This window comes from Esox lucius, chromosome 2, assembly GCF_011004845.1.
Source record: "Esox lucius isolate fEsoLuc1 chromosome 2, fEsoLuc1.pri, whole genome shotgun sequence".
Taxonomy (NCBI): Eukaryota; Metazoa; Chordata; class Actinopteri; order Esociformes; family Esocidae; genus Esox; species Esox lucius.
In genome coordinates this window covers 13,369,330-13,513,508 of record NC_047570.1, presented here as the reverse complement: position 1 = coordinate 13,513,508, position 144,179 = coordinate 13,369,330, and the positions used below count along the sequence as shown (strand labels likewise).

General features: G+C 41.1%; 1 protein-coding gene and 1 long non-coding RNA gene across 6 annotated transcripts; one reads left to right on the top strand and one right to left on the bottom strand.

Annotated features, from left to right (window-relative positions):
- The first annotated feature begins 49,582 nt into the window (after positions 1–49,582).
- On the top strand, positions 49,583–131,675 carry LOC105015476. 4 transcript variants are annotated; one of them, XR_828373.4, is made up of 5 exons: positions 49,583–49,698; positions 57,742–57,812; positions 74,342–74,399; positions 119,996–120,137; positions 131,489–131,575. It is a non-coding gene; the product is annotated as an uncharacterized LOC105015476 (long non-coding RNA). The 4 variants fall into 4 exon arrangements; XR_004576459.1 differs by lacking the exon at positions 119,996–120,137 and having other exon boundaries at positions 131,489–131,590; XR_004576461.1 differs by lacking the exons at positions 119,996–120,137; positions 131,489–131,575 and adding an exon at positions 109,508–109,805.
- Positions 69,074–131,586, bottom strand: insyn1 (inhibitory synaptic factor 1). 2 transcript variants are annotated; one of them, XM_010878653.4, is made up of 3 exons: positions 131,478–131,586; positions 129,216–131,010; positions 69,074–70,383 (listed from the first exon to the last, which is right to left on the bottom strand). In XM_010878653.4, exons 2-3 carry the CDS (start codon positions 129,363–129,365, stop codon positions 69,550–69,552), a joined length of 984 nt encoding a protein of 327 aa, XP_010876955.1. In that variant the 5' UTR covers positions 129,366–131,010; positions 131,478–131,586; the 3' UTR covers positions 69,074–69,549. The 2 variants fall into 2 exon arrangements, with proteins under 2 accessions (XP_010876955.1, XP_010876962.1); XM_010878660.5 differs by lacking the exon at positions 131,478–131,586 and adding an exon at positions 131,259–131,414.
- Positions 131,676–144,179: the final 12,504 nt, after the last annotated feature.

Genomic DNA, 144,179 nt, shown 5'->3' with positions numbered 1-144,179 from the left:
ACACCTTCATTGTCTCCATCTTCTAAGGATTATGCAGTATTTATAAAGTAACTGGTGAAATAATGCTGAGAGTAAGTCAACACGTTAGGGCAGTAATAATAATTAATCAGTATAACATAGTAGTATGTTAGTAGTAGTAACTATTTTTAACTTATGTAGCTATTTATATACAGTGCTCAAAAGTTTGCGTACCCTTGGAGAATTGATAATATATGTACCACTTGTAAAGAAAACATGAGTGAGCAGTTAAAACACGTCTTTTATTTCTAATGGGATTCACTTGCAACTGTAGGTCATAACAGAATGGCACAATCATAAAACAAAACATGGCAACAAAGAAAAAAATCAACTGACCCCTTTTCAAAAGTCTGCATACCCTTAGTGCTTAATTCTGTGAACTGCCCCCTTTAGCATCAATGACAGCGTGCAGTCTTTTATAATAGCAGTCTGTGAGGCCACAAATTCTTGCAGGTGGTATGCAGAACTTTCACCTTTTTCTGCTGTAACCACTGGAGTGTCAACTTGGCCTTGTGCTTAGGGTCATTGTCGTGCTGGAAAGTCCAAGAGTGTCCCATGCGCAGCTGTCGTGCGGAAGAAAGCAAATTGTCTACCAGTATTTTCTGATAAAATGCTGCATTCATCTTGCCATCAATTTTCACAAGATTCCCTGTGCCTTTAGAGCTCACACACCCCCAAAACATCAGTGAGCCACCACCATGCTTCACAGTATTCTGTTCACTATATGCCTTGTTGACCCCTCTCCAAACAGCGCTTATGGTTGTGACCATAAAGCTCTATTTTGGTCTCGTCACTCCAAATTACAGTGTGCCAGAAGCTGTGAGGTGTGTCAAGGTGTTGTCTGATATATTGTAACCAGTTTTTTTGTGGCATTGGCACAGTAAAGTCTTCTTTCTGGCAACTCAGCCATGCAGCTCATTTTAGTTCAATTATCGTCATATTGTGCTCCTTGAAAGAACCACAACGTCTTTTTCCAGAGCAGCCTGTATTTCTCCTGAGGTTACCTGTGAGTTTTTCTTTGTATCTTGAACTATTCTTCTGGCAGTTTTGGCTGATCTCTTTCTTGGTCTACCTGACCTTGGCTCGGTATCAAGAGATCCCCAAATGTTCTTCTTCTTACTAAGCAATTAAACAGTACTGACTGGCATTTGCAAGGCCTTGAATATGTTTTTATATCCTTTTCTGTCTTTATAAAGTTCCATTACCTTGTTATGCAGGTCTTTTGACAGTTCTTTTCTCCTCCCCATGGCTCAGTATCTAGCCTGCTCAGTTCATCCACGTGAGAGCTAACAAACTCATTGACTATTTATATACAGACAGTAATTGTAATTTAAAAACCACAGGTGGGGGAAATTCACCTTTCATTGCCATTTTCATCTGTGTGTGTCACCTTGTGTGTCTGTAACAAGGCCAAACATTCAAGGTTGTATAGACTTTTCAACAGAGCCATTTGGGTGATTTCTGTTATCATTATGATTTAAAAAGGAGCCCAACAACTATGTGATAACAAATGGCTTCATGTGATCACTATCCTTAAATAAAATAAAAACAATTTGAAGGATCCTCAGTGCCAATATTTCACCATTTCTGCCAGGGTATGCATACTTATGAGCACAAATGTAGCTAACTAAATCAGAGCCTAGCTGTGCATGTGTATTTTGGTGCTTGCTGATAAACATGCAGTAGCCTCTATTACATTTGGAGATCTCCTGGAGTGTAGTGTAGATAACCAAATGCCATTTGGTTAGTTGGCTATCTATCTTAACAGTTCAGCTACTTTACAATTTAGTTACTTTATGCTGAATTAAACGTTACCCAAAGTTTAGCATAATGTATATATTCTATTAATCAAATGAATTGCCATAGACGTCAGACTGGCAAGTTGCCATTTTTGTATGCCAGAGTTGTTTGAGGACTGTAGTTGTTTGATCAGGACTGATATAAGTTCTCAAATGTAAGACTCCAGCAGTGCTTAGAAAATTGACAGTTAAACGTTCACAGGAATTTTATGGATTTAACATACGCTTTTTATCCAATTATAAAAATGTGCACAGGAGACACAGTTCAGTGACTGAGATGGCTTGTGTGGCAGATTGTATTTTGCATATAGCCCTACTGTATCTCTGATTGGTTAAGTTGCACGTCAGACTGAAACATTTACTGATGTGCTCTTGCTTTGCCCACAACAAACACACAGATCTTGCAAAGTAATAATCTGTCTTTTTATATGGTTAATGGGGAGACATTTTCTTCTGCATGCAGTCTTGAAGGAGCTGCGCAGCTGTGAATATACAAAGGTTTTAGGGAACATTGCCTACTAGTGCTGCTTGAAAGTATGTGAATCCTGTAGGGATGGTAATGATTTTTGTGTAAAATATAAAAATAAAGAAAATTTGTAATAAAGACGTTCCAAATAATAATTCCAAACAAAACTCCGAGTGCATGTGTGCAAACATGCTGTATGTGAACCCCTTCTTTCACTAGCTTGTGGCATCTTCATTAGCAGTGATAACTTGGAGTAAATGTCTATTGCCACTAACCGGTCGCTGACATCTTTTTTGATAGAACTTCACCAATCGAGTGAGGTTTTGGGGTATCTAGCTTGTATTGCCCGTTTTAGGTGCTGCCACAGCATATTGATTGGATTAAGTTCAGAACTTTGACTTGACCAGTCCAAAACTAAAATAGTTTTCCTGTGCTATTCTTTGGTACATTTGCTTGAATGCTTTTGATGGTTGTCTTTTTGGAAGGCGCATTTTTGGCCTAGCTGATGGCCCAACACTCTGTTCAAGAGTCTCCATGGTATACCTGAGAATTCATTATTCCCTTGATGTGCAGATGATCAGGTCTAGAAGAGGAAATGCAATCACAAATCTTGGCATTCCCACTACCATGCTTCAATGTTAGGAAGGTTCATTCTGCTAAGCAGTGTTAGGTTTTCACCAAACAAAATGGTTTAAATTGTGATGAAAAAAGTAATGCCCTTTTTATTCAGTGTCCTGATTTTTGAAGCATGCACAGTAACCTAAAATGCCACAAGGGAGGTCTGCACATTCCCAGATGTTATGTTTGAGTTGGCATTTACCTGATTGATTATTTTACTTGTGGTTTACTTTGGGTTGTTTTGGAAGGCCATCCACTTCTAGGCTGAGTTGCTGTCATGTTAAATGTTCTCCATTTGAAAAATAATTTGTAAATAAAAAAATTGCCTCACAGTGGACTGTTGGAGCTTAAATCTTTTTCAGATGATTGTATAGCCTTCCCTAGACTGAGGTGCTCTCACTCACCTCTTCCTGGTGTCCTCTGACCTTCTTTCCTTTCAGCATGGTGTGTTCTGCATTCACCTGTATGGGTAACACCAAACTGACCAGTTTTTTCGTCTTTATTTATTAGCTGACTCCGCTATCAGGAATATTCTTTACGAACATGCAATCACTTGGCAATAAACTGGACGAACTTCACTTGCTTTTGGGGAAAAACAGAGATCTCCCCTCATCTTCCGTCTTGTGTTTCACGGAAACGAGGTTGAGTGAATCTATACTCGGCACTGCAATTGCCTGGTTTTTCAATCTTTCGGGCGGATCGTGACACAGAACTCTCAGGCAAAACAAAGAGAGGAGGAATATGTTTCTGAATTAACAACGGCTGGGGCAATGATGTGACAGTCATACTACAGTACTGTTACCCTGACCTGGAATCATTTATATCAGTGATGTGACAGTCATACTACAGTACTGTCCTCCAGACCTGGAAATCTGTTTTTATCAACTGCAGACATTTCTACAGCCTTAGGGAATTCTCATAAGTTATTGTGTTCACAATCCACCTAGCCAGCGTACACAAAACACAATGGCAGCTAGCTAAAAAGATACTGGGGGTGGAGTGGTTATACCCGCACTTCTTAGTTATTGTCCTTGGTGACATCAACAAAGGTCAACAAAGGCTGTGTTTACTGACATCTTTGACACCTCACTGGAGACATGCTGCATTCCGGCCAGTTTCAAATCCTCAATCTTCATCCCAGTTCCCAAGAAGTCAAGGATCACAGGACATAATGACTACAGACCCGTTGCCCTGACCTGTGTGGTTATGATGTAATTTGAGCACCTTGTGCTGTCCCACCTCAAGACCATCATCGACCCATTACTAGACCCACTGCAGTTGGCCTACAGAGCCAACAGGTCTATGGATGACGCGGTCAACATGGCTCTTCACTTCATCCTCCAGCATCTGGACTCCCCTGAAACCTATGCCAGAATCCTGATTGTGGACTTCAGTTCTGCATTCAACACCATAATTCCCGCTTTGCTTCAAGACTAGATCACAGCCTTTCTGTCCAACAGGAGGCAGCATGTGAGGCTGGGGAAGTACTTTTCTGACCCCCTGATTATCAGCACTGGCTCCCCTCAAGGCTGCATCCTATCCACCCTACTCTTCACCCTGTACACCAACAGTTGCTCCTCCAGCCACCACACTGTCAAGCTCCTGAAGTTTGCAGATTACACCACCCTCATCAGACTTATTTATGATGGAGACCGCCTAAAGGTGGGAGAGTGACCACCTGATGTCCTGGAGCAGTTAGAACAACTTGGAGCTCAATGCCCTGAAGACAGTGGAGATGATAGTGGACTTCAGGAGAAGCCCAGCTGCCCTTCCTTCCATCACCCTGGGTGGTCTCCTTTTGCTTTCTGGGCTCCACTATTGCTCAGGCCCTCAACATCACCTCTCTTGCAAAGAAAGCACAGCAGAAGATGTACTTCCTGAGGCAGCTGAAAAAGTTAAACTTGCCAAAGACTATGATTGTGCATTTCTACACTGCCTTCATTGAGTCCATCCTGACCTCCTCCATTACCGTCTGGTACACTGCAGCCACTGCCAAAGACAAGGGCAGGCTGCAGCACATGCTCTGCAGAGAAGGTGATTGTCTGCAATTTGCCATCTCTACATGACCGACATACCTCCAGGACACAGAGGCGAACGGCAGTGATTGGGGCAGATCCCTCTCACCCTAGAAATGGACTATTCAGAGCACCCTAGAAATGAACTATTGTGAAACTTACTTGGCAATGAAAATCTTTTTGATTCTGTTTCTGGTAGCTCGCAGACTGTTTCTGAGTTACTTGCAAAAACTATTTTGAAAGTATATGCAGCCTATTCGGGAGATTTGTCAGCAATAAAAATGCAAATGTTAACTATCAACGTAACGTGTGACCTTTCTGGAAAATACCCCCCCCCCCCAGTCACTGAAGTATGAATATATTGGTGTAGACTAAGTGTATTGTAGGCATGTGGCCAGTGATGTATAAGGTCTTTGATCAGAAGTCAAAGGAAGCTTCTGGCCCCATTGATTCTAATGGACAGTCAGACAATCAAATGTATTTTATAGAGCTTTTCCTACAGTAGCAGTTGTCCCAAAGTCCATACACAGATACCAATTACCCATCCTGAAAACCCAAGGAGCAATAAACCACAAGTTTATGTATTGTGGCTAGGAAGAATTACCTAATCGAGTCAAAACGTATAAAGAAACCTAGAGAGGAGCCGGACTCTGAGGGGCGGACAATTCTCTTATGGATTTGCCCACATCAACATAAGTTTAGATGAACAATAAACACAAATGGTGTGTGTCCATATTCTTTAGACAGAAACCGGATCAGCTGCATAACCTGGAGGACAGAGGAGCTGAAGGTTCTGGCATAAGTTGATTTGCTAAACAAGTTAGCTACCGTAGCTAACTCCAAAGCTTCATAAGAATTCCTTGGGTTGCAAATAATCGGGACACATGGTTCTGAGAAGAAGATATTTGGAGGATTAGAATGATGGTGCAAAGTTTTGGTTATTTAAACATAATCAGATATGAAATATCATTAAAATATTTGGTTTTGTTTGTACTAATCTTTTTGAATTAGTACTACCGTATATACAATTATATGCATGTTACAGTACTGTTAAAAGACTCAAGCTTCAGTTTTGTACATAGAATATCTAAACACAAGCTGAAGACATCGCTTTCTCCCAAAGAGTTCCATTATTGTGGAATGATTCATGAGAAGGAAACATTTATTGACTCACGTGTCATTTATAAATGAACAACTTTTGATATGGTCATGTACTCTTCAATCTTCACCCAGGACAACCAGAAGAGGACTTGCCACCCCCAGAGTCTTGTTCGTCAATTGGTTTCTTTATAGGTTCCAACCCTCCAACAAGTGTTTTGTAGTCACTGAGCATATTTTTCTTGTTTTACACTGATCTTTGGGGCTTTAGGCTGTAAATCTGTATAACAACTATGTGACAATTGCTGATCTAAAATAGGCCTTACAATACATTTGAATTATTGATTTACAAGTTGATTTGTTATATGAAACATACTAATAAAAACTGTGTACCCAGGTGTTTGCAGATATTTTCTGCACCTGTGATGAAGAAATATTCATTGGCTGTGTTTACATTCCATACAGTGTCTTGCTTCCAGTCAGTGTATGTTGCAAACATCTCCCTGGTGTTCAGTATCTGCGCATTTGCTCCTATGTCCTTGGCCACAGAGTGGGAGCCTATGATCAGGTATATATCCTTCTTCAGAGATGCCAAGAAAAAGCTTGAGTCTGGAATTGTGTCTGCAAAACACAAGCATGGAACAAGGTTGGAAAAGTAATTCACCAACTGCTGTGACTCTTCTGTTTGTAAAGGTATTAGAGAGATCAACAACTGCTGTCTGCCTTTCGGTCCTGTCTGCCTGTCTGTCATGTTTATATAACTGCTTGCCTGTCCCAGAGAGAGGAGAGAGGAAGAAATGTTGAAGAGGGTAGAGGAAGAAGGCATTGACAAGAGAGAAATTGTTATGGAGAGAGAAAGATTAAAATATAACATAACGTAAGACTGTTTGTACACTGGCTCTGAACACTATACACCCCTTGGACTTTTACACATTTTATTGTGTTACAACATGAAATCAAAATGGATTTAATCAGGGGTTTTTGCCGCTGATCAACACATTTAAACGCAAAGTGAGAAATGAAATCTGCTAGAAAGTTACAAAGATAAAACTGAAAACAATTGATTGTATAGGTGTTCACCCCCTAAGCTATTACACCTGAATCAACGGTAGTGCAACCAGTTGTTGAATGGTGTTCTGTGTGCAATCACATGATTTCATGTTAAATAAACCTGTCTCTGGTAGGTCACAGTTGGTTAGTACATTTCCCATCAAAAAATACATTATGAAGATGAAGGAACTTTCAGTGCAAATCTTCAAAATATTTAATTTCAATGCAAATTCTTCAAATGCACAAATCAGTGCTAGTTTGCCATGGGGCATGTGGGATACTATGTAAACAATTGGTGGAAGATTCTATATTCTGATGAGACCAAAATTGACCTTTTTGGCCTCAAACGCTAAGTGCTAGGTTTGGCGAAAGCCTTATAGTGCATATCATCCTGAGAACACCATCCTTACCATAATGCATATTGATGGGAGCATCATGCAATGGGGATGCTTCACTGCATCAGGGCCTGCATAGCTTGTAAAGTTAGGGGGCAAAATGCATCAGAATACAAAGAAATCCTGGAAGAAAGTCTACAAGAGACCTGGGACTTGGGAGTAGATTAATCTTCTGGCAGGACAGTGACTCCAAATATACAGCCAAAGCCACACTGGAGTGTCTTTAAAACCAAAAGGTCAATGTCCTGGACTGGCCCAATCAAAGCACAGACTTTATTTCAATTGTAGATTTATGGAAAGAGTTGAAAATTGCTGTTCACCAAAGCTATCCAGTTTGACAGAACTAGAGGATTTTTGCAAATAGTAGAAAAGTGTGCAAAGCTGGTACAGTCTTATCTAAATAGAGTTATGGCTGTAATTACTGTCAAAGGTTCCCCTACCAAATATTGACTGGAGGGATGAATATTGAATCAATTATTTTCTGCTTTGTATTTGTAATTAATTTTGAACAATTTGCAGATTAGATTTTCCTCTCTGACTTTTATATTAGTCAGTGGCAAAAATTCTTGATTAAATCCATTTTGATTTAATTTTGTAACACAAAGTGGGGTGAATACTTTCAAGAGCCACTGTACATCAGGGAGACAGAGAGAGATATGAGAGGAGGCGATGGAACGAAGTGAAGTAGGAGCGGAAACAGAATGTGGGTGAGAAGAGCAAGAGAAGGGGTGTGTTTTGGAGAGAGAAGGGAGAAGGGTAAAGGGTAGTGAGCAGGGAGAGAGGTTCAAGGGTGTGGAAGGAAAGAGATGGTAGCACAGAGAGAGGTGCATAAAATAGAGACTGAGGACGAACTGGGATACAGGCAGGGTGAAAAGACAGAGTTAAGTGGGATGCAGATAGAGAACAGAGAAGGAGAGGGTGGGATTAAAGAATAGAGAGATTGCAGATGTGAGAATAATCTTCCATCCAGTGAATGCCATGTATTCACTTAAGCGTTGTGTCCTTAAGACGTTTCTTTAGGTGTCAATATGTTCACGTCAGTATGTTCACACTATGTTAACACTAATCTCCACTCTGTTGAAGGAAATGCATTCATATTGCGCCATTACTTTTGAAATTGTACCAGATTGACACTTTTTAATCACATTAGGTTGTGAAGACATCTTTTATTTTATAACTGTGTTAATGCAATGTTTGAGTCCGTAAGTACAGTGATAGTGCATAAAATGTGTACTGACAAAAATGTGAACATTCTAACAATATAAGATTCTACTAAGCCCAGAATAAAATATACAGTATACAATGGACATTTTTTTGCATTGTAATATCAGAAAATGACTAGTTTTATAGTTAGTACAAAGTACAGTTAGTACAAAGTACACATTTTCAGTTAATGCCTATTATGAAACCTTTCTGAATTAGGGTGAATTGGTTTAAATGTGAACTATTGTTACTGTAGTTCACCCAGCTTCGACATGGAGAGTACATTCTATATACCACCCATTAACCCTGTTAAAATGAGAGTGACATTTGGCTTAACTTGATGTATTGCAGCATTGTTGTTTGATCTACATGTATCATGGATAACAGCCTATAACAAACTTACAAACATTAGTAACAGTAAACATGTCATACACCACTGATGATGCTCTGCCTCTGTTGGCCAATCAGTGTCATTTAGTAAATGCTGAATCTAGTAAGTAATTTAGCAGATGCTTTTATCCAGAGCAACTTACAGCAACGTGTGCATAAATGTTCATACTGACCCCCTGTGGGAATCCTGAAACCCTTACAATACAAGCGCCATGCTCTAACCAGGTGATAACATAATACACCCAATCTGACTAAAATTCACCCAACAAGTATATGCTTAATAACAATCATGCCAGCGTTGGCTCACATACCACATGGGTTATTAAGATTTTTAGAAACCCGAAAATATTCATTTGGAGCAAACTGGTCTACTGGTCCGGCATATCACGTTTTCTTTTACAGATAAATCATTCGGTGGCAGATTATTAGTTTTAAAAAATGACCGAAAGTGCATTTTGACCTTATGGCTTTTTGGGACAAATGTATTCCTTATAAGGATAGAGACCTATGAAGTTAATTTTACGACTAGGCCAATTGGGTTGAGGGGTGCTACCTTGCAATGTTTGTTTTATCAAATGCTTGATATGGTGCCACCATCTGGCCAATTAGTGTACGTATGGAGACAAATACACATCACACTTCCGGATTTCATCTTAGAGGATGACCGAAAGCAATCCCTTTACCAACTGGCTGTTTTACAGTGCATTTTCTGTCTTTATAGAAAAATGGCAATGGCACTACTATAACTAGTGATTTTTTTAAAAAATGATACAGAGTTAATCTTTCATCTGATTGAATGGAGATTAGTGTGAGTGAGATAAATCCAGAGGGAGGTGTAGATGCAATTAATCTCTCTCCGAAATGAAAAGTAGTGTTTTATGAATTCTAATTCTCAAGCACCTCAGGACTGTTGTAGGAACTTTGGAAGCCAGTCATCCTCCTTTACCTCTATCCACAGCAGTAACGAGATTATGACAGACCATGTAAAGAAAACGTCACAGGGCCCAGCACAGTCCCCCTTATCCCTCCCCTGTACTAGACTGCAGTGACCTGAGAAGCCCTCGGTAATAGATATGTGCTACACTATGGAGCACAGTTGGTTTCGGCCAATGCTTTTCCTGTGAAATCAGTGATGATCAGCACCACACAGAGCACACAGTTATGAAAGAAATAGAAAAGGCAATATCACACCACTTAAACCGATCAATTTGATCAGAATTACTGAAGCTAATCTCACAGTGATTAGGCTTTTGACAGAGATGGAAACGGCAGCAACATTCTAATTAAGAAAGATTAGACTTAATAGGCGTAAGCCTGTGTTTCTCACAGTATTTGACTATTATTGAAGGCCCATTGCAGTCAACAATTCAATTATTATGTAATATTTCTGCACTTTATTAAGGCTTTCAGAATACTGGGAAATCTGAGAGATATGATGCTGCCTTTTTAGAGCTGTCAGAAATAATCGGCCTGAAACAACTGCTTGGTTTGGTGGGGTGGAGGTTTGTCTTGCCTGGTGCCTAGTCAAGAAACCAATGAGAGTTCTATACAGGTTTGTCAATAACAGATTTTACCCTCCCCACTCAAACCACTCTCAGACAGTCCCAGACAAGACATTTCTTGCTGGAGAAATTATAAAAAAGCAATTTTTCAAATCATTCATTGTTTTATCACAAAACAATGGGCCCTGCAGTCTCATTTAATCGTACATCTAGAACATGACCTAGGTTTGGGAAAACGATTCTCTGATGAAACTTATTGATAACAACCCAATCAAAGATTTGTTTTAGTGGTTCTCAGTAATAGCTGGTCGTGTGGTGTAACCGAAGTTAAGTATGTTTGCCCAATCAAGTTTTTTTTTTTTTTTTTTTTTTGTGACATTAGTGTAACATTGGCTTAGATGTGATTATTGAGAGGTTTGGATTTAACATTAAGTGTGAACCAATTCTAGGTAATTTGATTGGGAGCAATTAGGGTTAATTGCCTTGCAAATGTACAAAACTACAGCTACCTTTATATAAGCAACCCTTTGGTTAATGGTCAGATGAACTAACTTCTTGTCTGCATGGCTCTCCCCTCCCACCCCAACAAGAGGGAATGAGAGGGTGTTGTAGGAGAGAGTGGGGCGAAGGAAGTCATGGTAGAAAGAAATACATATCAGTTGTTGAATTATTCAAGGAAAATGTCTGCAGGAATAATGTAAGTACATAATGACCTGGTTAACAATAACAGCAAGGACAGTGCTGAACATGAGTGGAAGAGTTGTCCTATGTTATTGGATTAGGACAGCAAGGATCTCCCAGGGGTCATAGCAACATATGCTGACCAGATTTATTTTTGGAATTTGTAGTAATTATTGCATTAGTTGACCTTGAGCTAGCTTGTTACTGCAGTGGGTGAATATAAGACACGTGCAGTTGGTTGGCCTCCTCTTGGTCATGGTGGAAATGACTGTATGGTGACATTGTATTTCGAGCCAACGTTGCATAAGAAAACATGTCCCCATCAAATCCACTCCCACATCCGTTCATATGTCTTTCAGCTCCCTATATCTAGGCAATAAGTAACACATTCAGTCTCATTGTTTGAGCACCTGCTGTACATGCTGTTAACTTGTATTGCGTTGTCCAATGGGTTGTAATTTCCACGCTTGCGCGTGAGGTGTGTACGCGTACATTTGTCTTGCGTGTACTATCCAGTGTCATGGCTGCCACTCCCATCGAAGCTGCTGTTGGTGTGAGGGTGGCAGGAAGGCAGAGTGGTGGGTAGGCAGGCAGTCAAGAGCTTGGTGGGCTGTGAGATTAATAGAGGGGCCATGTAGCAGGGCTGGAGACCGATTAATTGGGCTCAGGACCTCATCTGCAATGTTTTGATGAAAATGAAGAGAGGAAGAAGGGTTGAGTTGAAAGAGCGGAGGGGGGTTGGTGGAAAGGCACTTTAATGAAGCTTGCAGACCAGCAACAATGCCAACTTGATTTTGTCCTTGTTTGTGTATTTGTGAATATGTTGTTGTGCTCTGGGTGAAATATTATGTTTCAGCTGTGTTGGTATCCCCTGTCCTCTCTATAATATATATGTTTTTACAGTAGACTCCAGCCAATTCATTATGGCATTCACATTCTCTTCCCCCCTAGCCTTAGACACAGTTGCAGAGATCTTTCATCTACCCTTGGGCCTAGACAGAACTTACCTACAAACTACACGCTGCTGTTTTTCAGGTCTGTCATATTTACATTAACCCTATGAGCTTTCTAAAAAGTTTTTATTTACCCTGCCTGGAAGCCAACAGTGTTGTAGTATATTATTTCAGCATTTTGTGTAACACCTTTCAGTCATGTTGAAAGGCTTGTCTATTCACAGGTAGGTTTTTGGTGAGCACCGAGTATAGACCCATCTGGAAGATGAAAAAGAAAAGAAAATTGCCTTTTCAGAAGCGTCGCAATTATCATTCAGTATGAAAAAGAGGTGAATTGTTCTTTAGCAGAAATTCTCTGATCCATGTTTGGCTGATTGCTAATCTGCCCTCATAAACACTGCGATCACCTTTTTTGTCATTTCCCTCAGTGGTTTATTGGATCTTTAAGGGCAGTGAGACGTTAGTGACAAATGCCCTGGGGATTGTGTGGCGACATCGAACAAGCCATTAAGCATTGTAAGAGAAGTGTCATTCTTTAATTGGTCTATTTTTAGTGACATATTTCGGTATTTTTCCATAAACTGACATTTCTACTGTTCATCACAAAGCTGTTGGCAATTAGTGAGTTACAGTAGGTAGGCAAATGACATTAAATGAATGATTGTTTTCCTTCCGACTGAAAGTGTCTGCAGACACATCCATATGGATTTGGTGGATACTATTACCATAAATATGCGTCACACTAAATATTTATTGTATGAGGCCTTTCCCTTTTTCTACCTCCGTAATTAAATCCACTAGTTTTATTTTATTTAGTGTTTTAAGTTGTTGCCCCACCCTCCCACCTATTCCATGTCCACCCACCCACCTATTCCATGTCTACCCTCCCACCTATTCCATGTCCACCCTCCCACTTATTCCATGTCCACCCTCCCACCTATTCCATGTCTACCCTCCCACCTATTCCATGTCCACCCTCCCACTTATTCCATGTCCACCCTCCCACCTATTCCATGTCCACCCACCCACCTATTCCATGTCCACCCTCCCACCTATTCCATGTCCACCCTCCCACCTTTTCCATCTCCACCCTCCCACCTATTCCATGTCCACCCTCCCACCTATTCCATGTCCATCCTCCCACCCATTCCATGTCAACCCTCCCACCCATTCCATGTCCATCCTCCCACCCATTCCATGTCCACCCTCCCACCTATTCCATTTGTATACCCTCCTACCTATTCCATGTCCACCCTCCCACCTATTCCATGTCCACCCTCCCACCTATTCCATGTCCACCCTCCCACCTATTCCATGTCCACTCTCCCACCTATTCCATGTCCACCCTCCCACCAATTCCATGTCCACCCTCGCATTCCCTAACTGGAGAAAACCCAGAGGACCACAACACTATCCACAGCCTCCTGTAGGTCAGTAATAGGGTCTCCGTAGTTGACCTCAAATCCAGTCCTCAGTTGTCCATAGATCAACCTGTCTTTCCCAGTATTAGATCATTTTTTCCTCTAGTTTCTACTGTAGAGTCTCTCAAGGGTTTTGAACCTGGCCAGTTGTGTCCAATCTCACAAAATGTCCTCCCAAATAAACTCTACACTGCAAAAAAGATATGGCTTATCAAGTAGATTTATCTTATATTCTGGTTAAAAACACTTCCATCCTTAAAATCTAGTATATTTTTCTTAAAAAGCTAGATTATACTGCTTGTTTTAGAAAATATGCCATGAAAATCATGTAATTGTTCTTGTTCCTTTGGCAGATTATTTCACATATTTCAAGCAAACCTCTCCTCAAATATAGTTAAACTGTCCTGTTCCATTGGCAACATGTTTTGCAGTGTAAGGGCCGGTTTTGCGGGCACTGATTCAGCGTAACACAGAACTAAAAAAATATGCTCATTGTTGTTCTCTATTCAGCTGAACTTATTTGTCCAGGATTGCTTAATTTGTGCCTGCACAATCAGCCCTAACAGCACACGTCTTTGACTTGGCAAACAAATCAGAACTCATCCCTCAGCATGTCCACCCCTGCTATTATCTCAGCCAATCAGAGCTAGTGGGAGGAGTTCTTTAAGTGACTGATCTTCGCATTTTATTTTCAAATGCCTCTTCTGGAAAGTATTGCTTTACGTTAAGCACGTCTTATGAACTAACACCAACGATACAGACAAAATCTCTGCCCTTATCTTATCTTCTTCCAATGACTAGTTAAGCATCGCTATTCTAACTTTACATGTTCATGGCCAACAGAATGCATTGGTTGTTAGCACAGTGGAACAATTTCCACATGCAGTTACATGTTTTCGTTTGTTATTGTATCTAGAAAGCCATTTTAGGTGTTAATATAAATTTATGTTACCGCACATTGTACTGTAAAAACAACAACATTAATATACATAGTTTGTGTGGTTGTTATTTTTGTTGCAACTTTGTGTTAAAGTTATTTTCTTTGGCAGTTTATCTTGTGACTGCTTAGTATTCATTTTACACTAAACAATTTCAAAGATATTACAGAGCATTGATTTGATCAGGCAGGTTGTGGCCTGTGGAATGTTATCCCACTCCTCTTCAATGGCTCTCCTGGTATGCATTTGTATATGAATGTTTTTCTTTTTCTTTTTTTTTACCATTTGTAGATTTTTTTTTTTAACTGCAGCAAATTAGCTTTCAAACATTTACCCTTAGCTTGATGTAAAATGTGTGGAAATTGAAGAACATTTGCTTTACAGCTCTTTGCCATCTTTTATATTTACAATGTCATTGTTAAACATGATACCTTTGTTCTACTTTATAAGTGCAAGAAGCTTGGCCTTTTCACACAACAATACATTGTAGTTCAGCCATATTATTTGCAATCGCATGTCATGTCTAAATGTTCCCAGAGGGAGGGAATGAGATACAACACTCTGTAGGTATGCATTTAAATGCCTTAATTCACAGAAAACAATCAGGCTTTGAACAACGGCAAGTGAAATGACGAGCCCATCAGAAACCCTGCCTTTCAGGTGCTATAAAGTGTGAACCGTCTTACCCTTACAGTCTGATCCAGAACTATCTATCGTGCACGAATGGCAGATGGTAGGATGGTGTCCTACCTTGTTACTTCCCTCATCAACAGGAATAGGATAGCAGAGCCACTGCCCATTTTCAGAAAACATCTGAAATCTTTTGAAAGAGTACCTCCAATAACTCCTCAGCCACTTCCCGAGGATTGTGAAGTGGATGTTCTGGTCGCAGCAAACAATCCCGAACAAACGAAGAGGCAAAGCCACCTTCCACTTCCTCAGGCAGGTAGGACCAGTAGGACCCACTCCATGTTTGTTGGTAGTGCCCTGGATTTAAACCTTCCCTTCACACTGCAGAGGAATCCTGAGCTACACTCTTGCTTGGAAAATATGTGACAATGCAAGTTAAGCTGGCCACTCTTTAAAAAAAGTTATTTTTGGTACTCAGAAATGCTGTGGTATACAATGTGCTGTACTTTCTGAATGGTTCCTGCGATATTGATGTAAATACTATACCCTCAAATGAATGTTGACTGTCAGATTACTTTAATCCCAGAGACATTATATCATCTGAATTCCAAAATGAAATAAATTTGATGTGCTGAAATTTTAAACCTCAAAAAATACTTTTGGAGTTCCTTTTAGATTGCACTATGAAAATAATATTGGACGTGATTACCTGATCAGGGCAAAATCCATTGACTTGGAAGCAATATAATCAAAAGTTATGTGTCAAACTCTGCAATGTTTCACAGTCCAAAATGCTTTTGGTACTGACTGTATAAGGTGGTTAGCTCAGGTTTGTCAGTTCCTGCTGCCCCGTGACGTGCATTTCCTGCCTAAAGTACGGCTGGAATGGATTCAAAGGATCATTCATTCAGTCTGCTTATGTCCTTTTTCCTCGTTCTACAGCACGTTTTAGCACAAAGCCATGGACGTTTTAGTTAAATATGCTCTGGCACAGGTATAACCCTATCTGTGCATGTGCCTGGACTTAAACCATATTTGGAGAGCTTAAGTGATGTCCGCTCTTTCCACAGCCTCATTGGCTCTAAAATTAGGGGTCAAATAAGGGCCACTGTGTAATTTCTTCAAGCTCATTGAATTGGAATTAGTCAGGTAGAGTTTTAAATATCCTTCTTAACCTTACAAATTTCATCAGGGTTAAAAGACTTCTCATCAAAATTGCTTTGCACCAACGATGACCGACTCTCTCAAATATGATTCATTTAAGAGGCGGAGGAGGTGGACGAGGTCAGGAGTAATCCCAAAACACAGGCCGTACGGACATTTTGAAATATAGTAATATGTCATCTTAATCTATTTTGAAATGCCTACAAACTTCCTGGGAGAATTATATAATTGCATGTCCAATCTTCTTAAGTTACGGAGATGGTTGAATCAGTACAAGGTGATGCATCAACAATTTATCTTCAAATTTGTGTAAACAAAAGAGATTCAGGTTACAGCATCTCTCATATCAAGAGTACCATAACTTCTTAAATATGGGCCCTTGGAGTTGGATGGTAGAGCAGAGTGATTCAGTAGCTGTAAGTTAAAATGCAGTTATGCAGTGATAGTTATGACAGTTTTGGGAAACATCTCACAGAGTAATGAGGAGCTGCAAGTTGTATGTGACAGGCTGTCAAATCCCACTGCTGTTTTGTTGTTCTTTGTAGCTGTACAACTGCAACAGAGTGAGAGAGGAAGGCATGGAGTTAGTGGAGAAGAGGAGAAATGTCTTCTCTGCCTCTATCTCAGTCAAGCGGCCCTTAAACCCCTTAAAATGGATCCAATTATGGGGAGGGCTTTTGGTGGCGCTTGGGAAAGTCAATGTAATTGTGTAACCCTAATTTTCCTGACTTGCGCTGTGACTACTCTGACAGAGGCCTGTCATCTCCTCTAAGCCTCTTCTCTCAGGCATGATGGTGAAATTAGATCTAGTCTTAGCTGCAGAAATGCTGAAAGTAAAATTACAAACGGACACCAAGAGAACACAATCATCTTTTTACAGAGAAATCCTTTAGAAAGAGGCTTTTGGCTTCTATATATATATATATATATACTGGCCCTTTCTGTTGATGCAGTAAGAAGCCTGTGAGGTTTTCATTCACAGTCAATGTTTTGGATGAAAAGACATGTTAAATGGTTTATCAGTCTGTGTATCGTGTGTTTTGTTACAGGTCAAAGTGTGGCTTAGCAAATATTTCAGACCTGATTACAATGTTGGAGCAACAAGTGAGTTGTGTGCAAATGTTAATTAGAGATAAATAGAAAAGAATGAACTCCAGCTGGCTTTTAGTTTGTTTGATTGGCTGGATTCACCTATTGTGTACATGTCCATCCACGAATGGCTCCTAGACCTCATGCTATTGTCCCCTGGCATGGAAGCATAATGGCTTGTAAATGTTTTAATGTTGTTCATGATAATACAAAGGCATTTGGCTATTTCCATGTCTGGCCATTTCAGTTTTTGGCTTTGTTCTATTGCCATTCCCAGAAGTGGACTCTCTGTCATGTAGGAAAGCTACCAGTTTGATTTAAAAAAAACAAATAAACAAGCCAAGCTTCGTTGGAACAGCAATGTACTGTCCATATATACTGTCTGTGTGATTGAAACTGGAACAACAAAGAATGGTAGACGGCGCTTGTGTCATTTAAAGATTCTAGACTCAAAATGAATACAGATAGTAGCAAATATCCTGCCTGTGATTGTCAGCCATCTAAGATTACATCCAAGAATGAGATGACCTGCGGCCGTTGCAGCATGTCATATCATCTCTACTCAGTAGTTGAAGTTATGAATGGTTGTGCAAAAATACTGGCATTTAGTACATAATAATATGGGTTGAAATAAAGGGTAGTCTAAACTGCCAGTGACTCATTATGCAAAGCAAGGACATTGCAGTTATGTGGTCTTGCAAGAAACCACATAACGTGTCTAACATTTTTTCAACACCTGAGACCGCGCCATAGGGACTTGCATGAAAAAGTATCTTGAAAAAATCTAAAATGCATCCCATACCAATTCAGACCAGCCAAACAATCATCAATAACCAGGGGCGGAGGAACTGTTTTATGACGGGGGGGGTGGGTTTTCATATTGTAATGGGCATATTTGTATAGAAGTCATTTAACTCAAAATATGCACAGTCATAACCATACATGATGAATTGATCAACAACAGGTCGTTTCTTTAATTTTTAGACTATAGTAAAAGTAGAAAAATAGCCCATAGAACACAGAAGAACATTGCCTACAGGTTAGAAACATTCACAAAAAGACATTGATGTGAAAAGTAATAAAAAATTATTACAATATTTAATATTTAAATTTAATCTGAAAAATATAATTAGAATAGCCCTAACACTATCCTATAAAATATATAGGCCTAAGGCATGCTGCATACAAAGTGAAAAAAATAGCCTATAGAACAGTAAAGAGAATGTCCAAACAAAATTATCCTAACTGAACCGAATTTGTAAACATTCCCAAAAGTGTATCGTCTATAATAACTCAGTTTACATGTTCAGGCAAAATACTTCCAACAATACATTACTTTGAATATTTTACTCAACATTTTATGTTGGAGATGCTGAGGCAGGGGTGCTGTCTCACCATACACATCCCTTCTTTTGTAAGCGTAACTCCACATGAGAAGAGCTCACAAAGACATAAAGAAATAGAGACAATCACATTGTTTAGCCAAAGATGTGCTCTAAACCACATCAAATGGACATGTTATTTGTTGTCAATCATATCACAAGTCAAATCGCAATCGCAATGTCTAGCCATGTTGTGCAGCCCTACAGCACATTGCTGGGTTGTGGTAATACTGTAGGCTTTGTCTAACATTATTTCGGACTGAAGTCCTGGATGGGTGGGAACAGTGTTGTGTTGTAGGGGTCCTGTGGTCACCGATGGAGCAGTGTCCATACCAGCCTATGTTGCAGCCTGTCAGATGCTCTCCATGTTGCTGCAACTGTATCTTAAGAGGACCCAGGGTTGAATGGCACATTTCTTTGTCTCCATAGGGAGTAGAGTGGCTGTTGCGCCCTCTTGACAACATTTGTGTCGTTGATGGTCCATGACAAGTCCTCAGCTTTGAATTTAAAGCAGATTAATCTCTTTTGCAGCCCTGGTGATTAGGATGCCATCAGGAAGACTGTTGAAGCCTCAGGTGAACCAGACCAGTTACAGAACTCTCTCATTCCTGTAGAATGCCAAAGATTTAGAAAAGACCAAGATAACAGTTTGAAAAAAATTATATGCATTTATTAAATGTACTGGAGAAAAGTATGAAATAATTTCCATACATATTACCAGGCAAATTTTCTATACTAAGTAATTTTATTGGTGGCAAAATATTTTTGACATAATTCATCCCAAGTCTTCCCCTTGATTCTTACTTTTCCATGCACAGCTCATCTAATTTTTTATGCAAATTCAGTATAGAGTTTGATAAAGCTAGTCTAGTTAAACTGTCTGCTGAAACAATGCACACTTCTTTTACAAACCTTCAGAACTGATGGAATGAATCTTTCACCAAGTGTAGCCAGCCACTTATGCCAATCTTAATTTAGGTGACTTACAGACATCTTTAGCAATCAATGTAATGTTAATGAGAAAAAGGGTAACTCATCATCGTAGTGTGACAGTCTAAATTGTCGTTTGCCACCGTGAAGTTCAACATCAACAATATATTCTCTCTCCCTGCAACCATTCTGCACATCGACCCAACTTATATGGTGAGATTTATTTAAATAACATCTCTCCATCATTTCAGAAAATCTGTCATGGCCTGTTCGTGATCATATGTGTAGACACAATGACTTGTTTATTGCATAATGGCGGATGACTCACTTCTGTAAGTGAAAAGACACTTTATATTAATCTGAATGCTGAGAAAAAGAATTGTGATATGAGATGGGATGGGTGGACTGATGATGACAGCTGAAATGTATTGCTCTGTTTTGAATATCAATCCATCCTATTTCCTGTTGCCTCCTCCTGGGCTTCATTATGTTTTGGCTGTTAATTGTATTTATTTATTGTATTTAGCCATATCAGACTGGAATTGCACTCTTGCCTAATGTTCATTCCCCAGAGTTCAGACAGAAAATACCACACATTAGTTCAACCATTTATTGAACTATGCACAGCGATGTAAATACAATGCACTGGCATTAGGTTCTGCTCCTCTGGGGTAACTCTGCCATCACACGATTTTGTCTGCAATATTACCAACAAAAACATCACAGTAATATTATTAATAGCAATCCCCAAAGGGAATGAGTAAGGTACTGGTCCCCCGCAAAAGGAAACATGGAACCAAACACATTGAGTTACCTGATGATTAAATACACAGGTATAAAATCAGACATTGTTATAACAGATGAATTACCACTTGGGTTTCCTGGATGACCTGACTATGCAAATATCACAGGGATTTGGTTAGGTGTAAATGCTGACTGCATGTAGTTGCAGTCATGCATCTCCTGACTTCCAACAGACGGGGCAGTTAGTTGTCTTGAGAACACTTACAAGGCAGAACCACGCCTGAGCTTTACAACTCTACCAACAGTCTGTCCTATGCAAGCATTTGTCTCCCAATTAATAATGTATTTTTGTTCAGACTTAGATGAGAAGAAAGGTGGCTTATTTCCTCCTTCAACCTATTTTTTTCTTCAGTAAAACTATTTATTTTATTTTCATTGTTTCTTCCTTTTCAGGCTTTATGTTGCTATTATTTCAGGGAGTTGTTGCCTGTCTGATTAGGGTTATAGTTGTCTTATATATATTTTTATGGTTTTGTGTTGTCATAAAATATACAATGAGATTCTTATCATTAATGTATGACTGGCTTTTTGGTCATAACATTGTCCTTTTAAGCCTGAAAGCTTTGTGAAATAATAGGCATAACGTTTGGTATTGGACTTGTTTAATGGAGATATTTTCTCCTTAAACCATCAGTATTGTTTGGGCAGCAGAGGCCCATATCATATCAGTCCATTTAAACCAGACCAATTTTGCAGGGTTTGTTTGCTTGTTTGTGTTTTACTGCTCTCCACTATACACTGTAAAAATAGAAAGAAAGAAACCAAGACACAAACAAACACTGTGATTGTGTAATTGAACTAGAAGTACTGCGCCTAAGCTGAGATCTTATGTTTGGAGGGTGTTTGAATATAAAACAAGTCTAAAGTTCATCATAAACAGTGATTAAAGAAACAAATAGAAGCACTTTGAACAATCTTAAGTGGGTCTTCAAATTAAAGGATAGGTTCGCAATTTTTTAACCTGGGGCCGGTTTTCGGATTCTCTAGCATAATCCTGGACAGTAGAGACATTATTCTTAGCAATTATTATTATTTTTTTTTTTTTTTTCAAGGAAGCCCCTCTCCGGGTTACAATGGAAGTGAACGGGACAACTGATATAGTGTACAAAAATATATTATATATTTGATTTTCCAAAACGGGAACGCCTGTGTATATTGATATTGGTCTCTCTCTGAAAACAATTTGTGCCAAAACGATTATTGTGTCAATGGTTATCGCTGTGAGGAGGCTGTATCTGTAATCGGCTTTGTTTACAAAACTATATCTCACATATTGACTACGAGCGCAAACAAAAATGCCATCAAGTTGTATTAGCTGCTAGCAAACCGATGCAAATCTGTTTGCAAGGAGCATTTATACGGCAACTCCATTCCATTCATTTTATTAACACAATAGGGCACTGCACAATTTATTTTCAGTAGAACATATGGAGACCTATATCAATACATGGCCTTCCCGTTTTGGAAAACCGGATTCATCATATATTTTTGACTGCTACATTGATTTCCCTGTTCAGTTCCATTTTAGCCTAGAGAAAGACAGAAAAAATTGAAAAAAACTCAAAACTGAAATATTTTACGAAAATACATTTCTCTATGAACTAGGATCATGCTAGACAGGCTGAACCCCAGGTTCTAAAATAACTAACTTTTCCTTTAAATATTTGTGTTTGTGGCAGTGTTGTGAAATCACTTATTTGGGATTTCAGTGCATGTACAATAAAAGGCCACATCAAAATAAAAAAAGACAAAACCTATTAAGTATCATTCACTCCCTTCTAAGCCTTAGACCCACCTGCTAATTTAGCTGCGGCCATGTGGAATATAGATAGTAAGCTAATGTAAATGTATTGTTGGTTAATGGTTTCAAAACTAAAAGAAGTCAAAATAGTAATATTTACAGACCAAACTGTATATTGTGGTTCATTCAAGCTATTATTGTTCAAATAAAACACATAGATAGAAATATTTTACTCTGTTAACACATAGAATAAATAGTACTGGCAGTGGCAAACATTGGTTTAGTTCACGACAAAACGACATGGACATAAAAACCACCTGGGTGGAAAAATCTCTTATAAAACATTAGTACTTACTAATAGTTGAGTTACTGTCTCTCATAAGTATGTGGTAACATTTTACTACTAATAGTAAAAAATATATATATCTACAAAGACATTATTTTCATTGAAATACATTATGTTCTTACAAAGCACATGCATAACTTTTGCTAGGATTGTCTTGACCATTTTTAAAATACCTTTCTACAGTGAATATATCCATTTAGTGAATATACTGTATGTATTTTACAGTGTTTTTGCTATGTTCCAAATTGAACATTTCTGAATTACCATGTAACGATGCAACGTTTGAGTGGAGGGACCAGGTGCAGGCAGGATTGCATTCGATGGTAATTTTATCACAGAATACAAAAACAAACTGAAACAAAGTAAAGTGCTGAAACTTGGCAGCAGGACAAAAACCACTCACCAGCTACATGCAACATACAAGCGACAATAACCGACAACACACGACTAGCAGAGGAAACATATATACGAACACATAATGAGACAAGGAGAATCAGGTGCGAGTAATGAATTACAAGACACAATTAACAAGTCCGGGATGTGTTCGTGTGTGGATGGGAACTGGGAGTGCACGGCACGATGAAGCTTGTCATCACCGTACTGTGACACACCACCCTAAGGCTATAGATTTGTATCTGTCCTCTGTGGGATTCAAACCCACAACCTTGGTGTTGGTAATGAGAGCCACTACAGACAACTGCATTGCCTATGTACAATTCCGTGCTGTGAAATGCAGGACATGATTGCCATCCATTGTTCTAACCACAACTGGTAACCATGTAACCCATGTGAACACTAGCAATGTCTTACAAAATGAAGAAGGATAGACTACAAGGCAGAGGAGGGAATCAGAAAGACCAGGGACAAGGACGAAACTCCAAACTAAGCAGCACAGCAGTGAACCACGACAAGTACATCTTTGTTGATAAAGCAGGCTTCTACTGGGCCAAAACCAGATACTGTGTCTGTGCATTATCATTGGCCAATGAACAACTGTCCATGCCCCTGCACAAATTGGGGGAAACATCTATGTTTGCAGCCATATCCAAAGATGGAGTTGTACTATAAGCCCCTTCTTGGGTCTTGACATAAGCCCCTTGGGTCAATGCTGGGGCTGCATACCTCATTCTGTTCCTCAAATAAATTGTTTGGGATAATGCTATGTTCCACCATTCAGAGGTGATCAGGAATGGTTTTGAGCCACTCCTCTATTTCTGAACCAAGACTTGGCCCCATAATCTCCTTTTCATCATGGAGGTGGAAGATCTATAACCGCCATCCCAATGAGCATGTGTTATGGACATTTTGAACTAAGGTACATTTGAGAAATGTCTGTTTTTCCATTGCCTGGTATGTAACAATTTTCTTTGATTGTGACAAACATGTCTGTATAATATGAGAGGATTACTAGGTACTCTGACCATCTGTTCTTCTGCCTAGACCAAGAAGAACAAGAAGGGTATCAGTCCTTTGTTTCTTAGGAATGTGGTCCTTGGGGGGAAGTAAGGTCAGTTGGCCTGTTTAGGTAAACACAACAGTAAACATTATGGCAGGAAGGATAAGGTGGGGGGACAGCCCTCCCTTTGGGTAAAACTTATGTGACACATGACAGATGGGCAGCATCGTACCACACCCCTTTTTCCACTATAAGTACTAATGATTGTCATGTATTAAGTTAGAGACTCCTCGGATGATTATTTTGTAAGCGTTTGACGCGTCTCTCTATTTGCAAATAAACTGTAAATTATGCCAAGAGAATTTTGTCTCTGTACTTCTTCCTTTAAGAGTTCTTAAACACGTCATCCTCCTTCAGCCCATGGATGAGCCATGTCATGACCAATGTTCAGTTTGGATTCACCATGCCCAAAGTGATGATAGATATTGGGCATGAAAAGTAGCTGAATTACACAATGTATGAGAGTATTAATGATCTCTGTACGAAGGACACTAGGTAGGAAATGTGATGTCCCATTTCTGATGGTTTCCACACATCCTGTCCATACCTCCTGATAGGAGTTTTCCATCTGACTGTCATAGACTCTATGAATAGACCCATGGACCGTAGGTTGGCACATACCATTGTGAGTAAACCTGTCTTTACCTGATGATATGCATGTATTTTAGTTCTATTCTCTTGTTAGAGGATTGGTTCGTTATCTTGTGCTATATGAGGTACCGTATCACAAGCAGTTGGTATCTACTACTGAGGGGCCCCACACAACCTGATAAGCTGTGGAGCCAAGAAACTTAAGAGGGGACACTATTAGGCCATGTAAGGTTAGGATATAGAATACACGTATGTGATTGGAAGACAGCCAGATATTGGAGGGGATGTACTGGGGCACAAATACTGTGTCCACTTTGTAATCATTGGAGAGAGGTAGAAATGAGAAATGGAAGGTCAACGTCATAGACTCATGCTGAACAAAGATGGCTCTCCCCTGACTTCTGGTTGCATTTATTTTGTTCATGGATCAAACTTGGACAGAATCTAACAGTGATGTGGACAAGATATCATTGCCGAATGCTGAAGACATTGATGCAAATGTAGTGTAGTTTGCTAAATGTTGAAATATCTTTTTCTGATAGTATTTCTTACAATTGATTAGACAGAAATGTTGCAATAAACATTATTTTTTTTTAAATCAATGATTGATTAAGGGATAGAAATTATGGAAATTCTTTTCAATCAGTTGTGATGGGTAGTGTACAGTAAGAGTTGCCTAATATGAAAACAGTAAAATAAACTTTAACTAATTATCTTTAGAACATAAGACTCATTTTGAAACAGATCACTTTCATTATTTGGTCTTGATCTAACTGATTGTTAACATGACTAAACTATGTTTTGAAGACCTAACCAATCTACTCATTATATTTCACTAAAAACGTAGTGGTTGGATCCATGATCTTGTTGTGAAAGATGTTTATAAACCAAATGAAAGCAGAATCAGCTGTTTAGAATGTAAGATTTAAGGGATTACGAGTGTGATGAGTTTGGAGTTTGTTACTAAGAGTTAACCCACAACATACTCTTGATTATAGTAGGCGAGTAAAAAAACAACAACCTTGTATCATGTGTGTTTCTTCGGTGTCTGTTTGGGTGGGGTAACGAACTCCCAGAGCTGAGGTGGCAGTCTAACTTAGTGCTGAGACTCATGCTGCGGCAGAGTCCATTGTGTTTAATTAGCTCCTAATTAAGAAAGGGCCAGGCTTTAATAGTGTTAGGCCTGAGAGAGACAGAGAGTTAGTGTCAGCCTGCGCTGCAGTAGAGTAGTGCTGACCAGGTGAAGAAGTGTTGACTCACTGACTCAGTGTTGACTTCCACTGTCTTCCTCTGTTTTCCAGTCTGTGTATATATGGTAAGGTGAGGTGTATACTTTTACCCACCCAGGTCTCTGGGCGTCTTGTCTCTCGCAAAGCAAAAGTGACAGGTGTCGGCCAATAATGACTAAATCACTCGATAAAAGAAAATAAATAAATGAAAATGAAATGTCCCCCAATGCTCAAAGCAGCATTCATGCGACATCAGGAGAGTGCATGTGGGAATTTGCCTTTCAGGAGACATTGATTAATTATGCCACACACAATTAGCCCATCAAATCAAGTGTGTCTTCCTATCCTGTGGAAAGGTGATGTCAGAATTTTATGGGGCATTAGGCATTTGTTGTCCTTGTATTTTCTCTCTGAGATCAGAAGAGAACTTGAGAGCAGGTTTTGAATGAGGCACTATATCTGGCAGGATGTTTTCAGATGAATACAGTCTCGTATCCTCCAGCCTTGAGTACGGTAAAGAGGGAGCTAACTGAACCTCTTAGGCCTTGTGTCAATACGGATTCCCATCACTATTTGCACACTCAGCAGGGTATTTGGCCTGCCAGCTTGTTCCGTTCGCCACCTCTGTGACCGAGACAAGAAATGACAGTGAACCGAACATGGAGGGTGTGGTGAGAGGCATTGGGTACACTATGGCTCCTTGTATGTTGAGGAGCCATAGTTCCAGGAGATGTTTCTGTAGTCAGGCAGCTTATGTACCAATAAAGGCTAAAGGCCCCAGTCTTCTACATTCTTACTTTGGAATGATTCAGCCAGGGAGCATACTCTCAAATCAGGGCTTGCATTGCAACCCCAAGGCTGGTCAGTTGGTCTTATATGAGTAGTACTAACAAAACATTTTGAAAAGATACTGTCATTGTGTTTGTTAAACTTTTGTTTTGATTATCTTGAGGATTTGTTTATCTCCTAGTAAAACAATGTATTTAAGTATTTTCTTTAGAGAAACAGTCAGAATAATGGCTGTTGATGGTGATTAGAGTAATGATTCACTTCTGAAATCCATTCTAAAGTCCCTGCTGTCTTTTTGTTAATCTCTCTCATCCCCATTTACATAGTACTCTCCTTTCAGCCTTCACATCAAACAGAACCGCCCTCACCATGTTCTCGCCTAATAAGAAAGCTATGAAACATTGTAAACTGTTATATAAATCTCTCAGGGTGCTAATATAAAAGTTCCTTCAGACAGTTACAGCAATTGTCTTAGATTGTATAACACCAGGTGTCAATGTTCTGTTTGTCTTTCACCTGAAAGGCAAATAAAAATGTTTGGCCCTGTGATATTTGTTGTTTCCCATAGAATTCAATGTCTTGACAAAAATCTCTTTGAAAACAAAACGTCCAAGAGTGACGTTTTTTAAGATATTGTGTTGCTATGGTAGCCATTTTCTTTTTAAGGTATTGTTTTTTCTCTAGAGGTCAGGCTGGGCTGAGATACCTTGGCTATTTCCATGATTTTCCAGAATACCCCACAATAACTCTCTTTTCATTTACACTTGCTTTTCTTTGATGTGTTTGTTATGGCAATTGTGAGGGACACGGTCACTGCCTGCAGGTCATGGTCTAAGGAAACATTTCCATGACAACCATTTTGCTGAGGGTCTAATTCAGAAAGCAAAAGATAACTCAGAAATCAGCACAGCTTGTTTTGACTAGAGAGAAAAGAGAAAGGGAAGGCGAGGAGGGTTATGGTCTTCATGCACTCTTCAACAGTGGCTAAGAACATGTGCTCCAAATTTAGAGTGACACCCAATGTGAAATCACCTGGCTATTTTTAGCACTGCATTAGTGAGTGGGATGATTCTGTTTAAACTGAATAACCAGACTTTTGCATTGTGGGATACTGTAGTGCAGGATCATGGAGTTTTTCATTTTGTATTTTTCCCCCCTCAAAGAATTCAGTTTCTTTTTCAATTGAATTGTTCATGTTATAGGTCACATTAAAGGTGGAAAAATATCTGACATGATTTATCTTTGTCTCATTCTTTTACATCACAAGAACCTGGCATTTTAACAGGGGTGTGTAGACTTTTTACATCCACTGTATGTCTATAATAACCTGTTGAATTCATAATGAAACTGGATGGAATGTCATTTTCCAGGAAATAGAGCATGATGATCTGGAGATGTGTCAATATTTGCCAATGGAGAGGAGGATCTTTCTGAGAGACGTTAATAATCCATTGGCTAATGCGCCTGGCCTCCGTATGACCAGGCCAACGTGGGTAATCTGCAAACGTAACAAGGATAATAAACCAAACACCCAAATTAACACAGAATTTCCTCGACAAGCTGGTGTGTGAGTCTGTGTGGTGAGGGAGCAGACATTGCAAGGCGCTCCAGAACAACGCAATGTTGGGGTTTGTGTCTCACTCAGTTTCAATCTGATTGCTCCCTCCACACATATGTCCTGCGTATTAAGCTCGCATCACAAACTACAAATGACTGCCTGTAAAGTATATCGCTGATACACAAACAACATTGTAGACAAGCTATATTCATTGCAAAAATGTAACAGGTTTGTCACAAACACCTTAATGTACTGGTTGATTAAAAATATATTTCACAAACTACATATTGGTTTCTTTACCAGATTATGAGCAAGGTTGGACAGCAATCCATACATTGGATTAGATTCCATGACACTGATTTCAGCTGCTTTTGTGCATTTGTCCTGGTACTGTACCCATTAGCCTTTTTTCACATCATATTACAAACAAAGGCACATCAATTATAATATTGGTAACAGGATGTTGTGGCATTAGTGGAACAAATCACCTTTATGTAATAGTACCAATATGAAACTTCGAGTCTAAGTGTCCTTTTTTCCTTCATGCAAAGACTGTGCTTATTATTATTATCAATGCAACGAAACAGGAAGCTTCCTGTGAATGTACACTACGGGTAGTTAACGGGAGATTTTTTCTACCCAATTTCAGGTTACTGAATTTATGATTTAAGGCCCTGCTTCATCACAGCCACTCCCGCTGGACTCAGGACAGTCAATGCCGAGATATGTCTATCGAAGCACAGAGACAATGCCTTCCTGGTTCCAATCATGCTCTGCTATGTGTATTCTGGCGCAGGAAGTCTGCGCCAGAATACTTGCATACAGAAAATAATGCACTCTCCCACCATCTGCCTCAATTGATCTCACAGGTGTCTAAGACACAACAGCCAAATCTGAGTATTAACCCCCCCAAACCAAGATGTTGCTGTCTAATTGCATCACCCTCTGCTGGATACCAAGGCTAACCCACAAACAGGATTTGAACCCTGGTCTCACACAGATGCAGCTTAACTGCAAGTTAGTGTCTTTAACACTGGGCCATTCAGGGGTTTGGTGAACAGAGAATCCTGATCATATTTATGAATGAACTCCCAGAGCTGAGAGGGAATCAATTAGTTTGCTCTCTGTGTTTTATTCATAGAACACATTGGCCCGTTTCCTCAGAGATGGCCTAAGAGGGACAAGGGATCATTTATGAGCCTGTTATCTGCTAATTTATTTATCTGGCCCCAGAGGAAGAGCAGGAGGAGGGCGATGTCCAGGCATGTACTATAATGTAGGTCTATAACGGAAAGACTAAAGAAGTCTTAACTTGTAGAACCTGTTCATATTGCCACTTACTCCTGACTCTTAGCCCCAGAGATCCCCTTTCTTTAATCCCAGCAGCTCCTGCCTTGAGTGTATTTTTATTTTATGCTAGCATTACTGCACTTGTATCCTTCCTTAATTGGGGCAACTCATTGGGGCAACTCCCAGCAGCCTCAGCAGTGTCAAGATCAGGACATGGGGTCCTCAGAAGCATCATCCCAGCAAACTGTTTTGCTTCTTATCACTTTGCTTGCTCAATCAGAAAGTAAGGCAGAAACAACACTCCTAGCTTTGCACCGCCCTGCGTGGAACTCCTGGTTTGTATAGCATAACCTGGATTCCATTGTGGGTACTAATGACGCAGCTGCACTGTGATGCTGAGCCTTAAACTGCTGTGACACTCCGAAGCCCCAAAAGCTGCACTGTGATGCAGTCTTCAACGGCTGCGCCACTCCGAAGCCCCAAAAGCTGCACTGTGATGCAGTCTTAAACTGCTGCGCCACTCTGAAGCCCCGAAAGCTGCACTGTGATGCTGAGCCTTAAAGTGCTGCGCCACTCCGAAGCCCCAAAAGCTGCACTGTGATGCAGAGCCTTAAACTGCTGTGCCACTTCGAAGCCCCAGAAGCTGCACTCGTAAATTAATTTGAAACCTGGTGAGGATTTGGTTTGCTAAGGGATATGAACTGTGGGTCTTGTTATTAAATAAAACGTCCAAGGTTTTAAGAAAACAAAAGGTGGCTGTAGAAGAAACTTCACATTTGCAAAAAGAGATCAGACAAAGGAGGTATAAATTGCAGTCACCTTTTAAACATTTTGACAGCAGGAAGATGAATGGATATCCTAGATGACAGATACATATAGAGTAGTATTTGCAATAACAAAAGCCATAACAAAGGGCTGAGAATGCAGGATACAGAACCCTTTCCCCATTACATATATTTTTTTGGTTCGGTGAAAGGTAATACATAGTTATTACACAAAAAGTGGGTTGTGATCAGCATTTATGTGATTTGTTGCATACTATAAAAATGGTGGTGCATAATAGGCAGTCGAGTTCTGTTGCCCATGGTCTTCTTGCTCATGTTAACAGGCAATAAATGGGTCAATGTGAGATCATAGTGTTGCTTCAGAGGGGTCTGCTCTCTCTTCAAATGTTCCCTCTGAAACACTTCTCTAACATCCCTGCTGAGCTGTCCCTGAATCCTGGGTGTCATTGGTTGTACGTGCGTGTGAGGTATAGATGCGGGATAGATCCAGGAGTTTCCCTTAAAGAATGTCCTGTAAAGGACTTTGATAATCTGGCACTATATATACTGTGTAGTATCTCCAGTCAATTATTGTAATGACTAGTACCGATCTCTCTCCAACATAACCTTCACAGACCCAGGAGCCTATAATATGGATTCAGAAGTCAAGCCGAGGTTTACTTTACTATCTGGCCAAAAGACTTTCAGTCTTAAAACAAAATGAATTTAACAAATGTGCTCAGATTAAAAATATCTGAGCCTGCCTTGTGTAAATCTACTGTATTATGTAGAGTAGATGTGTAGACCTTGGATTGCATTTTAGAAAGGTTGAATAATTAAATATGTGGTGTCCTAGTGTTTTTTCCCTGTTATATATTTCGACTGCAAATATATATAATACAGTAGTTTTACACAAGGCAGGCTCGTGTGGAGATGCAGCGATATAGCAATACAGAGAAAGAGACACAAGGAACAGAAACAGTACAAGTGTTTAGAGCCCCGGAGGGTTTTTTATTAATGGTAGAGGAGGAGAGGGGAAAGAAATCAAGTAACAAACCTCTCATGGGGGGGCTGCATCGTCGCCTCTGTCGTTGTTTGTGAGTAATGAGCACATGCAGCTCTGCAGGGGCCTTCATATACAGCTCCTGATGAGTTACCGATCTGGGACGGGGGTAGAACTGGCCCTGCTGGCTGCCTCCAACACTTTCCGGAGCCTGCCAGCTTTCTTCCTTGGAAGTGTTGATGTGCCACAATATACCCATATTGATATACATGCACATATATCTACACTGCCATTGAAAAGTTTGGGGTTACCTAGACATTTTACCAGGGTTGACATATATTTCCCATTAAAATTACATCAGATTGATTAGCAATACAGTGTAGACATTGCTAATGCTGTAAATGACTATTGTAGCTGTAAATGGCTGATTTGTAATGGCATATCTACATAGGCGTACAGAGGCCCATTATCAGCAACCATCAGTCTTGTGTTCCAATGGCACGTTGTGTTTGCAATTCCAGGTTTATAATTTTAAAAGGCTAATTGATCATTAGAAACATGTTTGCAATTATGTTAGCACAGCTGAAAACTGTTGAGCTGATTAAAGAAGCAATAAAACTGGCCTTCAGTATTTTCAGTTTCACATTTGTGGGTTCGATTACAGGTTTAAAATGGCCAGAAACAAATAACTTTCTTCTGAAACATTTCAGTCTATTCTTGTTCTGAGAAATGAAGGCTATTTATGTGAGAAATTGCCAAGAAACTTAAGATTTCATTCAACAATGTGGGCTGGTATTTTGTAGGTACAATTTAATGAAATTGCCAGTTGAGAACCTGTGAGGCATCTCTCTCAAACTAGACACTAATGTATTTGTCCTCTTGCTCAGTTGTGCACCGAAGCCTCCCACTCCTCATTCTATCCTGGTTAGAGCCAGATTGAACCATACACTAACATCTCTTCCACTTTCCGTGTCTCTTTCCTCAGGCCGGTGGTTCCTGGTCCGCTGGGGGGACCCGGTTTTGCAGTGGCAACTCCGGGTGGAGGTAGCTGGGGGTCCAGCATACAGAGTCGAGGCGATTCTGGAGTCCCGGCTATGGCGGGGCCTGGTCCAGTACCTGGTGGACTGGGTGGGATACGGTCCCGAGGAACGGAGCTGGGTCCGGGCAGTGGACAACTGTGATCCCTCCCTGACACCCACACTCCTGTTTTCAGTTAGCAATGATGATGTGTATTTTCTCATTTTCACCTGCACCTCACAGGTTATTGTGTCTTTGTGGCAAGTGACCGTGTGGTGCCGTGCCTTTATTGTGATAAAGTCAAAGAACGTGATCCTTTGTGTCGGTTTTGTTTTGTCACTTTAGTTTTTGCCTCTACATTACGCACTCGTTATCCTCGCACCTCACAGTACATATTTGTAAATTTAAATGCATTTCATTGTTCTGTACTTGTACTGTTCAGTGACAGTAAAGTTGAATCTAATCTCATTGCCCCCAAACTTTCGAACTGGGGAGTACTGTAGCAGGTAACTGTACATGTTACATTTGATTAAGAAACAACTGGATAACATATATTTTTGGGTCGTCCTCAGTAAAGTGTAATTATATTATTTAATTGTGCTTTTGCAATGAAATAACAAACCTTTTTCATTAAGTTTTTAATGAACTGTCTATGTCTGAATTGTGGATCATTAATAGTTACACTGTACCGTCTACAAGTAACTGGAGGCAATCCTGATGCCTAGTATTTATATTTTAATAATTCAGATAGTACTCTGTGGCATGTGGTGTGTTATTTTCACACTTGGATGGTGTGCTTACAAGCCTTAAATTTAGTGCCAGGTTGGGCAATGTTGTCAGGTTGGGCAGTGTACGTGTCAAGATACACTTCCTGTTAACTAGGTTAATACTGTGCAAAACCTAGTAATTCCACTTCTGTGGACAGTACATGCACTCTGTGGTGTACTAATGGTTTATCATCCCACTTGGACTAGGAGGTTCAGGTTTGCATAATGGACATACTGTAAATGTTTCAATTATAGGTTGATCCCCTACAGTATATCTGATTGGTATGTGTAAACTGAAGTTAACCCAGAGGACACAGTTTTGAGGGTAGGCTACCGATTATGAATAGGTCATTAGAGACAGTTAGAATTATGGGATGTTTTACAATTTACATTCAATACTTGTAATTACATAGGTAATTAAACTGGTATGAAGACCCCTTTAAATGAAACGTTACCACAAATGACAGTTTCAGTGATGTCTCCTTAAGCTCCTGGCATGCAACTGTCATCTGGAACATTTACAAATTTGCCATAAAGAGGATGCGTGTGCGTATTGCCCATAGTGAAGGAGTTGAAGACAAATCCAAGGATTACAGTTCAGTACAGCAGTGTCTAATGGAATCCTGGCATTATCAAGTCTCAAACACAACCGCTGGAGATCATCTCAATGTCAACAAGCTCTTTGGAAGGGTTGTACAACCATAAACTGTTGTGGTTGAAACTGCAAATGGAATTGTGTATTGTGGACAGAACTTTTTGGCCTGCGCACCATTCAGAATGTTCGGCAACAAAAAGGGACTGCAAACAAGGAAAAGCACCTGATACCCAGAGTAAAATATTGATGTGGATCATTGATGCTTTGGACTCCGGCAGGGCTGCCCTTTGTCACCGGTTCTGTTCGTAAATTTTTATGGACAGAATTTCTAGGCGCAGCCAGGGGCCGGAGGGTGTCAGGTTTGGGGAACACACAATTTCGTCTCTGCTCTTTGGAGATGATGTTGTTGTGTTGGCCCCTTCTAACCAGGACCTTCAGCATGCACTGGGACGGTTTGCAGCCGAGTGTGAAGCGGTGGGGATGAAAATCAGTACCTCCAAATCCGAGGCCATGGTCCTCAGTCGGAAAAGGGTGGCTTGCGCACTTCAGGTTGGTGGAGAGTGCCTGCCTCAAGTGGAGGAGTTTAAGTATCTAGGGGTCTTGTTCACGAGTGAGGGAAGGATGGAACGGGAGATTGACAGACGGATCGGTGCAGCTTCTGCAGTAATGCAGTCGATGTATCAGTCTGTCGTGGTGAAGAAAGAGCTGAGCCGCAAGGCGAAGCTCTCGATTTACCAGTCAATCTACGTTCCTACTCTCACCTATGGTCATGAGCTTTGGGTCATGACCGAAAGGACAAGATCCCGGATACAGGGGGCCGAATGAGCTTTCTCCGCAGGGTGGCTGGGCGATCCCTTAGAGATAGGGTGAGAAGCTCGGTCACCCGGGAGGAGCTCAGAGTAGAGCCGCTGCTCCTCCACATCGAGAGGGGTCAGCTGAGGTGGCTTGGGCATCTGTTTCGGATGCCTCCGGAACGCCTTCCTGGGAAGGTGTTCCGGTCCCGTCCCACTGGGAGGAGACCCCGGGGAAGACCTAGGACATGCTGGAGGGACTATGTCTCCCGGCTGGCCTGGGAACGCCTCGGTGTCCCCCCGGAAGAGCTAGAGGAAGATCCTGGGGAGAGGGTCTGGGCATCCCTGCATCACTGCTGCCCCCGCGACCCGGCCCCGGATAAGCGGAAGATGATGGATGGATGGATGCATTGATGCTTTGGGGATGTTTCGCTACTGATCCAGGGCTATTGTTGATGGCTTCATGAAACATCTGTTTTGTGTCATAATGAAAGCATATGCCTCTACCTTATGCTTGAGCCCAAAGTATGACTCCTTTTATGTGTTATTTATTTTTTCAATTCACTTTGAACAGTTTTACAAAGGGTGCCAATATTTATTGAGAAACAAGTGGTCAAACGTGAAACACGGAGTAATGTACATGCATTTGAACTACTGTACAGAACAACAAAAGCAAATAACTCATCAAAACTAAGATAGAGTATAGTTCTCATAGCACTAAAAATTATGAAGTTAGTAATTTCCTTTATTACCATTATGGCAAGAATACAATCCAGCTGGGGATTTTCAGTTCACTGTCCAAATTCCAAAGCCTTCTAAAACAGACCTGTGTTCTATAATTCTCGATTTCATGTCCTTTAACTGCAAACCCAAATGTTGAACTTGATGGTCAATTCACTTCAACAATCCTCTTCCGGCCGAGTCTGTTCCCTATGTTAGGTTTGACAATGCAGCAAAACAGCCATGCTTTCTCTTTCATTCCAGTAACAAGCATTCATTTTAAGTTACATGATTTATGCTGCTGCTTGTTAGATGCAGATGTAATGTTTATCTGGTCCAATCTGTTTTTCTCTCCCTCTGGTAACACCATGACAGCAATCTGCAAATCCCAATCCAGCCCCAAACCCCATGAAAGGCTCTGAGAGCCCTTCATAATGAATGTTGCTAATGAAAATCATTGGCTGATTTTAACAGAGTGGATCCCATCCCTGGAAAATCCCACAACAGGTGTATCGGTGGGGGATGTTCTGTGTGCCCACGGAAAGGAGCGGCTAGTTTAGGTCAGTGCGCACTTGTGTTTTCTTTATTGTTCTCATGTTGCAGATGTATCAGGGGTTTTTCGAGATCAAAAGGAGGCTTAGGCAGTGGACGTGGTCAAGGGGGTGGCATGGGGCAATAGCCCACAGAATTTACACATTTTAGAGGCTCCTACATTAATTTTACATTCATATTATTGTAATTTTTCCTGCAATTGTAAACATTTTCCCATGGTGCTGAGAGCATTGCAGCATGTAAGATATTGTTGTGTGAATAGGCCCTTGTGGACAATGACGTTGAATCAACTTAATGGGCTGGTATTATCATTATTTTCTAGTTTATTTTCTAGAGTCCAAACATTCCTTAATTTCTTCCACTGTACTGCCAGCCAGGTGTCTTTTAGGAGTTGAATTTTGTAATTAGAAATGAGCTTTGGGTCTGTCATGATGCCAGAGAGATGGTTGTGGCTGTTGGGTCCCCAGTCGGACATGAACTGCCAAGGCTCTGGGATGATTCCAGGCTGTTAACAGGATATTGGGCAACATGCGTCATGACACAAAAACCCTTCTGGAACACCCTGAAATAGTAACACATGCCGTTGTGCATCTACCTCCCATGGATCTCCTGAACATACTGTATTGTCTGGCCCAGTCCCAGTTGTAGGCCCCTGTCCCATTTTCAAAACATTTCCTTCATTTTCTGTTTGGATTATTTTTCCGATCTGCTGCAACTCAGAGAAGTGTCGCTAGGCGGCATCATGATTGGATGTCCATGGGATCGTGGGGTGTGAGTGGGCTCCCAGTGTTGTTTAGCTGTGTTTATCTGCCAAGCAAATAACAAGTAAAGGAGAGAAAGAGTCTGAAAGACCATATCTGACAACTCATAGATAGGACATGCTGGAGTGGGCAGCATGAGCCTTTAATTCCATGTTTTTATAGCTGTATTATACCTATCAAATTGACACCTTTATTTTAAGCTGTTACATTTCTATATTCAACTTTTTAATCTCATGACTTGCATGTAACCTGTTCGAGGACATAGAATTGATCAAATTGCTCTTTTACAGTGACAAACACACTTGCTATGCAAACAAAACAATTACAAGTGTCTCACTGAAAACCCATCAAAGTGAAAGGCAATCCCTTGATGAGTTGGAGGAGGTCGGTAACTCAAGAAGTAACAGTGCTTCAGCTCTGTTGCACTGTTTTGTGGGCTGTTCTGCTCTCTTCCTCTCTTTCACTGCTTGCATCAATTATGTCAGATGGATTAGAGAGGATTCAAAGCTTTATTGGACCTTGGTGTTAGGTCTTTAGCCAATCAGCTTGTCATAATGACTAGCCTGTTGTCAGCAGCTGATGGTGCTGTTCTCTCAAGCTTGTTAGAAACAAATCATGTATGTCATCTCAGCACAGAAACTAAATTGTACAGGACATTTTTATGTCAGTCTCAGTACTATGGTGCTATAAGCATGCATCAGTGTCACTACTGAAACCTCTCAATGGTTACCAGGCAGCATCGTGCTATATTACTGGTGCAAACTTGTCTTTTATGCACTTTGTGTGTTTGTATACTGGTTGTACTGCAAAAACTTCCACATGATCTTACCTCAAATGAACTGTAAAACCTGTAGTTATCAAATGCGCTCTCCAGACTAGGCTAGCCTTTGAGCTACCGCAGGCTTACTCAGAGTTAGGAATAATTGCTTTTGGCTATTACACCCCCCTCATGGAATGCTTTACAAAGTATGCTTGATGTTCTGGTGGCCATAAAAAATTATGTTTGAATAATGTTCACTGTGATCGCTTATCTAATGTATGTGAAATAAAGATATGTTTTTTATATTATATAAAAAAATTATATTTCTATATTTTGTTTATTTTTTATCTTTGTTTGGTATTATAGACAGAGAAAGTTTGTTTGAGTTGTCAGTATAAAATAAAGAAACATAAAAAAAAATAACAACAAAGCTTTAACATCTGGGCTTCATTATTTCTTACATGCGACTGTCACAACAAATATTGTTGTCACTTGTTGTTGGCACAGCAGGAATCAAACTGCTTGACTCACAATCATGGGTATGGGGGTTGTGGAGAAATGTGGGGGAATATGAATGATGTGAAATCAGTCCCTCCCACCTCAGGGCACCTGTCTGCCTTGTATCTATTCCACCTATATATATCAAGGTAAAATGAGTTATTCTTTAAAATGGATGGAATTGAGTAAACTTCAGCCTGTCTTACAGCAGCAAGTATTAGGTGGGAGTGCATTTCTGTGAGGATCGAACAATTAAATTTTTCTCTTTTATTGGAGCATGCCCAGAAATAGTCCTCATGCCCGTTATTTAATTTGTCTGCCTAAGCATTCTTCTTAGTGACATTCCAGTTCTCAACATTCACCCCTTGCTGTGCTGTTTGTGATACACATCTGTACTTTTCTAATAAGATGTGTACTTTGCATTTGTTCTAATTAGCATCATGCAGTAGTCTAACTAATGCATATTTGAGTTGACATCCATTTTATAATATACCGTCACATCTTAAAAAAATATGTTACATCATATAAACATGATCAATCCTTCTCGTTATACTTCATTCTAACTGGGTAAAATGTGTGCTGCTTGTTTCTTCACTGATCACCAGCTGCAGGGTCAATTGAATAATTATCATTTTAATTAAACACCGGGGCTGGATCTTACGATGCAGTCATGATGTTCCAAACATATGTCGTGGATATTTCTAGTTAAAGAAATAAAGGCGAGTTTCTCAGAGTCAATTATTCTTTTATTCTAAGCTCAGGGGGAAAATCAGAGTTACACGGCGTAATGCAATCCCACTGAAACACCAACCTTCTGGGGCATATAGCAGATGTGTGTGTGTGCGTGTGTATATATATATATATATATATATATATATATACTCATCTAAGTTAGCATAGATCAGCAGAACACATAAGATCTTTCCCTAAAAAGGTAATACGTTTCAACCAAGAGAAATGGAATGCACTCTATATAAGATGTATAAATAACCTGTCACCACTTGTTTTACTGTACAAGCCAATGAATAACAGGAGACATCTTTTTCTCATTTTTCTATACATAAAAAAAACATTACTTACTTTCTTTTGTCCAATTGCTGACTTACCATTAAATGTCAGTTTAACAAAGAAAATCATACAACCATATCACATTCTAGATATCATACATAACATGAGAGGAAAAGTATACAAGGGAAAGAAATTATCATTAAAATGTAAGAACTGAAAGAGTGCTCTCTTGCACTCAAATGGAGGTTCTAAAAGGTGTAATCTATCTGATCTGTGCTCCCTCCTCCAGGTCCACTCGATCGCAGTTATTTTATCAATCCCTCCTTTCCCATAATACTGCACAGTGCACACTTTGGCCAAGGCCTTGGAGGTATTCACCTTTTTAGCCCATGGGATCCCCAATGGACTGCTCACATCATGGTTCTTGGCATGTAATACAATACATTGCATTGACTTCTTGGCCACTGGCTCTTACAGAGAATTGATCACGCTGCTTTGGCTAAAAGCAAGCTACTTCCACTCAATCGTGTATGAGTAAAAGTTAATGAAGCCAGCGAACCTTACAATAAGGGAATAATGTAGTCCTCAGTAGTAAAACTCAATATTTTAGTATACTTGTTTAAATATGTCAGTGCTGTGTAGAGTGCATAGACCATTGTACAATAGGATGATTCAGGGATCCAATTGGATATACCATTATGGATAATTGCTTGGTACTGACCTGTATTTGGTAATAAATAAACCATAAAACCAAGTCATATATCATCTTGTAAGACGCAATCAATGCTGTCTTTTGCAAGGTTATGGCTTTTAAATATTTTACACACATCAAAGTAGCCTAAAGGAAAATGTGATGACGGAGCTAAAATCAAAGGAACTGGTAACATTGTAATTTATTTTAGAAAAGAAAATACATGACTATTGGAGCAGTAGGTCAGGATTTAAAGTTTAATAGTCTGCCATTGTCTGTGCTAGTGTACCACTGGGAAGTTGCTGTATTTTGAAAAAGACTGGAAGTAGATTAGAAGTCTTCCAAACATCCCAGCATTCCACAGGGAACAGCAACACTGATGCTGAATCTCAATAATCTTCACCAATGCAATGACATGAGATGTCTGGAAACAATTAAAGCTAACTGTCATGTTTCAAACACTCAGCACAATGTTTACTGTAAAACGTTGAAACTTAGTTATGACCCAAGTTATAAAGAGTGACATGTGAGAGCATTGGAATGTTAGAGATGTACCCAGTAGTCAGGCGTGGAACAGACTCTAAGGACACAGGGGGCGGGAACTCCAGGTACTCCACAGTAGAGAAATATATATATATATATATATATATATAACAGGTTGCCAGTTTAACATAGTTAAGAACATACTGTAAGCTCACTCGACAAAGGACAACATAACACACACATCAATATAAGTGCAGCGTCTTAAAGCTCTCATGGTAGTCAAAACCATGGATAGCAACAACTGTCAACACCTATCGGAAGCGCTTAAAGCACTGTTAAGCACACAAATAGGCCTAGATTCATAGATAAAATAGACAAATCAGTCTACCACTACAAAACAGGCACAGCAAAAGCAATAATTTAAGCATAAAACAAAACAAAGTCAACATGATCTGTCTTACATGGTCTGCCTTACATGGTCTGCCTTACATGCTGATAGGTGATGATCAAGAGGTTCAGTAATAACATTAACTTTCTTTTGATTAAGACCTATTAATAGAGACAAAAAAAAAAGTATCACTCACCAGGTTGTCTCTACTTTGCCGATTTAGCCATGTTGTAATGTAATGTTATCCATTTATTTATTCCGTGCACACCACTGACCGAAGGAAAAATCCCCAAAAGGTGACGAACAAACTATTTACAAATCAGGTCCCATTTTAAAACGGCATCTTCCTCTGCTTCATGTTGGCAAACCTGCCACCCAATTTGGCTTTGTTAATGTCACGCTCCATACAAAGCAAAGTGAGGTTGGAAAGTTAAGCCTCATCCATACATGCACGTAAATAGCACTTGATGAGTTTCAAGTGGCTGAAACATTGCTCGGCCATGACAATGCTGGTGGGGATGGTTTTGTATATTCTACGTAGAATTGTAAGTAAAAACCAGAAAAGGAACCAGGCAAGCCTAGTTCAGCCAGCCTGCGATTAAAAGTGAGAAATGTTGTTACCCTCACTGAACTAAAACCCAGGTCTCCCAAATCAGAGGCAGTGTCTTTAACCACAACGCCACGGTGCAATACTTTTGCCCAATCGCTAGACACCATTAAGCATTGTGTTAAACTGACAAAGTTTATGTCAACCACGAATAGCATCTATGAACTGTGTGGCTTTTACCACTGGCAGTTTTAACAGCTTATTAGCCGATACTGTAAAAGCCTTACTAGTATCTACTAACTTACTACTTGGAATAGTCATAAGAATTTACCAACTTCTAGCGAGACTGAAGATGAGCACAAAAACATTTGTTTTGCTATCATTCGTGAATGATACAATAACTATTAATATACAGCACTAGAAAAATTAGACCACTCTTAAATTCAAACACAGGCAGACCTCAATTTTCTTAATGAGGTACTGATTAGGTGATTACCTGAACCAAATCTAATTTAACGAGGAAGTATAAAAACCACTGCTGTGGTCATCACTATCCTCTTGAAATAGAACCAGCTGGATGGCAAAAACAGTGCAAGTAGTACCTCAAAGGTAATTTGAATAATACAATAACTATTCAGCATGACAAAAGAGTTGAAAAGAAAAGCTTTGCGTGAGGGAAAGAAGGGTTCAATTCTGGCTTTACTGGCAGAGGGATACAGTGAGCATCAGGTTGTTTCCATCCTGAAAATGTCAATGACAGCGGTACATAAGAACAAGGTCAAGCAACAGACATTGGGGACAACAAAGCTACAGACTGGCAGAGGGCGAAACTGACTGTCCACTGACCGAGATGACCGTCAACTCATTCAAATGTCACTCAACAACCGTAGGATGACATCAAGTGACCTACAAAAAGAATGTCAAAGTACAGCTGGGCTGAAAGAATGTCAAAGTGCATCTGGGCTGAAGTGCACGACGAGGACGGTTCGAAACAGGCTCCTAGGGGCAGAGCTGAAGAAGTGCAAAGCTAGAAAAAAGCCCTTCATCAATGAGAAGCAAAGAAGAGCCAGGCTGAAGTTTGCAAAAGACCATAAAGATTAGATCGAATAGGAATTGAGTAAGGTCATCTTCTCTGACGAGTCAAATTTTCAGCTTTGCCCAACACCTGGTCGTCTAATGGTTAGACGGAGACCTGGAGAGACCTACAAGCCACAGTGTCTCACACCCACTGTGACATTTGTTGGATGATTTGTTGATGTTCTGGGGATGTTTTGTCTTTGTGACTCAGGAAGTTTTGTCTTTGTGGAGGACACATGAATCAAGCCAAGTACAAGGTTATCCTGGAAGAACACCTGCTTCCTTCTGCTCTGTCAATGTTCCCCAACTCTGAGAATTGTTTTTTCCATCAGGACAAAGCTCCATGCCACACAGCCAGGTCAATCAAGGTGTGGATGGAGGATTACCAGATCAGGACCCTGTCATGGCCAGCCTAATCTCCAGATCTGAACCCCCTTGAAAAGATGGAGTGGCATAAAAGTTACTCAATAGCAATGTGACAGACTGGTGGAGAGCATGCCAAGACGCATGAAAGCTGTGATTAAAAATCTGGGTTATTCCACCAAATATTGATTTCTGAACTCTTCCTAAGTTAAAAACTTAGTATTCTGTTGTTGAAAAATGAATATTAATTTGTTTTCTTTGCATTATTTGAGGTCTGAAAACAATGCATTCTTTTTTGTTTATTCTGACCAGTTGTTATTTTCTACAAATAAATACTCTAAATGACAATATTTTTATTTGGAATTTGGGAGTAATGTTGTCAGTAGTTTATAGAATTAAACAAAGCTGTTCATTTTACTCACATACCTATGAATAGTAAAACCAGAGAAACTGATAATTTTGCAGTGGTCTCTTGAGTTTTCCAGAGCTATAGGTGACAACTGACTTTTTTGTCAAGTGAAAAGATGAGAGAATCGTGGAAACCCTTTCTCTTTTATAGCCCAAGGGGTTTTTAATAAAGCATATATTACCCCAAAAAGCATGCACAGATGCGTACTTCGAACATCCACCAGAAATAGTCGCAATACGGTATAACTGTAAACAGATTTAGTTCAGGCTTACTATAATGTAGCTACTGAAGGTTGTAGCCAGCAAAGTTTTTGTCTGTCCTGATCCAAAAAGCATGCACGGATGCGTACTTCGGAAATCCACCAGAAATAGTCACAATACAACCATGAACAGTTTTATTTTAGGCTTACTATAACGTAGCTAATGAAGGTTGTAGCCAGCAATTTTTTTGTCTATCCGGAACAAATACGCATAATTTGTTTTGACTGTGACGAGATTCAAATACGGGACCTGTTGTTCTTCTCTAACCAGTGTGCTATTTAAAAAGGGGTAGTCAGTCAGTCACTCACTAACTGTAAGAGACATTCGCTCTTCTTGGTCGGCTCCGCTTACGTGGTCTTATGCTTGCTAACTGATAGGCTAGGTTACATGTTCCCTCCAATTTTTCATGTGTCTGGGCATACTCACAAGCTCCCTGAGCACACTGAGGATCACTGTGAGCAACATCAGTTGTGCACGCTGTGGCCACACACCAGTATCACACCTGTTCAACACCTCGGATCATTGCAAGTTCCATGGCTTATTAAAATAATCAAATTACAGCAGCAGTTTCCATTAGTTTACTTTTAATATTTTCGAGGGTTTAACACTCAACCGCTGAGCTACCCGCTCTGGCCCACTTAAAATGAAAAAGACAAAAATCTTGTTGTTCATGAGACTACGTTATATGTGAGAGTCCTGCTTTGGCCATGGGAAGAGTCCTGCTTTGGCCATTCACATTTTGCACAATGACATGTGCGCTGTAGCTTGTGATACAGTGTATATTCCTGTAACTCTTTGTCTGTAAAATATCTAATTACACTGTTTTTATTAGCATTTCTACTACCCATCAATTATCTAGTAGTGACAGCATTTAATGATTAATATCCATAAATAAAACATCTTAATAAATGTCACAAGAATATGCACAAATCTGACTTAAGTTTTACCTTATTTTTCACCATGATGAGGGGTTTGAATTTGCGTCGCCATCTCTTATCTCTGCCGCACTGTTGTTAGCTAGCTAACCTGCACGGTGCCACGGCGCGTATGGGCAGGGCACATACACAAGCACTGGCAATGCAATGATTGGCTGCGTAGCGTAAGTGAACCGTATCGAATCATTGGCTGGACACCTGTCACTCACTGAGTCTAATCGCTGCATAGATTTTCTTGTGCGAGAATGTAAGTGCGGTGCGCGATTGCGCAAGCGCGCAGTTTAGAGGGAATATTGGTTACACGTCAATCAAATATTAAAACAGATCTGGTCATTATTGAAAAAAATTAAGCTTGGCTAAATTATTTTAAATTATCATTTTCAAGAATCGTTTTTTCTGCTGTTTTGGCACATTATGATGTAAGATACCAAAAGTATTTTTATCAAATTACAAAAAATATGCATAATTTTTAAGACGTTGGTCCCGCCCCAACAGCAGCACAGATGCACGTCCCAGGCTAAGTGGCCCGGCAAGGGGGTATAAATACATACTCTGTAGATTTCTTTATACAATACTTCATAAAAGAAGTTACCACAGCTCAGATCAAATGAAATCAAACTTTTCTAAAACCTTACTCAAAATGTACTGTAGTCAAACAGTATAACTTATGATATTAAGTGTAAATTTTGACCTAGTATAATGCTAAATAATATTTGGTATTTGGTATATAATTGAAAACATATATATATATATATATATATATATATATATCCATCCATCCATCCACCAATCTTCTTCCGCTTATCCGGGGCCGGGTCGCGGGGGCAGCAGTCTAAGCAGGGATGCCCAGACCTCCCTCTCCCCAGACACTTCCTCTAGCTCTTCCGGGGGGACACCGAGGCGTTCCCAGGCCAGCCGGGAGACATAGTCCCTCCAGTGTGTCCTAGGTCTTCCCCGGGGTCTCTTCCCGGTGGGACGGGACCGGAACACCTTCCCAGGAAGGCGTTCCGGAGGCATCCGAAACAGATGCCCAAGCCACCTCAGCTGACCCCTCTCGATGTGGAGGAGCAGCGGCTCTACTCTGAGCTCCTCCCGGGTGACCGAGCTTCTCACCCTATCTCTAAGGGATCGCCCAGCCACCCTGCGGAGAAAGCTCATTTCGGCCGCCTGTATCCGGGATCTTGTCCTTTCGGTCATGACCCAAAGCTCATGACCATAGGTGAGAGTAGGAACGTAGATTGACTGGTAAATCGAGAGCCTCGCCTTGCGGCTCAGCTCTTTCTTCACCACGACAGACCGATACATCGACTGCATTACTGCAGAAGCTGCACCGATCCGTCTGTCAATCTCCCGTTCCATCCTTCCCTCACTCGTGAACAAGACCCCTAGATACTTAAACTCCTCCACTTGAGGCAGGCACTCTCCACCAACCTGAAGTGGGCAAGCCACCCTTTTCCGACTGAGGACCATGGCCTCGGATTTGGAGGTGCTGATTCTCATCCCCACCGCTTCACACTCGGCTGCAAACCGTCCCAGTGCATGCTGAAGGTCCTGGTTAGAAGGGGCCAACACGACAACATCATCCGCAAAAGAGCAGAGATGAAATTGTGTGGTCCCCAAACCTGACACCCTCCGGCCCCTGGCTGCGCCTAGAAATTCTGTCCATAAAAATTACGAACAGAACCGGCGACAAAGGGCAGCCCTGCCGGAGTCCAACATGCACTGGGAACAAGTCTGACTTACTGCCGGCAATGCGGACCAAGCTCCTGCTTCGGTCGTACAGGGACCTGACAGCCCTTAGCAAAGGACCCAGGACCCCATATTCCCGAAGCACCCTCCACAAGATGCCGCGAGGGACACAGTCGAATGCCTTCTCCAAATCCACAAAACACATGTGGATTGGTTGGGCAAACTCCCATGAACCCTCCAACACCCCGTAGAGGGTATAGAGCTGGTCCAGTGTTCCACGGCCCGGACGAAAACCACACTGTTCCTCCTGAATCCGAGGTTCTACTATCGGCCGTATTCTCCTCTCCAGAACCCTGGCATAGACTTTCCCGGGGAGGCTGAGAAGTGTGATCCCCCTATAGTTGGAACACACCCTCCGGTCCCCCTTCTTAAAAAGAGGGACCACCACCCCGGTCTGCCATCCCAGAGGCACTGTCCCCGACCGCCACGCGATGTTGCACAGGCGTGTCAACCAAGACAACATCCAGAGACTTGAGGTACTCAGGGCGGATCTCATCCACCCCCGGTGCCTTGCCACCGAGGAGTTTCTTGACCACCTCTGTGACTTCAGCCCGGGTGATGGACGAGTCCACCTCTGAGCCCTCATCCTCTGCTTCCTCAATGGAAGACGTGACAGCGGGATTGAGGAGATCCTCAAAGTACTCCTTCCACCGCCCGACGACATCCTCAGTTGAGGTCAACAGCTGCCCACCTCTACTGTAAACAGCGTTGGTAGGGCACTGTTTCCCTCTCCTGAGGCGCCGGATGGTTTGCCAGAATCTCTTCGAGGCCAGCCGATAGTCCTTCTCCATGGACTCACCGAACTCCTCCCAGGCCCGAGTTTTTGCCGCCGCAACCACCCGGGCTGCAGCCCGCTTGGCCTGCCGGTACCCGTCAGCTGCTTCAGGAGTCCCACAAGCCAACCAGGCCTGATAGGACTCCTTCTTCAGCTTGACGGCATCCCTTACTTCCGGTGTCCACCACCGGGTTCGGGGATTGCCGCCTCGACAGGCACCGGAGACCTTACGGCCACAGCTCCGAGCGGCCGCTTCGACAATGGCGGTGGAGAACATGGTCCACTCTGACTCAATATCTCCAGCCTCCCTCGGGATCCAGTCGAAGCTCTGCCGGAGGTGGGAGTTAAAGATCTCTCTGACAGGAGACCCGGCCAGACGTTCCCAGCAGACCCTTACAGTACGCTTGGGCCTGCCGAGTCTGTCCAGCTTCCTCCCCCGCCATCGGATCCAACTCACCACCAGGTGGTGATCAGTTGACAGCTCCGCCCCTCTCTTCACCCGAGTGTCCAAGACATACGGCCGCAGGTCAGATGAGACGACAACAAAGTCGATCATCGACCTGCGGCCTAGGGTGTCCTGGTGCCACGTGCACTGATGGACACCCTTATGCATGAACATGGTGTTCGTTATGGACAAACTGTGACTAGCACAGAAGTCCAATAACTGAACACCACTCGGGTTCAGATCAGGGGGGCCGTTCCTCCCAATCACGCCCCTCCAGGTGTCACTGTCGTTGCCCACGTGGGCGTTGAAGTCCCCCAGTAGAACGATAGAGTCCCCAGTCGGAGCACTTTCCAGCACCCCTCCCAGAGACTCCAAGAAGTTCGGGTACTCTGCACTGCCGTTCGGCCCATAGGCACAAACAACAGTGAGAGACCTATCCCCGACCCGTAGGCGCAGGGAAACGACCCTCTCGTTCACCGGGGTAAACTCCAACACATGGCGGCAGAGCTGGGGAGCTATAAGCAAACCCACACCAGCCCGCCGCCTCTCACCATGGGCAACTCCAGAGTGGTGAAGAGTCCATCCTCTCTCAAGGTGTGTGGTTCCAGAGCCCAAGCCGTGCGTAGAGGTGATCCCGACTACCTCTAATCGGAACCTCTCAACCTCACGCACGATCTCAGGCTCCTTCCCCGCCAGCGAGGTGACATTCCACGTCCCTAGAGCTAGTTTCCGTGTCCAGAGATCGGGTTGTCTAGGCCCCTGCCTTCGACTGCCGCCCGATCCACTTCGCACCGGCCCCTTATGGTCCCTCCCGTGGGTGGTGAGCCCACGGGAAGGCGGCCCCACGTCGCCCGTTCGGGCTGAGCCCGGCCGGGCCCCATGGGGAAAGGCCCGGCCACCAGGCGCTCGCTTACGAGCCCCAACCCCGGGCCTGGCTCCAGGGTGGGGCCCCGGCTGCGCCATACCGGGCGACGTCACGGAACTCAAAGTCTTTATCATCATTAAGGGGGTTTTGAACCGCTCTTAGTCTGACCCGTCGCCTAAGACCTGTTTGCCTTGGGAGACCCTACCAGGGGCATATAGCCCCAGACAACATAGCTCCTAGGGTCACTCGGGTACTCAAACCCCTCCACCGCGTTAAGGTGGCAGTTCATGGAGGGGATATATATGTATATATGTAGTGGAACGTGGATCCCCTTGTGAGACCTCTGTTGCCTATCCCCAATTGCCCCTGTGCTATTTCTGCTTCTGCCAGTGGTATAAAATCAGGTAAAATGTAATTGGCTTATAATGATAACAATTTGACGTTACATAAATATTACATCTCACCCCAGATGTACGTCAAAGTACATGTACGTAATTTTGCTGTTGTGGATTTGAAACCAAACCAAAATAGACCCTTTTTTAATTATTCATGAAGATGAAGATATTTGTGTTTATTCCGGACAATAGTTATTCTGAAATGTACATATACTGTACATATACGGGGATGTGTGGATGGATGGGGCGTTGGGATCCAATTATACAGTATGTACATGTATGTGTTCCGTATAGAGAGATGGGACAATTCAATGCAACACATGCTAACAGCCAATTGTGCCATGCATTCTAATCATTTTACACTATGGTGGGTTGTAATGAGAGGGGGAAACGCTTGTGCCAAATCCTGTCATAAGGAGCACAGTCAGCTGCAGCAGTGGCCCATCCTCTTCAGTCGCTGCTTCCATCGTCTCCGAGGCTGTTTTAGCGCATTCCAACTATTTTATGAAGTGCACTCTTTGTAAATGAATTCCATTACTGTGCGCTAAAGAAGAGAACGACAAGGCAGCGTTTAATCAATTATAATCGCTTCGTCGCTCTCAACTTAATGTCTGCCGTGGCTCCTGACAGCGGCAGCATGGTGTGAACATACCCCCTTCAGTACACGAACACACACACTCACATACATTCTGTAATTTTTCTGTCTTTCTCTATCCTTGTCTCTTTATCTGCTCTCACTGCTGTCTCTGCTCCTTCTTTCTCTCTCAGCCTGTCTGGTTTACTGCAATGTACACTTTGCTGATATTGAAAATCACTCCATGCATCACAAGGTCTAATGTGAAGATAGTTGGGATGTTACAAAGCTATGCTATTTCCAACAACCCCATACACTCTCATATTCTTAGAGAAACCACAGAATAATGTTCCATACTGCCAGGTCACGGCTTGAAAGATGATTGTGCATCTTCAGAATCAAAGCAGCGCTGTGTTAGATATGAAATACTGGCCCTACTGGAAGCTGACAGGTTATTTTATTTCAGTTTACATTCTATAATGGATTGATATAATCAAGCACACAGTACATAGTGAACGTTGTCATTTTCACTGACTTAACCAAGGCCTTTTTTTACTGGCGTTGTAGGCTTTCTACATCAGTGGAATTCCAACCCCTCTGAGCCTGGTCCCTCTCTAGGTTTCTTCCTAAATATTCGGCCTTCTTAGGGAGTTTTTCCTAGCCACTGAAATTCATCAATACTGTTGTTTGCTCCTTGGGGTTTAAAGCCGGGTGTTTTGTAGAAGCACTTTGTGACAACTGCTGATGTAAAAAGGGCTTTATAAATACATTTGATTGATTGATTGATTGGAATCATGTTTATTCATGATGTTTGACATCAGGTCGACATCAGAGAAGACCTAAGCATGACGTGAAAAACTCACCATGTGGCCTTAACCGTTGCTTCATGACCAGTGTTTCCCTACTTAGGCAAGTTGTTGAAACATGCGTTCACGTCCAACTACAACAGTTGGATATCAGGTAGGTTTTTTTCATTATATCATTTCATTGTTATTTTTTTTACCCGTTAAAAACTCCTGCTATGTGTCTAATTCTCTCTGGATATTATTAATGATTTGCTTATTTATCCGCTGCGACATGAACAATCACAAGCCATTTCCGGGAAATTATGCAAGCTTCTCGGCTACTAAAGGGATTTGAGACACGATAATAAAGATAAGAAGGAACCATTAAGAATTTTTGTTCTGTTAATTAAAGGCAAGAGGATTAGTAACAACACAAAAACAACACGCACGGCAAATGGGTAGACAGGCTGAGGCTTCGATAATGTTCCATGCCGGTAATAAAATGGGCCTTCCGTCGCTGCTGTGATCAAACAAGATCTTCTGGAAGCAAAAATAAAAATTGTCATTCCAGATGTGTAAATAACTTAGGGGATCAATTCAATCAAAGCTACATTGCAGTACTTACGGCGTAGCTCTCTTTCCAAAACTTACCAACTGGTCTTCGGTAGTATATAAAACAAAAAAGGAGAATTACTGCCAGGGCGACTACCAGGCATGCTTTGACTTTTTAGAAGTGTGTAGAAAATATATGAATACACTATTTGAGCAAATAAGGCAGAGGCAGTTGAAAGATAGAGCAGGATAATTGTGCACCTACATTGAATTCACTTGTAATGCAATTTTAGCATTCTGAGAATCCATGTGTTCCCTGTTTCTGGGAGGGGAAGGGACGCAAAGTGGCGATTAAAATATGCATCATCCCACTGAAACAGAATCCTAATCCTGCCCAGCTGACGCTGCTATAAGAGTACAGCTTCTGGCTGCTTAAGGAAGCCTCACAGAGTCTAGCTATTTAAAGTGGGCCTGCTCTCTGTGTCGTCTGCGTGTCACATGGATGGATGGAATTGCCACTAGAACATCACTGTAACATTAACAGGCTGGCCATTGAATACCCCCAATGTTCAGCAATAATGTTTACACGATGACCACCCCCAGTGTGGGATTGGTGTACAGTAGCCGCTCTGTGATATTGCGCGTGAAAAGGCTGAATGCAGTAAAACTCATGCTTGTGTACTCTGCTTGGAATGCTTTCTCCCTGCCAGAGAGGGGTTGGAGGTGATGGTTGGTGTTAGAGTATTATACTTTTAAAATGGCCTCTGTTAGAATGGGGTTACCCTATCAGGACGTATTAAGTGGTTGGTGTTTGATATGTCAAATTTCAAGAGCAACATGGAATAGAGCACCATGGCTGACGTGTAATGGGTTCATGAATGTGTAGGTTCCCATACTGCATGGCCTCTAGATGTTTTTTCCATAATGGAGTCTGTACCAAGGGATGCAGTGTGACCTATCTGACAGACAGACAGGCTATTGAATCATATGGATAGGCCCTAGCTTTAGGCTCTTAAACACGACCAAATATACTGTCTCTATATGAACAGATGGACTGTCTCCACAGGAACAAATAGACTTAATCCTTTTGAACCAGCTAGTCTGTCTACTTGTGACCCAATAGACTGTACCATGCTAAACAGTAGACTTTCCATGAGAACCAGTATACTGCCCTTCTAGGACCACTGTGGGGTGTCTATCTTACTATAGTCCAGAACAATCAGAGGACAGCCTCGGGCCCAGAGGTCAGCATAGCTATGACCACTCCTAATCATTATCATTCACTAATCACTTTCCTCTTCTCTCTCAAGAGCCATTCACATGATAAGTGCACGAATGGAATTTCGCTGGAGAAATACGCACTAGTGCTTTCCTAATCATCAGCGCCCAGCAAACTGGCGAGCACCACCCGAAAATACCGTCCAGTCGCTGCATTCAAAATTCAAATAATTTGAACTTCTACTCCTAAAGTGAAACCAATCGGATTACAGTGTGTAGTCCAGTTATTTTATTTACCAAATGGTGGAGAAGCTGGTTTAGTGTATCTGAGTTCCCAGAGCTGTACAACACGTCCATAAATGCATACTATACTGCTAAAAAGGCATCTGCATGGGGAAAAATTGAGGTTCAGATGGGGCTTCCATGTTAGTAAAAGTATAGCAGTACTGTAGTAAGAGTTTAAGTTATTGATTTGTAGGCTACTTTATTTATATTCCTGGCCATGCTAAATAATGAATGAGGGCTAGTACAGTATAGTAGCTAACTATTGTCAACAGATACTGCATTGTGCCCTACATTGCGTTGTGCGAAGCGCATACTGCGTATCATGTGAACAGCCCTTTACTGTCTGTCTTCCCTGCCCATTTTTTTAGATAACTGACACAACCAGATTTTTTTTTAAATGCTAGCTAACTGACACAGTCAGAGATTAATTGAAATGCTGGCTAACGGACACAATCTGAGATTAAGATAAATGCTGGCTAACTGACACAAGCATAAATAAATTGAAATGCCGGCTAACGGACACAAGTGGAGATTCATTGAAATGCTAGCTAACTGACACAATCAGAATTGCTAGCTAAGTGGCACAAACACAGATACATTGCATTACAGACGACACACAGACTGTAAGAAATTGCTGCTTCCGGGGTGGCCGCCTCTCTCACTCATGATGTCATGGCTAAATGAAGTTCCCACACTGACAGGCGCTTAGGGGGCTGTGCTTGGGCTGACATATGAGATTGCAGCTATATGATGCGCTCAGAGGTGACCTTGGCATTTGAGAGGTTAATAGTCCAAGGCTGAGGCTGGGGCTTTTCTGCTTGTTCAAGGCTGATTGATACGTAAAATTGATTTTGCATTAGTTAGCATAATGACATAGACTGGTTTAGATGATCTCGGGCAGTTTGGTTATTGACAGTGAATAGCTAATGAAAATTTAACATGGAGAGCTGTGTTTGCTGACCCTTGGAAACGAAGGGCTGATTACAGATGAAATAGGATGTTCGCCCAAGCTGCCCAATGGAGGATTTCATCAACTTCCACTGATGACAACGCTCCAGACTGGCTGGAGGTTGGAAATTAATGTGCTGTGAGTCACACCAACCCTTCCGAACTGATAATGGCTTTGTGAAGGACAAAAAAGATGTCTAAACTGAAACTCCATTTGGCAAACGGGAGTATCAGATTAAAAAAAGGAGAGAGAGAGGGGAAAAACACATTATGATGAAGGGGCATTAATGATGTTTTGCATGGAGGCTCTGAATAGAGGATGCTTAGCAGATTTTAATTTCTCAGATGGATTTTGGAATGGGGCAACAAAGACGTGCAATAGTGTTTAATAGATTTTTATTTATAGCCTGTGGTTTTGTGGGTGTTAAAACATATTAGAACAGAAAGAAAGAGTGATGTGGTGCTTTCTCTCCATTCTTTTACTTACACTTTTAATAGTGGCAGCTGAGCTGCCACCAACCTAAAGGAAACAAAACCTTGGTGTGTGTGTGTGTGTGCGTGTGTGTTAGGTCTTACTGAACTCATGGGGACCAAATATCCCAATGATTATTGTAAAACCAGAAACAATTGGCCTCATTGGGACCTTTTGCCGGTCCCTGTGAGGCAAAAGTAAATTTCCGGCTCAGGGTTTAGGTTTAAGGTCTAACTTACAATTGATTTTATAGTTAGAATTGGGATTTCTTTAAGGTCCAGGCATTGTTGGTTAAGTTTAGGGTTATGGTTAGGCATTACAGCTAGGTAAAGTTTAGACATAAATGTTACTTTATTCAGGTTAGGGTTAGGTCTAGGGTTAAGATTAAGGCAAGGGAGCATGCAATTTCAATTTTCTGGTCCCCATGAGGGTAGCTGTACAAACCTAATATAAGAATATAAATCATTAGCATTTCACAATTTGATTCTATGAGGCATTTTGGTGTTTACCTGCCCTGAAACCAGATTTCATGTTGGGCACAATGCTTTTTATGGTTTCATTACACAATCATGGTATTTAGATTTTTACAGTGTATTTAGTGCATTTTGTCAGTGCCGGTTCCAGGCATAAGCAATTGCTTAGGGCCCCTGATCACTAGGGGGCCTCTGACTGCTAGGTAGCCCCTGACTGATAGGGGTGAGCGGGCCCCAAATCCAATTTTGCTTAGGGCCCCCAAAAGGCCAGAGCTGGCACTGCCTATTATTCTCTGAGGAACAGTCTGATCCTGTGCCTGGGAAGGGAAACATGTTGGTGTAGATGAACAGCTGTATTTTTCTTATAGAAGATAGAGCGTTATTGAAATCCTATTTACACCTGGACTGTGGGTAGCCCTCTCCATTTAAGTGGTCTTAATTTCCCTGACATTTGAATGAATGTCAGAAAGGCTTGCACTTCTCTCCAGGAAAGGAATGGCTGCTTAGCTGGAACAGCTGGCATAGAGTGCTTGTCAATGTGCCACAACTGATTGCGCCTGGCCCTCCACAGCTCTCCTTTAGCCTTTTTCAAAAGCATTGGAAAACAGTGTAGGATGATAGATCCCCCTACATCCCGCAATCCCATCTCTGCTGGTGCACAATGAGTAAAAATGGATGCGCATTTTGTCTCCCCACCACACCGAGAGGGGAGGGCTATCTGGGAAAGAGTGTCTGATCATGGAGCATGACTCGGTTAATGATAAAGTTGCTGAGGAGCAGGGCAAAGAAGGAGATGACTTAATCCTGCAGTAGTGGGGTCAGGTGGGCGGTGTGGTTCAGGAGTGAAGTCAGGTGGCCAGTAGTGAGATGCCTCTCCAGTGAGCAGGGAGCACACCCCACCCTGGACACACATTTATGAAAAATGATTAGGCTATGACTAATTGCCCATTTAGTGTCGCGGAAAGTTGTTAAACAGACCATTGGCTTTTAATACCTAAAGTAAGGAGTGGGATTAATTAAGCAGAAATGTATTCTCCTCCCTGCCAAGTCCCTCTTCTTACCCTCTCTAAAAACACTGTGATGGAGCTTTTCAGACTGGACCTTTGGGAAATAGCTGGTAATGGTTTGAGAATGGATCTCCACTTTTCATTCACCAGTCCAGTCAGTGTGAGAGGATGAATGAGGGAAATTAGTACTGTGCCACTGAAACTAAAAAGATATAAGAAGCAGAAAAAGTGGATGCAAAGGATATATTGTTATCCAGATCCAGCTCTCTTTCCCTGTAATCATAATCCATGAATTTTTATAGTAGCAGATCGAGTACTATGCAGAATGCATCCTTTTTGGACTTAATGACACTGGTGTACAGTGCAGACTAGCAATAGCTTGAGAGAACAGAGAATGTGATACACATAACTGCTTCAAAGAACCAGGCTCCACAGTGAATACTTAGAAGAGCATTTTACAGTATGTAAGAATGAACACAGGGCAGCTGGGCTAAGATATATGGCATAGAATGAGGAAACAGATGATTGAGCTGAATATCATGGTGTGATACATTAAAAGTTCCTTTCAGGCTATGCATTATCTGTCCCTCTCTCCCTCTCTTGCCTAGAATAATGATTTGTTAACGTCAGTACTATTTTATACTTTAAGCGGTATGCCTTCTACAATGTAATTATTTAGTTTACAATGTGAAGTAAATCTATATGATTCAATTATCAGATCCATTCCTGCAGTCAAGGCATTAATTGATATGGCTTGTATTCCGATTAATTTAGGGTCAGATTACTTTTTAATAGCCTTTGATCATTACTTTGTACGGTCATGAGTTATGCATTGATATTTAATATTATTGCACTACATCCTTTCATTTAACAAGGTAGGAGTCTTGTAGTGCAAGTCTTTTTGTACAGGCTTTGTTGTTGTGTTGTGGTTATTGACCTTGGAGTTAATTCAGCCTAACACTGACAGCTTGCTTTGCTCTTTTAAGATACTTTGTAGATGGGGTCTCTGCCCTAATTTGAATAGTCCCTTTTCTTGTCACACTGTCAAAGACCATTATGAGGCACTTTCACACACCCACAATGGAATGGTGACACAGTAAATGTTTCAAAGTGTCCAAAAAGCTTGGTTGTTGCTCCTTCATCATTATACAAACTTAGGTAGAAGATAAAAGAATGTACGTCTTTTTTAAATAATCAATACTTGATTGTTAAGTGTCTGTTGCACGTATAATAACATCGATCTAACTACTCTATGTTTCTTGGCATCTAGCGAGGTTGGCCCCTCAGTGCTTCTCACTGTGCAGGTGGTAAATCCTAGCTGGAGACATGGGAGATCAGTCAGTCAGCCTGGAGATTTACGCCTGACATGCTGTTAAACCCCCTAGTCTAACACTCAGGGTGGCATAGGGCTGGAAGCCAAACACAAGCCCAGACCCACAGAACCATTTAACCGCTGTGGTTTATGGGTCTTATAGGGGCATCAGGCTAAGGCCGGGACACACAAGCAGCTGAGAGCATTGATTGACCACTTCACTAGAATACCCTTAAAAAATTGTTCTATAATGCTATTACTTAGAGATGCTTTTTGAATACCTTTCCCTAAAGGGACTTTCCTCGGCAAAGTGTGATAGTACAGTGCTTGCTGTGGAGACCATGTTTACTACGATCAGGGTTATTTTAATGTGTACTTTATGATTGTATTAGCCTGTCACCCGACTGGGATATTGGTGTATGTACTGTGTTTGGCTACAGACACAGACTGTCGCAGGTAATCATTTGCTAATTATGTTTAATGTTATTTTTTTTTGTTTGTTTATTCTTCCTGTTCTACTGAAGCACGATGACTTACTAAAATCCCAAAGCTATTAATCTTTAAACATACCTCTGTGCGATGTAGTCATCCAGCCACCCAGAGAGTGTAAGCCGGAACCTGACATTTGACTAATTGCTCTCATTTGGGAATGATCTCTGCTCTGATGTATTGGCGATGCACAGCAGCGTCAAAACAACACGCAGGAACTCCTGTCAGACCGTGCGCCGGCGTTACTCCCTGAATCCTGGAGGAACTGCTAAAACCACCCAATTACACAAATCATAACTGCGTTAATTATATAAGAAAAGAGCAGAGAAGGTGAAAAGTGTGGAACCAGGCCCTGCTGGTGTCTCCAGTAATTATTGCAATCATTGGTTTTTTCAGGGAGAGTCTCTCTAGGGACCAGCCTTGTCTCTGGGTGTATCAATGAATAGCAATTCTAATCCATACTACAATCAATCACCTGGCTGTAACATCTGATATTGCAGAAAAGACGGCCACACTGCTCCCCGTCTGTCGTCTCCTCCTCTATAAGAGCCCTGTTTGAGTGACTCTTACCTGTCCTTGGCCCCTTGTCAATCACTTGATGTTTGATGAAGTGCTCAATGATGGCCTCCAGAGCTGGAATGGAGGACACATTAAAGTCAGAGAACACAGTGAAGTAGATAATGTCACATAGATAAGGACAGGTAGGTTTGTATAGGAAAAGTAGAAGCAAGCAATGGGGAAAGCCCTCATCTTGAATACTGTATGAAAATAGGGGCCACTTGGGGAAGTGCATTGTACATACAACCTGTCTTCATCATAATTTAACTCTTATTTGTTGGTTGTACTAAACTGTCAGTAATGCTTTGCCCTACTGGCCTATACCTGTAAATGGCATGAAAATGCTGACAGTCTGCCAAAGTAGAGCTGCCTGGAAAGAACTGCTGCCTGCGTCTTCTTAAAATTGTACTGTGCTTTGTCAGAATTAGAGTTGCCCACCTGCACTTACTGCAGCTGCACTTTGCTGTTCTGGGCATTTATATTCTTGAGTCATCTAGTCCCATGGGCCTATTGAAAATTAATTTAGTAGTGGTTTTCTGTTAGTGGAATTGACTGTGTATTTAGGTCTTCCAGGTTCCCCTGCATTTCAGTCAGGTCTAATATAGAAAGTATACTGGCAAACAGACCCCCATACATACCATAGCTGTTTATTTGTCATCCATTTTCATCTCCTACTGAAAGTCAAGGACATTCCATGGGGACTTTGTATCTATTCTTTGTTGCAGTTATATAGTTTTTTGATCAAGTAGCCTAATCATGGAACTGTTGCTCAGCTGCTGAATGTAAAAAGATGCATGATTTCTGAGCAATTTCATGGAATATGTAACTTGTATGCATTTGTATGGCTGATAATTGTAGCAGGCGCTGAGGGTTCATAGACGCAATCATCTTTCTCTCTCCACAGGAAATGGCTTCTGCAAATGATTCTCCACTTTTCTCTCTTCGTGCCTATCCCGTGTCGTGAATGCACTGCAGGTGATTTTTCTTGAATTGTCAATCAGAGAAGGTACTTCCTGTAACTTTTAAATTAATTTCAAAGATTTTGTTTTGCATGTCTTAAGAAACGCTATGGAAATAAGAATAGCATTTTTTAAATATGTGATACATATGGATATTAATTATACAGTGGGGAGAACAAGTATTTGATACACTGCCAATTTCCAGGTTTTCCTACTTACAAAGCATGTAGAAGTCTGTAATTTTTATCATAGGTACACTTCAACTGTGAGAGATGGAATCTAAAACAAAATTCTAGAATATCACATTGTATGATTTTTTCATAATTAATTAGCATTTTATTGCATGAAGTATTTGATCACCTACCAACCAGTAGATTAACTGCACCGGTTTGAATTTGTTACCTGTATAAAAGTCCACACATTCAATTATATTATTTTATTTCACTAGGCCAGTCAACTAAATTGAATAGTAAAATTCAATAATATGGTGCCTGCAAATACTGGATTAACCTGAACTAATGCTGCTTGAAAATGGATTAGGTCTACGGAACAGTTTATGTAGTTCGTCAACGATAGATATTGCAAAGGCAGGTGTTTTACAAATTGCAGGACCTGTTCTCTCTGATTAGAAATCCACATAAATATCTCAATGTCTTTTGAAAAAGTGCTGCAGTGCTCACTGTGTCTGTGTTACAAACATGTTACAGGGGTTTGTCAAGGCCGATTAGGGCTTGAGTCAACCTGGAAGTACTTTTCAGGTGGTAGCATCACTGCTCAGCCTTAACAACCCAGATTCAGGTCTTCATTGGGACATTACGGCTAGTGGATAGAGAGAAAGTTGAAATGTGTGTAAACTATTTGTTGACCAGGTATTTATAAATGGAAAAAAATGGAATGGAAAAAACATTGCATGAAGACTATCTCTAGTCAAGCGGAATAGTGTTACAGCTCAAAGCAGGGACTAACACCACAACCATTTCTAGAATCCAAAGGCTGTACCAAGAACTGCCTCAGAGATGAGGCCTACAAATGTATATAATGTTCATGGAGACTCCAGAGAGTCTTTTGGTGTATTATTGTGGGACAGACTAGTGGTTTATGCAGCAGGTTCACAATGGAGCAACAGGAGAAGGGGGAAGCAGATAGTGGAATATTCCACAGGAGGTCAATGACGAGGCCCATATGGGACCAGGGAGGTTGTTTGAATGATGCAGAGTAAACAATGCCTCACTCTGGTCAGGTCAGCAGGTGACAGGAAAGAGTAGAGGTGGAAAGAAGATATGCCTTTGCAGAAAAGAGATTAACACAAAGACAGACATGTGCAAACAACAAAATTGTCCACAGCAGACCTCTGTGAGGAGACATTTATCTTGTCTCTGCACCAGGATCTCCAAGTCTGTCCTTTAAAGCGTATAAGAATGCTTGCTGATTGAATGCTACCAAAAACCTTTAAAGACAAACCCCTTGCTTAAAGACTGAAATCCTACGGATTGACCAACCTGTTTGAGTGTGGGAAATTATATCTGGATGCTACTGCCGTAAATGACATCCCTGAACCATGAACTCTTGGCCGATGGAAAGTCATAATGAAACCCAGAGATAGAATGTCTGAGATGTACACCTGTTGGCATCTTACCACCACTGCCAGCCAATCACTAAGATAGGAAAATAACCTGTGCCCCTGCACCTCATCAGTACCAAGGCTTCCTCGACCAACTTCAAAAAGATGAGATTGCCTGAATGGTAGGATTAAATACTTGAAGACTACAGACCCTGTAGTATATATTTCTTGTGCTGGGGTTTATATTGTACATAAATTGCAAGGATGTGTTCACCATATTGTTAATTGTAAACTTTTTGCTGTCACCATAGTAACTGGCAAATTGTGACTTTCTTAAATTTACAGCAATGGAGAAACCTTTTGAGGACCAGTATGCTAGAATGAAACAATGTCCCACCTTACAACGCAAGAAACCACAAAAAAAGTATATGGAAAAAGTTGAAAACTTAATGCTCAAAACGTTTTTTATGTAGTGCTTCTGTCTATAACTGTAACTTAATGGCAGGTCATTGAAGTGAAATTCTCCGCCTCAGAAATTACGGTAACTCATTTTATTCTGCAAAAGAATTAGAAGTTGCTGACTAACTGAAATGAATTGTTTGTTGTGATGCTTCATTCCTATTTCATTGGGATTGTATAGTATATGCAGTACTCAGCTGAGTTCTGCACTGCCTGTGGTTTTAGAATTGGATGGAATGTTCTGATGTTTGTTTGTTTGTCCCTTTATTTTGTGTCTATTTTCTTCTGATGCACACCAACAGATTCAGTTCAGTTGAATGGGTTCAGGGTTCTTTATATCAAACAGTGATGAGGCTGTCAAAACCACGATTGGGTAGGGTGGCACAGTGTTTTTTTTTCTTCTGCCATTCGACTAATATGTTGAAATTGTGGTTAACTTGCTTCTCTTATTTTTCACTTTCCTTTTTTGTTTTGTTTAAGTCATAATTTGAATATCAGATTTTTTTATGGTAAAAATGTTGTCTCTTACTGTGTGCTGAATTTTTAGAATTGTAATATCTATACAATCTATACACCAGAGCTCAGCTACAGTGGGGCAAAAACGTATTTAGTCAGCCACCAATTATGCAAGTTCTCCCACTTAAAAAGATGAGAGAGGCCTGTCATTTTCATCATAGGTACACTTTAACTATGAGAGACAAAATGAGAAAAAAAATCCAGAAAATCACAGTGTAGGATTTTTTATGAATTTATTGGTAAATTCCTCAGTAAAATAAATATTTGGTTTCCTACAAACAAGCAAGATTTCTGGCTCTCACAGACCTGTAACTACTTCTTTAAGAGGCTCCTTTGTCCTCCACTCGTTAGCTGTATTAATGGCACCTGTTTGAACTTGTTATCAGTATAAAAGACACCTGTCCACAACCTCAAACAGTCACACTCCAAACTCCACTATGCCCAAGACCAAAGAGCTGTCAAAGGACACCAGAAACAAAATTGTAGACCTGCACCAGGCTGTGAAGACTGAATCTGCAATAGGTAAGCAGCTTGATGTGAAGAAATCAACTGTGGGAGCAATTATAAGAAAATGGAAGACATACAAGGCCACTGATAATCTCCCTCGATCCGGGGCTCCATGCAAGATCTCACCCCGTGGGGTCAAAATTATCACAAGAACGGTGAGCAAAAATCCCAGAACCACACGGGGGGACCTAGTGAATGACCTGCAGAGAGCTGGGACCATAGTAACAAAGGCTACCATCAGTAACACACTACGCCGCCAGGGACTCAAATCCTGCAGTGCCAGACGAGTCCCCCTGCTTAAGCCAGTACATGTCCAGGCCCGTCTGAGGTTTGCTAGAGAGCATTTGGATGGTCCAGAAGAGGATTGGGAGAATGTCATATGGTCAGATGAAACCAAAATATAACATTTTGGTAAAAACTCAACTCGTCGTGTTTGGAGGAGAAAGATTGCTGAGTTGCATCCAAAGAACACCATACGTACTGTGAAGCATGGGGTGGAAACATCATGCTTTGGGGCTGTTTTTCTGCAATGGGACCATGACGACTGATCCGTGTAAAGGAACGAATGAATGGGGCCATGTATTGTGAGATTTTGAGTGAAAACCTCCTTCCATCAGCAAGGGCATTGAAGATGAAACGTGACTGGGTCTTTCAGCTTGACAATGATCCCAAACACACCGCCCGGGCAAAGAAGGAGTGGCTTCGTAAGAAGCATTTCAAGGTCCTGGAGTGGCCTAGCCAGTCACCAGATCTCAACCCCATAGAAAATCTTTGGAGGGCGTGTTGCCCAGCGACAGCCCCAAAACATCACTGCTCTAGAGGAGATCTGCATGGAGGAATGGGCCAAAATACCAGCAACAGTGTGTGAAAACCTTGTGAAGACTTACAGAAAACATTTGACCTCTGTCATTGCCAACAAAGTGTATATAACAAAGTATTGAGATTAACTTTTGTTATTGAACGAATACTTATTTTCCACCATCATTTACCAATAAATTCATAAAAAATCCTACAATGTGATTTTCTGGGTTTTTTTTCTTCTCGTTTTGTCTCTCATAGTTGAAGTGTACCTATGATGAAAATTACAGGCCTCTCTCATCTTTTTAAATCAGAGAACTTGCACAATTGGTGGCTGACTGAATACTTTTTTGCCCCACTGTATGGCCTTCATTAGCTGTGAAAGTCTAATCTTATCTGTGACTGCTCCGGGGCTATTCATTAATCACTCAGAGCCCAATCAAATGGTGAATGATGCTGGGTGTGGCCTTGTCCAGTTCCCACCTGCATAGATCTAGTACTTGATTGTGGTTGTAAAAAACATGCCCACCTCCCTATAGCCCTTATGTGTGTTTTGGTGAATGCTTTTCCTTACTCCTAGATGTTTCTTAGGGCACATCTTTCTAACTGTTGGATTTATCATACAATGATAAATGAATTGGACATAGTTTAGGGGCTCTGAATTTGGTGGCTGCTTGCTGACACATTGCAATGTCTTTGTTCTTGTTGGACCAACATTTCAGTCTCAATTATTATCTCTTCACTGGTGAGTAGAGTAGACATGTGTCTTGCAGTGACTGAGTGCCAAATTCAAAGATGTCACCAATTGGAATGGGTGGGCGGCAGAGGGGCTTGGTCGAGATGAGGAGGAGGAGGATGGAGGGAGTGAGGGAATATAAATAGTTTTTTCTGGTAGCAGCAGGAAATAAATGACACAGAGATGAAACAAATCATCCCTCAGTAGCCCCAGCCGTTAGCCAATCCATAGTAATCAGTGTGACTGTATTGAGCTCTCCACTTCATGGACCCTTACCAATCAGCAAAGAAAACACAGATCCGTCATCCATTTTCTTCAGCTCACTGAAGGAATCAAGGGACCTTTAAACTGAGAGGAAGAGAGAGACAGAGTGGCTGGGGCTGGAGTGTGTGTTTTGTGTTGGAGTGTGTGTTTTGTGTTACAGTGTCACATCATGTTTAGATTGTCTAAAAATTCAAGTCAACTATTTGCATAGTGATACATGGAATACATGTTGCTTACACCAGTGTAACAGAGCTAATTTGTGGGCTTGTGATCATTGAAACAGAAACAGTGCCCTCTAGGCAGTGATTAGAGCATTGATCAGGGTGATGCCAGGCAATAAAATGGATCTGCTGTCGACGTCAAATCAAGTCCTGTGACTGAATCTGTTCTAAAACCCGGAACCCTCTGCAATACACCCCCAAAACAATATTCGACCCGGTTCAATAAACCATAAAGCCTAACCTAGCTTAGAACTTGAAAAGGGTTTTGGGCAATGTTTTAAAACCAGAGAAAAAGGACTGTCACAACATGTAATCCACAGTCTTTGGAAGAAGGCTCCTTGACATATGAACCTAATGGCCGGTTGATTAGGTGCATAACCCTGTTCACAGAAAGGGCTTGCGCAGAGTGACAGGGAGTCCCGTGGCCGTGGAATGCTATATAAAGCAGGTCGACAGGCATCAAAACAAGTGATCTAAGTGACTTTGAGTGTGGCATGATAGTTGATGCCAAATGCATCCGTTCCAGTGTCTCAGAAATGGTGCCATCGTGGGTTTTCCGGCACAACAGTTTCCGGGGTTTACAAAGAAATGGTGTAACAAAGAAAAAACCTTCAGTCAACTTCGGCCCTGTGGGTAAAAACAGCTTGTTGATGAGAGAGGTCAAAAGAGAATGGCAAAAACCATGCAAGCTAATAGACTGGCACAAACAGGCAAATGACTTTGCTGTGCAACAGTGGTGTGAAGAACAGCATGTTGGAACGAGCAACTTGGCAGGGGGATGGGAATAGGTGGGCCAGGGGGCACTGCCTGGCCAAATCGAATTTTGTGCCAGCCTCAAAAACATAACATAAAGATTCTAAATGAATGACATACTAATCAACACTGATATGAAAAGAGCTTTTAAATAAATGATTAGGAAATAATTAAATATGATAAATATTGGCCAGACCACCAGTAACCCCTTATTATTGCATATTGCCAATATATCCCAGCTCAGTGCTGTGTCCGGGCACTTGCAAGCAGTGCGATGTGATCTAAGAACAGATCTCCTTAGCCATGGTATATTGGTAATTTACTACATCCGCTCATGCAATGATGTTTAAGTAGAGCCTATGAAATATGCATATTTCTATGATGATCAGTAGGTGAGTCAACACTAGGCCATTTGCCATGTAGCCAATAATATATAAAATGTACAATCTGTGTGTATACTCTTTTTTTAGCCTTGTCATTAGCCTGCCTAAGCTATAGCCTATTGAAACAATTGAACAGCCTCAGCTGTTCACTTTCCAAGTCAGTGTATATTTCATAGGCAACATGTTTTGATATCATGCTACGTGCCAGCTAGTTTTTTAATATCAAATTATTTAAGGAAGGAAGAATGTGATGTGCTCTTGTGTTGTGTTTAAAATGTGCTGACTATTTTGATTGACAGGTCTTTTGATTGGTGTTTGTGTGTCAAGAGTACGTGCTTGGAGTGAAGCTATAGTCTAACAACAGTGCATGTAATTTAGGTTGCTGCAGAGAGAAATGTAGAAGTGTAGAAATGGAGGCCATCCGTCCTGCTCCAGTTTTGCTCTAATTGATCAACCAAAAGCCATGGGTATGCTCTGTCTGGCATTTCTGCTTCATTCTTCAGATTAATCAGGTTTAGAGTATTTCTGCTTTGATAAACTGCTTCAAATCAAATGTTAGCTTAATTGTTTCAATAAATGCTTAAAAGCCTAAACAGTGGCAGTCAAAATGCTGGATACACAGGGACAAGGGTATTTCTTAATTTTTCTTAATTTTCCACATTGTAGAAAAATAGTGAAGACATCAAATATATGGATTAACACATATGGAAACAAGTATTAACCAAAAACCACATTTCATACTGTGGATTCTTCAAAGTATGCCTTAACAGCTTTGTGTACTCTTGGCATTTTCTCAACCAGCTTTATGAGGTAGTCACCTGGAAGGTTTTTCCAGTAGTCTTGATCGAGTTCCCACATATGTTAAGGACATTTTGGATGCTTTTCCTTCTCTCTGTTGTCCAACTCATCCCAAACCATCTCAATTTGGTTGAGGATGGGTGATCGTGGAAGCAAGGTAATACGATGTTACACCATCAATCTTCTTCTTGGTCATATAGCCCTTGCACATCCTCACACAGGCATAATGAGGGTTTTCTGTATACCAAGCCTACCTTGTCAAACCACAGCTGATTGGCTCAAACATATTAAGAAGAAAATACATTCCACAAGTTCACATTTAACAAGGCACAGCTGTTAATATAAATGCATTCCTGGTGACTAAGCCATGAAGCTGGTTGAAAGAATGGAACGTGTGTGCAAAGCAGTCATCAAGGCAGAGGGTGGATACTTTGAAGAATCTAAAATACTCAGCAACACTTTTTGGTTATGACATGATTCCATCAGTGTTATTTCATAGTTCTGATGCAAGTTTCCAGACAGTCTAGTAGACCAGTAACTAGAGCACTGGGCCAGTAACTGGTTTGAATGCCAAGGTGAAAACTCATTCAGACATAAAATCATTGGCTACCATTAACACGTAATTTGGTACTCTTACAGGGCTATGTCCGTGATTAGAAGCCAGGGGGTTCATGCAGATTGTTGATTGAGAGCTAGTTCCGTACCTGCATTGAGAGCGCAAGTTCAAGGAACTTCACTTGAATGGGCATGTTTGAAATTGAGCTGTAATTGCTTAGGGCATTGAAGTCCAGTTAATTTTTTTTGATAGGTTTGGTGTTATCCAGGCAGTATTCAGAGAATGAATCACAGTCCCTGAACGCATACTCATTCATTATTTTGGTCACGATGGACTGAGAAGTGACAAGCTGAATGTTATGTGTGGTGGGAATAGGGTCAGGAGTAGGTAGGTCACCTCATATTTTTGAGCATTTGAGAGACCTGCAGCTGTGGGCTCAGTATGAAGCACATAGGCAGGTCCTACACAAGGGCTGGACTCAACAGTACAGTACATGCCCTTGATTTTGGATTGGAACCCTCAGAAAAGCTGTTATATTGCTCAATGGTGGGGTAAAGTCAGATGGAAATAGAAAATAGCATCCTGGGGTCCCCCTAAGCATTTGCAATTAGATTATTATAGTATGGCTTGCATGCGTGCGTTCATGCAGTTTTCAGAGTCTCTTTGTTTGCTGTCTGATGATATAAATGGGCCTGGGAATGCACAGTTTGATTTGCTTTTCCCTATAGTCACTACAATCGTGGTTGTCTGTCAGCTTTCTTAGATCACTGTTAAAACAAATCTCCCATTTTTAACGGAGCAATGTTGTCAATAACTGTGCAGTCACTGATTATATTGTTCAACTGCCATATCAAGTGAGCTTGAAGATGTAGGGAGTAATTGCACATTAGATAATGCTTCTGAAAATCATCTTGGAGTGATGAGATTTAAGATTCGGTAATAATTTATTTTTAGGCAGGGCTGGTATCAGGAAGGAAGCAGTCATCAGGAGTCTGTGGTCAGATAAGCCCAAATCCGCTACCAACAGCTCACTAATCAGGCAATATTTGTAAACAATCACAGCCCTCTTTTTTGTTTGAATTATTACACACCCTGCAAATCACCAGCTGAGGGCGACCATTTTGAATAAATTCTCTAATCTATTCGGATGATAATGCTCTCAAATTTCATCGTAACTGTAATTTAAAGTAGCATAGATCACACTCTGGCCCGTTTAAATTTCCATAGAGTTCAACAATATATTTACAAATGAACTAAATATGAGGTAAATATGTTTTCAATATCCATGTTTATGTGTTTCTGTATTTTGTCCCACATGCACAGCCACACACACACACACGCACGCGCACACACAGTATTGCCATAATTCATAACATTCACTAACCATCACCACAGAACAACTTCACTGCTTGTCCAGCCAGTTGTGTTGGCACCAGTGTTTCTTCAGCCTTTTGGATGCTTCCCCAGTTTGTCCTAGTCAAGGCTAGGGACAATGAGATGCTCTATTACAGATGAATAATGAGCCTATTGGAAGAGACACATTGCTAATGATTTGTCCAAAGAGATATACTTTATGAAAGACAATAAGTTCAAATTCCCTTCCTATGTATTTAATTTGCTGTGTCTGTAAAGTCTTCAATATAACAATACAGTTTGTTGAGGTCTGAATAACGCTTTTCCTGCATCCTTCTGTAGCTTTGTTTATAAATGCTAATGAGTGAGATAACCATGTTGGTCTTCCATCAAGTAGTGAAATGGCAACCAATGCTGTGGGGAGTCATCTATTGATCTCTGTTCAATGCATCTTTCTCAGTCATGCAGACTGTTTCCTGGCTTAACAGAGCAAGACGGAACGAGAATGTGAGTGAAAGCGTGCCATAAAGACAAATACATCCCTGGTACTAATCATCATTGAAACACGATTCCATCCTCTTCATTTTCTCTCATTATCACATTTGAAATGATCATTGCACCGATAAAAGAGTCTCCTTTCATTTTTCACTCTGCAGCAAGAGGTCTGTATGGATTTGAAATGTATCTCTGCCTAAAAGAGAGAATAACCATAGGGAGAAACTGATGCACTCTAGCTCAACTCAGTCCCTGACTGAGAAATGTTTTTGCATTGCATTATGCAAATACAATTTTTTGACCTTTACCTTGCAGTCACTCATAAAGCATTCTCAGCTGATTCACCAAATACAGGGAGGGCACTTGTTTCCCATATAATGAGTTAATGCATAATTATTTTAATTGACTTAATGTCAGTTAGTGAAATACAATGGATGCTTTTAAATAGCATGGTATTGTCTCCATTATCTTTGATTATTACCCTGCATTACACATAGTCTGTTAAGAGTGGCAAACTCAAGTTTGTACCAGCAAGGGAAAGATGTGAAAGCTAAAGGCATGCCCAGGTTTTTCCTAGCAGGGGACCACAGTATACACTATACTTTACAAAGTAAAATATTCACTAAACATGCATTGTTTAGTGTGTTTAACCAAATCCATTAACCACATATGGTAAAAAAAAATGCATTTAAAATATATTGTTTTTATGGTTTGTGAAATATAAAATTAGCCAAATTACATATAGTTTTTTATTCATTTTGAAATATATTTTAATGCATGACATACATTTGTAAATGTATTTGGAACACACGTTTTAGAAAACACAATTTGGCAATTATTGTATATTTCACGGGACATAATTCAGATGTTCACATATACTTTTTTTGGTATGGGATAGAAAGATATTGCAAAGTAAAGTGTGTGATATTGACTGTATATAATGTTTAGCAAAGAAGTTGCCTTTCAAAGAGTCAAACTCAAATTGTGTGTTCTCTTCTGTAATCTAACTTGGAGAGTATCGCAACCTATTGACAGTAATGGATCTGTATCAAGAGATTTCTGGCTGTCCTTAGAGACATAAATTACCCAGTGATTAGAGGCTACCTTTTTTTCAGACCCTAGAATAACAATCTAGCACCACATTGTTGTTTTCATGTCAGCCCTTTACCCTGTTGTGCGTTCTCATATGGGTTCTTTGTCCAACATCTCCCTGCACCCCACTATATCTTAACATTGCTCTCGCCCTCTCTTTCTGCCACCTACTATTTAACTTCCTCCACAAATTTCTTAAATGCCAGTCTCTTTCTTGAAGGCTTTGTCTCACCATCTGTCCATGTCTGCCACTAAAAGCTGAGGAAATAGAGAGAGGTCTGACTGAGTTTTTGTTGTGGACTCCCAGGAGCAGGGGTTTACCCGCTCAGCAGTGAGACCTCTAACAGCACTCTCTCCATAGGCCCTATTGATAAGCACTGCTATTGGCATAATCCCTGTGTATAAAATGCTGCTCTATTGAGTCCAAATCCCTACTGGTATACAGAATGGAGAGACATAACCTTTTGCATCTTAGCTTTGTGCACTTCTATTCAAGTCATCACCCATAACAACCTTGCTCCCTTGCAGAGAGGAACGGATAGATAAAGTGGAAATGTCACAATGTGGAGTTGAAGTTCAGCCTCTCACAAAAAGACCAGTTTCTGCAGTAGACCAAGAGATCAATTATTAAAATGATTTATAAAACCAAGGGCAGGTCAAACTGTGTAACTCTGGGCCTTTACTCAGGTGTGATGACATCCAAGAGAGAAGGCTTGACTTGTGCATTAAGATACACTCCCCTTGATAGACCACGACAGCCCCTTGACATTTGAAATAATTGGAAGATGGAAAAAGACAATGTTTATACAGATTCTCAGTGTACAGAATGTGCATCATTTTCTTAAAGAACAAGCATTATATTTTCTTGTGTATAAGGAGAGAAATAACCTCTCTATACTTTTCGATTTGAGAACAATTTCAACTTCCTAGAAAAAAGATTGCTTTAGTAATCTCAATAAGTGTTGCAAATTATTATAAATAGGGAATCCATTCGGTACTTTTCAATAGTAGGCAGTAGCCTTTTGGTCCTTCGATATCCTTTATCCATTGCCATAAGCAACCGCCATTATCATTTCATCTTTATTTCCCTGAGCCTCAGAATGACTGTAGGTAGTCAAGTAATTTCCCATATATCATTTCTTTATTTAGTAATTAATTAATTTATTAATTGATTTGTGTATTAATCTATGATCTATGTATTTAATATTAAATAGCACACAGTCCTTCTTCAGTAGTTCTGCTTTTGTAAAGTTACTGTTTCTCAGTGGTCCTTTGTTTTCTGTTTGGCTGGAATATAGGGCAGTACAGTTTGAGTGCTCTTGTCTGAGACAGTCTGTGTGCTGCTATTGCGTAGCAGTTTTTTCCGGCAGCTCGCAGGGTTGAGGAGACCCTTTCTGGGGAGCATGTGTGTCCCTGCCGCCAACTTCACAGGAGACGAGACATGGCAAGGGTCTAGACAGTTATGGAGGACGGAGTACTCAGAGGAGGTGAGCGGGGGTGTGGGCGAGCCGGCCTGACTAGGACTGGGCTCGCTGTCATCGGTGTCCGGGGTCGCACATCCGCCTCGCTCCTCCTCGCCCTCCTCCTCGTCATCGTCGTCACAGCACAGAGCGTGGTACAGGATCTTGTCACTGAAGCGCACTCTCTCTCTGGTGCCGGACGTGCGGGACGTCTTGTGGCTGTGCGTGGAGCTGGAGGCCTCTTCACTGGCACTGGATGAGTCTGGTGTGACAACGAGAGGTCCGTTGGGGATGGGCAGTCCCCCGTTCATCTGGGAGTAGGCTGAGGCGGTGGTAGGGGGCGGGGTCGGGGTCTGGGTCTGGGTGGGAATGCAACCGCGGCCCACCCCCAGCCCTGCGTCCCCGGGCTGCTCTGACGGCGCCGCTTTGCGGGAGGCATTTGCTGCAGAGGCTTCCAGGTAGCTGCAGAACTCCCAGCTGTCCGAGAGCACATCGTGGTTTAGGAAGTCCAGCCTGAACGCCTCTCCCAGGCCTCTTTCACTACTGGACGTGCTGCTCGCCGTAGCCACTGTCCAGTCATCCGGCTCCAGGTCCAAGTCAAAGTCTGATGTTAGCTTGTCGATCTGACCCACCACCTGGGAAAGTACAGAAAGGGTAGAGCATGTGATTAGAAGATATGAAGACCATTTTCCAAAGGAGATGAACATTATCAGACATCTGATAAGATATCGAAATATGCATTTACTGCATACAAGAGCAACGAAATCTTAATATGGTCTGATGTCATTAGAAAGCTAATGTTTTTCTGGAATCCTGGGCTGCAGTCCAATAATGAAGTAGACAGCCCTTGGACATAGACTCTCAGCCCTTGGACATAGACTCTCAGCCTTGTCTCATTGGACTGGACATGTCAGTGGACTTGGCCAAAAAAGGGAGTGTGTTGATCGGGTCTTGGCTGGCATCAGACAAATACAGTGTTTGTGTTGATTAAAATGACCTGCTTGTGGCCACCACAATGGACACATTTGACTACATTTTGCACTGAATTGTAGGTGATATCAACCCTGCAAGGACCGGACTTCAGACGATAATCAGAAGGCATCCAGTTTTGACTGGGAATCCCCTGAGGGAAAAAAATGGATAGCGTAAGGGCTTCGGGTACAAAAACGTTGGGATAGGACCGTAGCACCAGATTTCGTAGCTATTGATTGAGATTTCTGAATGTGTAGATTTCCCCTCTGAGCCCTGGAGTAGCTACTCAGTATTCAACCACTCCATGACATGGCTGCAATTTGTACATGTAATGAGAGTTTTTACCAACCTTTCCAACTTTTTCAAATTAATTAAAAATTTTATTATTTTTTTATTATATAATCTCACATTGTCACACAAAATGCTGTTCATTTTTTCCCAGTGTGATATGCAGTCTGCGTCTTATGGGTGCTACAGTATGCCAGTTGAAAATCACTTATAAATCTGCATGTCAGAAAGCTCAAAGTGTCAATACTGTAACTTTTAGCCCTGACTAACAACATGGTGGAAAAATACTCTCTCCTAAAATCAGTAACCAATAGTAACCACAAACATTAAGCCCTCTATCTGTAAACACTAATCTAACACTCCTGCAGTCCAAAACAACTGTCATAAATGTTAATGCGGAGCTGCGAACCAGTGGTAAAACTCCTGGTTCGATACAGATATTCACTTCCCACCCTCTTATTTCTACTGACAATAATAAAATACAGAGATTGAGTGTCCAGTGAAGTGCTAGTTTTTGACAATGGTAGCTAAACACAGAAATGTGGGTGCAAGTGCCATGGCGTCAGTCGATTTTTAAACCCTTTGGTTGGACGTTAAGGGAATGATTAGTGCCTGGCTGGAGTGTTTGATAACACTGCAGGCCTTCATCAAGCACTGTTCAGGATGGATGTCCTGAATGGTTGGGAGCCTGGCCCCAGTGATATACAGGGCCATCTTATATTCCCGCTGTAGAGCATTGAGGTCGTTTGCAGTGTAGTTCCAATACCAGGCCATGAAGCAGACGGTTAGGATGCTCTCAAGGGTGCAGTGGTAGTATGTTGAAAGGACCGAGTGAAGGGACATTAAACAGCTTGCTTAACAACCAACAGAGAGGAAGAGGCCCCGCTTGGTATAAGCATGACTTTTGCAACACCACAGTTGTGGGTTTGATTACCACAGGGGGCCAGCAAGAAAAGGCAGGAAAATGTATGAACTCACCACTGTAATTTGCTCTGGATAAGAGCATCTGCTAAATTATGTAAATGTTCCATGCCACTGTAGGGGGCTAGACAAGTTTGTAAATGCAGGAATACCTTTGAGCTGTGTATTACTAAGGCAGGCTGAGGCCAATAGTATCTACAGTTATCATCCACATGTATCTGTATGTGCCATAGTTACATAGCAACAGTCAGGGGAGTGCTGGAGAATACTTTACATTCCAGAGTTAACCGCACTCTCATCAAGAAATTATATTATGTAAAATAATACAATACAAGCGCATTAACACACACTAGATATGTGTGTTGCCAGGGAATTACTGCACCCCTCAGCACTGTGAAGGCATAAGGACAAACCGCTGTGGTGTGCGGTAAAGGACTGTATGACAGACATTTCCAGGGAGTTACCGCACACCACATGGAGAGGATCTAACTTAATGTCCTTTTACCTGCTAACAAGCTACAATGTCAACAAAGTGACGCAGAGATTCAGCAGCTGAAATGAGAACTAGCTTTAGCTAGTAATGCAATTATTCTAATCAACAAATGCTCTTCATTCACTTTTAAAGTGTTTTTTGCATGATATTTTACCTACCTTTTGTTCCTTTTAACATAACCATCAAACAGAACTTACCCACCTTCTCCTTTTACTACTTTAACCCTCCCAGACAGCCACAGTAGCAGAGCAAATAGTCTGCAACTTGTGTAGTATTTCATGGGTTGACTAGCATTCACAATTAACTGTCTCACTTAATGTTATCTAGTAAGCATGCTGACACAGACAGCAACCTACTTGCTACAAAGTTACAAGCAACAACCAACCAAACCAAAATTGGATACATTGTACCACCCTGTTTCCCAAAAAATAGTGATGGTGCATAAAATGCAAATAGAAACAGAATGCAGTGATAAGCATATCATTCATCCCTACATTTAACTGAAAATAGCACAAAGAAAGCATGTTGAAAATGAGAAATGTTATTGTTTTTGGAAAAATGGGATGCCAGCAACATGTTTCAAAAAAAGTTGGGACATGTTTACCACTGTGTTGCATCACCTTTAATTTTAACAATACTCTGTAAGCATTTGGAAACTGAGAAGACCAGTTGCTGTAGTTCTGAAAGTGAAATGTTTCCCCATTCTTGCTTGATAATGCTTTCAGCTGCTCAACAGTTTGGGGTCTCCTTTGTCATATTTTTGGTTTCATAATGCACCAAATATTTTCAATGGATGACAGGTCTGGACTGCAGGCAGGCCAGTTTAGCACCCAGAGTTTTTTACTACAGTCATGTTGTTGTAATACATGCAGAATGTGGTTTGACATTGTCTTACTGAAATAAGCAAGCTCTTCCCTGAAAAATATGTAATCTGGATGGCAGCATATGTTGCTCCAAAATCTGTATATATTGTTTAGCATTAATGGTGCCTTCACAGATGTGCAAGTCACCCATGCTATGTGCACTAATGCATCCCCAAATCATCACGGATGCTGGCTTTTGAACTGTGCACGGATAACAAACTGGATGGTCCCTCTCCTCTTTAGTCAGGAGGACTGAAGTGTTACTGAGCATCCACGATTCCCAAAAATCATTTCAAATTTTGATTTGTCAGACCACAAGCCAGATTTCCACTTCCACCTCAGTCCATCTAAAATGAGCTTGAGCCCAGAGATAGCAGCTGCGTTTCTAGATCTTGTTTATATATGGTTTATTTTTTGCATGGTCGATTTTTTACTTATATTTGTGGATGCAGCGGCATACATTACTGTGTTCACAGACAATAGTTTTTGGAAGTGTTCCTGAGCCCATGCAGTGATTTCCACTACAGAATCTTGTCTATTTTTAATACAGTGCCGCCTGAGGGCCCGAAGATCACGGCCATCCAATATTGGTTTTCAGCCTTGTCCCTTGCGTGCAGAAATTTCTCAGGATTTTCAGAATCTTTTAATAATATTATGTACCATAGATTGAGATTCTTAAACTCTTTACAATTTTACGCTGTGAAACGTTATTTTTTAATTGTTGCACTATTTGCCTGTGCAGTCTTTGGTGAAGCCCTCCCCATCTTTAATTCTGAAGGACTCATCCTCTCTGGGATGCTCTTTTTATTCTCAATCATGTTACTGACTTGTTGCCAATTAACAAGTCAGTAACATGTTCAACTAGGCATTTTTTTTGCATTACACAACTTTTCCAGTGTTTTGTTGTTTGAAACATTGCCGGCATCAAATTGGAGTGAGCATATATTTTTCAAAAATCAATAACATTTGTCATTTAATATGTTGTCTTTTTTACTATAAATATAGGATTTAAATGATTTGCACATCATTGTCTTCTGTTTTTCTGATTTTACACAGCGTCCCCACCTTCTGGAAACGCGGTTGTACATGCAGGGCTTTTTTGCTGCATCTTTTGGTGAGTGACATGATAACAATTGCTGGGGTCTATCTGTTCTTTGACTTAGTGTTTTCAGCTACGTTTCAGTTATCCTCCTGAATTAAATGATTAGTGTAAAGTAGCTGTTTGTCCATGAGTAATCATTCATCATAGCCAGGGACATTGCTAGGGTTATTGTAGGGGGGCTTACATAAATAAATCAATATATCAGTCAATATTTTCTCTGAGATATATTTTTTTCATCAGCCTTTCCATCATATCTAAACTTCTTACAAATGGCATAGAAATTGTATAGAATTGTGTTCATTTGGCAGCATGTTCTTTTGAGTTTCATGCTACGAACGTAACTCTCTCATCTAAAGCCAGCTGTCTGTAAATAATAGCTAACGTTTCTAGTGGTTGGGGAAGTATATCCTCTCAAGTTCAAAATGTAATAGCAGTGGAAAGCAATGGTACTTTATTTTTTTTTGCTAATCAATATAAACTTTCAACTAGCCCTCCACCGTTTTTATAGAAATGTAGGGAGGTAAAAAAAATAAAATATCATAAAAATGTCATGTATGGAAATTGTTTAGACAAGTTGCAGTCGTGCACGACGTCATGTAATATCAAAGTGATCAGTCCTTTTTTTCTTTACCGGAAGGCAAGAAAGCAAGCTACAACTTTTTAGTAGACACTTCAGAGAAGACTATGATCTGTCATTTGTAATACAAATAAAACTGATTAATGTAATTAAACCAAATAGTAAGGTGGACAAACATTGGGGACAATGGCCGATAATAGGGGGTCGTATTTTTTTATAGGGGGTCGTATTATTTTTAAACAACTACTGAACATATTAATTTCCCATTAATGACATGATAGCTGACATTTGTATGTCACTAATAATCATCAGGAACACAGTTGCAAAACTGTTTGTGTTTCACAGATTCATGTTTGTTTGGATTTGAAGTTAACATATAGCAACATATTATGTTCAGAGGAAGGGAGATCCAGTTGTTAAATGTTTATTTTTTTAATTGTGATAATTTTTTTAATGACTTTATTCTGAGATGAATGGGCTAATGACTAAATATGTTTCAGTCATTGAAATTATTCACAATGATTCAGAGAAATCTTGTGCAGAAACAGAAAAAAACTGTTTATGTTCATTTACTATAAACTATAGTTAACAAAAGTATTTTAGCTACATAGTTCAGCCGTTCTTGTGACATTTGTTGGTGTTGGATGGATGAAGACCGTGGACTATTTAGATCGAATTTAAGTTATATTAGGTCAATGTCTAACACAAACTATGTGACAGTTATACTTTTAGCCAACCTTGACCAAAAATAACTTACACCCATTGTTACTCTAAAAATACATGATGAAAAGATGTTTTGGGGAGCATGCCCAGACCCCCCAAAACGAGCCTCCCCATCCATGATTTTCAAGTGACGTCCCTGATCATAGCTAACCAGTTGGTCATGAAGTCATAACAAAAAGCGTTTAGATAGCTATTGTCATGTACTGGCACTTCATACAGGCTGGTATGTTAGGAAATGGCTATGACTACTTAAATCCTGTTGCTAGCGATCATGTCCACCTAAAACAGTGGTTTTGGGATTAATTGACTTTTGCAGTAACTTCTAACTAGAGTAACAGTCTGTTATGTTTTAGTTTTTGAGTGACAATGCCAGACCAGGCTGCATGCTAAATTAAGCCCAAATCATGCTTGACTTTTAGCTATGGTAAACTATCAGTGTAGTATATCAACCTGGCTTTGCAAAATCAACCTCAATACTCCTTATCAGCAACCCCTCATGCTTTAGGAGTGTTTACGCTCTCATGATGGAAAGCACTTGAGCCCAATACACCATTGATTTTGTTGATTTGCTGATGACACATACAATTCAAGCCTCGAACACTTGACATTTGAGCACCTTAATCAGTACAATGCACACTCGTAAGCAAGCTATTGTAAAATGGAAATTATTTATGTTGCTTGAAACCTCAGTGATACATCCCAAACTGTTAAACAAAAACTGTTGTGTTTTAAAACTCAGTTTTTCTCAGGACATGTGGAATTGGAAAATAACTGTTGTTTAATAGCTGATTGAATAGTATTACCTCAACCTTTAGATTTGATGCTACATGATCGCTTTTTCCCACCTCTATAATTTGTATTATTTGCCTCTGTGCTTCAGCTGCTCATTGTGACATCAAATGAGCAGTATCAGACCAACTATCCCCTGTCTGGAAGGATTAAACCCCTAACTCATCCTTTCAGCACAATGACTTTAAAGGAGCAATTAACAGTCCCAAAGACCTGACAACACAAACACCCTGATTAAAACCCAGTATCATTCAGCTGAGGTGCTAACTGATTGCTCTGGTGATTTCTAGTCCAAACATCCAGTTGGTATCAAAGAGCTTCATAATCTCATGTCAGGACTGGATCTCAGATTTATTTACTAAATAAAACAAAATAACAGCGCTTTGAATTGCTAACTTTTCCCAGATGGAGGACACAAAAGCACTCATAGGGACAACAAAATCTTTGGCTGTCCCTTTTTTGGTTCCACATTTCTACCTGGACCCAAACAGTTAAATCAGGAACAAACAAGAAACCAGGCAAGCCTAGTTCAGCCAGCCCACAATAAAAAGTTTTACCCTCTCAAGATTCGAACACGGGTCGACCAAGTGAAAGGAATTTTCAATAACTACTACACCGCGGAGCTACACATTCGGCAGCTGTCAGTATAGCTTCTTGTGTTTATCTTGAACAAATCCTGTTTCACCACTAGCTGTTTTAACAGTTAATTGGCCATTTGTGAATAACATTGATACAGTTAAACTTACTAACGTTTCTTACTAAGTCAACCTCCGTCGTTTTAACAGCATATTAGACAGTAATAGGCTTTACCATTATCTACTAACTTACTGGAATAGTCATAAGAATTGAGCAATTGCTAGCGAGTCTGCCAAAGCTATTTCATTTCATGGCATAAGAACGTATTTCTTTCTTTCATGGCATAACAACATTTTTCATACAATAATAATACACTAACCATCAATAAATGTGACAATAACTAACTTTTTCATTTAGTGAAAAGACAAGAGAATCCTGGAATCAACCAGAAATAATAAATAAATGACGTTGCCTTCAATAGATTTGAAATTAGGTCCTCCACATGAGAGGCACTGTCCTTAACCACTACCCCACAGTATTTCAGGTTTCAGCAGTTGCTAGACTCCATTGAGGATTGTGTTAAACTGACTAACATTTCTTATTACGTTTACCTCCACCATAGCTTCAATGGACTGTATTGCTTTTGCCACTGGCCGTTTTAACAGCTTATTAGCCAGTAATAGGCTTATTAGTATCTACTAACTTTCTAGAAATAATCAGAAGAATTAAGCAATTGCTAGAGAGACTGTAGATTTTTCCATGCCAGAAACAGTCGCAATATAACCGTATACAGTTTCAATTAAGGCTAACGTAACTACTGTATGTTGTAGCTAACAAATATGTTTGTCTATCCTGACCCAAAACGCATGCACGGATGTGTACTTTAAAAATCCACCAGAAACAGTCCTAATATGACCGTAAACTGTATGGCGTCACATCAGTCTCACAAGTCACAGGGAGGTTCGAAAAGGCACAGGTGAATTTTGAGAAGTTGCGGAGAAATTCCACGCAACGATATCTGTGCCCTCACATTGTTTATACTCTCGCGCGACTGGTCCTTCACTCATGCGGCTAGTGTTTCTGCTATCTCAACGTCACATTCTGCTCTCTCCTTATCAAAGTGGCACAAGCGTGTGCGTGGGTTTTGAGACTGATGTGATCCCATGAAACTGCCAGCAAAGTTTTCATCTATACGGAATAATTCATAATGAGTACTTGGCTTCCCCTGCGAGGAGATACGATAACGTAGTGGTTAGATAACGTAGTGGTTAGAGAACCGCACCTGCGAACTCGGGAGTTTGCAGGTGCGGTGCGGTTCTCTAACCACTACGTTATTTAACAAGGTATACTCACTCAGTCAGTCAGTCACTCAATAAGAGACTATCGCTCTTCTTGGCCGACTCCGCTTACGCGGTGCGGCAAAAACTGTTCTCCCATAAATGGCAGATCACCAGGGCCATGAACAGAGCCCAGGGTGTGGTCTCCACTTTCGTCTTACATGTGTTTTAGCATGTGTGATAACACATCATTGGTTCTGACAGACCCAAGCAAGAACTCCAAAACCCACACCCCAAAAATTTGTGATCTGATATTCCTGATCAACTTTAGGCCACTAATAACAGCGGCTGCACACAATCTGGCCTAGAACCTTGCATCCCGTCCCTGTGACTGTGGTTAAACAAAGTGGCAAAGTGTATAACCCATTTGTTTGTGAGTAAAATGTCAATGGCGTCCGGCCTGTGAGATGTATGTCCAATCATGAATGTTAAAAAAAAAATCATAACCAAGGAGTATTCAACCAGGGGTACGGGGCCCACCGGGGGGCTCATTTAAGTATTTATTTAAAACTAATAATAACCAATCATTGTAAATTATTTTTGTTTATTACATGTGGCTTAACCTTAACTTCCTGAATTGTGTAGAGAAGGTCGAGCGGAAAGGGATTTGTATTTCTGAAATTAAAATATCAAATACCAAATTAATGAGGAAGGGAAGTTTGTTCAGAGTTAATGTTGGTTTCAAGGAGGGAGAGGGAGAAAATGTTTTTTATAATCTCCTAATGTAATATTGAAAACAATTTCTGTGCAAAAATGTACTTTACGGTGGTCAGAAAGGAAGAAGATCCTGCTTTCAAAGTTGACGGTCCGAAACGTCATATTTGGTCAAAACAACACATTGCCTTTGAACAGAAGAAGCTCATACCAACCATAAAGCTTAAACGTGGAAGTATTATTGTTTGGGACCGCTTTGATGCCTCAGGGCCAACTTGTCATTGTCAACCATTAATTCCATATTGTATGAGAGAATGTTTGAGGAGAATGTGAAGCTATCTGACGGAAAGCTGAAGCTGAACTGAACATAATCAAAACCACACAAGGAAAAATACAACAGAATGGCTCAATAAGATAAAATGGAGAGTTACTGAATGAAATGGCCAAGTCAAAGCTCAGACCTCAATCCTAGCAAAATGCTTTGGGGGGACTTGAAGGGGGCAATGCATACAAGAGGCCTTCAAATATGACTCAGAATAACACAGCAAAACTCTAAAGAAGAGTGGGCAAAAATTCCCCCAGTCGATGTAAGAGATTGATAGATACAAGAGAAGGCTACATTAAGTTATGTCAAGCAAAGGCGGCAACACCAGCTACTGAAGCTGTGGGTGTAAATTTTTTCTGTCGATTTTTCATTAATTAACGATTGCAAAGTACAATCTGTCAGAATAATTTAAGTTATGTTACCTTTATTTGTCAATAGTTTTGAAATGAAGATTACATATTATGTCCAAATATGACACAACAAAACAAGTCAACATTCCAGAGGGTGTACTTACCTACTCACATTACTGTATGTGAGTGCTTTCTAAAAACTGTGGAAAACTGTTGACACAAATTAATTATTTCAGATTTATAATTGCCGGATTTCATACAGTATCCTATTGTACAAACACTGGTAAAAATGTATTTTGTGCTGTTTAATGAATTTCATAACAAGGAACATAATAATGAATAATCTGGAAACAATTTATTTTATTTTGGAATGCCGAGGTAGAACTTGACTTGTAATTGTCCATTTACTAACCCCCCAAATCATATTCTACACACAGGCTATTGTGGGGTAATGAATTCAACCATCTGCATTTAAACTACTCTTCAAACACTCCTTTTTCTGTTACAGTCATTCCTTTTTGTATAGCATGTGATAATATAATGGTGTTGCACTGTTGATAAACACATTGTCAGATTTGTGTATGGTGTGGCCGGCATTTATGGCATGCCCTGTGAAATGTGTGGGTGTGCCAGGCACAGCCGTGCAGCATTGCATGCCACAGGAACTCCAGTACCTGGGTTATGTTTTCCTCTATTGGCAGCACAGCCCTGTGGGAGAAAAGCTTCTGTGGGGGCAGAAAGCAGTGAGCTAAATGGGTACACCAACATGTCTGTTGAATGATTTGCAGACTTTAAACTCACAGAGTTGCAAATGCAAGATTATTCTCACACTGAGGGGATGCCATGGCTTTGTTTAGTTGATTACTCATCCTGAAAAAAGGGATTTAATTGAATCAATGTGTTTAGAAAAGTCTGGTCTGTCAGATGAATTTCACAAGTAAGCCTCAACGCCTGGCACTGACCTCCTTTTACTCCTTTATAGAGTATCAATTAATACAGCTTCCAATAACAGTAAGGCGTATAATTTCCAGTTATAGTATATTAAACAAGTCCTTATATAAATATAAAATGTATTTGAATACAAAATAAAAGCAAAATTGACTGGCAACAAAGCCTGACATGTTTGCAAAGACAAGATAGAAAATGTGAAAATTGCACGTATCGTAGTCTCTAAACATAATTTGAGTTTCCATGTAAATCAGAAGTTCCATGAAGACCCAGCTCACACCATATCATGTGACAGAGTGTTCTCTGGGGTTATGAACATGTCTCACCTAAGCACTGTTACACCATCTTAAGCCACCAGCTAATTTAGCTGGATAACTGTCTTAGCTTCAAGGGATGGCTAAACATGTATTAATGTTCTGGTTTCAAAGGCAAAAAGGGCCGGTGTGTTAGAAAGGCCAGGGCACACGTTTGGTCCCAGTCTCCCCCTGTTTCTAGGTCACATATGGGCTCAATGCAACAAAAAATAAGCAGTAATCTCTGTATTTTCTTCCAGGAAGATGAAAAATGTGTGATAAGTGAGCTTTGGAGTGAATTATTGGGTAAACAGATTGCCTGAGCGTAAAGGATGAATGAACACATCAGGAACAAGTCATTAGCAAGGGACACACTGTGTTTGAAATAGTAAGAGCACAATGAGGACCTGTACAGTAATTACAAGCTTTAGAGTAAAATCACATCCTTTTGTCGGGTTCAATAGCTCATGATGTCACAGTCGATTGCAACTAGATCATGGCACAGAATCTGCTTTGAAATGTTGTTTGCTTTTAAGACTAGACATGATGCAGTAAATTAACTGTAAAATAAAGCAACAGAAAAACATCTAGACAGTTTTCATATTACATATTGTACTGAATGCTGGGAAGTAGCCTATAGCCTTGTTGGACAACAAGATGACTGGTTTCAGCCCACTTCTTTCTACAGAATGGCTGTTCTGTCCTTTATAGATCAACTGCAGTTAACTGACGTATTACAGGTCAATGTTTGTTATGTCAATACATAATCACTATTCAGAAGATAGTCATGTTTGCTTCCTTTGTGAGATGCATTCACACTCACCATCTACCTGTGACGGCACTATTGTGGCTGACTAAAAAACAAACCACAGCCTAGGTCACAGCATATTATCTTAACCGCGCCATGTGTTCGCAACTGGGATTTGTCATTTTGGTGTGCTTAAAACTGGCTTTGTGAGCGAGGCTTTGTGAATGTCAACCGAGGTTCCCCAACCAAACCCCATCTGCTATGATTGGCCTGCTGGGTAATTGAGGGTCAGGCTGGAGGAGGGCACTTGGAGCCCAGTCTGTGACAGAGCCTTACACACAGTAGGAAGGAAATCCCGAAGAAATTATTGGAACCTGGAGTGATGGTTGGTACCGTGATCTTCTGTCAAAGCTCTGCTCTTCTGAGACACACATTTTATACAGATTGTCCTGTTGTACCCATCATTGTGCTATGTTTGATTAGCAACATGAGCATGCCGTTAAGGTCAAAATCAGCAAATGTGAAAGTGAGTGTTTGAATTGCCTGTTGACAAGGATGCTGATATTTACCGCATGGTCTTATCAATCTGTTCATGTTTAAACAGGTGATTAATGAGGTATGTTTGCTTTGGCGTGCATTGGTGTTTACATGTAGGAAAACATATCAACTTACTATCTGTCTAGTAAAACCGAAGAAATCCCTCATCCTGTAAAAGGATAGATTGACCTAGATTCATATTCCACTAACCCTGAGTTGTTCTTGAAGGCTAATGGAGTCATTTTTCACACCAACCCATTTAGCCACTTCAAATTAAAATCAGTGATCTGTCATACTAGCATCAATAGTTTTAACTGCATACCAACGAAAAAGCTGGTGGAATTCGGTGGCTTGAAACTGGCACCATGGAAAATATTTTCAGTAGCCACCATACACAGCATCTGTGATCTGGCAATGATGTCACTGGAAGCTAGCAAAAACCTAAGTGGTTGTTCCATGAGTTATTCCCTCTTCCCAGAAAAAAAAAAAAAACACTTATTGATGCCATTTGTGAACAATACTGACTGTCAGTATGTATGAAAATGAGTATGTATGAAAATGAGATTTATAAAGCACAATTAAAATATTATTTCAAGGAATACAACATTGACTGGTTCTTTGAGGTAAACCACACCACTAATCTTAGTTTGAAGTATTTTGGAGTGGGTTTCCGCTTGCAATGCACAATTTCAATTCATAAATTTGGACAAAGTTATTCATGCTAATTCCAGTTAGGGACAGAGGTGAATAATTGGACTTCACGAACCACCCAAATATCATTCTAGGTCCAACTGTCCCTTTAAAACGTGTTAATCTATGAAATATATAATGGTTATGTGTTATTTTTCAAATTCACTAAAAGAGTAATATCAGAAATCCTTATGTAATGTCTATGGACCATATTCTTTATGTTTCTTGCTAGCAGCTGGGTGGAATGAGTCTGTGTACAAAAAGAACAATGACTGCCAGCTCCTTCCGTGTTTTTCCTCCACTGGCCTCCATTCTTCATAAATGCTACAGTGCAATATAACTCTTGCTGCTGCTGCTATTACTACCATTACTATTTCAACAACTTCAACTTCTACCAGTGTTTTCACAAATAATATCCTACAATTGCTGCAATGAAATCCAACAGAACATGCAAAAATACATTAAATGTGAGCTTTAGAAGTACAAAAACCATCTCAGTTATCATGAGACAGATACATACTGTGTCAGGGGCTCCTCAGCAATGCAGACAATCTGATTTAAAACCATTACACAATGTTTATGTGACCCCTCCATCTGTTCCTCTATCTCATACTTCCCCTCATCATTTTGAAAGTTTTCAGAGAAAAGTTTGCCATGTCTACTAGTTAATTATGCTACATCTAGCATCTGGCAACAATGGTATTTTTCAGAGCAAAATGTTTAAATGCGTTCAATAGCGCAATTAAAAGACATCTCAATGTCATTTTATACTCAACATGTCACAATGGATTCCCAGACGGTTCTTGTGGAGCACTTCTAGTATTGAAAAGCAGTTCATGCCAGTTAGGAATCCTCTGCAATTACCAAAATGGCCTAGCATGCTGGCTCTGAAGTGAAACGTTAGCAAATATTGTTTTAATGTATTTAGCTCCTGCAGCTTCCCAACTCCTCCTCACTCATTGCCCCATGACTGTTTCCACTCAATATAGCTCTTTTCAAGACAAGGATTTTTAGAGTCCTGTAACCAGAGTATCTCTGAGCTACTATTTATCACATCCCACAAAAACAGATTTATCAACCCAGCCCCGTTCTGAAAGGACACACACTATTTACTGAATTCCATTGAAAGATCTTTGTATTGTCCAGTGAAATTCGAGGTCACTGCCAATTCCGTGCTTCTAGAACATACAGTAAATCGTTTTGTGTATCATTAAGAAAATGTCTGAAAGGCACTTTTTACAAAGAAAAATGAATAAACCTTTTTCTCTGGGAAAGTTTTGGGTCTGTAAGGTAACAATATTTGATACTTCCCGAGTGTGAGGTAAGATAAGGGAAGAGCAGAAGACTGCTATACCAGAAGGACCTGGTTGATTTAGGTCAGGCCAACCTTATTGGTGAGAATGTCGTGTCACTAAGTGTTGGCGCTGGCAGGGATAAACGAGGTCTTTGAAGTGCTCCCTACAAGCATTTGCTGTAATTATCCTGTCATGAGAAAGGTCTATAAGCCTGAGAGTTTATTAGGCCCTAACTCCCTCCCTCCCTATCTTTCCCTCCAAAAGACTCATCTTTATGAAGACCTTAAAGTGGCTGCGCATATTCACAAACAACACGGTCATCATGATGAGGATGAGAGGATGGCTTCAGCACGCCATGACAATTCACCAATCAAAAGCATCACAAACCCTACAGTCCAGAAAGGCTGATACACCACTTCAGAATCACTTTTATTCGCTAACAATTTACACATTTTCTGTAAAAATCAACCAGTCATTTTACTTTACTGCTCTCCATACTGTTACTTAATCCAGCTCAACTTACACTGGGAGAACTGATTGCCCCCATATGGCGTTTGGTCTAAATAACGTGTGTTAACATAACAGGGTTGGCGGGGGTTGTAGGAGGGACCAGAGATGTAAGGTGTAAATACTGAAGCCCTCCGGTGAAACAGACAGTGCTTTTACTAGGACCACAGAATAGGGGTGCAGTCCACCAACCAAGGCATGGCAGCGTAACATTGTATGCTGGGCATTTATTGCGGTTCTCCTTCATTGGTTCTATCTGTGCGGAGAGGCCTAGTGCTGGTAATGACCTGAAATAGATGGAAGCGCCACGGTACGGGGCTCCTCACTCTGTCTGGTTCCCTGAGATAGCGCTTGGATTAGACGCCAGGCAGCCTGTGTGGCGACAGGTCACGCTGGGCTCAGCCTTGGAAATTAGTGTACTGTGAGAAGCAGCCAGGCCACGCTGACCCTTTTTAATGACTTGGCTGCCGAGCGGTTTCCACTGTACCAGGGCGACACGTCACAGGCACTGTCTTTCTAAAGGAGGGACATTAATGGCCTGGCTGCCAGGGATTGTTTGAGGTGTGTTGGACTTGGGAGGGGTAAAGTTGAGTCATTGGGACATGGTGGGGGGTGTTGAGAGGACACTACAACACCGGAAGAAGCTCAGCTCAGACCTCTAGTAAACCTTTCTACCTTGCTGTCAGAGATAGCGCAAGACTATGAATCAACCAACTAGTATTTATTAATTATTACGATTTGTTCTCTTAATATGTTCACCCGGCACCCCTCTGTAGGTTTCTTCCTAAATTTCGGCCCATTTTAAAACTAGTTTCATTTAACACTTTTGAACATTAGTGAATGCCTGCATAATGCATGTTCATGAATGGGTTTGTTGTAGAGGACTATGTAAGCATATACACAGAGCCTGGTAAACAGTAAACTCTTTATTAAAATCAGAGTGTCGCAAGCATAGTACTAACATGAACAAACAATTTCTAAGCATGATCAGTGAGGTAGACAAACAAAGCAGTAGATGCATCTGTAGGCCCAAAGTCCTAGAGGGCTGCAGCTAGCAGAATCCCACTGACCAGTCCATAGAAGAGCAGAACAGGAAACACAACAGCAGGGCATGTCATCAAGCCCACTTAGTTCCCTCTAAAATCATTTTAAGTTCAAAATGGAATGCTTAAGCAGTCAAGTTATCTGATGAAAAAATCTCTGCTTCTCAGAAGTGACAGGATGGGACGGCAAGAATTCCTGTACCGACTCAAAAGGATACTTGGATACAGTGTTGAGAGTCAGGTTTTTCTACAGGTGTTTTTGCGTGTGTGATTGTCTGAAATTAAGAGCAGTTAGACAAAACTAGTGGACTATATTTACACCTTTTTTTTGCTGACCGTACAACAGTGTGGTAGTGTGTATGACTAATTTGATTATTCTGTATAAACATCACTGCAAGAAACCAAACATTTTAGGGGCCATATTCCTATGCCCTACATTAAACCCTGCTATGTGTTTTGTCAGTGTTCTATGGGCACAGTATGGACTTCCCTCGAAATACACTGCACACAATCAATATGCTACTAGAATTTCCAAGTTTCTTTGGCCTGCAGCGGTTATCTTAATGGGAGTGCAGTCCCATTTTATTTTAGTGTATAAACCCCATATATCATTAACCAACAAATGTAGCCTGCTCGACCGTACCAAAGTGGAAATACTGAAGCCCAGAGAAAAACTATTTATGCAATTTATTTTTAGTTTCCCTGTGCAGCGCTGCATGGTGAGAGAAAATATTTGTGGTGAATCACTTTCTATTTACCTAAAACTTGAAATCTTCCACTGCATCATTCATGACATTTCTAATCATTGAACTAATCAGAGTATCAAAGCCAATGACACATTTTGCAAACGTTGCCTTATCAATGTGGGTTCTATTCTATCTTGTCTTTGTTGTGTTCTCTCAAGGTCTCTCTTGTCACTATCAAAGAAACACCTCCTAGTCAGAGGAGCATAGCTTGGTTCCCATACTAATACAATATAAGTTTCCATCTGGGGAAATGCATGTATGCTTACAATGCCTTTTTGCCCTTTGAGATTCCCTACATGAACCACCATTTATTTATTCCTGGATAGTCTGATGAACATTCAAGAAAGTATAGATACCAAGAGATCCAAAAGGTCATGACAACAGAAAATGAGGCATGATGGGTATTCTGCATTGAGAATTGAGTGTTTTGCTAGATGGTACGCTCCTCACCACAGTGAAGTATTTTCTCAAAAAAAGAATGTCTTTGCTTCAAGCTTTCCACCTATGAGACAATCTTTCGGGCTGTCTCCTCAATGAATGACAAAACATGTCACAACACGTCTCCTTTACTTTCTCTCTCTCCTACAAGCAGCAGGATATATTTGAAGCTGCAACACCTTTATCAGACATGGCAGCTCTCCCTCCCTATAATACTGGTCTAAGTTGGAGTGGAGAAGCGGGAGATTTTACAAAAGGCTATTTGCAAACAAAATCACTAGGAGACATCCTGCCATTCCCCGCAACGCACCATCTGTCAGCCCTCTACCAGCCTCACCTCCACACAACCACTGACATTTACTATATATAGACACTGTAACTCACCACTGGAGCTTGTTTAAGTGATTTACCCAAGAAAGAGTGGCATAATGTGCTTTCATGTTTTTCTGTTGTGTATATTGTATAGTAACAGAAACTGTCATGTGTATTGGAAAACAACACAATCAGTCAGGCTATTGTGCACTTGGGCTCAACAAAATTATTTAATCTAGGGCTCATCAGGCTCAGTTAGGATCGGGCTTGCATTTTTATGCCAATCAAAGCTTTAATCAAATCTAGATATGCTTTATAAGCTGTATAATAACACTTCCTGTTTTGGCAGGAAATTAAAGAGCTACCCTGGAGAAGTGATGTATTATTGGGATATGCTTTGTAAAATAAAATGATTAATTTTGTGATACACTCAGTGAACAATTATTCAAGGTGTCTTTAGCATTGTGTTTTTATTTTTTAATTATTCCAAAAGTTGCACAGGGCTCCAGTTTATGTCTTGTCACGTTTGGGATATTTTTCATTGGAGGCCTCTCCTGGTGGGAGTCATTAGTCAATATGTATGGATCCATCCATACTTTGTAATTACATATTGAAATACTGTATGTGGATGCTGTGAGCTGATACATATTAATCACTTACAACTTTTAAGGATGTATATGTACTTGCTTATTTACTGAAAATGATTAATTATTTCCTTTAGAGAGAAAGATTACCAGCATTTTGGGGATTTTCTGTAGTTTAGTCTTTATATTTATCGTCTGCTTTGCTGTCATTCTGTCTGTTTTTGTATATTCATGCATGAGTATGCATGTGCGTTGAGTGAGTTGTGTGTCTGTTCATGCGAGTTTGTGTGTGTGTGTCTGTGTACTGCATGGTGTATGTATGTAACTGCCTTTTCCTTGGTAATTACAGGTTGTGGTGGTTGGCATGGAAAAAGTATAGAATAAAGGGGTTGAACGCAGTAGGTTTACAGTAGTAGTTACGATCTTTGAGTATATGGGAAGGCCACCAGCACAATGACTTCCTCTCCACTGCTCAATAGCTCCGGACCAAGCACCCCTGGCTCTGTGCTGTCTAAAGTAGCCCAGCTATCAGGCTCCCATGCATAATAGTGTAGGAATGTTGTGTGCAATCGTCCGACTCTGTCTCAGGCCTACTACACTGTAAAACACTGTCCCATCATTACAGATAAGGACAGAAGACACAACATGAAGTCCTCTGCCCTTAGCCTATGTGTCTGTCAGAATGTTATTAAAGTGGGCAATTAACACAGAGAGATAAGCAAACGACAGCAGTGTGGGGAGACAAAAGATAGGAAAAGCAATTGTGCCCCATCTTTTCACTCCATGTTTTTGATGTCTTTCTCTTAACATTTTGGTTTCAGTCCATGAACACATCTGGCTATTGTTGCCATGCTGTTGACACAATTTGGACAGAAAAAAGAGAAGGGAGTTATAGATCCAATTCTGGCATGGATGTGCAATTATCATGAAGCACAAGGATAGGCAAACACCATCTGCATCATTTAGCAAAGCTTAGATGTACATACACAGAAACATTACTATTTTCATACGCTTAAAATTATGTTTTGATTATTGCAACATCTACTTAATTTCATTAGATTTGACATTTGCAATATATCTAATTTTGATGGAGCAGTTGTTAGCCAGAATGTTATGCTTAATGACAAGCTGTAGGCCTAGCAAAAGCAAAGCAAAAAGCACATTTTCTGCTTGAGGTATTTTTTAAGTATAAAGCAGTTGATTTGAAATAATTAAACAAGCCTGAAATTAAGCAGGGTATTTGTAAAAGCCTTAATTTAATCTTTTGTTTTATTAGTCTTAAATTGTTTTCCATGTTTTTCCATGTATTTTAGTTAATACAGTCCTAAAATGTTTTCCATGTTTTTCCATGTCCTTAAATTTCCATGTTAGCAATCAACTGAATTTCTGTTTTTACAGTTCTATATTTTGAAAACTTGATTGTTGACTTCAAGAATATTTGAAACTCTATCGTCAGTGGGCAGGTTAAATACCAAAATTAAGCAGCACTGAATATAAGAGCCTAAATAGTATAGCATATTCATATTTGTTTTGTTGGCCTTATCAAGAGTGACAGGAGTGAGTGCACACATTTGCATGTATTTTTGGTATAGGTCCCCAATGGTATTCAAAACTCACACCTCTGGCATTGTATGTGCCATGCTCTACCAAATTAGGTACATATGTTATATAATTATGCATGTGCATAGTATAATGTGAGGTTTGTATTACATAATGCTTTATGTTATATATAATACCCCTTTCCTAATAAGCCTAGAAATTCCACCAAATTGAACACATATTAGCAAGCCAAACAACGTTAGCCAATAACTAGCTAGAAACGTAAGATTACCAACAAGCCAAAAAAACATGTAACCACATGCTGAAGGTTAGTTCACTTTAGGTTTGTGCCAATCTCATCATATTCATATACACAATGGTACATGTTTGTCACATGAGCTACTTGTTTTTGGATATACTCGTTGAAAACACTGAAGTGCATTTTAAATGCTTGTAAAGCCTATATCTCAACTGCATGTTATTCCACCATCAATCAGAGCGCTCACCAGTGCGATTCAGATGTTCCTTCAATCACTCAAACCCTGTGTGCACAGTTTAAAAATGATTGCGAGAGCTCAAATGACATATTTGTACAGCCTTATCTCGTGTAAACAAAATATGATCATAAATAATGCATGACCGTTGACTGGTCCGCTCATTCCACCATAGGAACCGGAGTCCACTCTGGACCCATTCTCTTTTAATGGGAGCAACATTTCTACAATCGAAATGTACTTTTACTTTCGTCTTTTAAAAAAATATTTTGTTCTGAAAACATGTCTGTGATTAGTAATAATATAATTTAAGCATCGGCTTACCGACCCCTTAAACAACTTCAAGTAGACAAAGAAACCTTAATGGGAAATAAAATAAGCTGATTAGTTTCGGATTGTAATTCACATATTATATTTGCACTGGGGAGAAGCTGAACCCAGAGAAGAGTAAAGAATTTTGAGCCACCCACATACGTGAAACTGCATGTCTGGGGAGTTTTGGAGAAGGAGAGCTTTGAGCGGATACTGGTGATAGAATATTGTATATATTTGTTGCCTACTCTGCCAGCCTTGTCTCTGACCGATGACATCAATTGGAAGGGGACACTCTTGGGGCTGGAGATATTACTAACTGGATGGGCATGACTCTATCTGTCTATCTGTATCCAGAGCAGAGTCCCAGCCAGTAAGAACAGGCCTGATGGAAGCAAGAAAGGGAACACAGAGTAATTGAACCACTGCAGTTTAGAACAGGACTGTTGGGTGTTTACTACGCAACACCACACTAGCATTGTCTAGAAAACAGTTTAGTGTGGATGGCCAAACGTAGCATTGCCCAAGAGAGACACCCAGCCTCTACGGTGATGTGGCCGGCACTTAGCGGCGCCTCGCTGACAGTATTCTATCTAATCAATAGCCTTGGACAAGCAACAAGAAAGTGCCGACATACACCACAAATGCACGCATACACTCTGACATTCCCTCAGATTCCTACGCACACACATGCACCCAGGCGTTCTTCTACTCAGATACATATGGTGGTGCTTTGGTAACGTCATCCCCTCGCCCCCACCGAGTCAGGGCACACCACCCAGATAGCTTCAGGACCGTGACTAGCACGTGAGGAGAGTGCGATGGAAGATTCCAGATCAGGAATATGGAGGACCCGAGAACGCAGGGGAGGTTCTGGAACATTCTGGAGGCAGCTCGGAGGGCCAGCCCCACTACTATACACCTTCCTCTCGTGAAGGTTAATCGGGGGGCAGGAGCCACCCTAGGGTAAGCTCGGGAATCCTGCAGACTAACAGCCTGTCTATCTTTTTCCCTTCATAGACTGCGACGCTGACTGACGAGAGTTACAGCACGAGCTCGAAGGAGAATCCCCATGAGCCAGTGGTGCCGTCTGAGCACCTTAGTTGGTTTGCATTTTTTGTAGTTGTTTTTGGGTGATTTCTGGGTTTTATTTTTGTGTTAAAAAAATGCCTCCGGGCATTGTACTGTAGGCGTGTCTCCGCGCTCTCACTCTGCCCTCGCATGCACCTGCACATCTCAGGCATCGACTCCGTTTATACACATACGCAAACACATTCCCAAGCACAGCCGTTTGAAATGCAAGCCCCGCCCTCTTTATTTAATCGACCAATCACTGCTTCCAAGACATGTTGGAGTAATTGAAACTCCAACATACTACACTGTCATGAATTCAGAATATACATATCCTTTATTGGCACGCCTCCTGCCCACCTTGCATGCCTGCCAATCCCCATTTGTTTTTGTATGCCTGCCTTCCCGCTTCTCTGCCTGCATCTCTGCCTGCTTCTATCCCTGCTTCTCTGCCTGCACGTGCTGCTTTGCTCTGTTCTGCTTCGTCTTAGTCATCGGCCGAACACAAATGTTTGACCTTGGCTTTTATCCACTGACTGTACACATCAGACTTGCTATGCAACGTGCTCAGGTTACTCATGCCTGTGGTAGAATTATTCCACCACTATTCCCTTCCAGTCATTTATGTCTCATGCTTTTCAATCAAAAGGTGATGGCCGCAGATGATGTCATGATGTAGAAGGGTTTGCTATGTGTGCATGGACAGTAGCACTGGTGCATCGGTCAGGGGGGCTTGGCCTGCTCTCCCTCTTTAAATAGCCCCAGATCTAATCTGCAGACAGCAGCAGAGTTCTGACAGCTTCTGCCTCCGCTCCGTGCCTCCTCCCACTAGGTGACACATTCTTTATTTATTTTCTCTCTCTCCGCTCTGGTATTCATTCCATGGAGCTCTGGCCCCTGAAGCCGTTGTCAGTTCCATTCTCCCTCCATGTCGGAAAAACCCAATGGATTTACAGGATTTACTGTCAACTCTTCTTCCCTTTGCTTGGCTCCATGAATGTGGTGCGCCTCGTCTATTTCCTGTCTTTTATTTCCACGCCATCTCCTCCTCGTGGTGACACTGTCATTATTCTCATTATCGGGCTCTACCATGGCAGCTGCGTCTTTGTCTCATGTGCGTGTGTACAACTGTATGACACTTTACTGCTGGCATGTGTTTGGAGGGTCATGGTGCACTGTGTTAATAGACAGAAAGAGGAATTGAACAGCTTCAACACACTGTCTGATCTTCCTCTGAGCTGAACTGAGTTCTAAGGAGTTGTTTTAGACTGGCTCAGGCAGGTCCCTCAGAGGAAAACCATGATCCCTCACTCAATTGTGCCTACTCCTAAAAGCACCATCAACTGTGTAAACTGACTCTCCTTTAAAAACCAGTGACTCATATTCACCTGCTGGAGGGCTCATTTGTTTAGTATTTTTTTCAATCCAACAAGTATTCACATAAAGATAAATATGACAGTGCATCTCTTCCAGTGGCTTTGATGCATTGACCTATAAAAGAACTGTAGACAGCTTATAAAATGGCAGATTGTTGTTTTCAATTAAATCTCCTCACGTTTGCACACACTGGAGGCAGTATTCAAGTTCTATATTGAGAAAAAAAATCTCATATGCCCAATATTTGCATTAGCAATGCCTTTCATGCTTCCTTGTCAATTTGCCCCCACTAAAGATAGGTAAACCAGCCTTGGATAAAGTTAGGCTAGCTACCTAAAGCTGTGGGAGAAATACCCTTTCTGGAAAGGAGATTTCGATTCCACTCCCACATAGCAAGTCCAATTTAGAATTGTTATTGAAATAGGAGCAGCGTCAGAATTCACATTTGCACTTTTGCCAATGGGCTTTGGAAAATGCCCATATGAAAAGCCTAAATTACCAGCTAGCTATTTATAATGTTTTGATCTCCATGAAGCTAGGAAAACAGCCTCTAATTCAGACAATTGGTTATGTCCCTGCTAAATGCTGTGGCATACAGGAGGCAACAGCCTTGTTTCTTAGAACAGTTGTTGTGTAGCAACATGGTAATGCTTGTGTATCGGAGGGTGCATATGACCTTGTTTTCTGAGGTCTAGATTGCTAGTTGGGAAACAGATTTGTTGACCTTGATCCTGTGTAGTTTCCAAACCATCAGCATCAATGTCCATAGTGATGACCCACCAGTCAATTATGCTCAAACATGTACTGCTGTCACATATGCCCTGAAGGATGGATTTAATGTGATTGGTTGATTCAGTGGAGAGGGCAGAGATTATCTCTCAACTCTGAAACCACTCAAATGAAGTTGGAATTGAAAACAATCAATGTAAGAGTTAAGGCTAAGGTTGGGTACATGATAATGGTTTAAGGTAATTATTCAGGTTAAGGACAAGCATTAACACTGGTCAAATGCAACTTTGGTAAATGAGTCGGTACAATATGAGGCAACAGAATTCTTCTGCATTAGAAATCCCATCATTTTAGCACATGGTAAACTTGTTTTTGCTGAGAGGAAGTGAGTATAAGCCTATTTTTATTTAATGCATTTGTATGATAAGATGAAATCCATTTCAATGATATTCTCTTCACCCTCCTCTCTTTACGCATAGTTAAGTTGGAATCATAAATCCCTGATGATTATTTTGTGTTCAGGAGGATAGCAGCAGGTGACAAGGAAATTATTGTTGTTTTATTACGTGGAGGTTGGTACATTTTGCACCATTGCCAATATCCTGCAAGGGACAGGGAAGAAGGGAGCGTGTGGGGGATCAGATATTAAATTAGAAAGTGGATGACATAATATACATGACTGTTTCCGCTGATGTCTCCAAAAGGCAATCCATTTAGGTTTTGTATTGTTGCTTTCACTTAGAATTGTGATGCTTCAACTGTGGTGAATTTCCACCACCAAGGTTGTTATAGTTGTTGTACATCAGCGATATCTCCGGAGCTTAACCTCTCTGGCGACGAGCCTCTTCGCTCATGATCAAAATTTAAATGTAATCGAAGCAACCCCTCCAGAACACTAACACAATTAAAAGCGCTGTCGCATCCCCATGGATGTGGGCCAGCGGCTGTTGCTTTTTGGTGGGATAGAAGAGAGGATAAATGGGCTTGGCCAGACGTCTGAGCGGAGCGAGGTGACCGCTGGCAGCCTGCTGCTGTATGAGGTTACCGATTGCACGCGGACATGTGCTTTGCTTCCTTCTTTGTGACGCTTGACACCGGGAATGATGAAGCACCCGGACCTTTCCCTAGCCGATCTCACTCTCCCGCCGTCCCTCTCCTTCTCCGTCTTTAGCTGCCCTCTTTGCCCTCTCTCTAACCCCTTCTCCCCGTGGCTGCCACGGGCGGGAGGGAGCATCTCTGTTGCTGACTCCGGAGGAGTGTCTGTTTATTAAATGGAGTCAAGGGAATTAAAGCACAGTGCTTTCCTATGATAGCTCCTGCTGCCTGCCTGTCCTACGTCTGAATTCCCAGCAGGTATAGGCAGGGAAAGATGCACCATTGTCGACAACACATCCTGCCACTACAGTACTGCACCCCTCACTCATTTTCCTACGACAAGGAGACAATTATCCTCTGTAATAATAACCATTGACCTGGAAAGACATACGATGGCATGCTAAAATGCGTACATTGCTCTAAAAATTAACTTAGAATGTCCCCGATGCAACCTCGTTCTTGATTCAGCACTGATGTGCCTAGTGCTTTCATTTGGCATCTAGTCTAATTCTGAGATGGAGAGATAGAGAGATTGATTAAAGGAGAGAGGAATAAATAGGGAGGTGGCGAGAGATGGAGAGAGAGATATGGGCTGGTGGAATGGGTGAGTTTTGGGGGAGGGAGAAGTGTTACATTCGAGAGAGGGGGAGAACCAGGAAAGGGGAGTTGCCATGACTAGCCATGTAAACTCAGAAGGAAGCTGTGTCATTCCTGTTGGAATGGCACAACTCCTGTTCATTCCTGTTGTCTTTCTGAACTGTGGTCAGAAAGACAAAGACACAACCCATTTCCCCCTGCCTGCCATTTGAGTTCACATTCCCCCATCAGCAGCTCAAAATACCATGAATTATCCATTTGACATGTTATTAAAGTATTTACTCACTCTAATACATAATAGAGAGTGATGATGAGAGTGGGATAATAAATAATAGGCAATGCTTGCAGAGGAGGCTTGTATTATTCATTAAAGATGATATTATAGATCCAACCTGTTTGGAGGCCATAACTTTTGCTGATATAATTTGTATGCAAATTGAATAATTGTTTCATGCTCTGTTCTTTAGGCCCCTTGATTGTGATATTGCTGCATGCCTATTGTATTATGTCACAGCCTAATATATGAAACGCAGTACTGCATTAGATATCAAATAAATACATCTCTGGTACATGTGAATAGCTGCAGCATAACATATTAGAGAGAAATGTCCAGTCCCTCCTTCAATCTCTTTCTCTTTGCAGTGGCCTGATTAGCATTCTATCTGCAGAGAAGCAGACTGGTCTAAATATAGCCAATAAAAACAGAGAACCAAGCCTCCCCACCCAGCCTTCCCCTGATGGAGGAGGGGAGTCTGGGCAGACTGGACCATGAAGTGGGCCTACCTTCTGGGGGATCGTGTTTGTGTTTCAAGCCTCTGGCGGGCAGCTAGCTTGGCACTTACACAGGGAGGACTGTTCTGCACTGTTCTGTACTGCTGTGTCTGGCCTTGATTAGACCCTCCTAATGATGTGCCTCAGTGGTGCCGGCAGGGAGCTTGAGGCTCACACTTACACTCAGACTCTAGAACACTAGAACAGCCTCCCTACCACTTAGCTGCTGGGTAGTGTACACAGGCTCATCTCAGGCCATCCTCCTTGTGAAGGACACTTCTCCCGCTGGTTCACTATGACAATAAGTAGCACTTTAATCAGTGAGGTAAAACAGAATCCACACCCAGGCAACAATGAGATTAAGTGAAGGACTCTCACATAAGTTGAAGACCCCTGATTGATTTTGACATGCTACCTGCAGTATGCACTTTTAGGATGTACATCAAATTACTCTCTTCCTTTTAGAAAAGTTTGGCTATGCTGTACATTTAGAGCAAATTGTTCAGAGATAGTAAAAAAACAACAACAACAGAGGGGAATAAACTTTGCTGCTAGCAGGTGCAGGACTATGAAGCTAGGAGAGGATAACAGGCATCAGGCTGTCGATCTGTGATTTGTAATACATGACCAGGAAGCGGAAGGTACAGTACCTCATAACTGTCCTCTGTGTAGATGATAATTATTTCCTAGATGTCCTGGGGTAGAAGGCAGATGCTTCCTCACACTAGAAGCCACCCAATAAACTCACTTGCCTGAAGATACAGTATTCATCCACCATAACTCACTGCAAAGTACAGAACAACAACTCTATGTTCTTACTAATAAAAGTGACAAATGGAGACATTTAGCTACATAGAATTAAATCCCCCTTAAAAATACAATTAAATACAATAAATAATTCTATCATAGCAAAGGAATGTCATGATTTTGTGCTTTGTGTGGTAGAATTTAAGAATTTTGATGGCCTATTTACTTCTCTCATTGTAGATCAGTGACACTAAATACAGGAATAGCAGATGAATGGGACAGAGGAAGGAAATCCAATAAGCTATAAAATGGCTGGAAATACAACCTCTGGCTGTCACAAGGGTTTACTGCAGTTTTATTACCAGAATAATTATTTACTGTCATAAAATGACTAGAAATCATGATAACGGTTTCTAAGCATTTAGTTTGTTTTGTATAACACCGCTAGCATGCATGACATTTGATGTATAGTACAAGTCAATAGTTTAGACATACCTACTCATTCAAGGGTATTTCAGTTTTTATTTTATTTGTAACTATTTTTCACATTGTAATAGTGAAGACCTCAAAACTATGAGATAACACATGGAATTATGTAGTAAACAAAAAAAGTGTTAAACAGGTCCAAATACATTTGATATAGTAGGTTCTTCAAAGTACCTTTTCAGAACACAACTGAATGGCTCAAATGCATTAAGGAAATATATTCCACACATTTGAGGTACACCTTTGAGGTACACCTTTTAATTGAAATGCATCCCAGGTGACTACCTCATGAAGCTATTTGAGAGAATGCAAAGCTGTAACCAAGGCAAAGGGTGGCAACTTTGAAGAATTTAAAATGTATCTTGTTTTGTTTACTATATTATTTAATGTGTATTGTATTAGAGTTTTGATGTCTTCAATATTATGATACAGTATTATTATGTGGAAAATAATAAAAATTAAAAAATAGACTTGATTAAGTAGGTATGTCCAAACTTTTAACTGGTACTGTATATAGTACAGTAGCTTCATGTATTAAATAGTCAGTAGCCCTTTACCATAAGCTCTTAAATCAACTTCATTACACTTAAAAACATCAACCTGTAAAACATCTCACTGGTTGGCTATATTGCCTATATAAATGGCGTTTACCCTTCTTACAACTGCTCCTTCCAATATAGGAATTTGCAAAATTAATACAGAATACAAACTTACCAGTTGTTCAAACAATAATGAAAACAGCATAGCAACCCTGCAAGAAACCCCAAAATGTGTTTTGTTTAGAAATAATGATTACTACAATGTATTCTGTGTCAAATGGAAGCAGATGCATTGAGTGCACATCCCTGCCTGACCTCAATGTGTCATATACTGTGTGGTGTCTATGTCTCACACAGTCTGACCTGGAAACACACATTTAACACTTAGGTGTAAAAAAGAATTATGTATTAACCAAAATCTGGACAACCAAATTTTGAGGCTGGAAGCTTTAGAAAACATGTCTTTTAATAGCTAACGTCCTGCATTTACTCCCATTTTTCCATCGTGAAAATGCACATTTTTGGTTTTAAAATACTGTTGAACAGCATGGCCCTGCATCAGACCATCACAGACCAGCTTTGAATAGCAAGGACCAGAATCAGACCAGCACTGACCAGCACTCAATAGCAAGGACCAGAATCAGACCTGCACTGACCAGTACTGAATAGCAGAGACCAGAATCAGACCAGCACTGACCAGTATTGAATACCAGGGACCAGAATCAGACCAGCACTGACCAGCACTCAATAGCAAGGACCAGAATCAGACCAGCACGGAATAGCCGGGACCAGAAGCAGACCAGCACTGACCAGTACTGAATAGCAGGGACCAGAATCAGATTAGCACTGACCAGTACTGAATTGCAGGGACCAGAATCAGACCATCACTGACCAGCACTGAATAGCCGGGACCAGAATCAGACCAGCACTGACCAGTACTGAATAGCAGGGACCAGAATCAGACAAGCACTGAATAGCAGGGACCTGAATCAGACCAGTACTGAATAGCAGGGACCAGAATCAGACCAGCACTGACCAGCACTCAATAGCAAGGACCAGAATCAGAGCAGCACTAACCAGCACTGAATAGCAGGGACCAGAATCAGACCAGCACTGACCAGTACTGAATAGCAGGGACCAGAATCAGACCAGCACTGACCGATACTGAATAGCAGGGACCAGAATCAGACCAGCACTGACCAGGACTGAATACCAGGGACCAGAATCAGACCAGCACTGAATAGCAGGGACCAGAATCAGACCAGCACTGACCAGGACTGAATACCAGGGACCAGAATCAGACCAGCACTGAATAGCAGGGACCAGAATCAGACCTGCACTGACCAGTACTGAATAGCAGGGACCAGAATCCGACCAGCACTGACCAGTACTGAATAGAAGGGACCAGAATCAGACCAGCACTGAATAGCAGGGACCAGAATCAGACCAGCACTGACCAGTACTGAATAGAAGGGACCAGAATCAGACCAGCACTGAATAGCAGGGACCAGAATCAGACCTGCACTAACCAGTACTGAATAGCAGGGACCAGAATCAGACTAGCACTGACCAGTACTGAATTGCAAGGACCAGAATCAGACCAGCACTGAATAGTAGGGACCAGAATCAGACCAGCACTGACCAGTACTGAATACCAGGGACCAGAATCAGACCAGCACTGAATAGCATGGACCAGAATCAGACCTGCACTGACCAGTACTGAATAGCAGGGACCAGAATCCGACCAGCACTGACCAGTACTGTATAGAAGGGACCAGAATCAGACCAGCACTGAATAGCAGGGACCAGAATCAGACCAGCAGTGAACAGCTCGTAATGTATGCTTTTTCAGCAGGGACTACTAATCCACTTGGAAATAAGTCAGTGTTTGCACACTTTATTGTTGTGTTAAATATTGGCTGTGTGTGCTCGAGTGATGTGTTTTTAATGCACATATTTAAAGGTTTCACACAGCATGCTTGATGTTTTCTGGTCTTGATTTGCAATTCAAAGATCTACTTCTGTTTTCAAACATGGATGTTAGACTATTAGATTATGTGCAAAGTTACGGGGTGAATTTAACTTTTCACTATCCGACAAAGTTTGTTATTCCTCAAGGATACCCAGTGGTGTCGTAGAGTCAGAGATCAATGAAGTATCTTCTGCCTGAACTAGCTCCCACATAAAAAAGAACATCTTTGTGAATAGAAAAGTAGGCTATATTGATTAACTCTTTTTCTACGTTAAAAATAGTGCTTACAAATGTATCATCCATAAAGCAATAACTGTTACAATGCCTGGCTCATAAATGGGCGAATGACACGTGAGCATGCGCACGTGCGTGTGAGTTTACTTTGCACACGGTGTGTGAGTTTGTGTGTGGATTATATGACATCGCCTTAACATCAGACAAAAAAAAAAAACAATCCAGCTCATTGAGTCATTATGAAGTAAAATTTAAAATGAAGGACTGGTATGCAGTAATTTCTTTGGATTAGAGACTCTGTGGAACTCGGTTAGAACCCATTAGGCCAGTTTTCTTTAAAATCTCTAATGAATGACTCTGCCACAACTGTGTATGACTGTAGTTTGGCATTTTGAAGGTTTGCTCAGTCCCTTCCTACATTTCAGCTTTGAGTCATACATATTTATGTCCTCAACGCAGGCAGGCAGTCAGGCAGGCAGCAGTGGGTTGAGAACAGCATGAGGCTGTGTTTTGCACTGTGTCTAATTGCCTGGCCAACAGCAGCACCTACGGCCTTGTTCTAACCAGAGACACTGTCTTCAGACTAGACCTCATTCTATACCCTGCCTCCCTAGACATGCCCAACACAGAGCTCCGAACCCGCGGAACCCTGCAAGCTAAGAGAGTCCAAAGTGAGACCTTCTTTCAGCCTGTCAATCATCCAAAAATGTGCCCTTCACTTTACCAAGTCTGGAAGTGCGGCTGTCATAGTCTTTCTGACACTTTTTCCTGCAGAATTTAGATTCATCCCTCTTCAGCTGGACTGAGGTTTGCAGGCTCTTCTCGCACTTCTCGCAATAGTCACTCAGCTACATTGTTTCGCAGCATTTTTGCCTTCATACACGTTTCAGTCCAGCAAATGGTAGTCAGAGGAAATAATGGTGCTACCATGGTCCAGATGTCTGATGGTGACCCTGCCTCCTGCCACTGGTTCAGGCCGCAGAAGACAGTATTTTCCAGGCTGTGAATTCCTCACAGGTGTGTGCATTTTTGCATGCCAGTAAAATGTTTAGACAAGGTGTCATTGCCTACAAAGCTGCAAATTCTTTTTGCCACAGGCATCAATTAGTGTTGCTTGAAAGGAGTGTGTGAGACATTTACAGCTAGCATATGCGCAAAGGGCAGAGTGACTTTTGTTAGTGTCAATTTAAAGTACTGCCAAAAAGCTTTTACAACTGACACCACATCTGACTTTGCTGCTTGGCCAAGTGTCTCTCTTTAAATCATCCATACACCAGTACTGCCTGCAAGTCCCAACCAGAGAGCAACACTTTTATAAGAACACCCAAAATAATGTTAGACACTGTACCATAATCCTTCAACACAGCATTGTAGGAATTACTTCCATATGTAACTTTTTTGGAAAAGACAATTACATTCAGACTGAACAAATCAGCAGTGCTATCATGTCATATCAACATACCCCAGTGCTATTGGTCCTTTATGACTCATGATTACGTTCAGTGTCAACATATGAGTGCCATTTACCTACCATCGGAAAATGGCCACTAGGAGCAGTCATGAACGTATTTGTTAAATAGAGAGGCTGTTTGCTTGGGTGTTGTGGTTGGAGATGGTGGGCGAGCAATGGATGTGAGTTTGATTCCAGATTAGTGTTCATGCTGAACGTAACGGATTACAAAATAGTTCCATATGAACGTTATTCTAGAGAGGTACGGTTGTAATGTTATAAATATTATCTCTAGTTTTTTTTATACCAATACAGCTCTTCCTAACTTAACTCGACTAAATAAACATTCAAAATAAATGATGCCCTTTCAACTTTGAACAAATCCGTGGCAGCGTTGCTGTTTATTGCACTGCAGTTCCCAAGTAAGTGGAAATATCTCACTGATCTTTCCAACATGGTATGATAAGTAGGAAGCTGAGCCTGTAATTTACATAGCAATTGGGGAAATAAATGTTTGCTGCTCACATCAAGGCTTGCTAAGGAACAATTTAATTGATAGGGGGAATCAGGGCACCTTACTGAATACATAATGATCCATCGATGAGTAAAGCATGCAAGACAAGTCAACGGTGCGCTAACTAACCTGAAGTTCATGACCACTTCCTGATTTACCTGATTAGCAAGACTATGGACGTAGATGGATCTAGAATTTTCATGGGATAAAATACTTACATATGACATTGCTCTGTTATCATATCACATCCTAATTGACCTGCTGTCTTTATGGCACATAGAAGGGAAAGGACCAAGCTGTGCTTGATTAATAACTAACTGTGTCACACAAGTGAGGTTGATTCCAAAGGGATGAATATAATTTTGATACTCTGTAAAAGTAAATGTAAAGGTATTAAACTATTATTCGGTCATCATTTCTTGAAAACCTCTACATAATTAATGGCTGTTAGGCTTTTGGTTTTTCAATATTTAAACATTCACAATTTAAAAATAGCTTTGATTCCAGTATTATGGAAGCCACATTTTCATGTAACGTCACAAACTTAACAGAATGAAATAAAAATAAAAATGGTGATGTGCGTGTCTATAGCACACTTCTAGCCTATATTTTGGCAGGTTGGATGAATAAAGCAAATAAGAAATGTTATGGATGTTAAACGAAAAGGACAAGCTTTTTGGGGGAAACATATTAGCAAAATCTGTGAGTTTTCCAGAATAAGGTCAAAACAAGAATGGCCATATTGGCAATGGCAATACGGAAATATTGTAGAATATATTCTTAACTCATTTTTCAGTCTGAATTAGACAGTAAAATCCCATTGGTTTCCATTTTTATTGTTTTTGGTATGGTTATTAGGAGGCATTCTAGAAACAAGTGTGAAATGGAAGCATGGATGGTGGGCTACAAGATGGCGTTGTCAGTTTTTCCCTTTCACTTTATCACATCTTCTCGCATGTGTCTTATTAAATAATGTTGGAACCTAACCATTTGAGCTACAAATGAAGTGACAGTCAGTGTTGTCACTGGCCTTTTTTACAATTTAGCTATGGATGCTACTTTATACAGCCTAGAAATTGTTATGAGCTGACATTAAAGCAACTAAGATGGTGTAAATGAAATGCACACAACAACAGCAAACAAGAGCTTTGTTTCAGTTACGAGATTTTGACACAACATGAAATAAGTACTATGATGAATATGAACTTGGAGACAAAAGTACAGACGTTTAGGGCCTATGTAGGTATTCCACAAAACAACATAAAACATATTTTACATTAATGTCATATAGTGTTAATATCCATAAAAAAAACCTAAAAAGAAACATAACTTTGCTAAACAGCTATCCCCTCCCAAAGCAAACGCAGTACGACATGTAGTCTTGCAAGCTGGCTTGAGAGAGAACAGTAAATAAAATATATTTTGAGGATTACCAGGCAACGGTTATGCATATTATTTATAGATTGATGGGTTTTGCTTTGTCTGAAGACTTGGGGTTGAATCAAGTGGGGGCCTGAACAATTCGGGGGAGATTTAAAGTGTCCAACTGGAGCTGCACTTAATTTGGAGGGTTGTGCATATCCCATTTGAGGTAGCCCAGTTACACAGAAGTCTGAAAAGAGATAAGGGCCATTAAGTTTACTTAGAGCACAGACAGGAGCAACGCTGTGTGGAAACTTTACAAGCAAAAACTCAAACTTTAGGCAGAGATGGTGATAGAATGACAGACATTTGCATATTCTCCCTAGTCCTCATTGATAGATAGGCAACCATCCACCCTTGGAAGACCTATGCTGACAGAAGGTGTCATAACCAGGAATAAAATCCTGGTTAAAATCGTTTTTTACGAGCTGAGCTAAAAGTCAACCATTTACATTGTCCAGTAATTAAGATATATTGCACACTGTAAACATTTTTTTGTTGTTTCAACGTATTATTTCCAGTCACCTTGTTGTTGGCTTTTTTCAAGCTAAGACTGCTTTACATTTTACATTATCCTAGCTAATATCAAATGTACGTTGATTACGAAAAGACTGTTAAATTCACTTAATCAGTTTGTCAGTACGAGGACCTATTCCAAGTTTAATAAACATATTCACTAATGTAAACTTTGAATGGTGAGTTGTTTTAAATAAAGCCAAATTTGCATTAACAAATTAAAGATAATTAAGTCAACCTCACCACAATTTTTCTTAGATTAAACAGCTACATTGGAATAAGTACATTGTACCAGCTTTAGCAGCAGGTATGGTTGTGCAAATTAATCAACTCTCCTACAGTAGCCAATTGCAAGCAAGACAAAATGTTGCTTTCGTCGCTGTTAGTAAAAGTACAAACAGGGGAAATTGCCATTCTGAATATTGACTGTCAGTTTTTCGAACCATTTTTATATACAGTTGTGCTCAAAAGTTTGCATACCCTTGGATAATTGGTAATATATGTACCATTTGTAAAGAAAACATGAGTGAGCAGGCAAAACACGTCTTTCATTTCTTATGGGATTCACATTCAACTGTAGGTCATAGCAGAATGGCACAATCATAAAACAAAACATGGCAACAAAGAAAAAAATGAGCTGATCCCGATCAAAAGTCAGCATACCCTTAGTTCTTAATACTGTATATTGCCCCCTTTAGCATCATTGATAGCGTGCAGTCTTTTGTAATAGTTGTCTATGAGGCCCCGAATTCTTGCAGGTGGTATAGCTGCCCATTTGTCTTGGCAAAATGCCTCCAGGTCATGCACAGTCTTTGGTTGTCTTGTATGAACCTTATGTTTGAGATCTCCCTAGAGTGGTTTGATGATATTAAGGTCAAGAGACTGTGATGGCCACTCCAGAACCTTCAATTTTTTCTGCTGTAACCACTGGAGGGTCAATTTGGTCTTGTGCTTAGGGTCATTGTCGTGCTGAAAAGTCAAAGAGCGTCCCATGCGCAGCTTTCGTGCAGAAGAATGCAAATTGTCTGCCAAATATTTTCTGATAACATGCTGCATTCATCTTGCCATTCATTTTCACAAGATAAAGTGGGGAGAACAAGTATTTGATACATTTTGCAGGTTTTCCTACTTACAAAGCATTTAGAGGTCTGTATTTTTATCATAGGTACACTTCAACTGTGAGAGACGGAATCTAAAACAAAAATCCAGAAAATCACATTGTATGATTTTTAAATAATTAATTTGCATTTTATTGCATGACATAAGTATTTGATCACCTACCAACCAGTAAGAATTCCGGCTCTCACAGACCTGTCATTTTTTCTTTAAGAAGCCCTCCTGTTCTCCACTCATTACCTGTATTAACTGCATCTGTTTGAACTCGTTACCTGTATAAAAGACACCTGTCCACACACTCAATCAAACAGACTCCAACCTCTCCACAATGGCCAAGACCAGAGAGCTGTGTAAGGACATCAGGGATAACATTGTAGACCTACACAAGGCTGGGATGGGCTACAGGACAATAGGCAAGCAGATTGGTGAGATGGCAACAACTGTTGGCGCAATTATTAGTAAATGGAAGAAGTTCAAGATGATGGTCAATCTCCCTCGGTCTGGGGCTCCATGCAAGATCTCACCTTGTGGGGCATCAATGATCATGAGAAAGGTGAGGGATCAGCCCAGAACTACATGGCAGGACCTGGTCAATGACCTGAAGAGAGCTGGGATCACAGTCTCAAAGAAAAACATTAGTAACACACTACGACGTCATGGATTAAAATCCTGCAGCGCACGCAAGGTCCCCCTGCTCAAGCCAGCGCATGTCCAGGCCCATCTGAAGTTTGCCAATGACCATCTGGATGATCCAGAGGAGGAATGGGAGAAGTTCATGTGGTCTGATGAGACAAAAATAGAGCTTTTTGGTCTAAACTCCACTCACCGTGTTTGGAGGAAGAAGAAGGATGATTAACCCCAAGAACACCATCCCAACCGTGAAGCATGGAGGTGGAAATATAATTCTTTGGGGATGCTTTTCTGCAAAGGGGACAGGACGACTGCACTGTATTGAGGAGAGGATGGATGGGCCCATGTATATTGATTACTTAAAAATCATACAATGTGATTTTCTGGATTTTTGTTTTAGATTCCGTCACTCACAGTTGAAAAGTATCTAAAGATAAGCATGTAAAAGCACAGACTTTTACATTCTTTGTAAGTGGGAAAACCTGCAAACCCCACTTGACCCTGTGCTTTTAGAGCTCACACAACCCCAAGTCATCAGTGAGCCGCCACCATGCTTCACAGAGGGGATGGTATTCGGTTGACTATAGGCCGTGTTGACCTGTCTCCACACACAGCGCTTATGGTTGTGTCCATAATGCTCTAATTTGGTCTCGTCACTCCAAATTACAGTGTGCCAGAAGCTGTGAGGCGTGTCACAAGGTGTTGTGGGGCATATTGTAACTGGGCTTTTTTGTGGCATTGGCAGAGTAAAGGCTTTTTTCTGGCAACTTGAACATGCAGCAAATTTTTGTTCAAGTACCGTCATATTGTGCTCCTTCAAACAACCACATCGTCTTTTTTCTAGAGCAGCCTGTATTTCTCCTGTGGTTACCTGTGGGTTTTTCTTTGTATCCCGAACAATTCTTCTGGCAGTTTTGGCTGAAATCTTTCTTGGTCTACCTGACCTTGGCTTGGTATCAAGAGTTCCCCGAATTTTCCACTTCTTAATAAGTGATTGAACAGTACTGACTGGCATTTGCAAGGCTTTGGATATCTTTCTATATCCTTTTCCATTTTTATAAAGTTCCATTACCTTGTTACACAGGTCTTTTGACAGTTCTTTTCTGCTCCTCATGGCTCAGTATCTTGCCTGCTCAGTACATCTATGTGACAGCTAACAAACTCATTCACTATTTATACACACACACACACTAATTGCAATTTAAAAAGCCACAGGTGTGGGAAATTCACCTTTTAATTGTCACTTTCACCTGTGTGTCACCTTGTGTGTCTGTAACAAAGCCAAACATTCAAGGGTATGTAAGCTTCTGATCAGGGCCATTTGGGTTATTGCTGATATTATTATGATGTAAAAAGGACCCAAACAACTATGTAAAAAAAAAATGGCTTCATATGATCACTATCCTTAAATAAAAGACAGTTATTTTGCATGATCAGTCATATTTTTCAGGTGTCTACTAAAAACTCATCTCTACAGCACGGTTTATAATTAGGTGTAGCCTGGCCCGGGGGCGTGAAGGTGACCAGTAGGCTTGGTACTGTCCACCCTTGCTGTCTTGCCAGGTGGGCTCTCGTGTCACCGGACCCCCCGTCTCAGTTCCAAGGTGTTACGCTGCTATATTATTGTTCTGGGGGATATGAGGAATGCACTACTAACTTTTCTCAGTCTCCTCCAGTTTTAAATTTTAGGAGGAGATGAGGTCCTGGTTCACACCAGCGGATTACCTGGTTTGGGGGGCCTGTTGCTGTCCCTGTCCTTGTCCACCTTGTCATACTTCTGACCTAGTCTAAAATCAAATAGACTCTGGATTTAGCCCAGAGAAATGTATTTATTTTTCCAATTGGACTCTTAATATCTCACCCGGCACAGCCAGAAGAAGACTGGTCACCCCTCTGAACCTGGGTCCTCTCTAGGTTTCTTCCTAAAATTCGACCTTCTTAGGGAGTTTTTCCTAGCCACTGAAATTCAACACTACTGTTGTTTGCTCCTTGGGGTTTAAGGCCGGGTGTCTCTCTAAAGCACTTTGTGACAACTGCTGTAAAAAGGGCTTTATAAATACATTTGATTGATATTTTCAAAATAAATTTCACAATTTCTGCCAGAGTACACAAACTTATGAGCACATCTTTATGTTCATCATGATCCATCACACCTCATAGCAAAACTATCTGAGTAACGTATTATTATTTCATCAAACATGTATACGGCATTGTGTAAAATCATCTAAACCCATATTTCAACGTTTGTCATTAATAAATATAGCTGTCGTTATTTTAGTTCTGTTGCACACGTTTGTGAATTTTTTTTTTTTTACTGAACATGATTTTATATATTTTGACTGAGCTCAAGTCTACTCAACATGATTTGTCAGATTAAAAGATTTTGCACATCTATTTGACTTACTTGACCTAGATAAAACTAGTTATTTGGACTTAATCTTTTTTGAGTACATGTGTTATGGTATAGGTTATGCAACAATGATACACTTTGAGGAACTTCCACACATTTTGTTGTGCTTACTATGTACTGTATTTCTATACTTTACACATTATACAGTATATGTACAATGGACTATGTGCATACTTGCTGACGCCTTCAGGAAAAACCTGGTTGCATGCGCCTCTGTACCCTTGGAATATTTTGTTAGTTTATGCTGATATAAACCGACCCCCAAACACAAAATTATTATGACCTGTGTGTCTTCACCCTACCCTTTCTCTTAAAGTCCTGACGTAGGACAAAGCACTTCATCACCCTGGCCTCTCTGTTCTGCCAACAGTAACAGCTGATTGGGGGCGTTATAATTCAATCCATGACCTTGATTAGAATACTGAAGTTGCCATTGCATCGCTGTGCTCCACCCCTGTACAAACCAATCCCCATTCTTCAATCTCCATTGTCAATGTCAGCCGCCAAACAAGAACAGCAAGGTTTTAAACACTATTCCAATTAGTCATATAGTTTGCCTGTTGACAAGTGACAAAAGCACCCTGAATTGATAGTGAAGCCAAAGCCCCCGGTCAGTGGCTGAGATTTATGTGACAGGGGAGAAGAATTGGCTCTGTGGGGGTCAATGTTGGTATGAAACCCCTAAACTCCCTCATTTTTCTTCAGTACACTTCTACATTTATCAATATCCCTCTCTACTCAAACTACTGATTAATGAATGAGTTAACATGATGTCATCGAGGGACATTTTACATGTAAGAACATACCACTGATAACACACGAGTTGGAATCGGTTGGCATGCAAAAAATATTTTAGTATATTTTAGTACATCCGTTTTACTTGCTGACACAGCTGCAAAGTGTCTTATCATTTGTTCCAGCCCAAAATCAGCACATTAAGTCATTCTTGCAATATCTCCATCAGCCATCTATTTAATTTCAGCTGAATAATCTCTGCACCAGAACTAGATTCAAGGCACAGAAGATGGGAGATGTGAGTCATAGTTGAAGTGAGGACAGTGGAGCTGCTGTTCTTCTCAGTCTCTTGTCTGCCTTAGCAACTTTACTCGCAAAGAGAGCATACAAATAGGGATCTCAATATAACTGGAGGGGTGTGTGCTCCCCATAGAGATGCTGCATTCAACCATGTCACCTAAAACTAGAAGGAAGCTGAAGCTCAATTCACACTAGCTGAAGTTCTACTCAGGCTTAGACTATCAACAGCATAGACACTGTGACCAAAATGACTTCCTGCTTGCACAGAACGTACTTTAAGAATGTAGGCAGAGTGGGACTTGGTATTAACGCCATGCTCCTGGCCCTGTAGTGAGGTGAGGGTTAGCTACACTGAAGGTGTAGTTAAGCAGGTGACAGGGAGTTGACTGAGAACACATGCCACTCCTATGCCCTTTTAAACCTTTCTACCCTCGCCACCACTGTCAAAAAGCCTGGGACAAAAATATTAATCATCAAAACAGTTTGTTGACACATTCTTTCCCCCATGTCTGCTCTTACCTGTGTCCCTGAATAATGAATCTGTCCCCTCGTCTGTCTATGTCTTTCATCTCCCCCCCTCGCCGACCGCCAGCCTGCCTGCCTGCTTGCCTTCCCACAGCTGACGCCTGCATCTGAGTGCTAGTGACAATGAGAGTGGTGGCAGTCATCCATGCGGAGCCAGGTGGCAGGCGGAGTGTGACTGCTACCACAAGGTTACAGCAGCACATTAATACTCAGAAACAGAGAGAAGGCTTGGATGGACGACAAAGTCCAGCTGAAGCTCCAGGCCCAGGCTTCTGCAGTCATTTACCAATTGGCCAGCAAACATGGTTGTCCCAAGGTCATACAGAGGAGCATAGGACAACTTCCGAATGTACTAACAATAAAGATGATGTCATGTCCATGGCAGTAGGTTTGTTCATTGTCAATGGATGATTCAGGACTTTAAGAAAAGCTGATCTTATAGAATTCTAGACTACACTCTCTCTAATTTATTTCACACTGGAGGCAATAATTTGATTTTTTTGTACATTTGTAAAAACGATAACAATAAGTAAATGCACAGTATCAGTCAAAAGTTCAGACACACTTTCGAGTGGATGTGTCCACACTTTTGACTGAAACTGAATAAATACATACATACATTTTTTGTAGTGTGTGCATTAGGATTCCTATTCATATTACTTATCATTGGACCTTAAGGATGACTTAACAAAAGAACAGCCTGTGTCACAATGATGAGTCAGCAAAAAGTATTACAGTGTCAAAAGTGACTACACATTTTACATTTCATATATTATGGTAAAGGTTTGTAAAAGAAAAACATTAATGTTACTAAGTCGATAATTATAATAAGTATTCTCTTCAAACCCTTAATCTTTATAGACATTTATCCATCCACCCCAACCAACTAGACTCTATTTTTCTTTCTTATGAAAACATCAAACTTTCATTCTCATTTATAGTATCCCAGATTTACATATGTTAAATTTAGTTTGAGACAAGACTGGTCAAAGATCACCAACATATTCATCTCTAAGCTTTCCATCTGAGTGTTGTGTTTGTTTCTAGGTCTTTCTTGTCTGGAAGTACATCAGATTCACAAGCCTCAGGCTATGCAAAGTCAGTAGTTTCAGAAGCATATGCAAGAAAATAAAAAGGAGCTATTTATTAAAATGTGTTTTGGTCGATTTGTGACTAGCAGGCACGTCTGTTGATTTTAGGTGTGCAACATGAAAATATTGGTCCATTTATACCATGTAAAGTCCTTACCTAACCCAGGAGCTAGGGTAACACACTTTTGTCATGTCTGCATACAAAACAGTCGGCTGTAGCTATTGGCTAAATAAATGTGATATTTCTTCACTTGCCACTGCAGGAATATGTATTTTAATATTTATTTATCTACATGTTCATGGATGGTTAAATTAAGATGCTAATAAGGTGGATTGTCATCTATGGTTGGAAAAAACAACAACCAGTCAACAACTGACTGGACAGTTCATAAAAATCACTGTTGCTGCTTCCCTATTTACTTATTCATAGATTGTATATTAATGTATGTTTATATTTAACTATTCCTTTAGGGGCTGATGTCCAACTAAGAATTTTACTCAACGCTTCTTCAAGGGGAGGTGATGAAGATTTGGTCTAAAGTGCATTATTAAGACTTGAAAACACAATACACCTCTAAAGGCAAATAATTAGTAGCTAAAAATCTTATCAGCATTTTACATTTAAAAGCAATTTTAAAGCTAACATTAACTTTGCAGTGTATTTTTGATGGATTTTGCTAGCTTACGACAGCATTTATCAAAGCACATTTGATAAAATGATGATGATGGCAATATTGTTTTCCATTGAATATTAGCAGTATTGTTTTATATCCAAGCACATAATGTGTTATTTAGACAAAACTGTTATTAGACCCTATTTAATGTTATTAAGCCCCGGTTCAACCTCTGATCTTCAATATAGCAGTGGTGTCTATGGGATGTTAGTTACCATGATTCAATTTAGTGAGAAGGTACAATCAATGTGTCCACTTATATGGTATTAACATTTCCACCCACGGTGCAAATATGAGTGTTTCTGCATTTCACTCGTAGAGCTGGCCATTTCCTAGTTGTAAGCAAAATGCAATATCCAGTAATCATAGTGATTTCCTTTTGACTTTACAGCAATTTTCAATCACCAGAATCAGTAATTGTTTCTCAATCTCAAAAAGACAATCTGTAAAAACAAGTAGCAACCCGGTTTTGATAAGGCTACTGAGGGTGGGAACAGGGCATCCATTATTTTTAGATCAGTCAGCAGCCAAATTCAACCAGTGACATCATTGGTTAAACCTTTGCTGTGTTAAATTATAAAATGTCTGCTGTGGTATGTTATTATGACTGAAACACCACCAATAACTCATAATAAGGTCGGAGACTGGAATTTTCCTTTAGCAATAGAGACAACACACGATAATCAAGATGAAAAGGATCAGTAAAAATCTAAAGGAAAAGAAATACAAGATAATAACTGCAGAATAAAAACATGTGTAGGCAGAATATGAAAATACAGCAGTTATATAGCAATAGCACCCACCAGAAACACTATTTCCCCACTTGTGCTTGGCAAAATCCTCCTCTTTTCAAAGATGGCCTACTGACCAGGAAAAGGAACAGCGCCACCTCCAGCAGTGGTCACACACTATAACTACAATGTAAAACAAACCAAACCAACACGTGCACGTTTTAAACCATATAAAAGTTTTACATTTAGCAGTACTTAGTAGCTTACTCTACCAGTACTGTAACCCCTGCAATAGCAGCATCTGTCACAATATTCATGGGTTATGTTGAGAAGTAGCAAATACTATCAGAATCAACTTTAATCGCCTGGTATGTGTACACATATGAGGAATTTGACTCTGGATTATACATGCTTAAGATGTGCTTAAACAAATAACAATAAAAAGAGAAATATACAGATATAACGACAAAATGAATACACCGAATGACAGGTTGGGTTATGTACAATAGACTTTTACAGGAGCAGACCTTAACACTGCAAGAAGTCATCTAAGGATGACTATTCAGCAGCCTACAGTAATGGCCAAGGCCTCTTCCAGACACAAGAACCTATTTCTAAATTGGATTTGCTAAACAATTCTCTCCTCTCCTCTGTCCTCTTTCACCTTTAAACATTATAGAATAGACATGATTGTCCTCGGTGAAAGGTGGCTACAGAGGTTAAGACCACCTTCCATTTGCCTACTAAAGAAATCACTTTTTGACCATTCTACCACTTATAGGTTTCTGGGTCACTTAAGATGGAGGGCAGAGTAGAGGGGAGGACTAACTTCTGCAGAGAATTATAAATAGAATTCATATAATCTACAAGAGTGTGACTGTAACTGTGTACATTTCAGGCAGAGTGTACATTATGCTTCCCACATGATAACATGCACACTAGAGACACCCACATCAAAGCACGCCTCCAAGAACCAAATCTTGCTCTCAGTCACATTTCCTAGTAAGGTGGTTTGAAACTGGGCTAAATCAATCAGTTCAGCTCTCTTTTTAAAGGTTTTTAAAGGTTTTGGGAAACTCACCCCTGCCTGTTAAGATACTTAACCCTAATTGCTCCTGTAAGTCATTTTGGAAAAGTGTCTGCTAAATTACAAAACATTGAAAATGTTAATTAGCTCTGTTCATAGCTCTAGAACAGATATGTGTTAATGAATGACATGGTCAAGTTAAACAGTACAGACTTCTACTGCTCCTGAGTCGGCCAACAAACTAAAAGAGTGCATACGATCAGCTTCAGTGTGTGGTTGTTCTTGTGTCTGTAATATGAATGAATGCACGACATTGCTCTGGAAAGGATATTACTGACAAAACATGTTAGAATAACCGTGATATTAAATTGAACTTTGAATTAGGTCATTGTATGGTGTGCCGTCCTCCCATTGTGAATCGTGGGAGAATACTGTTTATTAGGCTACAGATGAGGATAGGATGATTTTTACAGTGGGGTGAAAGTGCACAGGGATGAGCTTGATACCAAGCAGTCCCTCAGTGTGTGCAAACTGTAAGCCAGGGTGCCAGGGCCAGTGTAGAAACATTGGTAATTTAACGTTTTTTTCTAAATATGCAATGGGAACATATCAAAAATATTTCAGTCATACAATGTCACTACACTGTATGCAAGGTATATCCCTCCACCACTCTCTCTCCCTATTCAATCCCCACCCATGGTCCTGTTTTTACTTATTACATTTCCCCCAAAATTGCCATCAGTCTACACACAATACCTCATAATAACAAAGCCAACACCTGTTTTTAGAAACGTGTGCCAATTAATTGAAAACAAAACACTGAAATATCTTGTGTATTCATGTCCTTTGCCATAGCACAGAAAATTCAGCTCAGATGCATCCTGTGTCCTTTGATCATCATTGTCTCTAGTACTTGATTGGAGTCCACCTGTGGAAAATTCTGTTGATTGGACATGATTTAGAAAACTACACGTGTCTATATACACTGATGAGCCAAAACGTTATGACCACTTGCCTAAAATGCTCTTGGTCCTCCACATGCCGCCAAAACAGTGCAACAAGCCTGTTTCACTAGACATGGACTCTACAAGACCCCTGAAGGAGTCCTGTGGGATCTGGCAGCAAGACATTAGTAGCAGATCCTTCAAGTCCTGTAAGTTGCGAGGTGAAACCACCGTGGACTTGTTGGTCTAGCACATCCCGCAGATGGTCAATTGGATTGAGATCTGGGGAATTTAGAGACCAACACCTTGGTCTCTTCATCATGTTCCTCAAACCATTCCTGAACAATGAGTTCAGTGTGGCAGGGGGAATTATCCTGCAGAAAGAGGCCACTGCCTTTAGGGAATACCATTGCCATGAATGGGTGCACCTGGTATGCAACGACATTTAGGTAGATGGCACGTGTCAAAATGATGTCCACATGAACGCCCGGATCCAGGGTTTCCCAGCAGAACAATGCCCAGAACATCACTCCCTCCACCGGCTTGTCGTCTTCTCACAGTGTATCTTAGTGCCATCACTTCTCCAGGTAAACGGTGCACATGTACACGGCCTTCCTTGTGATGTTAAAGAAAACGTGACTCATTGGACCAGGCAACCTTCTTCCACTGTTCCAAGGTCCAGTTCTGTCACTTGCATGCCCGTTGAATGTGCTTTCGAAGGTGGACAGGGGCAGTGGCGGTTTTAGCTATAGGCGACATGTGCAGGAACTTGAGAACCTAATGAAGACTACAGTACCTGATTAAAAGTTTCATTTTAGCACATTTTATTTGTTATGTTGCCTATATTTAATATTTATGGGACAATCCTGTTTTGTATTACATATAATGTTTTATCATTTGAGCAAAATGTCACACTTGATGTGCCCTCACCTCACGCCAATGTGCCACCATTTAGCCAACTGCTCGCTGTTCTGACTTAATGCTTTGGAGTTCAAAGGTAGCCTTGTTTAGGGTTTCAACTATTAATGAACAATTATAGGCCCATTAATGGACAGAATCAAAGAACGATGGGCTGTTCAGTAGCAACCATTACATGACCTTGTAATGCTGCTGCATAATGAAGTTGTCCTAATTAGACATACTAATGATTATCTTGTTGAAACAACTTAACAAAAAAAACAATTAGTAGTAAAAAAATAGATTTTTTTTTTTTTTTTTACTAAGCCGTTCGAATGAGATACTAAGTCTTTCAAACTATACATACAGTATAGGGGCTTCTGTGCTATGTTATTACACACAGGGCGACTATATTCAGTTTTCTGTCCAACTAGTTTACATAACATTGAATGTAATTTCACACAGTTTCATCATAATAATGTGTGTAGCCTATAGCAAAACGATTACAATCTAACTAGCACATAACTAGCACATTTTTGATTTGGTTAACTTTGATTGAGGCGACATCATAACGTTTTTCTTTGATTGTATTGACTAGGTCCTGAGCTTAGTAAGTGGAATGTTAAATGATTTTGGCTGACTGCTGTTGGATACCAGGATGAAATCCTCAGACCCACAGACTGTCCAGGGGCTCACTGATGCCCTGATCCAGGTCTGGGAAGGGATCCCCCAGGACACCATCCACCAACTCATCAGGAGCATGCCCAGACGTTGTCGGGCCCATACACAGTACTGAGTAACATTATGAGTTGCTGTGATGAAATTCCACATTGTTGGAACAGACTGTGATTTCAATTGTTTACTTTGATTTTCAGTGTGAGTTTGAATCCAGCCCTCAGTTGGTTGGTAATTTTGGTTTCCATTGATCATTGTTAGGTCATTTTGTTCTCAACGAATTACACACTGTACAGTAAAGATTTTTACCTTTAATATATTTTGTTGCTGGATATAGGTCTGGTTACTGTAGTAGAGGCTACGGTTCCACCTAGCAACTGCGATCTCTGGCTCATGAAATTTTGGTGACCTAGCTGACTTTACTTCTAGCTCATTACCTCCCGTAACGTATGCATGGGGTAGATATTTATCTTATCAGAGTGTTTTTCTAAAACCGGTAAAGTGTCGTTAGGCTAATGTTATACATTAATGATGTGGATAGTTGCTAAATATCTATTAGCTTGCTAGCTAACGTTATTTCGCTAGCTAGCAAACAGTCTACACTTGGTTCTCCTCACTCACAGCTAGCACCGTATGACACCAGCCAAGAAAAGACTGAAGTTAGACAAACATGCGTTTTTTTATGCAAAGACAAAGTAAGTGGTACTGCTAGCTAGCTATGAGACAGAAAATATAGCTTACTAACTACCTTAATAGTTGATCTCTTAAAAAGTTGTCTAACGTTGTAGTTCCCTACATAAGTAGCTGCATTTGACATTTCAACCTAATGTGGGTCCTATGCAACATCAAACATTATGGTTCTGCAGGTGTCAATGTAGCTCATGTTGTTCATGTCATATTATGTCCTGCATTTTAGCAGGATCAGATGGTGACCTTGAGAAGGTCCTTGCCATAGCAGGATCAGACAGCCAGGGAGAAAAGGTCAAGCGTTGAGCTGAGATGAAATTATGTCTTTAAAGGTGGATAACTTAAATAAACTTAGTTATGTTATGTGTAGCCCATATCTTGAATGTTCATATTTATTAGCAGAGCCAGAAGGATGATGAGTCAACAAGTGTAGTCATGCAAGAGAGTGGTGGAGCTTGTATGGTGAGGTTGTGAAATTCAGTACTAACAAAATGTACATGTAGATTACATATCAGCCACACACACTGAAAAACAAAGCTCTGTAGTAGCTCTTCAATAAGAGCACACATCTTTGAAAATATCTTAACTAAGTAATATTAAATGAAATGGCTGAAGGCTGCATTTTTCGTGTTTGTTGTAGCAGAATCAGTTATATGTTGTATCCATCAGTGCACATACAGCATGTGGACACCCGACCATCACACCTATATGAGCTTGTTGGCCATCCCATTCCAAATCATGGGCATTTGCAAACACTTATTTGTCACCACTGGTGTTGCTATCAGGGGTGCGGTTGCACCAGGGCCTGCAGTGGGTGGGAGGCCCGTGCTTGACCTCTATATTAGTTTTTTAATTTTATTTCATTTTATATAGTATGTTTCTATGTGGTTATCATAGTCAGACCTCAGGATCGGCTTTCCACCGCTTCATAATTTTTCATCCGGGGGGCTGGGTGTCCATGTAAGGACAGCTTGCACCACGGCGTCACCACACTACGCCAGTGTTTGTCCCCCTCAAATTTGCCACTGACGCCACTACAGGAGATTTGAAATGAAACAACCGTGATGAATTTGAGGTGCAGACTTTAATGCAAGGGGTTGGAACAAAAATATTGTATGAAATGTTTAGGAATTCCAACGATTTTCATACACAGTCAAAACATTTCATTTGTAATACTTTGTCGAGGCACGAATTGCTTGAAGTCTGGAATGCATGGGCATCTTCTGGGTTGTTTTTTGCAGTGTTTTTTGGGTAAAGGGAAGCGCTGTCCAATCAAGTTCGCAGAATTTGGCTGCATCTGGGCAGACAACATATCTCTGTACACTTCAGAATTCATCTGTCTGCTTCAGTCTTCACATCATCAATAAACACTAGTGAACCAGTGCCATTGGAAGCCATGCATGGCCAGGCCATCACACTGCCTCCACCGTGTTTTACAGATTGTGGTATGCTTCGGATCATGAGCTGTTCCAAGCCTTCTCCATACATTCTTTTTCCCATCATTCTGATACAGGTTGATCTTAGTTTCATCTGTCCAAAGAATGCTGTTCCAGAACTGGGTTGGCTTTTTTATGTTTTTTGACAAAGTCTAATCTGGCCTTTCAATTCATGAGGCTTATGAATGGTTTGCACCTTGTGGTGAACCCTTTGTATTTGCTCTTGTGAAGTCTTCTCTTCATGGTAGACTTGGAGTGTGCTCTTCACTTGGCTGGATGTAGCGAAGGGTTTTTTCTTTACCATGGAAAGGATCCTACGATCATCCATCACTGTTGTCTTCTGTGGACGTCCAGGCCTTTTTGTGTTGCAGAGCTCACCAGTTTGTTATTTTATTCTCAGAATGTACCAAACCGTTGATTTGGCCAATCCTAATGTTTCTGCTCTTTCTCTGATTGGATTTTTTTTTGCAGACTAAGGATGGCCTGTTTCACTTGCATTGAGAGCTCCTTTGACCGCATATTGTGGGTTCACAGCAAAAGCTTCCAAATGCAAATGCCACATCTGGAATCCTTTTACCTGCTTAATTGATGAAGAAATAATGAAGGAAGACCTTTTACCTGCTTAATTGATGACGAAATAATGAAAGAATAGCCCACACCTGTCCATGAAACAGCTTTTAAGTCAGTTTTCCAATTACTCTTGGTTCCTTGAAAAAGAGGGGGCCACATAGTAACAAGCTGTAATTCCTAAATGCATTTGAATACCCAAAAATTAAAGCACTTTAAGCGCATATTCATTATTTAACTGCAACTTGAATATATTTTGGTAAACAGCAAAAATAACAAAACTTGTGTCAATGTCCAATTATTTCCGGAACTAACTGTATATATTACTACAAATTAAGAATTAATCTCAGAATGTCTTTTTAACAGAGCACCAGCCCAGGATGTGTCTTTCTTAAACAGGGAGAACAATGGGTCAGGGATTTATTTACAATGTGGTTTATTCTATTGATGGGATTGTATTGGTCTAAAGTTGTCAGCAAATGATACTACAGGATTGGATTGTCATTGTTATCATGGCGGGCTCTCCTGTGCGAGTTCTCCGAAACATTCATTTAGCCAAAAAATAAGCAGAAAATAGTCAGGTCAGGTAGACGTACAATAGAATTGTCAGAAGTTATGTTTTAAAGGTCAGAGTCCACAGATGGTTGGTTGCTTGCTGTTCAAGCTTTGGATATTATGTTGGGTTTTTGAGAATAATCACATTAGGGGATTATTCCAAAGTGGGTCGATTCATGATGAGCAACCATAACAAACCAGGTATTAATGCTAACTGGGTAACCACTTAAATACTGTAGATTCCTCAGTCTTTCAAAATGAACTGTAATGTAAGACCGATCCTGCTGCCCTGAGCATTTCCCTGGTACAGCCAGTGGGGAGAGAAATCATTTTCTTGAAAAGTAGGTCACCTACTGTATTAATTTCTGTTGCTATTCATATTTCTGCCTATATACCCTACACGTGCCCAATTTCATCTTTGCTATTTGCGCCCTTTTAGTGCAGTGACATTCAACCTTACGTTTCACTCCAGTGAAAACTATATTTTCAATGTGTGTAGTGTGCTCAGAGACAATGAAGTAGTGTAGCTATTCTTGGGGGCTGCTTGTGCACTTCAATGGATGCCATTTTTCACACCATTAACTACAACCCACTGGTTTTATTCACAGCACAAAGATATGCCAAAACAATCCTAAACACGCCCACTAGCACAATTGCAACAATTGATCTAAGCTGTTCCACCCAGTCTGTCGCCAGCATGTACAGCAGGAGGAACCATTATCTCTATCTGCCTTTACCTCTCTCTCTCTCTTTCTCTCTTTATCCTCCCCTGGAGGAATGGGAAGGGTTGACGCTTCACATTGTGTACAAAGATGCATAGCATGCCCCCTCAATCCACGTCCTCATGTAACGGTATCTAGTCTCAGATAGCTGGGCTATCTATAAAAGATACAGGGCTTATGAGGTTGATTTGATATGAGGACTGTTTTGATATGAGGGCCTGTGCTGACGTCTTTACCGTACTCCGGCTGAACTCTTACCAGAAGCTCTCATTATGATCTATGCTGAGTGCAAAGTCCACTAAAAAGGAGATGTGGGGTTTGAGCTCATGGGCCAGATGAACAGTGGGACTTACAGGCATGATGGGCTGGTCAATACACTGCCCGGCATCTTAAAGAAGCTGTAGCTCCACAGCAGTGCACGGTAAAAGAGGCTCTGGGGAATGGTATGCCTTCCTTGTGCAGTTTTATTCTCTCTTGTCTCCACAGCTCACACTCAAGGTAAGAATCCGCTAAATCTTTAACTCTTTATGTCCCCCTCTTTTATTACAGGAGCTTTACGGAGGCCATTCTGAGGAGGAACTAGCCTGGCTACCGGTCAAAGAGGTCATAACACTGACCGAGAAACATAGGGATGATGTCACCACTTTCTGTTGGATACTTTAATTTCAGCACAACATGGAGATCAGACAAGGTTAAACACATTTACCTAGTATTGCATTGTAGTATTCTTTCTGTGGTTGATTGTAAAGCTACAGGAAACCCTTTGGCTCAGATGTGGCAGGTATGGTTTAGTGGTGCTATCCCCTCCCAGAGGTGGCGGTAATCCTTCAGCCTAGCCCAGTTAACTCCATGTGCCGGCACTGCAGCTGGTAAGCCATTCTCCAGCCCCTCAGCTTGGCCAGAACCTGCACTTAATCTGCAGTAAATTGCCTCAATAGTCACTACCAGCGTGCTGGGCTGGACCACCCTCATTGAACAACGCAAGAGAAGGCCAGGGTAAACCTAGCAGCCAACCTCGGGAGCTGGCAGGGAAATGGAAACAGTTGCTTTCTGGCAAACAGTCTGCCAGGCCACGGAAACCCGTTATAATTTGCAATAAGTGGGCTCTCAGGTAGACTAAAGGAAACCGGCAGAGCAAACACATGATTTGTTTGTTGCCACAGGGACATCTTAACACATAGGTTGTAGATATTTAACAAATTCCAAAAAGCTCTTTCCAATCATAGCACCAGGTCTCACACTGATCATCTTATTATCAGACCTGAGAGGTTGGGTTGGTTCACCAAAGTACAAGTGTGATGATTGGCAAGCGATGTCACACCAACAGCAAACCTAGTGGCCAGACTTTGATGCTACAACTGTCAGATGGCTTTGTCACTGCATGGTATGTTGAGAGAAAAGGGAGCCAACAGAGGAGTGGTAAAAGTCCCATGCGGAAACGGTAGCCTTTGATTGAGTTTCAGGCTTTCTCCGGCTACCTCTGTTTTCTGAACAGATTTGAGCGGTGCTGGGCTATGTGGTGGTAAGCTGGGAGTGCCGACCACCCCCCTCCCCCGGGGCTGTTGCCTGGTCCTGACTGGATCAGGAAAGAGTCTGACTGGATCAGGAAAGAGTGCCTCTATGACTGATCTGCATCCAGCTGTTTGTATTCTGTATTTGTTCCACCAAATCACTCTTCGGCCCAAACAATTAATCATTTGTAGCATGCCTCTAAACATAAATGTGCTACCCTGGAAACTGCTTTTTAATCAGATCATTTACATAGCATTTCCATTGTCTGTTTTCTATCTCGCAATGATCTTTTGATAGTTGATATTGAATCAGATGGGGCCGTTGCTGCTCGAGGATCAGTTAGGCACACTGAGAATTGCTAGCCTCTTTTACCAGACTGCATAATGCAATAATAATAATATTCAAAGCTAGTGCGATAGTGAATATGAATGGGTATAGTCCAGTATTGCCAGCTTAGCTTGTAGTGTGAAAAACGAACCATTTGTTAGAGAAACAGACAGAGCCTGGGGAAGAAGACAGATAGTGAAGCTGCTGATGCAATCGTGCTCCGTCTCTGGTACAGACTAATGCTGCACAATAACAGCCAATCTCTACAGCCACGCTTATGAAGTGGATCTGCTGTGAGGCGAGCTAGCTACCGTACCATCTGCTTATGATCGATAGAGACGCCTGTCCTGCTCTCCCACATCAATGATTGGACAGCCAGGCTCTGAGTTCTAGGAAATGGGCCACAATGTACTGTACTCTGCCAGTAATAATTTCTTTTGGTCGTCTTTTATTTACTACTCTCATTAGCTACTTTAATTCTTTCTCTTGGCTTTCATGGTCGCCCTACTTCCATTTTTCTCTCACCAAGCATGGAATTCTTCCGCCCTCTGCTCTTCGTGTGATTCTACATAATGACTACCTCCACATAATAACAGTTCCTTATTCTCTTTTGTTTCCATCTAAAGACTTCCCTATGTTTTTCCCTCTCTGTTTCTCCCTCTTTCTCTCTGTATTGCAGCGGGCCTGTTCTATCCCTCCACTCTAATTTCTGTTCTTCCAGCCTAATTCAATGCTTTCAAATTTCCCGTCTTGAATCTCTCTAATAACCAATATGGATGTTCTCTTACATTTGCTACTGCTCAGCAATTTGAAATTGCTTTTGTTCATTGTGATTCTGTTTTAACAAATGGAATATGTCATACTGCAAATAGCAGAGGATGTTTTGCTTTGCTTTTCATTTGAAGCCTTTTTTCTGTCAGTGATTCTAAGGATAAACTTGACACGATACCCAAATTAATACATTCCCCTACAGCTTCTGTTGATGTTGATGAGTAGAGAGTATATCAGTGCATTTCATTTTAGAGTCCTTCTTTTAGATTCCACTTCATTTTATCGGTCATAACGCATAATGGGCTTCACAGATGTGACACATTTCAATAGTAATGTTGAAAACACCTTGAAGTGTGGATAGTCTATAACTAGCGTAACACATTTCTCTTCTGGATTTAAATAAAATCAATGCCATATATCTATGCAATTGCGCTGCTTTCTAAACTGGCAGTTGTTGTGTTGACTTCTACCCAACAGCTTGATCTGATTCAGAGGTTCTCTTTTTTGGCCTGTTATGCCATTTTGATCTACCTTTTTGTTCTAATGTATACAATGTTAGCTTTAATATTTTATTTGGAGCAGTTTATTTGGAGCACATATACACTCACCTAAAGGATTATTTGGAACACAATACTAATACTGTGTTTGACCCCCTTTCGCCTTCAGAACTGCCTTAATTCTACATGGCATTGATTCAACAAGGTGCTGAACGCATTCTTTAGAAATGTTGGCCCATATTGATAGGATAGCATCTTGCAGTGGATGGAGATTTGTGGGATGCACATCCAGGGCACAAAGCTCCCGTTCCACCACATCCCAAAGATGCTCTATTGGGTTGAGATCTGGTGACTGTGGGGGACATTTCAGTACAGTGAACTCATTGTCATGTTCAAGAAACCAATTTGAAATGATTCGAGCTTTGTGACATGGTGCATTATCCTGCTGGAAGTAGCCATCAGAGGATGGGTACATGGTGGTCATTAAGGGATGGACATAGTCAGAAACAATGCTCAGGTAGGCCGTGGCATTTAAACGATGCCCAATTGGCACTAAGGGGCCTAAAGTGTGCCAAGAAAACATCCCCCACACCATAACACCACCACCACCAGTCTGCACAGTGGTAACAAGGCATGATGGATCCATGTTCTCATTCTGTTTACGCCAAATTCTGACTCTACCATCTGAATGTCTCAACAGAAATCGAGACTCATCTGACCAGGCAACATTCTTCCAGTCTTCAACTGTCTAATTTTGGTGAGCTCGTGCAAATTGTAGCCTCTTTTTCCTATTTGTAGTGGAGATGAGTGGTACCCGGTGGGGTCTTCTGCTGTTGTAGCCCATCCCCCTCAAGGATGTGCGTGTTGTGGCTTTACAAATGCTTTGCTGCATACCTCGGTTGTAACGAGTGGTTATTTCAGTCAAAGTTGCTCTTCTATCAGCTTGAATCAGTCGGCCCATTCTCCTCTGACCTCTAGCATCAACAAGGCATTTTCGCTTACAGGACTGCCGCATACTGGATGTTTTTCCCTTTTCACACCATTCTTTGTAAACCCTAGAAATGGCTGTGCGTGAAAATCCCAGTAACTGAGCAGAGTGTGAAATACTCAGACCGGCCCGTCTGGCACCAACAACCATGCCACGCTCAAAATTGCTTAAATCACCTTTCTTTCCCATTCTGACATTCAGTTTGGAGTTCAGGAGATTGTCTTGACGAGGACCACACCCCTAAATGCATTGAAGCAAATGCCATGTGATTGGTTGATTAGATAATTGCATTAATGAGAAATTGAACAGGTGTTCCTATTTAGGTGAGTGTATATATATATATATATATATATATATATATATATATATATATATGTGTGTGTGTGTGTGTGTGTGTGTGTGTGTGTGTGTGTGTGTGTGTGTGTGTGTTTGAAATGTTTGGGAACATAATAATTGTATAATCCTCAGTGATGACGCTATTTCCCCGCTGTCTGATTTACCGCCTGGTCCTGTCCACTATGTTCTCATCTATCAGGAATGGGTTCATAATATATTGTAGCTTAAACAGCTAAAAGGTTATTGCCACATTTACTGGATGAAAACAGAAACCACTTTGTTTATTACAGTCGCATTTTAATGGCTACTAGAGCTTACTCACGTAACCCTGATGCCATGTACCAAGCACTATTTGTTGTTCAGTTCCTCTTGCGACCTCATTTTCAAATTGGTCGACACCACATTGGGTCCATCTTCTCCCCTGGGCAAGGCTGTGGATCTAGCTATACTATAATTGCCACCAAACACAGTTTTTTTGTTGGCTCTGCCATGGCACAGATTACCTTTTTCCTCTAATCGTTGTGAGGTTTTTGGGCAGCTGTAAGTCAGCCAGTGTTGGGGAATAGTTAACTATAAGTAGTTCAACAAATGTTCTGTCATTTTGTAGTAACCTGAAGGTCAATTTAACTGAATTGTAATCCAGGCACTGAGAGCTTAGCTAGTTAATTACCTTTGTTTCGCCATGTAGCAGTGCATATAAATATATATTGAAATTAGACAATACTTTTTTGTTGTTGCAAAAATACATAAAAATATGCATGCAATAGGCAGTGCTTCAATTTCTTTATTGGCACATCAGTTCCTTAATTCTTACATGAAACCGTTTATGTGGCTACAGTAACTTGCACATTTTGTTAACATATGAACTGAAAGTGTCTAGTCTAGACTGTAATTTTTCATCTATTAGTTTAAATGTCTTCAACTAAGTAACTTCACTTAAGTAAGGATAGCTTTAGTATCGTTGATCTCTTTCAGGGTGAAGTCATTGGCTTGGCAAACTATGTTTTCAAAGTAGCTTCCCCACCACTGGTGATATCCTCCCCTGCTGCGGCCCTAGAGCATGTCTAAGATAACCAATGATTGATCTTAAAGGATTTTTTTATTTTTTATTGCCAGATTTTTCCGTGCTTATAGTTGAGCCCCCAAACCATGTTTTTAGATACTTGTTTGAGGAAATGAGTTGTCAGATTTTGCTGACCCAGCCCGTACCAATAATTATGATGCATTTTGAAACAAGCATGTTATAATACGTTTCAAATCACATTACACTGAAATACGGTACATTCTCATTATTTCACTTGGAGGCTGTTCTTCATGAAGAATATCCTAGGGATGCTAACTGACTGGCAGGCGTCTAGTGAATACATGTGGATTATGTCATTGGAGATAATCCACATCCTGTATGCAGGGCTGGGCCCAGGGCCACATACTCTACTGGGCCTGCATGAGCAGGGTTCAGCTGTGGCGAGTCACTTATAAGCTGGTGTAGAGCGTGTGGACTGACTGGAGCTCTACTTGGCATTTAACCCTGTGAGCTCGGAAATCCGCCCAGATCCCCATGGACCACCAGAGATAATCCTCTCTACCGTTCCTCTGACTACTCCCGGCAACATCATCCAATGGCGCCATGCTCCAACAACCAAGTCATTCCAGTTCACTCAACATTCATTCACCACATTACTGTCTTGAATTTCTTTTATATACACTGTATGTAAACTCAGTGGCCACCTGAGTTAGGTACACCTGTTCATTTACCCATCAAGCCAAACAACGAATCATGTGGCCTGTCAGACATGTTCAAGATGTTTCTTTGGCACTAGACAATGGGGAAGATTGACCGTGGTAGGATTGTTAGTGTCAGCTGTGGTGGTTCCAGCATCTCAGAAATGAGAGTTTACAGGGAATTGTGCGATAAACAAAAAACATCCAGTAAGCGCTAGTTCTGCGGGCCAACATTGTTAATGAGAGAGGTCAAACGAGGGAGGCCAGACTTGTTCAACCGTACAGAAATACATAAAGGCTAAAATCACCACCCTCTTTTAAAACTATGGTGTACAGAAGGCCTGTCTGAACACACAACTCTTTGAACCTTGAAGTGGACTGGTTACAGCAACAGAAAACCTGCTGGGTTTCACTCCTATCAGCTGTGACCAGGAAAATGGGGATACAGTGGCCATATGATCGACAATAATGGACGATTGAAGATTGGAAAAACATTTCCATGTTTTGATAATTCTTTCTGCCACAACATAAAGAATGTAGGTGTAGATTTCAATGTAGATTTCATGTATCCACTGTGCCTTGTGTCAACAGTACAGACTGTTGGTGGTGGTCCCTTCACCATCACAGCCTACCAGTTTTCAAACAGATACTCCCAACAGGACAATGCACCTTGTCACAAAGCATGCATCATCTCAAACTAGTCCCCCCAGAACTAGTTAATTTTAATGGCCTGCACAGCGCTCAGATCTAAATCCAACGCTAGCCTGTTTGAGATTAGGTGAATATACAACAATCAGCCATAACATTGTGACCACCTGCCTAATACTGTGTAGGTCCCCCTTTGCCGCCCAAAAACAGCCCTGACCCGTCAAGGCATGGGCTCCACTAGACCTCTGAAGGTGAGCTGTGGTATCTGGCACCAAGATGTTAGCAGCAGATCCTTTAAGTCCTGTAAGTTGCAAGAAGGGGATGGATGGACCTGTTTGTCCAGTACATCCCACAGATGCTCGACCGGATTGAGATCTGGGGGATTTGGAAGCCAAGTCAACACCTTGAACTCGTTGTTGTGCTCCTCAAACCATTCCTGAACCATTTTTGCTTGTTGGCAGGGCACATTATCCTGCTGAAAGAGGCCAATGCCATCACATAATACCGTGGCCATGAAAGGGTGCACATGGTCTACAACAATGCTCAGGTAGGTGGTACGTGTCAAAGTAACATCCAAATGAATACCAGGACCCAAGGTTTCCCAGCAGAACATTGCCCAAAGCATCACACTGCCTCCGCCGGCTTGCCTTATTCCCATAGTGCATCCTGGTGCCATGTGTTCTCCAGGTTAATGACGCACACACACCCGGCCATCCACATGATGTAAAAGTAAACCTGATTCATCAGACTACGCCACCTTCTTTCATTGCTCTGTGGTCCAGTTCTGATTCTCAGGTGCCCATTGTAGATGTTTTTGGCAGTGGACTGGGGTCAGCATGGGCACCCTGACTGGTCTGTGGCTATGCAGCCCCATACGCACTGTGTGTTCTGTCACCTTTCTATCAATACCAGCATTAACCTTTTCAGCAATTTGAGTCACAGTAGCTACAGTCTGTTGTATCGGAGCACACGGGCCAGCCTTCACTCCCCATGTGAGCCTTGGCCACCCATGACCCTGTTGCCGATTCTCCCCTTTTCCTTCCTTGGACCACTTTTGATAGGTACTGACCACCGCAAACCGGCAGCACCCCTTACGTTTTGGAGATGCTCTGACCCAGTCATCTACCCATGCTCAGATCCTTACGCTTGCCCATTTTTCCTGCTTTTAACACATCAACTTTGAGGACAGAATGTTCACATGCTGCCCTAATATTCCTCACCCACTGACAGGTTCCATGCTAACAAGATTATCAGTGTTATTCACTTCACCTGTCAGTGGTCATAACGTTTTGGCTGATCGGTGTATGTATACATTATATTGTACAGTATATTGTTTTTAGGGCCGGGGGGTGAAGGGGTTCAATAATTCAGTAATTTATGATATATTCATGTGACAGATGTTATCTGTTATGTTATTTGTTTAATGTGGCCAAGAATTAGAGATGTTACGGAACATTAGGCAGGCATGCATCAGCTGGTACAGTGAGCACTAATGCATTTTTTCCCCTTTTAACATTTTGCTTTTAATAGAGTCCACAATTTAATATATTAGCAAACTGCACATTATTGATACTACTGCCACTACTACTGTTGTGGCTAATGCAATCTCTTGCTACCAGTTTCATAATTTATCTTTCTTTCCCTTAAGAACGGATGATGCATCGGCGGTTGTATAGAAGCCCTGCTAATGGGGCTCTGAAATAAGAATTGTAATATGTGTTAGTGCTGGCTGAGAGGTAGCTGGTGTTTTTGTTTATAAATAGCTCCAGCCAGCATTATTCCACATGTAAGCGTCTCATGATCATAAATCACTGATGCATCCCGAGGGTTTGTTTCCTGGGACCGGAGGGTATAGTTCTAGGGTCTAGAAGGTTTGTTTCCTGGTACCGAAGGGTTTCTTTCCTGGCGGGTTGGTTTCCTAGGACCAGATAGAAGCATGAGTGCTGTATGAGCTGTGCCCTGCACCGCTCCCCATCCAAGCACCCCCGGGAGGGAGAAAGGGGATGGGAATGGGCGGAGCTAGTAGAATGAGTTATGACCCCTCACCATCCTGCATCCCCTAGTCTGGATCTCACTCAATCCCCCTATGGGTCTCCAGGTCACTGGGTGTGCCCCGGCCTCATGATCAGACAGAGGCTGGGAGCCAGCTGATTGCTGGCAGGATGGGGCAGGAGGGCATGTGTCAGAGTGCCATTAAGGAGGTAGAGAGTGAGACACAGAGACAGAAGGATAGAGAGATAGAGTGAGAGCGCTGGAGGGAAGGTTTAATTAGAACACCTTGCTCTCTCCCCCCTTACTGAAGAGATTTATGGCAAGAGAGAAGGAAGGACACTGCAGGGGAATCTACTGAATGTATTGTCACAATGATATTCAACATCATTCAGCATTTACCGTTCCCAACGTGTGCACGCAGACCTGCACATATGTACACAAAACGGGCGAATCTATCCTGCATTCCAACATCGGTCCATTTTCTAAGTATGGCAGACGTTCCATGGAGACCCCACTCTGTCACACTAGGTTTAGCATGTCACCATCGTGCATTTGGCTCATCACTTTTTGAAACACACACTCTTTTAATGGCATCGCCATGGCAATACGGTAAAAATCCAGCGGATATCAACGCGGTTACATAACTAGCGCAATGCCAAGTTCCGTGTCTCACCTGAGAACACCTCTCCTCCCTGGTTCTTTTTTCCTCCCAGGTTACTCTTGAGCCTCGGGAACATTTCTTTATACATACAACATGCTATTTAAAGAGGGTTTTCAGGGACACTACACTGGATCCTAATGAAATGCATCTAGATTCCGTGAAATGGAATCTATTCACTTTGTTCAGTTCAATCCTCATGAGGAAAGGAGGAGCTCCAGCATCTACCTCCACCCGTCTACTTCAACCACCCGACCCTGGACCTCCATACCCAGTAAGCTGAAAGAGTGGTGCATGCAGCCTGCTATGTTGCCTCACCTCCCGGAGTTCCTTGGCCACATCTTTGAGCTCTTTGAGAATGCCGTCCAGCTGGTTGATCACCATCTTCATGTGGCTGCGGATGCGTTCTCTGGGGGTCTGGCTGGGGGTCTCAGAGGTGTCCCGGGCCGGAGCTCCGCTGAGGGACATCCTTCACAGGGTGACGTGGGGCCAGGGGCCGGCGGGCTGAGGCTGAGGGCGTGGGGGAGCCGAGTCGGGGTCCATGTCTCTGACTGCGAGGAGCCTCAGTGCTACTGATCCGAACAGGGGCCCCAGCCACGCAGGGAGACCTCAACATCTTAAAAGCCCCTGGACAGCCGAAAGACCTTCCTTGGCCTGAGTGCTCACACCCCTGTCCTTACCCTCCGCCATCCATGGTTTCGGTACGGATAACGCAAAAAAAAATGAAGCCAAAAGAATTCAAAAAAAAGTTGAGCAAGTTAGATCCACGGAAAACAGGGTGAAGCAAAAGAATTGAAACTATTAGCTAAAATCGTGCGTGTGATAACGGTGAAGAGCCAGAAACTCGACTCATCTCATGTGTCAGTGTGTATGTCTGCACTGGTCTCTGAGGGGGAGAGTTATTTACATCGCCCGTCAGAATGAGAAAGTTGCTCTTTTCCACTCCCACTCTCCTTCCTTTACAATCATATTTTGAGGGTACACTGACTCTGTGCAGCAGCCAGGTTACTGTAAAAAAGTAAGTACAGCCCGGATTGTCAACCTGAACAAGGGGCTCATTTTCAACCTCCGCTTTAGGGCAGAATATCCAAGCTTAATAGAAAAATAAAACTCCCAGCAATTGCTCATTTTTCATGATCTTGTTCTACATTATTCGTGGGCAGTAGGTACAAGCTTTTCCTTTTAAATGTACTCCCCCGTTGGGCTTTTGTCTTTTTTTAGGGAGAAAGGAGGACAAATCTGTTTTAAAAACAAGATATGTCCCTCTTGTGTCCAGTGCAGGGTTCCCTTTCTCTTGGAAGTATAAGCAAATTTTGTAGGAATAAAGAATAATCTCACATCAAAAGACACTTCCACACATCCATTTTATTCTCAGAAGATGATCGAAATTTGTCCTTCGTTTCTTGTCAGAGGAAGGAATGAGGAGGGATGAGTCTGTATTCGTGTGTGTGTGTGTGTGTGTGTGTGAAAATGTCCAATATTTTCTTTAGCGGCAGGGCTTATTCCAGGTAGCAGGGTTGAGGAAAAACTGAAATCTTGGAGAGGAAAATATGACTCGTGATGAGAGGAAGAATAAGAAACAAACTAGATGCTGAACTAGATGAGGAGGAGAAGGAGGAGCGGGGTACATCCTCTGGTGCTATGGCAACAAGTGTGCCCTTACAGATTTGACTGGGTCCACCCTGGTCTGCAGAGATGCTCCCAGAAACAGATCACCAGCAACAGAAAGAACAGGCGATTCACTTCCCTCTTGCTCCCTCAGTTGTTGCTAAGGGATTCCAGAAGTCTGCCTGGTTGTGCAGCATGATTGATTAATTATTTTCACTTCTTTTAATCTTTGTATTTCTCCCACTGTGGACAGTTTTCAAAAAGGCAGAAACCCCGGCGCCCTCCAGCAGTAGGAGATAAATCCCAGTAGAAGGTCCCAGGGGACGGCTGGGGCACAGGCACAGGTAGTGGGGGGGGAAGCACGCTGAATCCAGGGTGATGCTACCGCCAGAGGCCACGCTAGCCAATCACACATGGCACACAGAGAGACGGGAAGGAAGGCAGTGAGCTCTCTCTCTTTCTGTCCTGTTCCCTCTCTCCCTTCTCCTCTCCAGGATCAGCAGCACTGCAAATAGGACACAACAGCAATAGAGCAAGAACGAGGGAAAGAAAGAGGCAGAGGGGGAATGAGTGAGGAGGACGGAGAGAGGGAAGGAGAGACCGAGAGAGAAAGGGAAAGAGGGGAGGAGAGGGAGGGAGATGGACAGGAATTAACTGCGCTGTTGGAACTTGCCGATTTTGTAGCGGCTGTGAAAGTGCACCTTGAATCTCAACAGGAGTTACACACAACACACACAACACACACACACTAACCTTAGCGTCTAGTAGCTGTGTTCAGGGCTTTACACTACATGCTCCTCTGTGTCTCTGAAACTAACTGACTGAATGCTCAGCAGGCTCATCCAAGACACACACATCCTGACAGCTCTCTTGTGGTCTCAATGCCTTCATCAAAACACACGCTGATGCCCTCTCCCTCCCCTCAGTCACACACACACACACCCTCTATACCTCATTTTCTCCCTCACTTACTGTCTTTCCAGCGAAAGCAGCTCCAATCACAGGGTGAAGGATTCATTCACCGCCGTGGCAGAGGCGGAAGCATGGGAGGAGAGCATGTGGTAAACGTGGATGTGGAGGCAGTATCGAGGAGGAGGCAGGAGGTGGCAGAAGGGGAGTGGGCAGGAGGAACGGCCCTGAAAGCACCGCTCTGAGACAGCAGAGGATAAGGATGAAGAACAGGGACCTGGAGCTACAGATCCGTCTGCCGCCGATGATGATGCTGAAGCGGTGGCTGCTCTAGATGCTGACTCTACTGTTGCTCCCGTGACGACGCTGTGGAGAAGAAGAAGCCACCCGCCATCCTCGTCAAGCCTGCCAATGTCGGGAGACAGCGGAAAGCAATACGCTGCTGCATGCAGAGCCGTGGAGAGAAGTGGTATCAGTCTGAGCCCTACAGAGGCTGCTCCTGAAGCTGGTCTTTGTCTCTCTCTCTCTCTCTCTCTGTCTGTCTGTCTGTCTCACTCTCTCTTCCCTGTCTCTCTGCCCCAGCACCCTGGAGTGTCCTCGCTGACTGCCGAATGAAGCTAGGCTGATGCCAGGGTTTATGGGGGGGCTCAGGCTCCTGCCAGCACCACTCGCTCCGCTGCTCGGCTGTGACTCTGAGGAGGGAGGTGGGAGGAGGAGCCTGGCTCTTTAAAGGCACAGCACTAGGCAGTCGCAGTCTCCTCCGCCTGGATCTTCTCTCGCCTCTCTCTTCCCCCTCTACGGACCACTCTAAGTCTCTCTGTCCTCAACACGGGCTCTTCCTCCCCTCGCAGACAGCCGAGTCGTCACCAGGGATACAAGTGTCCAAAAATTCCTGACTGTTGCATCATTAACGCACAAGGCAGGTTGGGGCTGTGATGACATCAGGGAGGGCCTGTTTGACTTCTCCTCTCTTTTCTCCTCCTCACCGGGATCCTCCGATCACATCGTTCCTCCATTGTAAAGCTACCAGAGGAAATTGTCCTCTCTTTGAAGGTCTAACAAAAGAACATTGCGTGTCTTTTAGGGGAACAATGGCGCTGTTTAGAGGTAGCTGTCAGCTGGCAGTGTACACAAATGTCCTATGGGTTTGGATGGCTAAGTGCGCTAAGTAGTTTAGAGGGCTAGGCGTTCTCCTGCATCCTTTTTAAATGAGGAAAGATGTGCTGTGAATCTAGATTCAGACGGGTCTGTAGTAAGACCGCTATTGTTCAGGGTGCCAGCGTCACAGACAGCATTTCTGAGGGACTAATTGGGAGGATTCTGCAGTAGGACATATTTTCCCTTTTGTACATTTGCTCTGATAAATAAAACATCAAGTTTGACGTATTTTATGTTTCACCTTTCGAAAACGTTGTCCGATTCTATGCTGGGATATACAGTATGTCGTGTTCTTATGAGATAGCTCTCGACCCCATTTTTATGTACCAAGGATGTGTATATGGTTGTACACACATTGTGTGCCCTGTAGTCAATCCAAATTGTGTGTGTGTGTGTGTGTGTGTGAGTGTGTGTTCGACAAACAAATCCATCATTCACATGTGGCAAAGCACTGCGCAGCGCTAGGATTCTCAAAAGCAGCCCTCTAAAAAGATGTGTCCTTGAATGTGTACAGTATCTTACTTGATGTTAGAAAACAGTCAAGGATGGGAAATGCAATGTATTTTTATAAGTATATGTATTGCGTGTGATTATATGTATTTTAAGGGATTTGGTGGGCTGAATGACGTAGTCTATATGAGTGAGTGTGGTTTTAAAGACATTCCCTATCAGGAACGACTCCATTGGACAGAAATTGCATTATTTCCTGTGGTAATGGACTGTATATTTTTAACAATAAGGTCACCCCTGACTATTGGGTTTTACTAGGTATCTGGAGCCAGTCCAGATAAATATTGGTTGCACTTAATATTTCTAGCCTGGATTTATAGTGCCTGGCTGTTTATGGAGACCTTTTATAGAAAGCAGTATTTTTGTTGAGGGGCATACACAGAGACATAGTCGAGTGGGGGTTTTTCCAGACAAAGTCGTCATATTAATGTGGACCTACACCAGGTATACTGAGTTGAGGGTCATTATTCTTGACTGGCTTTCTTTACTAGACTCTGAGCTATCCCACTAATTATAACTAATATTCTGTATTCTCCCTCACTCTCTTCTCCCTTCTTCACAATTTTATGATTCAGTCAAATTAATCATTAAGGCTCCAAACATTATGCTTCCATTTGGGCAGTGTTCAAACTTTGACAGGTAAAGACCATGCCTGTAAAAATCCCTCTGTGACATCATCAAACATTTATTCATTGATCTTTTTTTGTTTCTCCACTGTGTGGCACTGTGGTGTAGTTTGGTAGCTTTTTTTTTACTGTCAGTCAAGAGCAAAATGGTGGAGCATCAGAAGTTCACAAGAAAGAAGGTGTGTGTTCGGGAATTTGAATTAGAGCAATAGAAAACATAGAATGTAACAATGTAAACTGCCCTATGATATTGAACTGCATGCACCGGACAAACAGGAATCGTGTGAAGATTTAAAGTTGCACTCCAGTCATGAATAATCCCAAGTCTTTCCCTCGGGAAAAGTCCCACCTTGCAAACAAATCATTAGTGTAGAAGACTAAATAAGGGTGACATCTGATTCTAGCTTGTTAAAACCGAGACGGGTACATTTCCCTCCCCAAAAGGCATGCTACACACCTGATCCCTGATGTTCAGTTGTATGGTGACAACATGTCTGAGACCAGGTGAGCTCACTTTTAAACAAGTTGAGGTCCCTTTTGTTAAACAGTGCATTTTCAGAGGAGTGCACTTAAAACAAAATTGATGCAAAGTGTTTCAAAGACTAGACAAATGTTTCTTCTTAGGCTGATTTTCCTCATGATTTGTCAACTGGCACAACATTTCTTTGCCCTTCACATCGGCGTGCTACTGCAGGCTGTGCGTGTCTCTGACCATTCAGATTCATGAAATCCCAAGGCGCTGGGCAGGGCAAAAATGCGCAAAGCTCAAGGAGTAAGGAGGACTGTTTGCTTTCTACTGCTTGCCTATTCACTTGCCAAGCATGACAACACATATCTCCCAACAGACACAAGCATAAACAATTAGTTGAAATTAGCAGCCTATACCTAAACATTAGAGCTCTGACACGTTATATTGCATGGAAATAATAATCCTTTTGTTGTTGTTGTTGTGATCAAGTGTAGGGTTCTGTGTAGCTCTGCTGGTAGAGCATGCCGGGTTGCAACACCAGGGTTCTGACGCAGTCTTATGAAAATGCTAGGGTTCTGACGCAGTCTGTATGAAAATGCCAGGGTTCTCACTGTCTGTATGAAACTGCTAGGGTTCTGATGCAGTCTGTATGAAAATGCAAGGGTTTTGACACAGTCTGTATGAAAATGCCAGGGTTCTGACTGTCTGTATGAAACTGCTAGGGTTCTGATGCAGTCTGTATTAAAATGCTAGCCTTTTGAAAAAATGTAATAATAAATAATAGTTAATGTGAACCGGTAAGATGAACAGTACAGGGTTACTGTAGTTTTCATTTCTCAACTGTAACGGTTACCTGATCATGGCACCATATTATTTATACATAAATATTTATACATGGACCTGCATCCACCTCTGCATATGCTGGTAGAAGGATTCACCCTTTAGTTTTACAGGACACAAGAATTCACAAATCTCTTGGAAGTTACTGATTTAACAGGTCCTATTTTAGAAACACATGCTGTATGTCTATTAGATGGACATGAGTATAGAGTCGACCAGTATGTGCTGTAGAGGCAGCAGCGGCGTTCCCCTTCAATACAATACGCTGTTTTTGAAGTCACAGCGCTTCCCAATGTCTATAGTGTTTTCACAGACCAAGGCAGTGAAGTGAAATTAGTCATAGGTTGGATTTCCTGGCCCAGTTTGGTCTGTTTGCTTCATTACCTCAGGGACAAGACAGCTCTCTGTCAGGCGCCTGCTCCTCTACCTCAGGGACAGCTCTCTATCAGGCGCCTGACTGCCTGAGGATGAGGATAGCACATCTGGCTGCCACACTACGCTTGGCCACACTCAGTCATGAGCGGTTTAGTGTGCTCAGTTCTTTACTCCAGACCTCCTACACCACACGCCCACAGAGGGACACCCAACCAAATATCCCACTGTAGTCTCCTCTCTTCCTCTGTGACCTTTTGATTCTGATGGTGTGTGTGTGTGTGCGTGTGTGTGCATGCATGCGCGTGTGTATGCACACGTGTGTGTGGGCAGAGAGCCAGAGCAGGGCGGGTCATGAAAACAGGAGACATTGTGATGGATCACTGCTAACATGGGGTTACCTCCCTGAAGAATACCCAAGTTTATTTTAAGGCCCGCTAAAATGGAACCGCAGCCAGTGTTTTGCACATCTCTTTCTGCTTCTATTGTGGATGGAGATCACCACTCAGAGGACAGAATAGGGAGGTGATCCGCTCCCACCTGTTGTACTAATGTTTGTATGAGTGAGCAGTTTAACAGGCTGTCAGTAACTCTTACACTGGCTGGCCGTTCCTCTCTTATGCTTATTAAGTAGGGTTGCCATGCAGAGTCAAGCTTCTGCTCTGTCACTCCGCATAATGGTCATGTTCCCTTTCTCCCCCTTACCTATTTCCTTTCCTTCACTTTTCCCCGTGTGCCCTCTCTGTCTCCTTGTGATATGCTAAGTAGCACTCCCCCTTTAACCCCGCCTTGCTCTCAGAAACTAAAGTATATTTGGTGTGCAGCGAGTTTGCCAAGAGCAATAAACAAGTGTAATAGAATAGCGGAGGGGTTAGGCAGAGATAGCCGACTGTGCATCTCCCCTCACCCCAGCCGGGTGCTAACAAGCCCAGGAGTCTCATTGTGCATTCACCGGGAGGGAAGCCCACCAATGTGGGTCATCTGCGTCGCTGTTATATATCTCTAATAATTTTCTTTCTGTTTCACTCTTTCTCTCAGGACACACCTGTTCCCTTGTTCCAGGCCAAATAGAATTATACTCTGTTCTTTCACTGCGCCTCTGAGGCCACGAATGAAAGTCCTGCTTTGAACTACGGATGTGTTGTGGTTGCCTGCTACGGGTTATTTGTGGGACTTTGTTAACCCGGGGAAACAGTGACAGATATGTTCCATGACATTCCATGGTACACTGGTGAAATAAGTATGTTTATAGATTTTTTATCTCAGTTTACATATTGTTATAAATAGACCTATTTGCAGACTTCACTTCACCTGATCATCTGGGAACAAGGGAACATTTTACTGATTAGTGGCATGTTTTTTTTCCAACTTGTCACTTAATGAACTTCCAGATAAGGTCCTGTGGTAAATAAACATGGGACATGTAACGTAGTACTACCCCAATGTCAGTGTCATTCATGAATACAGATGTAACTGGGGTAAGTGAAAATAACCTCTCTTTCAAAACATAAAGCTTTATATTTAGGCGTTTTTATTCATCCTTTACTGTATGTTTTGCTTAACCATTGCAACTAGAGAATCATCATACAGTATCTCACAAAAGTGAGTACACCCCCTCACATTTTTGTAAATATTTGAGTACATCTTTTCATGTGACAACACTGAAGAAATTACGCTTTGCTCCAATGTAAAGTAGTGAGGGTACAGCTTGTATAACAGTGTACATTTGCTGTCCCCTCAAAATAACTCAACACACAGCTATTAATGTCTAAACCGCTGGCAACAAAAGTGAGTACACCCCTAAGTGAAAATGTCCAAATTTGGCCCAATTAGAAATATTCCCTCCCTGATATCATGTGACTCGTTAGTGTTACAAGGTCTCAGGTGTGAATAGGGAGCAGGTGTGTTACATTTTGTGTCATCGCTCTCACACTCCCTCATACTGATCACTTGAAGTTTAACATGGCACCTCATGGCAAAGAACTTTCTGAGGATCTGAAAAAAAATATTGTTGCTCTACATAAAGATGGCCTAGGCTATACGAAGATTGCCAAGACCCTGAAACTGAACTGCAGCACGGTGGCCAAGACCATAAAGCGGTTTAACAGGACAGGTTCCACTCAGAACAGTCCTCACCATGGTCAACCAAAGAAGTTGAGTGCACGTGCTCAGTGTCATATCCAGAGGTTATCTTTGGGAAATAGACGTATGAGTGCTGCCAGCATTGCTGCAGAGGTTGAAGAGATATGCCGTCATCAAATTGGTCTGCATGGCTGTCGTCCCAGAAGGAAGCCTCTTCTAAAGATGATGCACAATAAATCCCGCAAACAGTTTGCTGAAGACAAGCAGACTAAGTACATGGATTACCTTGAAACATGTCCTGTGGTCTGATGAGACCAAGATAAACTTATTTGGTTCAGATGGTGCCAAGCGTGTGTGGCAGCAACCAGGTGAGGAGTACAAAGACAAGCGTGTCTTGCCTACAGTCAAGCATGGTGGTGGGAGTGTCATGGTCTTGGGCTGCATGAGTGCTGCTAGCACTGGGGAGCTACAGTTCATAGAGGGAACCATGAATACCAACATGTACTGTGACATACTGAAACAGAGCATGATCCCCTCCCTTCGGAGACCGTAGGGCAGTATTCCAACATGATAACGACCCCAAACACACCTCCAAGAAGACCACTGCCTTGCTAAAGAAGCTGAAGGTAAAGGTGATGGACTGGCCAAGTATGTCTCCAGACCTATGGGGCATCCTCAAACGGAAGGTGGAGGAGCGCAATGTCTCTAACATCCACCAGCTCTGTGATGTCGTCATGGCGGAGTGGAAGAGGACTCCAGTGGCAACCTGTGAAGCTCTGGTGAACTCCTTGTCCAAGAGGGTTAAGGTAGTGCTGGAAAATGATGGAGACCACACAAAATATTGAAATTCTGGGCCCAATTTGGACATTTTCACTTAGGGGTGCCAGTGGTTTAGACATTAACTTTTGTTGCGAGTGGTTTAGACATTAACGGCTGTGTGTTGAGTTATTTTGAGGGGACAGCAAATGTACACTGTTATACAAGCTGTACACTCACTACTTAACATTGTAGCAAAGTGTCATTTCTTCAGTGTTTTCACATGAACAGATATAATCAAATATCTACAAAAATGTGAAGGGTGTACTCACTTTTGTAAGATTCTGTATAACATTTCTTGCTAAATTTCTAATCCCCATTTAATTTTTTCCGAAAATTAGCTTTGGTTGGACAGTAACAGAAGAGATTATCCCAAGATTCTGTTTCTTCATGGCAGAGTCCTGATTATTCTTAATGTGTTCCCTTTTTTTGTATCAAATATTCCATGTAATATCTTAAAGATGCAGTCTGGGACTTTTGTAATTAACAACATCATTATTGAAACCTCCCATTTTTGGCTGGATTTGAAGTATGTTGTTGGTATGCATAATCTATGTAGAATCCCTATCGTGTCTCAATTAGTCAGTACATTCAAGTTTGAAAGTGAGTGGTATTGATGACATCTGGCACGACATACAGTGTCTTCCAAAACGTACTGGGACAGTAAAGTAAAAAAGGCATATGAACTCAAGGCATATGAATATTTTCTGAAAAAGAAAGAACCCACTGGTGTCCTCAGCAATCGGCCATGACCAGGTCAGGCAAGGAACACAACGTCAGCTGATGACAGAACAATGACCAGAGCTTTGAAAACCAACCCTAAATTAAATAAAATAAGTAAAATAAAATAAGTAAAATCATCAACAACCACAAGAATGCTGGGGTGAAAATGTTAGTGTTCTGTTGACATACAACTTTGGTAGTAATATTACAAAGGCTACACAGAAAAATCCAAACCTTTGCACCAGTAACAAAAACAGAAAGGCCAGATAAGAATTTGCTAAAAAGTACAGAGATGAGCCAGTACAATTTTAGAACTGTTATTTGGACAGATAGTGTGAGGGTATGGGCATGCATGGCTGCCTCTGGAACATGTTCACTCATTTTTATTGTTGATGATGGCAGTAGCAGAATGAATTCAGAAGTGCACAAAAGCACTTCAATAGGTCAATGACCCAAAACACAGCCAACGCAAGCAAGGGGTTTGGCAGAGGACCGATTTACCCAACACCATGGTACTGTACCTGTTCCCATCTTACTTGAATGTAATATTGCATAAGTCAAACCTTGACTTAAACTGTTACATTTAATGGTTTATAATATTATAATCATTTTTCACCATGCCTGGTTATTGATTGTTTAACTGCCTATTACTGATTGTATTACTGCTGTGAAGCTGCATTGACTTCATTATACTTTGTTGCAGTGCATATTTTTCCATACACACTTTTCAATTGCCGTGTGATATAATTTCACAATCCCTATTTAAAATATAATTCATAACATGCCTAGGTCATATTTTTTTCTCTAAGAAGATTGGTCTTCTTTTTATTAAAACATTTGAGTTTAGTCATTAAATATTGCCGTATCAATTCGGCCCCGCCTGTTGGATTATATTGGAATTGTGACAAACTCTGTATTGTTTCATTTAAAATGGAGAACACTTCAAACATCTACTTTGAATCCGAAGAAAATGGCTGGTTTCAATCATGCATAATAGAAAAAGTGACATTTTTTTATATTGAATATGTCCCTCTTAGCAGACTACTAGAAAACCAGTTGGGATATCTGTCACTTCTTTGTATAACACCACCATTTTCTTTACATGTCTGCATGTTAGCGTGTTGTATAGCATGTTGATACCTGGTTGACTGCTGTGAATGATGATATGACAGCAGGGGACACCGCATGTCAGTTTAGCTGTTATGCTGCGTGCCACTGTGTTGTTGCCCAGAATCTCCTGAATTATGTTTTGGAAGACAAGGTAAGTTAAAGGAAAAATCCACCGATAGAAACTATCTGGGGGGTTTCTTTCAATCCCCCTACATAATTATGAGTGTTTGGATGTGTTTCAGGAAAGGTTTTTTACCTGAGCAGTGGACAGAAACTGTTATTTCTGTTTTGTAGTGTTTTGATGCCTTGTATGAGGAGTCATGCTGAGGGTCAGAGGGTTGGCTTTACTTTCAACCGTCTGGTCTGGCAAAAGAAATGCATCTAGGCTGAATGTTTATACGCAATTCATTTTCTCTGCCTCACTTTGTTTATGCAGGATTATTTCTGTACATAGAGTATACTACTTAATCAGTGTATAATATACAACCCTGTTTACAAAAAGTTGGGCCGCTGTGTAAAAACCCAGAATGCAACGATGTGAAAATAATTTAAAACCGATATTCAATAGAAAATATTAAAAATTCTAAAGGGCAATATTTTGAATGTTGAAACTAAAAATGTTTACCTTTTCTTGAAAAATATATGCACGATTGATTTGATGCCAGCAACACGTTTCAAAAAAGCTGTGACAGGGGCAACAAAGACTGGAAAAGTTGTTTAACATAAAACCTGATGGAACATCTCACAACTAATTAGGTTAATTGGCAACATGTCAGTAACATGATTGATAAGAACATGATGATTAGAAGAGCATCCCTGAGAGGATGAGTCTGTCAGAAGTAAAGATGGGGAGGTGTTCACCACTTTGTGAAAGACTGCACGGGCAAATAGTGCAACAATTTAAGAATAATGTTTCTCAGCGGAAAATTGCAAAGAGTTTGGTGATCTCGTATTTACAATACATAATATCATTAAAAGATTCAGAGAATGCTGCCGCCTTCTCTGGGTTCAAGCTCATTTAAGATGGACTGAGGCGGAAGTGGAAAACTGTCCTGTGGTCTGACAAATGTATTTTTGGGAATTGTGAACGCTCAGTAACACTTCCATCCTCTTGACTAAAGAGGAGAGGGACCATCCAGCTTGTTATCTGTGCACAATTCAAAAACCAGCATCCGTGATGATTTGGGGGTGCATTAGTGCACATAGCATGGCTGACTTGCACATCTGTGAAGGCACCATTAATGCTGAACAATATATACAGGTTATGGAGCAACATATGCTGCCATCTAGACAAGTCTTTTTCAGGAAAGGCCTTGCTTATTTCAGCAAGACAATGCCAAAGCACATTCTGCACGTGTTACAACAGCCTGGCTCCTTAGGAAAAGAGTCTGGTTGCTAAACTGCCCAGCCAGCAGTCCAGACCTGTCACCCATTGAAAACATTTGGCGCATTATGAAACGAAAAATATGACAATGGAGACCCCAAACTGTGAGAAGCCGAAATCCTATATCAAGCAAGAATGGGAAAATGTTTCACTTTCAGAATTAATGCAATTAGTCTCATTAGTTCCCAAACGCTTACAGATTATTGTTAAAAGAAGAGGTGATGCAACACAGGGGTAAACAGGCCCCTGTTGCGGATATTTCTCCAAAAACAATTACATTTCTCTGGTTCAACATTTAATATGTTGTCTTTGTACTATTTTAAATTAAATATAGGGATAAATGATTTGTGCATAATTAGCTTTTTTTTGCATTCAACTTTTTGGAAATAACAAACCATTTCAAGTGAATTTGTGAACTAGTTAATGGCTATTCAACATGTCAGCAAAATACATTAACTCCATGCTTGGTTTAAAGGGAAAATACAAGACATTTTCCTCCATGAACATCACAATGTTAAAACGTTTTAACTTTGTAATGGTATCCTAGGAAAGACAAAGACTAAGGTAATCCTGATGCCAAAGAAAGAAACATTTTGCACAGTATGTGACTAATAAACATAGCAAATTATACAGCTGACATCACGGATCCAGGCAAACAAAATACCAGGAGACTCACCCGAAACATTTGGAAATAAAAACAAATATGAAAAAGGGTTTAAACATGGAATACAAATCACAATTTACCAACTCCTATTACATCCGCGATCTTTCAATGAATACACTCAACTCCAACTACAGGCATTGTCATTTATAAATAGTGCATGTTTCTCTGTAACATCCATCTATTGATTGAATGACATATTGCTATTCCAATGACAATGGGTAACAATTTAAAAATAATAATAAATGTAATAGTGTTTCACAGAGATTGCTCTAAATTGTCATAAAGAAGCAAGTACCAGAGAATAATATGCTTTGAAGATTACATGATAACTTCAGACCCCTAGGGTTGCATATCTGGCCACTGCTGGAACATTGGGGAGGTATAATTTGGCAGGAAAATATGGTCTGCATGATTTTACGAAAGAGGAATGGCCACTTGCCTCTCACAGGACCCCAGACAGTCATGGCCACAAGCATGATGTACTACATTATGGACGAGGAGCAGCCAGAAGAGAAGTTTCACCAAGGACTAAGCTGTCAAATGCAGACAGAAATAAATCTGCTCCAAAAAACACATCTGCTCCAAAATGATTTGGGCTAAAAGGAAGTTGAATGAAGGCTGTGAATCGAACAGGGTAATCAGATGAATGGGATATCTACTTCTGGAACTGACTGAATGATTTGTTTGTGCACTCAAACTTGGTGAGCTAAAACACAACACTAATATAGCTTATCAACATTTAATAGCTTGCTGTTTATTATAATCTGCTATAAATCATACCATGTAGCTTTCAATCTAGCTAGTCATCTGACTTTACTGTACTGTTTCAGCAAAGAAAAAAAACATTTTTAGTCATTGTAAGAAGCTTGCTATATATTTATGTCCCCAGCCATAGAAAATTGGCTCTCAAAACTGTTTTTTGAATCTGTTGACAGCATGATGATGATTATTTCATACTACTTCATTCTTAATTTTTAACCCTTTGATGCACAAGCTATGCAAACCCCTTCTAAGACACAACATGGGTCAAAAATGACCCGTATTCATTCCCTATGTTATTTCATGAATGGCTGAGTGTTTCTTTGCTCTATCTTTTGAAATCAATTTATTTAATCATATAATATTCCAAGAACTCAATACATATCTTGTTTTTGATTGCCACTAATCATTATAAAAAGAAATTCCTTTCTTAGTTTATGATAATAGTTTTTGTATTATTACCTCAACTTTACAAATGACAAGTACATAAACTCACAAATGACCCAAGTATGCAAGTGTGATTATAAGATTAAAGACATACTTTAATAATTTTTATTAAAATATTTATTTTAACAGTGATTTGGACCAAAGAATAATACAGTAAATATTTAAAATATATTGTCACACATAACACACACATATCATTGATAACCGATAACACTAATATTGAATTGTAGTGCAACTGTAATGGAACTGTAGTAAATGTGACTTAATAACAGACAATTAAATAGCTTAAATAAAATCACATGGGCAAAGCACAAACTACCATCTCAGTGCTAACATTCCTCACAAATGACAATGATATGTTTGAGTTCCTTGTACACAGGCCTGATGCACTGGGAACACCAGCTTCTGACTTTGCTGTCTTTGGCAGGGTCTTGCACCTTTTCCTCTTCACTTGTCCCTCCTGCCTGATGTCCTGTTATGGCTGGGTGGTGGCTGTGGTTTGATCCAACATCTTCCCATTGCTTCTGTAATATGCTTTTGGAGGTGTGAGGTGTGCTCCATGCAACTCATCATATGTGGCATGCCAATCTCTTTGCCCAGCTCCTTAATGAATAGCCACCAGGCATTTGTCACACCACCCATGTAATCAGGGTGTTGTGCAGGGAAAGTGTAGGCATTGGTCATACCACCCATGTAATCAGGGTGTTGTGCAGGGAAAGATTAGGCATTGGTCACACCACCCATGTAATCAGGATGTTGTGCAGGGAAGGTGTAGGTATTGATCATACCACCCATGTAATCAGGG

Coding starts and splice junctions, on each gene's coding strand:
- insyn1 (XM_010878653.4), bottom strand. CDS start 129,365: ATGTCCCTCAGCGGAGCTCCGGCCCGGGACACCTCTGAGACCCCCAGC. Junction 70,384..129,215: donor TGGCCAAGGAACTCCGGGAG/GTGAGGCAACAT, acceptor GTACTTTCCCAG/GTGGTGGGTCAGATCGACAA.